Source organism: Neomonachus schauinslandi, chromosome 2 (genome assembly GCF_002201575.2).
Source record: "Neomonachus schauinslandi chromosome 2, ASM220157v2, whole genome shotgun sequence".
In the NCBI taxonomy this organism is placed as follows: Eukaryota; Metazoa; Chordata; class Mammalia; order Carnivora; family Phocidae; genus Neomonachus; species Neomonachus schauinslandi.
In genome coordinates this window covers 112,825,269-112,969,447 of record NC_058404.1, presented here as the reverse complement: position 1 = coordinate 112,969,447, position 144,179 = coordinate 112,825,269, and the positions used below count along the sequence as shown (strand labels likewise).

General features: G+C 38.0%; 1 protein-coding gene across 2 annotated transcripts; it reads left to right on the top strand.

Moving 5' to 3' along the window:
- The first annotated feature begins 26,468 nt into the window (after positions 1–26,468).
- LOC110575509 (glutamyl aminopeptidase) lies at positions 26,469–111,950 on the top strand. Of its 2 annotated transcripts, XM_044912639.1 has the most exons (21): positions 26,469–26,693; positions 26,733–27,157; positions 38,981–39,122; positions 41,207–41,338; positions 55,948–56,068; positions 58,345–58,499; positions 58,915–59,028; positions 62,142–62,276; positions 64,135–64,200; positions 69,671–69,736; positions 69,867–70,018; positions 80,211–80,290; positions 90,108–90,244; positions 90,373–90,428; positions 97,767–97,917; positions 98,971–99,044; positions 99,155–99,259; positions 99,342–99,512; positions 101,341–101,481; positions 110,504–110,582; positions 111,594–111,950. In XM_044912639.1, the coding sequence occupies exons 1-21, from the start codon at positions 26,469–26,471 to the stop codon at positions 111,735–111,737; spliced, it is 2,871 nt and encodes a 956-aa protein (XP_044768574.1). In that variant the 3' UTR covers positions 111,738–111,950. The 2 variants fall into 2 exon arrangements, with proteins under 2 accessions (XP_044768574.1, XP_044768575.1); XM_044912640.1 differs by lacking the exons at positions 97,767–97,917; positions 98,971–99,044.
- The last annotated feature ends 32,229 nt before the right edge of the window (positions 111,951–144,179 follow it).

Sequence of the window (144,179 nt, the reverse complement as noted above, 5' to 3'; positions counted from 1 at the left end):
TATCACAGTGTGAAGAGATATAGCTAGAGAATAGAGAGATATGGACAGAGATGTGGATATGGATGCAGATACGGATATAGATGTAGGTATACCTTTACACCATTGGAACTTCCTTATCCTCACCTAAACACGCAGTGAAAAGCAAAAGGCATGCTAAAGAAGAGACAGAAATAAAAGGAATCATTGAAAACAAAACCTCTATTTTAGATCTAGTTTACAAAGTTTTTGCAATGCCCAAATTAAAGTAGATTTAAGTAAAATAGCTTGAGAAAAAATAATGTGTGCTTGTGAAGGGACACGAGTCACTAAAAGTTCATGTCCTGATTCACCAGCACAGTTGGGCACAGCACAGTCCTCATGAGGCAAAATTGTGAAACTTTCCTGTGCAGAGAGAAAGAATCGATTTCATCCTTCCTCCTAACAACCTGATGAGGTGGGTAAATACTGCTACTGAGCAAACTGAGGTACTAAGTTGCTGACAGAGCTGACAAGCAATGGAGGCAAGATTTAAACCCAGGTAGTCTGTTTCTACAGTCTGGGCCACATTTCAAACAGTATTCTCCCACTGCCCACGGTTGGGGTTCCTTCAGGCGCCTTCAAAGTCCTCCGATTACACCTAGGAATTCACAAGCGTGTGACCCGTGCAGATGGTACTTTTAGCTGCTGCACCCCAGCCCCCATTTTCTCTAACATTCATGCTCTGTTTTGGTTCCCCAGGGTTATGGTCCCTCAAAGGGCCAAACCTCAGGAAGGCGCTGGCTGTGGATGGCGCGGCTACTTTACCGCTTGCTCTCTCCCGCCGAAGGTCCTCCGCGCTGAGTTGCGGCCGCCAGCACAGACGCGGTCACTAACACCCAGGAGGGGCAGTGCTGGCAAAATCTGTTGCTAGCAGATGTCCTAGCCTGTCAGCTGGAGTGCTGAACTGAGCCAGGCCTCTCGGTCTCTCTCACCACACGGGCCTCGGGCCAAAGTCAAGGTGGGCAAGCCAAGCCAAGCAGCAAGACACTGCTATCTTCAGAAGTCACCCTTCTCTTGATGTTGAGGACTGGTCAAGAGTATACTTGAGGGCTCTCTCTTCCCTTATGGTGACTTTTGCTTCAAGAGATAATTCAGATGTAAGCAGACTCATGGTGGGTCTGCACCACCAGTCCTCGATCTCTTGGCTCACTGAGGTAAGTTTGAGCAGCTCTCTTAAGTTCATTTAAGCTGAGATCCCCACAAAAATGTTATCTTCAGAACCTTGCAGTGTTTGGCACTGGTCAGTAGATACGGCTATGTAGACTGGGCCAATATTCTGGCATCAAACTCCCATGTAATTAGCATTACTATTCATATTACATGAATAACAATGGATTTAAAAAGTACTTTTCTGGTGATTCTCATTCTGATAAATGATATTTTCATATACAGGGGAAAGAATAACTTTCATGAGAAACCTTGGGCTTTTACCTTGGTATTCTAAAAAATTTCTTTTCATATTGAAAGTTGGAATACTTCATTAGGGGTTAAGTACAATTTACTGCTTCAGTATGATTTTCAATATTGAGCTATTTTTCCAGAGCATAAAGGCATAATCTCTTGGAATAGGTTGTATTAACATTTTAAAGTAAAGAAGATTAACAAGTATAATTATGATTTTTGTTTTGGTTTCTTGGTCATATTCCCATGAGTGAATCAAAGCTATTTCTCTTAACATTTTATTTTTATTTTCCCTAATATTACATATGCTTCTTAGGCAAAGAAAGCTTCTCTTAGCACATTAGGGTTGGCTCTTAGTAAGTGGCCGAAAAGCATAAATATACCTCATATCATGATTTATTTTTACTCATTAAGAAATTTACCTAGCGAGTAGGTTCTCACTCTACTGAGGATGATAAGAAAAGCATGGAGAATTGAATACATAATTTTCCCTTAAAGTGGAAATACTCATTGTCTGATTTTTAAAACATAATCCGTATGTGTGGAAATGCTAGCAATAGGTAAAGTATATAATTACCTGAGAATTTGATTTTTTGAATTAACATATTTTAAAAAGTTACTTCCAATTCCATACTGTTTCATGATAATAAAACTCACTTGATTTGAAAGTGTAATAATTCAAGAACACCCACTTAAGAGGTTTTTTTTTTTTTTTTTTTTTTTTAGGGAGAGTGAGAGAGTGCAAGCAGGGGTGGTAGGGGGTAGGGGCCGAGGGAGATCATAACCTGAGCCAAAATCAAAAGTCGGAATCTTAACTAACTGAGCATCTCGGGTGTCCTTGAAGAGGTGTTTATTTTATTTTTTTTAAAGATTTTATTTATTCATTTCACAGAGAGAGAGATAGTGAGAGCAGGAACACAAGCAGGGGGAGTGGGAGAGGGAGAAACAGGCTTCCCAATGAGCAGGGAGCCCAATGTGGGGCTCGAACCCAGGACCCTGGGACCATGACCTGAGCCGAAGGCAGATGCTTAACAACTGAGCCACCCAGGTGCCCGAGGTGTTTCTTTTAAAAATACAACCCACAAAGAACCAAGATCCATGAATTCTCAAACATTGGTATATTTGCTAAGTTATAGTCTTTTTAGTTCTGCTCTTAAAATTATTCACATAGAAAGCTATTCTTTGAATACAAAAGAAATATGAAGAATGGTATTTTTTAAAACAGATAAAAGGAGAGTATAGTTGACCTTTTTGCTTTGGACTATAGGATTACATATATTTATATAAATCCTGATTAGGGAATATGGATTTTTTAAAAATTTACAAAATGGTTGGAAGTAATTTCCAGTATAAAGTGGCAGAAGAGACTGCATATTAGGAAAGAGTTTTACCTAAAAATAACCAACTGTTGGAATTCCTGGGATTTGCATGCATGGGCAATACTGTTCAAATTAATGCATTCTCTCCCTACCACTCCCTCTTCATCTCATTTATTTTATATATCTTTTAAGAGTATTAGGGGAGGGGCGCCTGGGTGGCTCAGTCGTTAAGCGTCTGCCTTCAGCTCAGGTCATGATCCCGGGGTCCTGGGATCGAGCCCCACATCGGGCTCCCTGCTCAGCGGAATGCCTGCTTCTCCCTCTCCCACTCCCCCTGCTTGTGTTCCCTCTCTCGCTGTCTCTCTCTCTGTCAAAAAATAAATAAAATTTAAAAAAAAAAAGGTATTAGGGGAAAGCATTTTTACAGATCTAATGTTTTACATGACTTTAGTTACAACGACCTTTGTGTAATATAGGTCCTCAATCATTACATTCGAGTGTAAGCATGTCTGTGTGTCTGAATGATAAGGTTTGCAAAAGATAGTACAAATAAAGTTTAATCACGTGAAATCTGCAAGTAAGTAAGTTTAATTCCACATAAGTAAAGTCTTGTGCAGACAGCACTTATTTTTACTCTACCCCGTATTGTTCTCACGGGAGATGCCTCACATTCTTAGGGTGTTTTTTATGAACAGAGAAGGCTAGATTTGAGACTTCTTAAGTGAGCTATATTTAATGAGTTAAATCAATGTGTAAAGCAGTACTTGGCACATAATAAATTTATATGTGTATTAGCTATAACCATTCAGTGTCGGTGGTGATAGATAACGAAGGAATACAGAATTGGGTACTTCCTCCTTTGTCACTCACAACAAAGCAAAAAATATGTGAAGTTTCATGGAATCTGAAGGTGAAGTTGAAATTGGGCAGAATTCCCCAAAATCTCTATTCCAGGACTCTTTGTTCCTGTTTAATTTTGGTACTTATCTCTAATAATGCTTTAGCAGATAAACAGATAAACCCTGTTAATAAGAAACACACCTTTGACTTCTCCTCTGTAATTGGAGTGTCTAAGTGTTAATTTCACATATAATAACTATCCCCCAGGAGTAATCAAAAGCACGACAGTCATGCCCACATTAACAGGAAGATCATTTCTTTTCTACATTGGGTTCTTCCTCCCTTGATATGTCCCAGAATTTCGCAGAATGCCTACTTGGTATGAAAGATCAGCCATGTTTGCTTTTGGCTTGCTGCTGGAACCAGAACTCAGATTGTTCCCTCTCTGAGAATGACAGACTCCACAAATGTTATGAGAAGCTGGGTGTCCAGAACATGCTATGTTGCTTCTACATGTTAATGTAGTTAAAGCCTGTATAGTCCAAGGAAATTCTCGATTAATCACAGCCATCATTGGATCATGCTGCTGGTGCCTTCATGGTGATGATTGCTGCAATCACCAGAGTAGTTCTTCAAGGTGCAAAAAAGGATAGCCATCACCAAACCACAAATGTTAGCATTTAGATTGGTCTGCACGTCTCCTTTTTTTTTTTTTAAGATTTATTTAGTTAATTTTAGTGGGGGAGGGGCAGAGGGAAAGAATCTCAAGCAGACTCCCCACTGAGCACGAAGCCTTAGGTGGGGCTTGATCCCATGACCCTGAGATCATGACCAAAGCTGAAATCAAGAGCTGGACAGATTGGTCTGAGCTTCTAATATAAGAGTTCTTAATGTCACTCAGACCACTACTCTTTAAGTAAAAAGTCCCATACTACTGCCCCACAGAGGTGGATGACTAATTTGGGAGTGGTAGTAGGGTCTGCCACCCATAAACCCAAACCCACAGTTCTCCCTGACTACACACTCAGAGCAAAGATCAGCTCACCAATTCTGTCTCTTTCTACCTTCATGGAAATGTTTTTCCCTAGGACCTTCCATGCCCTTCCCTGACCTAGTCAGAGTACTTGGATCCATTAATTTTGGATAGTTTCTATTGCCATGTCTTCAAATTCACTAATCTTTTCTCTGCAATGTGTAAGCTCTTATTAATCCCACCCAGTGTATTTCTCAACTCAGACATTGTCATTTTCATCTCCAGAAGTTCAATTTGGCTATTTTTACTTCTACATCTACTTAACTTGTTTTAAAATTTTTATTTTATTATGTTAATCACCATACATTACATCATTAGTTTTTGATGTAGTGTTCCATGATTCATTTTTTTGCGTATAACACCCAGTGCTCCATTCAATATGTGCCCTCTTTAATACCCATCACCAGGCTAACCCATCCCCCCAGCCCCTCCCCTCTAGAACCCTCAGTTTGTTTCTCAGAGTCCATAGTCTCTCATGGTTCTCTCCCCCTCCGATTCCCCCCCTTCATTTTTCCCTTCCTACTATCTTTTTTTTAAACATATAATGTATTATTTGTTTCAGAGGTACAAGTCTGTGATTCATCAGTCTTACACAATTCACAGTGCTTACCATAGCACATACCCTCCCCCATGTCTATCACCCAGCCACCCCATCCCTCCCACCCCCCACCACTCCAGCAACCCTCAGTTTGTTTCCTGAGATTAAGAATTCCTCGTATCAGTGAGATCATATGATACATGTCTTTCTCTGATTGACTTATTTTGCTCAGCATAATACCCTCTAGTTCCATCCACGTCATTGCAAATGGCAAGATTTCATTTTTTTTTTTGATGGCTGCATAATATTCCATTGTGTATATATAACACATCTTCTTTATCCATTCATCTGTTGATGGACATCTAGGCTCTTTCCATAGTTTGGCTATTGTGGACATTGCTGCTATAAACATTGGGGTGCACGTGCCCCTTCGGATCACTACATTTGTATCTTTGGGGTAAATACCCAGTAGTGCAATTCCTGGGTCGTATGGTAGCTCTACCTTCAACTTTTTGAGGAACCTCCATACTGTTTTCCAGAGTGGCTGCACCAGCTTGCATTCCCACCAACACTGTAGGAGGGTTCCCCTTTCTCCTCATCCTTGCCAACATCTGTCATTTCCTGACTTGTTAATTTTAGCCATTCTGACTGGTGCGAGGTGGTATCTCATTGAGGTTTTGATTTGGATTTCCCTGATGCCAAGCGATGTTGAACACTTTTTCATGTGTCTGATGGCCATTTGGATGTCTTCTTTGCAGAAATGTCTGTTCATGTCTTCTGCCCATTTCTTGATTGGATTAGTTGTTCTTTGGGTGTGGAGTTTGATAAGTTCTTTATTGATTTTGGATACTAGCCCTTTATCTGATATGTCATTTGCAAATATCTTCTCCCATTCTGTTGGTTGTTTTTTGGTTTTGTTGACTGTTTCCTTTGCTGTGCAAAAGCTTTTTATCTTGATGAAGTCCCAATAGTTCATTTTTGCCCTTGCTTCCCTTGCCTTTGATGATGTTTCTAGGAAGAACTTGCTGAGGCTGAGGTCGAAGAGCTTGCTGCCTGTGTTCTCCTCAAGGATTTTGATGGATTCCTTTCTCCCTTTTAGGTCTTTCATCCATTTTGAGTCTATTTTTGTGTGTGGTGTGAGGAAGTGGTCCAGTTTCATTCTTCTGCATGTGGCTGTCCAATTTTCCCAACACCATTTGTTGAAGAGAGTGTCTTTTTTCCATTGGACATTCTTTCCTGCTTTGTCGAAGTTTAGTTGACCATAGAGTTGAGGGTCCATTTCTGGGCTCTCTATTCTGTTCCATTGATCTATGTGTCTGTTTTTGTGCCAGGGTCATACTGTCTTGATGATGACAGCTTTGTAATAGAGCTTGAAGTCCGGAATTGTGATGCCACCGGCTTTGCTTTTCTTTTTCAATGTTCCTCTGGCTATTCAGTCTTTTCTGGTTCCACACAAATTTTAGGATTATTTGTTCCACTTCTTTGAAAAAAGTTGATGGTATTTTGATAGGGATTGCATTAAATGTGTAGATTGCTCTAGGTAGCATAGACATTTTCACAATATTTGTTCTTCCAATCCATGAGCATGGAAGGTTTTTCCATTTCTTTGTGTCTTCCTCAATTTCTTTCATGAGTATTCTATTGTTTTCTGAGTACAGATTCTTTACCTCTTTGCTTAGGTATATTCCTAGGTATCTTATGGTTTTGGGTGCAACAGTAAATGAGATTGACTCCTTAATTTCTCTTTCTTCTGTCTTGTTGTTGGTGTATATAAATGCAACTAATTTCTGTGTATTTTATATCCTGCCACTTTACTGAATCCATGTATGAGTTCTAGCAGTTTTGGGGTGGAGTCTTTTGGGTTTTCCACATAAAGTATCATATCATCTGGAAGAGTGCGAGTTTGACTTCTTCTTTGCTGATTCTGATGCCTTTTATTTCTTTTTGTTATTGCTATGGCTAGGACTTCTAGTACCATGTTGAGTAGCAGTGGTGATAGTGGACATCCTTGCCATGTTCCTGACCTTAGGGGGAAAGCTTTCAGTGTTTCCCCATTGAGAATGATATTCACTGTGGGTTCTTCATAGATGACTTTTATGATATTGAGGTATATACCCTCTATCCCTACACTCTGAAGAGTTTTAAACAAGAAAGGATGCTGTACTCTGTCAAATGCTTTTTCTGCATCTATTGAGAGGATCATATGGTTCTTGTTCTTTCTTTTATTAATGTATCGTATCACATTGATTGATTTGGGGATGTTGAACCAACCTTGCAGCCCAGGAATAAATCCCACTTGGTCGTGGTGAATAATCCTTTTAATGTACTGTTGGATCCTATTGGCTAGTATTTTGGTGAGAATTTTTGCATCCATGTTCATCAGAGATATTGGTCTGTAATTCTCCTTTTTGATGGGGGTCTTTGGTTTGGGGATCAAGGTAATGCTGGCCTCATAAAATGAGTTTGGAAGTTTTCCTTCCATTTCTATTTTTTGGAACAGTTTCAAAAGAATAGGTATTAATTCTTTAAATGTTTGGTAGAATTCCCCTGGGAAGCCATCTGGCCCTGGGCTTTTGTTGGTGGGAGATTTTTGATGACTGCTTCAATTTCCTTAGTGGTTATAGGTCTGTTCAGGTTTTCTATTTCTTCCTGGTTCAGTTTTGGTAGTTTATACATCTCTAGGAATGCATCCATTTCTCCCAAATTGTCTAATTTGCTGGCATATATTTGCGCATAATATGTTCTTATAATTGTATTTCTTTGGTGTTGGTTGTGATCTCTCTGCTTTCATTCATGATTTTATTTATTTGGGTCATTTCTCTTTTCTTTTTGATAAGTCTGGCCAGGGGTTTATCAATCTTGTTAATTGTTTCAAAGAACCAGCTCCTAGTTTCATTGATCTGTTCTACTGTTCTTTTGGTTTCTATTTCATTGATTTCTGCTCTGATCCTTATTATTTCTCTTCTCCTGCTGGGTTTAGGCTTTATTTGCTGTTCTTTCTCCAGCTCCTTTCGGTGTAGGGTTAGGTTGTGTATTTGAGACCTTTCTTGTTTCTTGAGAAAGGCTTTTATTGCCGTATACTTTCCTCTTAGGACTGCCTTTGCTGCATCCCAAAGATTTTGAACAGTTGGGTTTTCATTTTCATTTGTTTCCATGAATTTTTTTAATTCTTCTTTCATTTCCTGGTTGACCCATTCATTCTTTAGTAGGTCTTTAGCCTCCATGTATTTGAGTTCTTTCTGACTTTTCTTCTTGTGATTGAGTTCCAGTTTCAAAGCATTGTGGTCCGAAAATACGCAGGGAATGATCTCAAACTTTTGGTACTCAACTCCTGTTGAGTTCATAGGTGTTCAGAATGGTTTGATCCCTATCTAGCTGAATTCCTGGGACCAGACAAAATTTAGGTCTCCTACTCCTCCACCATCTTGCTCCTCCCCCCTCGACTTAACTCTTTGAACATACAGAATATAAGAATTGTTTTCATGTTTTTGTCTGCTAGTTCTAATATGTGTGTCAGTTCTGGTTTTAATTGAGGGATTTTTCATCTGTTTAAGGTTCCTATTTTCCCACCTCTTTGCATGCCTGGTGACCTTTGATTGGATGCTAGATGTTGTAAATTTTATCAGGTTGAGTGTTGGATATTTTTGCATTCTATCAATATTCTTGAACTTTGTTCTGAGATATAGTTAAGATAGTAGGAAAACACTTTGATCCTTTGGGTCTTGTTTTTAAGATTTATTAGGTGAGAACAGAGCCATCTTTAGTCTTTGGCTAATTATTTCCCACAGCTGTGGCTAAATCCTTCTGAACAATCTATCCAATGCCCAGTGCATGTAGAGGTTTCCCATGTGGCTGAGACCCAGCTTATGTGAGTGCTCATACTGTCCCCACTAATTCTTTTGGGTGATTCTTTCCCTTGCCTCTAATAGTTTCCTTACCTAAAGACACACTAATGAGTATTGTGCTGCATTGTCAGGGGGACACACTGTAGATCTCTGGATTTTTCTCTCCTCTTTGGTCCTCTGCCTTATGACCTCTAGCCACCTTGGTCTCCCTGGATTCTTAGCTCCCATCTTCCCAACTCATGGAGTCTGCTAGGCTCCTCCTGTGTTTCCCCTCTCTCACTACAGCGTGGAAACTCACTCTTGCTGGGCCAAAAATAGGGCTCATCTAACTTGTTTCCTGTCTTGTGAGGGGAACTTTCCTATGTTGCCTGATGTCTGCTGTCCTGAAAACCATATATTCCATTTTACCCCCATTTTTTTTGTAGTTTCAGGTGGAAACATAAATATGGTGCCTGTTTTCCAGTCTTGGCTGAAAGTGTAAGTCCACCCAAATTTTGAATACCAGGCAGACTTCAATAATTTCCCATCTTGGAAGATTTGAAGAGATGGTGTTTTAAGAATGTCTAAATAAGAGAGATTTAGAGATGGCAATCTTATTAGAAGAAAGGACTTAAAGCTGTGTTTGCATAGTATTTTACATCATAGTGAAAAAATATACATTATATCAGAGAATGAAGGAGATTATGGGCAAGAGCTAAACCTGTTCATGGTGCTGCCATTGGGTTGGGGTCTCAATCTTTGTGCTTCCAATAAGTGCATGGGATTCTTATACAGATCTGTCCTAAATCTTAACGGCAGGTTCCAACATCGTATTTGAAAAGTTTTTGCTCACACAAAATTAAAATTGTACCCACCTCCTCTCAACAACTTAAACTATGGAAAGGGGAATGCCTAGTAGAATATAAAAAACATGGCAGAACCTTCTGCTCTGGAACTTTGCATAGTCTGGCTTCTTAGTTGTGGATCTGGGATGCAGTACAAAAGGGAACATAGTGTGACATACCATAGCAGTGGGATGAAGCTAACAAGCACACCCCTGCTGAAAGTATGTGGTCACATTTGCCAGATTTATTGGACTATCCATATTTCTTGTGGATATAAAGCAGCCCAGCACATGCCTTCATGAAGCCTGGGTGATTCTCCAGAGGAGAGTTGTAGGGACCATCAGAGAAAGACAGAGAGGTTATTCACCCTTGTGTGCATGAGGATGCACTGATCTAAGAAACACCAGCCCTCCATCTGAGTTCTTATGGAGACTACGGTTTCTGGCACCTCTAAAGCAGACATCATATTTTGCAAGAATCTACACTTACCCACATGGAACTAAAGTCCTCTTTAAATTTTTAAAAGAACTTCACAAAAATGGCTGCTTTAGATGTTGCAGGAAATATAGAAATGTCTGACATGGAAGTACCTGTGATCTAGTAAGGAAATAAGTCACGTATTTATTAAAAGTAGCACAAGGGAAGGAGAGGTCAATAACAATATCAAGTGTCAACAGAAGAAATGTCAAAGGTTACAGATAAGTGATAGAGAATAATATTATTTTTAATAATAATATTTTTCAGTTTAGAAGGGTGAGCAATAACTAGCTGAGATGGCTTCAAAAGGTGTCATGGAAAAGGTGGGGCTTAAAGGCTGAGCTTGAGAGGATTTCAGTGAACAGATTTTGAATCTGTTTTGAATCTTTTTTTTTTTCCCCTGCAAGATTCATTCTTACTCATTTCCATAGAACTTGCATTTTACAGGATCACCTTCCAGGGTAAAGGAAAGTTTCAAGAAAGGGAAAATGGCAACAATTATGAAATTCTGCATTTCTCACCATTGAAACTCTAACACATTACACCCTAGAGACAGCTGAATCCCAACTGCTCCTGGTTCTCAAGCTGTGGCAATCCCACAAAACTGTCTCCAGACTCTGACCTCACCAAGGTGGGGAGGGAGAGACATCTTTCATAAGGTGGGTACCATTTCATTGAGTACGCAATAGCAGGAGGAATCACCCATCATTCCGATCATTACCCGAGTCAGTGAACATGACTGATGGACAAGAGACAAAGCTGTTCTAGACTGCTGTGTATGTTCATGCAAGACTGGTAGCATCATTTTTCTGCTGTCTGTAGAAGTATCTCATAGACTGGATGCTAAGAAAACTGCTGAAGGCGGAACTGCTTGCCAATGAAGCAAAGAGAATATGCTGCTTACTCCTCTCTCCCCACCGGATATGGAAGAGCAAACATGATCTGCATATACCGAGAGGAATGCTAAATAGAGCTAGTGAAAGTGAAGACTCATGGAATTGGACAAATAAAGACAAACCCATGAAGAAGAAAAGGACAATGCTGCGTGTAAATGTGAATTGGGGCAAGTAGGAGAAAGGTGCATGAAGCCAGTGAGGAGTGCAGGGGTGGGGGTGGGGTTGGGGGTGTGGTGGGCGGGTGCATTCTGAATGGAGCAGGATAGAGTCACCCCCCACTGTATGGCTTCTAAGTAATCGGATTATGAGACCGTTTCTGGACTTGGCTCAGTTGTGTCACTCAAGATATAAAACATAATTTCAAAACATCTTAGACAAAGGTTGGCATTTTATTCCATAAAATTATCATCACCATTATAATTACTCTTCAGATTGAAATTTCAGGAAGTCTTTTTTACTTCATTTCCCACTTCCTACAACATGTCAATCTTGCAAATGGCAAGATTTCATTTGTTTTGACAGCTGACTAATATTCCATAATATATATCTATCTATCATATCTTCTTCATCCATTCTTCAGTTGATGGACATTTGGGCTCTCCATAGTTTGGAGATGTCAAATTGAACTTTTTTCTCATCTTGCTAAGAATTTGTCATGTAACTTGTCACCACATATTATGAGTGCACGAAGAGAGCATTCAAAGATAAAATGCCAAGTCTTTGTTTTTATTATTCCTGTGCCGAATATTTTAAAACCATTTCTATGTGAAAAATATTGAGAATTAAATCCAGCAATTCCATCGTAATTTATTTTCCTTTTAGAAATAACTACCAATAAGTAAATGAAATAACATTTCAGAACATTATTCACATCAGAAGTGGAATTATATAAATTGCATTATGAATACCAAGATGGATACACATTTCAGAGTGTGTTCATCAGGTAGAGGTAAGCATGTGAAAGCCACATAATCATATAAATTAATATTGTTTAAATTATTGTGTATACAAATGGTTTTGGGAAAACTGAACAACCACATGCAGAAGAATGAAACTGGACCACTTTCTTACACCATACACAAAAAATAAATTCAAAATGGATGAAAGATCTTAATGTGAGACAGGAAACCATCAGAATCCTAGAGGAGAACACAGGCAGAAACTTTTGACCTCAGCTGTAAAAATTTCTTAATAGACATGTCACCACAGGCAAGGGAAACAAAAGTACAAATGAACTATTGGGGACTTCATCAAGATAAAGAGTTTCTGCACAACAAAGGAACAATCAACAAAACTAAAAGGCAACCTATGGAATGGGAGAAGATATTGGCAAAGGACATATCTGATAAAGGGTTAGTATCCAAGGTCTACAAAAAACTTATCAAACTCAACACCTAAAAAAAACAAATAACCCAGTTAACAAATGGGCAGAAGACATGAATAGACATTTTTCCAAAGAAGACATCCGGATGGCTAACAGACACATGAAAAGATGTTCAACATCACTCATCATCAGGGAAATACCAATCAAAACCACAATGAGATACCACCTCATACTTGTCCTAATGGCTCAAATTAACAACACAAGAAAAAACAGGTGTGGCAAGGATGCAGAGAAAGGGGGATTCTCTTGCACTGCTGGTGGGAATGCAAGCTGGTGCAGCCACTCTGGGGAACAGTATGGAGGTTCCTCAAAAAGTTAAAAATAGAACTACACTATGATGCAGCAATTGCACTACTGGGTATTTACTCAAAGGATACAAAAATACAGATTTGAATGGATACATGCACCCTGGTGTCTATAGCAGCATTATCAACAATAGCCAAACTATTGAGAGAGCCCAAATGTCCAGTGACTGATGAATGGATAAAGAAGATGTGGTATGTGTATATATACATATATATACACACATATACATGTATATATATATACATACACACATATATATATGGTATGTATATATATATATATGGTATGTGTATATATATATATACATATATATATGGTATGTGTATATATATATACATATACATATATACATATATATACATATATATAATGGAATATTACTCAGCCATCAAAAAATGAAATCTCGTCATTTGCAATGACTTGTGGATGGAGCTAGAGTGTATTATGCTGAGTGAAGTAAGTCAGTCGGAGAAAGAAAAATACTATATGATCTCACTCATATGTGGAATTTAAGAAAGAAAACAGATGAACATACGGGAAAGAAGAAAAGATAAAAAGGAGAGAGGGAAACAAGCCATAAGAGACTCTTAATGATACAGAACAAACTGAAAGTTGATGGAGGGAGGTGGGTGGGGGATGGGCTGGATGGGTGATGGAGATTAAGGAGGGCGCTTGTTATGATGAGCACTGGGTGTTGTTTGTAAGTGATGAATCACTGAATTCTACTCCAGAAACCATATTGCACTGTATATTAACTACCTAAAATTTAAATTAAAATAAATAAATAAATTTTAAAAAATATTGTGTATAACAGTCAGCTTATGGTTTATATCCTCAAAAGAAAGAGATAAATGAAAAGCACCAAGAAATTATAACCACTATTCCAAATTGAAGCCAATTCCTAAACTCAAAAATGTTTTGAAAAACTTCATGTTAACTGTGCATTCATGTATTACCAAATTAATTGACTGCCTTCTATGTGCCAGGCACTGTGACAGAAAATAAATTATTAAATATTGCAAAATACTCAATCTTATAGCTAATAAACAGTGGATTTCATTAAGTGTAGTGGAAAGAGCCTTGGACTGGATGTCTAAATGTGGCTCTTCCCTCATCTGGCCTAGCGACCTTTGGAAGGTTACTTAATCTCACCCTAGGTTATAGTTTCCTTATCTGTAAACTAGATTATATCTAAAATTTCTTTGCAGCTATAAATTGCCATGTTTTTATGAAAAACAATTTGTGTTTATTTTTAAATAAGTTATGGTTGAGTAAAATCTTAGGACAAGTTAGAAATATTGGTTAGGATTTGATGCTAATGAGACCATGCTCATAATTTCCATTTTGACCTAAGTTCTACAACAGTTTCATACCAGGTGCTACTGATCAGCTTTGCAGAGTCCTGATGCAAGGTTAGGGCATGGGTGTGATAGGTAAGTGGCAATTCAACTGCAAGCCCAAGCCCTATGAAGATAGCACCGTAATCTCACCTTTGTAGACCAAAGGACAACACTGAGATTCATAGATTCCGGTTGATTTTCCATTATAGAAACTACTAGGAAATCTCTCCAGGAACTTGGTAAAAGGCAGAAAGTGGAAGTGGAACCAGTACAATTGCCCTTTTGGTGGCTGCCTTGAAAAGGCACTGACAGTTTGAGGATGGTGACATTGGGAAGCTGAAGAAACCAGGAGAAAGGACTTTCTTTATTTAAAGATGGATGGTGCGCTCCTATGTCCTGAGCAGCAGATCTCGTAGCCAGTTTGGGGTGAACTCAAGGCACAGGCACTGTGTATTATTCAAAGCCAGTTTTTGTTTAGATCCCCCAACAAGAGATATTTATTCTGTGCCTTCTATGTACTGGGCACACTTCTAGCAATGTGGATACCAGAAGTTCCTGCTTGGTGGAGCCTACAGTCTAGTAAGACAGGCAATACACATTAATGAGTAACTAAGGGAAATGACTTCAGGTGCAGAGAAGGCGATGAAAACTATGCAATCGTGTAATGGAATAGAAAGTTCAAGGGAGGGGAGAGGAAGGCAGTAATAATGAAGCTAAAGGCTCCTAAGATAAGTGACATTTGAGATGGGGTGTGAGAGGCGCGAAGAAGGCAGCCTTGCAAGGGTGTTAGGGAAATGTGTTTTAAGGGAATAGCCCAGAAAGGGGACTCTGGAACGTTCAAGGAACAGAAAGAAAGCTCGAGTGAATAGAACCCAGGGAATAAGAAGAAAAGACAACTTAAATACTTGCAGGCCATAGAAAAGACTTCCCATGTTGTTTCACTTGCATTGGGACGCCACTGAGAGTTTTAAGCAAGGAGTAACACTATTTACATTTAAAAAAACCTTTTTTTTTTAAAGATTTTATTTATTTTTTTGACAGAGAGAGACACAGTCAGAGAGGGAACACAAGCAGGGGGAGTGGGAGAGGGAGAAGCAGGCTTCCCACAGAGCAAGGAGCCCGATGCGGGACTCGATCCCAGGACCCCGGGATCATGACCTGAGCCGAAGGCAGACGCTTAACCGACTGAGCCACTCAGGCGCCCCAACTATTTACATTTTTAAAAGATGACTATGGCTCCCGTGTATGTATATTGTATTGTGTAGGATTGAGAAGGGAAAAGTAAACTTTATATAGAAAAATTTCATAAAACTTTAATAAAAAATAAAATCAGATTTAAAACATTTGCTCTATCTGCATGTGTCTCTGCATGTCACATGTCTTCAATAAAAGCTGAATAGGGTATATTTCTTATTTGACTGTCCTGTGACCCATGTTGTAAAAACAATCTCCAAGGGAAGGAGTGACAATAAGTAATGCCCAAAAGATGGCGCAGGATGGGCAGGGTCGGGGCATGTGGGAGAGAAGACTGGGAGGGAATGGATAGCCCACGGAAGGAAATCTCAGCACAAAGTAAAGATCAGTAATCAAAAATATGATTTATGGCAAGATGCAAAAAGAAGGAACTCATATAAATAATCTTATTGTAATAAACTGTAAATGTGGAAGGATAACAGGAAATGGATTTGTATTTTCTAGAGACAGTATAACGTCTTTTCTGAGTTTGCTTAACTTAACGAATCAAGATTTGGAGGGGCCAGTTATTACAGTCCAGGGAAGCAGGAGGTGCTAATAAACATCTAGGCTTCTTCTAAAGGACTAGAGCCAGTATACTAATATGTGTGTGTTTATTTTTCACTAAATACTAAATAACATATTTTCAGGGAAACGCACAGAACAAAGTAAGAACAACAACACAAAAAACTGCAAAAGAATTTTCCGATAATCTTACATGGGAAAACCAAAGAAAATGATTGTTTTTTTTTTAACACCTTGATTTATGCGTTCCAGGCTTTTTCCTATGTGTGTATTTTTACAACAGGAAATTCTTATTATACATATCATTCTGTTGTCTGTCTTTATCATTTAATGTATGTGCACAGAGATCACATTTTTTGCATTTTTTTTACAATGTCTATATTCGTTATCAAAACACTTAAATACAACATTACAATAAAAATTGGTTAGTATTTTAGAGAGAAAAACTGGTAAAATGCTGTTGTATAGACAGTCCAATTTTTAAATCTATAATTTTTTAGGGGGGGCAGGGGGAGAGGGAGAGGGAGAGAGAGAGAGAATCTTAAGCAGGCTCCATGCTAAGCATGGGGCCTGATGCTGGGCTGTATCTCACAACCCTGAGATCATGACCTGAGCCAAAATCAAGAGTCAGACGCTTAACTGACTGAACCACCCACATGCCCCTAAATTTATAATTTAAAAAGGAAATTAGTTTTTCCTTCAACTTAAATTTTATGTGATCATCATTTTATCCACTCATTCTATGTGTATATCTTCTATGAATTTGGCACCATGAGGTATAGTTTGGGGAATACAAAGAGATTAGAAAACATAGTGAATGACCTAACCTCAATATATTATATGGGGAAAAAGGCATAAATATGTCAAGTAAGTAAAAACAACTCAAAACAGCAAATAAATAAGTATAAGACAGTGTGCAACACACATTCTGCAGCACTTTGGAACGAAGAAAAGCCAATTCCATGAAAGTAGAGTTCGTTTCTTTAGTCAAACACATTTGCGCGCCAAACATTGCACCAAATACTATGAACACAAACAAGCAAGAGATAAAATCCTGAAGCTCTAGAGCTATGCTGTCCACTAGAGTAACCACTAGCTGGGTGTAGAGCACCTGAAATGTGGCCAGTGAGCATAAAATACACCAGATTTTGGTAGTATGGACAAAATGTAAAATATGTTATTAATTTTTCTATTGAGTACATTTTTAAAACTTTGCATGGAATGATAATGTTTTGGGCATGTTGTGTTAAATAAAATATATTACTAAAATTCCTTTCACCTGTTTCTTTTTCATTTTTTAATGTGGCTACCAGAGAATTGAAAGTTACATGTATGGCTCACATTATACTTCTATTTGTCAGTGCTGCTCTGGGTTTTAAAAATCTGAACAGGAAAATGGCAAATTAAAGCCACATAAGACAACCTCTACAAAGTGCAGGGAGATAGGAAAGAGAACCTGAGATGGTCAAGCACTTACGATCCATCCAGCAATTTGTGAGGGGGAGGGACGAGTGTTGGCTGATGCCAATAAAGAATTGCAATTCTCATTTAAAATCAAACATGGAAAGGAACGAGGAGATACAATGTTTTCGTGGGGAGTGATGATACTCAGCTTTAGACAAACTTGAATTGCAGGTGGTGGTGGGATATGCTAGTGGACACAGACTGGCATCATTGTGACCTTGAATCTCAGGAGAAAATTTGGAGTAGTGATGAAACAGGCCTTTTCTGAAAGATGTAATGGTTGCATTATCCAAGGGTGGGGGGAGAGAAAGAAGGGAAAATGTCTGACTTGTGGAAGAACTACATTTAGAGGAAAAGAGGAGAAGACATTAAGAAGACAGAATGGGGAGAGAAGAACCAAAGCAATGGAGTGTCATTTTGAAGCTGAGGGAAGAGGTTGAGGGCAAGGAATGGTTCATTCTTCTTTTCTCTGTGCTTTTGTTTATATTAGTTCAGTCTTCATTCACCACACATTTAATAAACACCTGCTCTATGCCAGGTATTGTGAGACTGCTGGAGACATAGCAAGAAACACTGGTGGTGAAAATAGTGCTGTGTAGAGGGAGGTCTGGCTGAGAAGGCTGTGGTGGTGTTGTGGCAAATGTAGAGATTATAAGCTTTGCACAAGTGACATTTAGTCACCAAAGCCATCAGTGTATCACAGCACCAAAACAAGAACATAAATTAATTAAAGACAGCATTAGAAGATTACATAATGCCTCTATAAGGCATATAATGAAGTTAATCAAATATTTCATTATATTTCTCTTTGCCGTATAGACATAGCACAAAGCAGGTGCTCAGCCTCAGCACCAATGACAGTTGGACTAGGTGAGGCGCGAGGAGGCTGTCCTATGCTTTGTAGGCTGTTTAGCATCATCCAGAGCCTCTACCCACTAGAGGCTAATAGCAATCCCCTCACCTTCCCTCCCTGAGTCTTGACATTCAAAGATGTTGCCAGATATTTCCAGATGCATCCTGAAGGGAGGGCAAAATTGTCCATGGTTGACAACTACCAGCCTGAAGTAAAAATTCAATAATTAAATAAAACTAAGATGTTGGATATTGAAAACTAGCTAAAATCATGTTGGAGGATAAGTCCTTCAACTTTTGATAGCTTAATGAATAGAATTTAATTTCTTATTCAGGTAAGGATCCATTGGTCGTGTGGAGATGGGGAGGGGTATGTGGTCGTTGGGAGGCTGAGACTCCTTGCATCTTGTGATTCTTCCATTTTCTGTATATGACTTTCCGGATTTCCATGGATGTCAGCATTTAGCTGGCAGGCCAAGGAAGAGAGTGTGGGATCACACAGGTGGTATTTATGCACCAGGTCTGAAGAGAATATATCACTTCTTTCCTCATTCTATTAGCTAAAACAGAAGTACTTTTCCACAGTAAAGAAGACTGAAAAGTGTTGCCCCACTGTGAACCCAGAAGGAAAGGGAAATGTGCTTCTTGAACAACTAGCCAGTCACTGCCAAAAGGCCACAATTACCTTGGACCTCAAATGTCATTTTGTCCTTATTACCAGATTTGAGTGTCTACACGAGTCGAATTGGTAAGATTGTTAGTTAAGTCTCCATATGTCTTATTGCCCTGTGCAGACACTGGTCGTTTGTTTTTTTTTTCTTTTTAAAGATTTTATTTATTTATTTGAAAGCGAGAGCATGAGCAGGGGGGAGGGGCAAAGCGAGAGGGAGAAGTAAGCTCCCCGAGGAGCAGGGAGCTCCACACGGGCCTCGATCCCAGGACCCTGAGATCGTGACCTGAGCCAAAGGCAGACGCTAAACCGACTGAGCCACCCAGGCGCCCCTGTATGACACTATTGCTTTAGAGTTGGCAATTTTGAGTTCGGTTGCTAAAGGAAGGCAACAAAACGAATAAGGGTTTCTCTGCTGAATGACACACACTCATTTTGCAAATAATTTTATAAGCATTTGGGGCAAATGAATACTGCTGACCTTCAGAGAGATGCAGGATAGAATGTTAGGTGTTATGACTGAAATCACAGATCAGATGGGAATTGAACTCATAGCTAGAGTTACGTCAGGAAAGCAACATGCCTGACTGGATATACTTATTTCACGTCTATAATGCTGTAGCTGAGACATGCAAACCATCCATCATTAAGAAAACGAAATAGCCTTTCATAAAATCATCTGCAATGATAACTCACTCAGATCCTCAAATCTATGACTTATTTGAAAAATAGAATAACAATTAGTTTGTATCAAACAGCATTAGTGCAGGACACTTCTCACGCTTATTTTTTATTCTTTCACTATTCTAATATTTGTCATCATTTAACTAATAAGCTAGGCAGTACTTGTATTACCTAGGTTACAAATCCAATTTCTCAGCACCCCAGGTGAGAAGAGCACCCTCGGGGTACTGGAGGGCACAAAGTTATGCAAGATCCACCTCAGCTCTGTGCATGATGAGAAGGCGACCTGATAGGCTTGATGATAAATAGGCATGTCTTCCATGTCGGACCTTGTAGTACATTTTTCTTAGAAACAATATTGTGATTTGTTGCCTAGGCTAGTTGCAGGATCTATACAGTCTATAATGTAAGCAAAATACAAAATTATTCATGGAGGAGTCTGGATGAACCCATAAATAGTATTAAATTCCTTTTGTTAGATTTGGAGGCAGCATGGTGTGGTTAAGTAGCAGCTGGGGCTCATAATAACTAACTCATGGAATTGCCGGATGCATTAAAAAGACAGCAAATAAAAGACATCTGGCAGCAAGTATGTACCATGAAGGCTGGTTCTCTGTCATTCCATTTTCTTCTTTGCTTCCACCTGAATGCAATTACTTTTCTTTACATTTGTTTCTAGAGTATTCTGAAGTGCAAATAAAACGACCTCTGGAAAATGAAATAAAAATGTATCCCCCTCACAGGACAGGTCTGTTCAGAAGAAAATCAAGTTAAATACTCAGAGCAGCAGTGATAAGAAATGAGCATAAACTATCAGAATGTAGCTGAATAATCTTTACAAGTGTGTGAAGCCAGAAGGCACTTTGCCTTGGATATGATCTTAGGTCTTTATAAAAATGTTCACAGCAATTGACACAGCATTTTTCTTCTATGTATGGGCTCTTTCTTCTTTTGAGTCACTGCAGTGTCCCAGCAAGATAAATCCTACAATGAGGGGGAGGCCAGGGTGGGACAGGCATGGCTAGCTGACCACCAAAGACAGGTCCCCCTCTCCTGAAGGGTAGAGCTGTTGCTGCCTGCCTGTCCCAGCCTCCTTGCTTTTAAGAGGAGTCATGTGACATGCGACTAGTTCTGGCCAATGGTTGTGAGTGAAAGCAAGGCTTAAGACGAAAGCACACTAAAAATGTGAGAAGCCAAGAAAAGAGAACACCAACTGTAGAAACAACATTCCTGCTACTCAAATGGATGACTTTGATCCTTTTAATGAAGTTAAAGCCTTTACCCCCAAAGAAAACAACAGTTAAAGACAACTTTATTTGTTAAAATTAATGTGGCAATAAAAAAACTTTCAAACCAAACAGCCAGTGTTAATAAATAAAAATTAGAAAATTACAGTTACTTCCTCTGAAAGAAATAATATTCCTGAAGATGAAGAATGGATCTATTAGAATTTTTGTGGGAGACACACTCTGAAATCATCATTACTAGTATAATTCACTCAGACCTTTAAAAGAATATCAGGTGAGTTATTTTCCCTACACCACTGTTATTTTTGCAGACTTCTGCAGATAGGAGAGACTAGAGAGAGAGAGAGAGAATATATTGCCAAGAATTTTGACATTACAAAGACTAAAAGAAAATGTTGAGTGAATTCAGCACATTAGGAAGTTTTAAAACTCAGAATCTAGAGCTATTGTTTAATGCACTGAGAAAATTTATAAAGATTATTTTGAAATTCTGAGAGCAACAGACATCTGGGCTATATTACCACTATTATTTTTCTCCTGTTGTTTCTCTATCCTGCCACAGTTTCCCAGTGTATTAGTGACATTAGGGAACCCAATAGGAAAGCAGTTTAAAATTATAGAAATAATAAATCCTTTTGTTTTATTTTCTTTGCTTTTCTGAATATTTTCAAAACCTCTACATTCTAAGAACAAAGGGTTTGCATACATGCCTTTAAGAGTATTTACTAACATTTTTTTTAATATCCACATTTTAAAGTTTATCCTAGAATTCCTTGTCCAGTAAATTTTTGTTAAGAATTAAGTATTTACTGAGTCAATATATATCTGTTGAACGATTGAAAAATGAATGACTGAAGAGTGGCCCAGACATTTTTTGAGAGGTAGGTAAAGTGAACTACTGATTTTTTCCGGGGTGATCCAAATGGATAACAGAAATATGATTGTTGGGGTGCCTGGGTGGCTCAGTCAGTTGAGCGCCTGACTCTTGATTTCAGCTCAGGTCATGATCTCAGGGTCCTGGGATTGAGTCCCCATTCGGGCTCCATGCTCAGCGGGGAGTCTGCTTGAGGATTCTCTCCCTTTCCCTCTGCCCCTCCCCCCATCTCTCAATTAAATAAATAAATAAATCTTAAAAAAAAAAAGAAACATGATTGTTGCTTGTGACTTATGAAACCCTGGTGCACGTGGGTAATATGGGTGGGGGACATCATGAACACAATCTGTGTACCCCAGAAAACCCTGCAGAAGGACTCTCAAGTCAGTCTAGAAACAGTAAAGAATAGAGAAGACATAAACTGATCGTTTCATTGATTTTTATTTTTTGTTGAATTATGTTTAGCTATGTTTTGGAGGTTTCTTCTCATCATCTTTGAAAATCCTTCCTCTTTTCCTCTTGACCCTCTTTCTCACTCTACTCTTCCTCATCTTCCTTGCTGTGTAGTTGTCCACATTGTGCCAGTCGTTGGACAAATTCATTATTACCAACCAACAAAAGTTAGATGTGGCATGCTAAACATTTTCTGTCCTGATATCTGCAGATATTTTCAGCTCCTGGAAAAAGTTAGTTGAGTTCACTTAATCTTAAAACCAGTTGGACCCTTTAAAACATTTGCTGAGTTCAAATAAAAGATGAAGAATAGGAAATAAGACATAATTGACCAATATCACACTGAACATTGCCAGTATGGATTTAGACTTCCTGGTCTACCAAGTCAGATGCAATGGCACTCACTTTTCCAATTCTAACTAAACCTTTAAAGTTCAGAAATAACTGGATTGACCATTGGGTTTATCACATTGACATGCTTGATAATGGCGACCCTATGGCAAGGTGAAGACAAACGGGTTCCCATCTTCCTTGTTCCCTATATTAAACAGCCTGGTTTGCAGATTCTGCTTCTTCTATTATGACTATAGCTTGCCATTATTGTTCGTTATTTTGCTGAACCATGGAGTTCAGCTCTGATCAACTAATAGGAGTAAAGAGTCAGTCAAATAGTCACACTATTATATTAATTACTGACGATATTTTTGGAGATGTTCCTAGTTCGCAGGTGAGCTGGCAGCACCCCACGTCCACAGAAGGCCCAGTAGCCTCTGGGGTAAATGTCATTCCTGGGACCTAACAGAAAAGCTTTAAACTTTAAGCTCCAAGTGAAAAAGGGAGGTCCACATTGTGTATTCAGTATTACAGTGGGTCTCTTGCATCAATCTACCTGCTGTGGGAAGGAATTAGCCAAGAAGTCCCTTACCTCCTCAAGATCAGATATGATTTCGAGGTCCTCATCTCCAGGAAACTTCTTTCCAGTGACTCTTGAAATTTGAACTGAGTTTGTTTTATCTCAACATTTCTGTTATATTATTCCCATTCTGGATTCTTGGTGCTCTTTTCCCTCCTTTCTATTTATCCATTCATTTATTTATTCAATAAGCAATCAATGAACATTTATGCCCTATATGGAACAGATATTGGACTTTGTTCCTCAGGTACAAAATGATAACACACATTATCAAAAGTTGTGGGCTGGCGGAATGTGGTCTAGGATCTATGATGAACGGCTTTGCATTCACTCCACGGGCTTGAACCGACTAAGTGGAAACTGACCAGAGGTAGTCTTTTCAAGTTACTTATATCCAATGTAGATTTTTCAACACAGGATTAGCCAATATAAACTGTTTAATCTAGGTGAGTGCCTATGATGGTTCATTGGTCTCCTTCTAGGAATAGATTCTATCTCTCTCTCTGTCCTCCATCAGTGACTGCCTTGACCTTTGCTGTGGATTAGATTTGGCTTTCCAGATCAAGAGCCTCCTGCCACGGACTCAATATTTCAGTGTCAATGAGAGGAGGGACAGCAAGTACACTGCCATGGAGTGTAGTGTCATCACATTATGAAAGCTAGGGGCTGTGTATTTAGTGAACCCTAATATGTTGATCCTAGATATGTTTAGTGCATACACTGGCTCTGCTACACCCACTTATCTGGCTGGCTGATTTACTGCTACAACATCAGGCGACCCCTAACATACTGATCCTGATAAGATGTAGTGCCCTTCACTGGGTGTAGGCAGTCCTTATGGGGTGGGACTAAGATGCTGTGGTTAGAACTGGGACTTAGACTCAAAATTTACACAGATGTGTGCATGTGTGTATACACATACACTACATACATGGATTTAAGGTATTTTATTTCTATCAAAGATATTACATTTAAATAATGAATCCCTTATGGTGGAATTTTTGGCAGAAGAGGGGAGATATTTTACGGCAGTTGACCATTCTTAATCCCCCTTGAGTGCACTCTACCCCAAAGGTCTCTTAGCTACTTTGTTCAGTCTAGCCACAAGCATAGGGACTGGTGGTAACATTGCTGTCTTTCTAGATGCGCTTGAATTTAAGACTTTCAGGTGTGTTTGTCTCAGCTGAGATTTTTTTAGAAATGCTTCCAGTTTAACACAATTTTATGTACATTCTTCCAAATATTTTTCCTTTTAGTATGTTGAGATAAATATGATCCACATTTTCCCTTTCATTTAGTGAAATGTCAGGAGATCTTTGCAATAAAAAAGGGGCTTTCTTGAGGGCTCAAACTCAGGAATTTGATTTGCCAAAATTAAATATGTTATGATTTAAAAAGTCTAAGATTGCTTCAGAATGTGAAATTAACAAATACAAGATGAACCTGTCATCGAGAAAAGTATATCCCACCTCCCTTCAATTCTATTTTTCTTACTACTATTTTCTGAGAGAACAATGGAAATGTACAGAGCAAAATGGACTCTTTTGCTTTTAAAATCTTTACCCCCCACCCTGTTTGTTTAGTTGGTAATTTGGAACACTTTAAAGTAGCATTTCTGAGTGTTCCATGGAACACAAGTCCCATGAAAGTTATCTCATCAAAAATGTTCTCTCATCAACTCAATGTAGAAATTATTCAAGAGTCTATCTTCTTCTGGAGATTCACAATATATATTACCATCTGGAGGCTCTGAAGGAATGGATGATAGTAAAAGAACATTCTTAATTTTAGCTAACCCAGCATTGCCTGCTCTGCAAGTATATCTACTAATACTTTGTACTTTAGGAAATATTGATGAAGTTTTTCATAACAACTTAACCCTTCAATATTTCTCCTCTGCAGAGAATGGAGGCGGTGTTGTTAGATATATGGACTTTGGACTCAGACAACTTGGGTACAAACTCCAATTCTGCTATTTGCTGATTGTGTGACCTTGTTCAAGTGCCTTAACCTCTGTAAATGTCAGTCTTCCCATCTCTAAGATGGGCATCCAAATAGTACCAACCTTGTAGAGTTGTTGGGAAGACTCAAGTAATAACTTCTATAATGTACTTAGCATAGTGCCTGGCACATAGAAAGCTCTCAGATTTCTGATAATTATGACTGAATCGTTACTGTTAGAGATGGCTTGGGGGTCTACACCTTAGCTCCTCATAAACATTCAGGTCGCTGCTGTGATTTCCATCTTGACCTTGTCATTCAGAGGCAACCGATTTACACAGATAATGGATCTCCCAACAGGCCAGCTTTCACGTCTGGAATCTGCTGCAAACATGATCTACACATCCAAGTCTAAGGAAGCCAGTCTCACTGGGAGGCCAGCTGCAGAGATGAGTTTAGCTACCCCAGGTTAGTTATCTAACCTAACGAGTTTATCTTCCTTGTCGTTCTGTCCTTTCAATCCTTTCCGTTTCAGCCTCTTTTTTTTTTTGTCTTTTTATGCTCTTCAGCTCCAGGACCTCTTTGGCTCATTTCACGTTCTCTCCTTCTCCCATCCAGCATTTACCAAACGGATTCGGAGTCACTTGGCTGTGCTTTGCTAGTCCAGCAATTCAACAATTATTTACTGAGTACCTAAGTGGTCCTTGAATTTATGTATCCCTTTGCACATCCCAGTCCAGGGTTTGACTTTGGTAAAGGCAGAGTCTGAGTGTTTATGTAAAAGGGGAGGGGGGGGAACCGAAAAGAAAGCACTTGGCTTCTTTGGCGAGCTACCGGATGAAACAGCTGAAATCCAAGAAGCCCTGTGGTGAAGAGAGAGAGATTGCGAGCACAACAGGAAGAAGCCGTAGCCTCAGTGGCAAAGGTTGAGTTTTCCTATGGCAAGCACGCTTCTCTCCCGGAACGAACGCTCTCTCCCCGAAAGCTGCTGACAGGACTTTGGCAAAGTCTCATCCTCCCGCTCTCTGATAAGCTAAGCCCCATTTTGTATTTAACTCACTGCGGAGCAGGAGGGGCGGAGTGGTGTAAGGGGAGTAGTTTATAAGGGGAGCAGTGGCAGTGTTCTCGTCAGTCCTCATCCTCCAGCTCAGCCTCCCCTCTGGAGCCCTTCTCCCACCCCCTCCTTGCCGCGTCCAGCCCTGAGCGGCTGGTGGCGAACGCGAGCGGAGAGGAGACACGCAGAGAGCCAGAGACGGGTGTGGGCAAAAGGAAAACAGGCTGCTAAGCCAGGGATTTCTTCCCAATTTGAAAAGGAAGTCGGCTGACGTGAGTTGGTGAATTAGTTGAATTTACCATCCTTTTATGTGTAATATTTGCCTTTGGAAACAAAAATGAACTTTGCGGAGGGAGAGGACGCTAAGAGGTACTGCATTAAAACGAAACATGTGGCCATCATCTGTGCGGTGGTGGTGGGGGTAGGATTGATAGTAGGACTTTCCGTGGGCTTGACCAGGTCCAGCAGCCCCACCGGGGACGCCGGGCAGGGCCCAGCTCCGGTCCCTTCCCAAGTCCCTTCCCAAGTTCCTTCCCAAGTCCCTTCCCAAGTTCCTTCCCAAGTCCCTTCCCAAGTTCCTTCCACTGAGAGCCCTCCGGAGGACCAGGGGGTCTGCCCTGCCAGCGAAGACGAAAGTGGAGACTGGAAAAACTTCAGGCTGCCGGACTTCATCAACCCAGTGCACTATGACTTGGAGGTGAAGCCCTTGCTGGAGGAGGACACGTACACAGGCAGCGTGACCATCTCCATCAACGTGAGCGCGCCCACCCGGTACCTGTGGCTGCACCTGCGGGAGACCAGGATCACCCAGCTCCCCGAGCTGAAGAGGTCCTCCGGGGAGCAGGTGCAAGTCAGGCGGTGCTTCGAGTACAAAAAGCAGGAGTATGTGGTGATGGAGGCGGAAGAAGAGCTTGCACCCAGCAGTGGCGAGGGTGCCTACCTCCTGACCATGAAGTTCGCCGGCTGGCTGAACGGCTCGCTCGTGGGATTTTACAGAACGACGTACGAGGAGAATGGACAAATCAAGTAAATATTCATTTTTGCTTTATTTACCCTCAGCTCACATATTTGCTTTCCACTTCTTTCCTTTTCCTTTTCACTTTCCCCCTTTTAATTGTTTTGTTGGTCTGCTATCTAAACTTGGTTTCAATTCTGCCTGTTCACCTGGGAAACAAAAACTCTTGCCCTGTGGTATTTTCCAAGCCTATCAGAAAACTTGAAAGTACAGAGTGAGCTTCCTGGAGTCCAAAGAATCAGTGTAAGTCTCTAATTTCATCAGGAAAAATCATAATGTACTACATCCTGTCTGAGTGCAGAAACTGCTTACAGAAACTACCTCCAGATTTTTAAAAAAATACATGTGTTTGGTAAATTTCATGGCCATGGTTTTGGGCTATATGACAATGATTTAAAAGTGAACTTTTAAATATATATTACACTAAATTTAAGTGGAAGTCAATAAATGTTAATTATAATTTTGAGTGTTTTATTGGAGAAGAGATGTTGAAAGGGTATGTAAAATCCACAGAATTGTCTTTGCGTCTTTATCTAGGAAGGAAGGCAGGAGTCTGTCTGTCTTTATCTTGTATGGCCAGAACTATGTTTCACACTTAAGCTTTTAATAAACACTCATTGAGTTCACACATTAGTGGCGGCATATGGATAACTCTTTGGGCTTACTGTCCATCACTCAATATGCAATGGTTTTTTGCAACATAAATGATATATTAAGTGATTAAGAATATAAAGATATATCAAGAAATTAATATATGGGGGCGCCTGGGTGGCTCAGTCGTTAAGCGTCTGCCTTCGGCTCAGGTCAGGTTCCCAGGGTCCTGGGATCGAGCCCCGCATGGGGCTCCCTGTTCAGCGGGAAGCCTGCTTCTCCCTCTCCCACTCCCCCTGCTTGTGTTCCCTCTCTCGCTGTCTCCCTCTCTGTCAAATAAATAAGTAAAATCTTTAAAAAAAAAAAGAAATTAATATATGTATTTTTGCATTTCTGAGTTTAGCAAAGATGGTTACTTGCCTTGACAATCAATCAGATGCTATTACTAGAACTATGTTAAGGGCATAAACTCTCTCAATGAATTAAAAAAAAAACTTCACTCTGTGGGTGTGGGCTTTGCATCAGGAAGGAAGGCTATACTGAGGTTATCAGTGAACTTGAAACTGCTTTGACTTTTGCTTTTGTGGATTCTTGACAGGCAAATCATTAGGAAACCTTAGTGTCACAGTTCAGAAATATAAGTCTGGGGCCAGCCCACTGAATATCCCTTCCCTATGTTGTTTTAAGCATCTTACAGAGCAAAGTAAAGCTTTTGGTCAAAATTCTTCCTATTGTTTGTCAGAGAGACCCAGGGACTAAAATGAAATGTTTAAGTATCCCTATATTACTGTGGGATACACTAATAAATCGAATAGAAATGATAGTTTGAAAAAAATATTTGAAGGGAACATGCTCATATACTGTATCTTAATATCACTGGCAATAAAACAAGCTTCTTTATTGTTGACATATATTTTTTCTGTTTATAAAAATTAAAAATAATGAAAGCATGGAAAATTATAAAGAAGGAAAATCAGAATAAACTAGAAAGAGAAACTTCACATCCAGTGGTAACTTTGGTTACATGTTAATGAATACTTTTTTAGGCAATCAAATTGTAATTATATAATTACAGAGTGAGCTTCCTGGAGTCCAAAGTCTATGTATCTATCTATATACCTTTTGACTTCATGTAAGCATTTCTTCTCATTCTTCCATATTTTCAAGAATCTGATTTTAAAAGACTGTGCATGAATGCACTGTTATGTTTTTAAGACCTGTTTCCTAATACTGGATATTTAAATTGCTTTCAGTATTTATCACAATAAAAGTGTCAGAAAAGAACATAGTTGTAATAAACCTTTAGGAATATTTCTGTTTATTTGCTTATGTTAGGATATATTCAATAAAGTAGAATTGCTGGGTCAAAGAGTACAAATATATCAAGAAACTTGTCACATTTATTTTGTTTACTTCATAAATAACACACATTCACTCCAGAAAACTTGGAAAACAGGAAATTTTATCACTGAAGTATAGTCATTATTAATATTTAGGCAGATATTCTTCCAGGATTTTTTCTGAATACAGATAAAGATGGCATTATGTTGTACATTGTATTGTGTAACCTGTTTTTAGAATGTATCAAAACTTTAACATGGTTTGGTAGATGACTTAATGGATACATGATATTCTATTATATGAATATAATGTACTTTATTCCACTTTTCCATTAAATTTGGGCATTTAAGTTTCTCCTACTTTTTTACTTTTTTTATAAACACCTATAAAAATATAATATAATATAAAAAATTCCTAATAAAAATATGTATAACATACATAACATTTTATAATAATTCTATGGGAAATTTCGTAGGAAGCTGGCCCAAACTGTGTATGTATGGATGCATGCATTTGTGTGTATGTATACACACATATACGTATATATAACACATGCATGCACCTGTGTGTCTCTCCAAACTGACTTTCAAAAATACATCTCAAATTACATTTCCACAAATAATGAATAAAAGTGCCTATTTCTCTGAGCTTCACTAAGGATTAAATGAGTTCTTAAGGTTTTCCCAGTTTGGGAAGGAAAGGCATAATATTTGGAAGGATATCCACCTTCAAGAGATTCTAAAAATTCACTAGCTGAATTGAAAACAAGTCAAAACTTTCAAGTGATTATTGCTAAGACTTTAAAATTGTTTCTTGGGTTGAGAAAACAGTAGAAACTTCGTCTGAGTAAAGCCACCAAAATATTATAAAAACTCTATACACTACAGGAAGGCCAAAAAATATGGAACAAGATTCCATTAGTAAATTTCTTTATGGACTCTATAAGATTACAAAAGCATTATATACTACAATATATATTATTCATTTGACTCTGGATTATCTTACTGTACCAATAAATTTTACCATAAAATATATACTTGAGAGCTCATATCCTGAAACTTGGCTGTCGTAATGGTTGGCCAGCAAATACCAAGTTACAGCAAGACGGGTGAGAGAGGCAGGCCCAGGTGGGTTCTCATGGAGGACTGGTAATGCTGAGCTCGTCTGCTCTCCTTGGTAGCGGTTGAGGCTCTCACGTTACCCAGGATGCTGCTAGTTCAGCCCTGTATACGTGCTTTTGGAACAGTTCTGCACATACTCAGTAACCTCATTTAGGTTAAATGGAACACTTTTTGTTTTTCTTGTTATGAAATATTTCAAGCATAGAAGGAGAGTCCATTGTTCTTGTGGGTTTTTTTTGTTTTTTTTTTTTCACGCCTGTAAGTAAAGTAACATTTTGACAATGCAGGCCTATGGAAGGTTCTCATCCACAGCGCCCACATAAGGATGCAGGAGTGAGTTCACTGGGAGCAGCACTGTTCTTTCATATTATACAGTGAGCTGTGTAATATTTGATGCTGATACAATTTAAAATGCCATCATAGCAATATATTTTTAAGCATCAGTCAAATTACATTTTCTGACTCTTTTGTCTTATTGTAAAATCTAACTCCAGGACTGAGTATTAGCAGTTGCATATTATTATTGGGGTATTATCATTGCAACCACAGTGCAAACTAAATATGAGTGTGCTCAATAGTAGTAAATCAAGTAAAATTACTTGATTTCTACAAATACAACCAGGACTTGAACTTGAACTTCACAGAGAGGAGTCAACTCTCTAGCCTTCTTTCCCTCAAAGTTCAGAGGCAAGAGAAGAGTTGGAGAAGAAGGTAGAGCCAGTTTAGACCTCCCTGGCAATGAAAGCCATATCATCTTGCTGGGGACAGAGTTGTAGTGAGGCTTAGGAGAAGAAAGTTTGAGTTTAGAGGTCGCTTTTCCTACTCAGGTCTGTTCCTTATGATCAGAAGAAGCCACTTGGAAAAGGATTGAAAGCTTTGGAGTGTTTTTCTGCACACACCACCAATACCCTCCACACTCTTACCATGTTACGTAGCATTTCCAGTTGCTCTCTTCCCAAGCAGAGTTCTCCTCTACTCACATCTCCAAAGTGTATACTATTTTCTTCTCTCCAAAGGCCAGCATTTCCTTCTCAGCGTTTGAACTACCTTTACACAGCATTTCCCAACTTGCTGTTCCACAGAGTTCCAGTTGCATGGGATATTAATAGCCATTATCAGAAAAAAAGCAGGGGAGGGATTCTGTGGCCAAATTAGTTTGGACAATAATACTAAATACAAAAATGATGTATTTCTTCTTCTTCTTTTTTTTAAGTCTCTTCTGAGAGACTTTTATATAATAACATCCACTATGAACCTCTAGAGACTGCCATGAATCTCTGGAGTATGCAGTTTCCCAACGGTATGAGACTGTGGAATCTTCCGCAGCTGGGAGTTGCACTGTCCCTGTCTTGTTCACTAGCTAGCACAGTGAGTACTTAAATATTGCTGAATGGATATATAGAAACATTTTCACATAGGCTCTCACATGACCAATGTCCTCTGGCACATGCTGGGATGTGCTGCAGAGCCCCCAGCCCTTTTCCCATTAAGGAGTCCAATTTCCACCACCAATAACATCTCTATCTTCCCACTCAGTCAGGATGGACATTTTTCCTTGGTTCCTTTTCTCCCCATCTCACTGAATGGAAGAGGAATTGATAAAATCTCTCTTTTTTGGGGGGGCTTGGGAATGGGTCTTGAAATTTTAGTTGTATGTCAGTTTATTCATTATATTCTCAGACTGATAATCTTTGGCGTTAACAGGAATTACAAGAATTTACAAGAGGGACAAATGGTTTCTAGTTTGGGTTTTCTTGGTGTTTACAGCATTGCTAGGATTGAAGCTGAATTCTGATATAATGGTGGGATTGCAAAAGGCAAAAGCAAGTAAGAACCTAAAAGCAGGTAAAAAAGGAAAGGCACTAAGTCAGAAAAACAGAGTGAGGATGAGAAATTAGTTTGTAGGAGAGGTTTATATAAAGAGGCTAGCTAGAGATAACTCTGGAAAGCCTGTCAGGGAAAAGAAAGAAAGGATAGCTAATGCCAGGCATGTAGGAAATATTAACTCGTGACTATTTAGGTGGTTGGTGAAGGAAAGAGCTAAATCCATGTGTGGGTATTTGGGAGATATTGCAGTGATCACAGAAAGAGAAGACGGGGGTCAGATAGGACAGTGATTCCAGGACAGACAGAAGAGGACACGATGGAGAAAATAGGAGGTAACATGGTCAGGATTTGCAGACTGACTATAGGAAAGGGGTGAGTTAGTTATGGATAGAGAATGCCCCAGTTATCAGATCTGATAGCTGACACATTTACCTGATACTGGAAATAGAAGAGAAGAACCAAGTTTAGGAGGGAAGGTCATGAGTTTGTTGTCAGATGCCTGTCAGGCATCCTGGAGGACATGTCCAGTAGGCATTTGGATAAGTAAGTCTGAAGCACAAGGTTAGGTCTTCTGAGAAAGATTAGGAGTTAAGTGGAAACATGGCAGGAGAGAAACCAGTGAGATGACCTTAGTTAAGTCTGTGTGTGGTAAATTCTCACATGCAGGGATACGTATACTCATTTGTGCATTTGGTCTTGAAATTTTAGTTGTATGTCAGTTTATTCATTATATTCTCAGACTGATATGTTGAGTTATCAGTGTACCCATTATCAATAAAGAATAGACTTTTTTTTTTGGTCTTGTTACTTGTTGCAGGAGGCCTGGTGATTTCTTTTATTTTGCAAGCAAGGAAACAACAGGAAACTTTACTTGACCTTGAATGGCTTCTACATAGAAAAAAAGCAACTGGAAAATAAATTTAAATAATTAACTGGTTCATTCAAGCCACCATAAAAATATGCTGGAGTCTGGGGGCGCCTGGGTGGCTCAGTTGGTTAAACGACTGACTCTTGATTTGGGCTCAGGTCATGATCTCAGGGTCCTGGGATCGAGCCCTGCAGCGCATTGGGCTCCCTGCTCAGTGGGGAGCCTGCTTCTCCCTCTGCCTCTGTCCCTCCCCCGTGCTCACATGCACATGCTTTCTCTCTCTCTCTCAAATCCTTAAAAAAATAAGTTGGAGTCTGAATAATCTAGATGGGTTGTCTTGCACTAATCAGCTCCCCTACTTAATTCTGGAACCCTTTACTTAGTCTGCATAGACTCTTAGCAACTGTGGCTGCCTCCCCTGCATCAGATGGTCTTTGTTTAAGGTTTTCACCCTGACCTTGCCCTTTATTTAGCTGGTTTAAGTTACTAAATTGCTGAACATAACCCAAGAGTCTTCTTTGGAAACAGTGTGCCAGATGATTTATGAGGTAATCAAGTAATTCTTTTTAAAGTTGATTCAGAGTGAACTGGTCTGTGACTTGCATCCTCACCTCCTCTTTCTCCAACTTTCTCTAAAGTCACCTTGAACTGAGGTACAAGGACTTCTTCCCTTTTGTAAATTAATAAGCTACACAGGATTGTATTTTTAATAGTAAGTGACTTATTAACATGACATAGAGAGGCCCCTATGGAAAAACGGTTTAGCTCAGCACATTTGCCTGGGATTATAATTATTCAGGACATGCTCAGGAGTCACTCCTGAACGTACTGTGCTCTCAGCCAGGTTTTTTCCCATTGATTTGTAGCACAACGCATCTGATTCTAAAGGGAAGTTTCAATCACCAAGTAAAACCTCCCCAAAGAAGTTATGATCTAAAGTTGTTTTGCATCTTATATACCTTGTTTTAAAATTGGCAAATATGGGGCGCCTGCGTGGTTCAGTCATTAAGCGTCTGCCTTCGGCTCAGGTCATGACGGATCGAGCCCTGCATTGGGCTCCCTGCTCGGCGGGGAGCCTGCTTCTCCCTCTCACTCCCCTTGCTTGTGTTCCCTCTCTCGCTGTGTCTCTCTCTGTCAAATAAATAAATAAAATCTCTTAAAAAAATAAAATAAAATTTGCAAATATTTGGAAAACTTCAGTAACTTTGGATGGAATTTAGCATATAAAAGTAGGGGCTTTTGAGTTCTACAGGAGTTCATGAGAAAAAAAATCACAAGTTACTATTGAAAGATATCGTTATATTGCCTATAGTATTTATACACTGAGTACTTTTGTTCCAGTATAGATACTCCTGTTTAATGGATGAATTTTGAAGTCTGTTCATTGTGGAAAATGAATTCACAGAAAGCATAGTTAGCCTTCTGGAGTTAAAGAAAATAGATGAGGTGTATCCTAATCCCATCATGTAAATGTGAAGGGAATTTCAAATATATTACTCTGTGTGATCTACCCCTTGTCACCCCCACATAACCCTGTGAAAAGTCCAGATGTACTTTGGTAACTGGGTTTGATAGATCAGGACTCTAAGAATCAGTATGTTTTGTGACTGGCACAAGATCACACTTCATTTTTTTTTTTTTAGATCACACTTTAAAGGGCTGAAGTAGGCTTGGAATCTTGGAATTTTTACTCTTAGAAGAGGGTATTCCCCGGGGTGCCTGGGTGGCTCAGTCGGTTAAGCATCTGGCTCTTGATTTTGGCTCAGGTCATGATCTCGGCTCAGGTCATGATCTCGGGGGTCCCAGGATGGAGCCCCGCATTAGGCTCCCTGCTCAGTGGGGAATCTGTTTCTGCCTCTGCCTCTTCACCACCCCCTCGTGCACTCTCTCTCAGATAAATAAATAAAATTTAAAAAAAAAAAGAAAAAAGAAGGTTTTCCCCCCTGAAATCATATTGGCTCTGTACTCTTAAGAAAACAATACATATTTGGTAGCCATTCTGGTTGTTGAATGCAACTTTACCTACATCACTTTACTTACATCAATCACTATAATTGAGCTGGACTTGATGTGAGTAACGTTCACTGACAGGACCACTGAGATGGACCAAATGCATGACACAGAGACACCACCAACACCGTTCTGTTCCATTTCCAAAGGCAGGTTCCGAGATACTCTAATTTAGGGAGGCAACTTTTGTGTATAATCAAGCACAACCTCTTTTAAAGAGAGAAGGTGAAGAACAACTGAAAGTTCTCTATGTTGGGTACTTGAGGGTATGAACTTTAGCACAGAGCAGAGACTGAAACAGAGCATTTGGAAACTTACCAATGGCTATTGCTTTGAAAAGTGGAATCCCACTCCCTCCTCACCCTGACCCCCTACCCTCTCTCTCCCTCTCTCATGCGTGAGCAAGCATATACACACACACACACTCCTAGTCCCAAATCAGTTAGCTGGCTTATTTCTGAAGTGTGACTAAGCTGAAACATTCTTGCAGAGAGTGATTTTTCCCTTTCTTCTGCCTCTGGAAGAAATCAGAAGCCAGAAGAATTCAGAAGAAAAGGCAGCTGACTAAACATGGGGCTGGAGCTTGGTGGAGCTTATTGTAAAACCTTAGTACCCTGGGAAAATGTGCGGGTTTCTTTATATCCTGATGTGTTTGCAATTCTCTACAGTCTGCACAGTGTTAGAAACTTCAACTAAGCTGCTACCATCACAAAAACTAATCAGTAACGACTCTATGGAAGAATAAATTCTTGAGGCTTTTTGGATAAGTTATCTTGACGGAATTTCAAACTTACAGAAAAATTACAAAAATAGTACAAAGAACTCCTAGAAACATTTTACTCAGATTCACCAATTGTTAACATTTTGTCCTATTTCCCCTCCAACCCCATGCCTCTGTCTCTGTCTCTCTCTCCATTTATAGTATTTGACACATTATTTCCCTTTACATCTTTATATTCAGTGTATGTTTCTTAAGTACAGGGACATTCCCCACCGTTAGCCCAGTGCTGTTATCAAAATCAGAAAATTTAACATTGATACCATACAATTATCTAATCCATAGTCATAATCAAATTTCATCAATTAACCCAAAAATGCCCTTCTGAGCTATTTTTTTCTCAGTCCGGGATCCAGTCTGGATTCATGAATTGCATATGCATTGCATATGCCTTTTTTAGATTCCTTCATACTGGAACGGTCCCTTAGCCTTTCTCTGTCTTTCATAACCTTGATATTTTTAAAGAGTACAGGCCACTTATTTTGAGAAGGTTCCTCAATTTCAGTTTATCTGACTCTCCTCATGATTTAAAAAGGCAAGTCAAGCAGTTTTTGTCAGCAATTTCACAGAAGCGGCGCCGTGTCCCTCTCAGGAAATCCTATCAGGAGACAGATTACCTTTGTTTGTCCGGTGATTAGCAATGCTGTCCTTGATCACTTGCTTAAGGTGGTGCCCAACAGTTTCCCCACTGTAAAGTTACAGTTTTTCTCTTTGTATGTAATTTTCAGAGAGATTCTTTGAAACCACTCAGATACCCCTTTCTTCAAACTGTTGCCCTCTTGTTTTGGTATCCACTGATGATTTTTCTAAAGCCATCATTCCTCCTAAAATCATTAATAGGAAATCTACTGTAAAAAAACCCAGCTTCCCCTACCCCCCCCATATATATATCAGAATAAGGATTTGTGGATTCTTATTTTAGTCAATGGGTTATAATTTCATTATTTACTTTGACATTATAATTCCCCCAGATTTGACCAGTGGTAGTCCACTCAAGTGGGCTTCTGTGTCCTTTGACTTGTTCCCATGATCCTTTGAGGACTTCCTTACTTTGGGGCAAAGCAAGATGTTCCAGGATCATCTTGGACTTTTCCTGACTCCTCACTGGAATTGGCCATTTCTCTAAGGAGTCTGGTTCCTTTGAGTGGAGAGTAGTATTTAGAAATCATCATCTGGGAACTAGCTGTGCTCATTTGCTCCAAGCTTGTCAGGGCTCCTAATTCTGCTCGGCAGACAGAATTCAGAAATATATGGCTCAGTTTGGATTTTTATAGCCATCTACTTATATCTACACAAAAAATCATTGAATTTATACCAAACCCGCAATTACAATTCAATATCAAGGGTACATTCTAGTCTTTCCCCTTTACAGATTTGTAACTCTCTTCCCCAACAGTGAGAAGCCTGCCTTCCGTTATCCTCATTTTTTTTTTTCATTTGCTGAAGCCTAGAATACAGAAAAGGTTGTTTCTGAATTGCTAACTATACTACCACAAAATACAATTATTTTTTACAATTATTTACAATTATTTTTCAGTAAAATTTATGTATATTTGTTTGTTTAACCACACACAAACCTAATGGACACAATTCAATGAATTTTGACAAATGCATACATCTTTGTTACCCCTGTCCCTTATAAGATAGATTTTTTTCAATCGTCCCAGCAAGTTCTCTCCCTCAGTCAATTGTCTCAAAAAGACAGCCGCTTTTCCGGTTTTAATTTTTACAGATGAGGTTTCTTGGCTGAGCTTTGAGCAAGTAATTTTTATTTCTAGAGAGGTTTTTTTTTTAATAAATTAAAAAATATTTTAATTTCTTGTAGAAGGGTGTTGACCTATGGCATATTATTTCTTAGATCCATTAATGTATATAATACATCTTTGAACCAAAGTGAAATGCAGACTCTTACCATGGCCCCTGCTGACCAGCCAAACTCTTTTTTTGGCCCCAGTCCCTCTGGTTCACTGGACTTCAGCCACACTGGACACCTTTCAGGTCCTCAACCACATTAAGTTCATTTCTAGCAACCGGGCCCTTGCTGTTCCCTCTGCTAGAATACATTTTTCTTATGCTTACCCTGTCTGGCTTTTTGTCATCACTCAGATCTCAGCAAACCATTACCTACTCCAAGAGATTGCCCCTGACTATTTTACCTAATGGTGCTCACAATTTTTCCTAGGTTCTTCTCTGTCACTTCCCCTGTTTTATTTTCCATATATCTTTCATCACTCTCCTGATGTGTTTATTTAGTCTTTGTTATTCCCTTAGCCCCTAGAATAATCCCTGGCAAATGTGTTTGTGTGTGTGGTGTGGGGGCAGGGGAGGGGTATGGAAGGAAAGGTTTCAATAAATATTGGATGAAGGAAAGATCTAATGATTTAGCTTAGTATTCTTTTTCATGTACCTGAAGGACAAAATACTATCCTTACCCAAATTGTTAATGAACATGTCAACATTGCTTTCTTTGCTTGCTGCTGCAAACTCCTCCTTTCTTTTCTAATTTTTACTTTGCTTACTCTTCTAATGAGCAAATATACAATGCCTTACTATGATATAACTATGTGTAAAAAACATATATAGTTTTTGATTTTTTTGAAATACTATTTCCACTTTGAAATGTTGGAAACATTAAAATTAACATTTTAATTTACACAGGCATTTGCCTAGTTAGAGCAATATAAAAAATGCTGTCTCTTTTCAAAAGCAGACTTTCAGCCTGGCCAAAGTTTGTTTCACCTGGGAGATTACTCAGAGCACTGCGTTTGTGTGGAAATGAAATTGGAGTTTGTCCCTGGTACAACATAAATAAGAAAGAATGTGTCATGAGGGACAGGAGCTGGGGATTCTGGAAGATACTCCTCTGCTCCGGGACAGGACACAGCTGCTCCCTCTCACAAGGACAATTAGAAACAAATCCTTGAGTTTGGCTTTGTGTTTATCTACTTGTTACTCGATGGCTTTCGGGTGGAAAGAGTGATAGCTCATAATTGGGTTTATTTTTGCTTATCTACAGTTCACAGATTTTTAGTTATGGCGCCAAAATATCAAGGGATGCATATAAAAAATCTGAAGCAGTTTCCAGATATTCATTTATTTGTTAATCTGAAAAATCAAAAAAGACTATTTGATTGTTTTCTGGATAGAAGATCAATCATTTTAAGAAATGCAGTATAATTATATAGTAGTTATAACTATACACAATTGTAATCACACAGTTGACTTTTTGTATAAGACTAGAAACACAGGGGTTGTCAGAAGAGGTGACATGTATTTTGTTTGTGTGTTTGCTTCTAAGGAGCATAGCGGCCACTGATCACGAACCAACAGATGCCAGAAAATCCTTCCCTTGTTTTGATGAGCCCAACAAAAAAGCAACTTATACAATATCCATAATCCACCCCAAAGAATATAAGGCAGTTTCAAATATGCCAGTGGAGGTAAGTACTTTAAAAAATTTTTTTGTTTATGCAGATCGTCAATTTATAATATCAGGTAAGTTATCTTCTTTTGCTATGAGAGAACCCACTGAATTCTCAAATTAAATGTGCTCCCATAGTTCATTTAGAGGCTTGAAAACACATTTTGGCAATATTTTTTCTTTGAATCCTAAAAATCTTTAACCTAATGTATCATAGGTCAAAAAACCATGGTTGGGCTCCAAACAAGAATGACTACAATAGACACTCCTCAACTGGGCTCTGCCTAACTGAAAGAACCCCTTAGTTCTGACAGACTAATGACAAACTCATGGAATTAGAGACTTAAAAATATTCCTGAGCCTGGTCACTGTTCTTGGTTTTCAGTTGAATATAAGCCTAGTGTTTAAGACAGAGCTACTGCAAAAACCCATCACTTAACTATTGGAGTATAGAACCAAGTCCAAGAAAACCCATGCCCATAGATTTTCTAGTAAACAAGTAGTCCTCATGAAACGTTAACAAAAAATAGGCTCCAGTAAGTTCTGTCTATATAGTTATTGGCATAAGACTTTTTCCCCTGTTATCACTCCTCAACCACAGAACGGGTAATGCAGCTAACTAAAGTGTCATTACCTAAAGTTGGGGGTATTGTACCTGATACATATAATAAATGCACATATATTGACATGTAAAAAGGTCGGGCTCATCCTTAGATATAATTGTCACCTACCTAATACCAGAAGAACACCCAGCCTAAATTATATCTCCCATCTTTCTGATCCACTATCTGAAATGTCATCATTGAAAGTCATCCCTTTTAATGATAAATATTCCTCCAAAAAACAAGAACAAAATAAAGCAAACAAAAGCTTTAGGAGAGTTAAAAAGTAAATTGTGTCAGCCATCTGTGCCTCGTTTATCAATTTGTTTTCTTCTGGTGTTGGTCACCCGACCCATTGTGTTTTGACTGCAGAAGAAAGAGGAGAGGATACACTTAAAGTCTGACCCACTAATTTAGAAGACTGGGTCAGCATAAAAGGCCCTTCGAATGTTCCATCTGGAAGGAGGAGGGCAGGTGGGAGGAGAGAGGATGCAAACCTTACCAGCCTCTAGCTTTAGACCTCCCAGATGACCTTTGCATTTTGCAGAGTGTATTTCCTCACCTGTTTGTTCCCCTGTTTGCAGAGTATGTTTCCTCACCTCATTGTTCCAGGCAATAGTCCCCGAAGAGGGAGAATATTCTGGGTCGTTAGGCGATCAAAACTGACACTGCTAGTTCTCATTGTAGAGTAACTTTGCCGGCGCTCGGACACTTCTCTCCCAGCACTTGGACTCGCAGACTTGCTTGTCAAGGAGGATCGATTCTAGTCCAGCCTGCCTCCCTTAACCCCCCGTGAGAGCTTCCCAGCTTCCCCCAGTGGTGATCTACTGTGTGGCAGCAGGGCGTGTGGAAGTATTTAAACAATGGTAGCAGGAGTTGGGCAAGTATCCATGGATGGAGTAGGACTGCTGATTGGCAGTTAGGAAGACAAAGCTCGCATGGACAGCAAACTGGACAGATAGAATCCATAGCGACATCAAAGAATGAAATCCTTCTCTCTGTCCATGGTAACCAAGGCAGTGACTTTAGTGATAATACCTTGGCTCTTTGATGGGAGACCCCAGCAATGGGAAAGAGAACCCAGCATCCTGCTATGCCTGGTACAGTGACTGCCCTCCCACGTCCCTATCTGCTCCTCTCTTCCTGAGTGCCAGGCACGGAGCACCAGCCTTCTTGTCATTGACGGAGCTGGTCTCCCCTCAAATGTTATGGTCAGGATGGTGTATTTAATGGAGAAAGACAAAATCCTACATCACAGCCAAAGTGGTATTTTTCCCTGGGAAACCTCATACAATGCAAAGTTGAATCACTCTTTCACAGGACTAAAAATAAATGCCTTTTCCTTCAGTCTTTTTCTTACATCACCATTCAGGGGTAAAAAGAAATGTTATACCTAAGCTCTGACGAACCAGACTGAGAAGCCAGGTTTGGAGAAATCATTTGTCTGTCTTGTACATGATTCATCTTTTGAGCAACAAAATGTTTTCTTTTGTTTCAATAGAAAGAAGAGTTGATGGACGATAAGTGGAATAGAACAACTTTCAGGAAGTCTGTCCCTATGAGCACCTACCTGGTGTGCTTTGCTGTACATCAATTTGACCGTGTTGAGAGAATATCAAATCGGGGAATACCTGTGAGTCCCATTATATTTTTAAAAATTTCCTACCTCTGCATTTGTGATTAATTTTCTATGTTTTTTTGAATAGTTTTTCTCCTCACATAACAGACTGGGAAAGCCCACTAGTTCTCAGGGTCTGTGAGCTTGACGATAGATACGCTGAGCAATACAGAACATCATGAGCCAAAAGGACACATGTGAGAAATAAACAAACATGACCAGCATAGGAATGACTAGGTTTGGATTATTTTAAAAGGAAAGCTCACTATAAAGACAAAGCGAGCTCCTAAGTACATTGGCACAAGTGTATTAAAAGATTTGAGCATGCCCAATTTAGTGAAGCGATTGAGTATGTGTGTTTGGGTGGGGTCCTGGATGGAAACCAGAGAGGGAAGAGGAGACCACAGGAAGATGAATACCCTTCAGAGTCTGCTATGCCATTCCTATATGTAATTCAAAATAAGACAACAACAGAGTGTCAAAAAATATTTTTTAAAGTGTAAGAGATAAATAAGCTTTTTAAAATCAAGATGACCAGGGTGCTGGGGTGGTGGTTCAGTCGGTTAAGCATCTGCCTTCGGCTCAGGTCCTGATCCCAGGGTCCTAGGATCAAGGGTCTTGGGATGGAGTCCCGAGTCCGAGTCTGGCTGCCTGCTCAGTGGGGAGTCTGCTTCTCCCTCTGCCCATCCTCCCCATTCATGCTCTCTCTCTCTCTTTCTCTCTCTCTCTCAAATAAATAAAATCTTGAAAATAAAATAAATAAAATTAAGATGACCAATTCAATAATTTTCTTTTAAGAACACAAATACTTTACCTAATTTGTCTTCTCATTTTGGAGTCCCCCATTTTGCTTCTGCCCTAAACTCTTGCTTAATCTGTCTTTTGGTTCGTCTACCACTGTGCTACATATTATATACATAAAACCTCATACTCTTTGCAATATAACTTTTGAAGGAAAAAAATCATCGCTCCTATTTTACAGACGAGAGAGTTGAAATTTACTATGTTCAAGTAATTTGCTCAAGATTACCCAGATGGCAAGTCATGGAGACTCACATTCTTTCCAAATACCGTACCCTGCTAAACCTTCTGAAATACGATATTCTGAAAATGTCTTTACCTCTTTACCAATCACTGGAAGGAAGGGATGAATTCCTCTATTTCCCGTGAAACTCCCTCCAGAGGGAATTTAATGTTGGATAGTAAGAGTCAAGCGTGGTTACCAGTGTGCTGCCTATACTATATCCAGATTATAGCAAGTGGGGGAATGTCCTAAGACCTATTCAAAGGGGCTGTATATCCTGATGACTTCTGTCATCTCATACCACATGTGTTGCTTTGATGTGACCTTCCGTTATCGTGAAAAGCACTGCCGGGGGCTAATAGATAATATTAGGTGTAAAAAAGAAATGACACTGGGAAGAGGAAATTGTTTTTCTGTGCTGTGCTGAATGTCACCGCTGGTGCTCCTCCCGCACCATATAGAGGGGAAAGCATTAGTCCAGCTTCTTTTCTCTTCCCGTCTCATGGCAGTCATAGAATTTTCATCTGAAGGCTCTTTCTTCATTCCCTGAAGTTCAGTTGCACGAATGTCTTTCACCATGTGCAGGTGTTTTCCACACCAATTTCTAAACATGATGATTATGTTTGGGGCAAGTTTTTTTATTTTGGGTAGAAATGCCAAGGCAAAGCAGAAAGCATAAACAATTCACTAATGATGACCACGCAACCAACCAATCAGCAAAACGACATGTCCTTGGAGTTATTTCCCACAGTGACAGTGAGTTTGCATTGCCAATGTGACTCTGTCACCTGGTCCTCTGACCAAGGACACTTATTTGTAAGGTGGTGACACTGGCTGGTTGAGTCATGAGAGCCTGCACCAGTCAGTTAGCTGAGCTTGAATGATGGATTTTATATAAAGGATTTGGATTACATAATGGAAAATATGATTTGGCAAAAGATCCCAATGGCCTTTAAGCAGTAAATGTTTCTTAAATATCAGAGCTGAGCGCATAACATTCTATTGTAAATTTGGTGAGGTTTTCACCATTTGGGTGGGGAATGAATATTGTCATAATACATTGCTTTTTGATCATCTCTTTTAATAAGAGAGGAACAGGAAGCCATAATCTTGTTGGACACTTCCCAGAGACTCAGGGTCAGGAGAAGGCAGTGAAAGTGAGGCATGGAGCTTAGTAAAGTAGCTCTTCCCCCGACCCCATCTACAGAAGACAGGCACCCAGGTTTTGCAGGAGTGCAAAATCTTCGCCCTCCTGCAAAAGCTGGTAAGGCTGTTTTCTACAAAAGGTGAACAGAACCTTATAAGAAAACTTCTAAGGCATCTAGTGTGAATGTCAGTTTATGGTAAATTCTGCCTCATTGGCATTTGAGAGGTTCCCTGCCTGGCTTTTCCTTCCCACCCCTTCTAAATTGAAATATAATGCCCCAGTGCAATTTCCCACTCCAGAAAGAGTTACAAGGAAACCAGCCTACTTAAATCAACCTAAATGTGACATCAGCGGGAACACGAACCAGCCTCAGTGCTGCATTCTTAGAGCTGAACAGACAACTTAAGATGAGGAAAACAACAACATAAAAGAGAAAACCCAAGACAAATAAACAGAAAAACACAGTGGGGGCAAGTAGTAATAATTGGGGAAAGTAAAGAGAATTCCCCAAAAAAGCCATAAAAAATCAAACCTTCTCATACATACAACCTTCAGTTATGGCTCTCAGAGACTCAAGAAGATACGATCACTGTAAAATAGAACAGAAAGCTATGAGAAAATAATCGGAAATCAGTAGCCTGAGTTTAAAAACATGATTTCCAAAGCATAACCAGGCCCTGACCCCCGGGAACCTGTTACCAAGTACCAATTAGCCTATGCCTTCAGTTCTGCCCACTGCTTTGTATTTTTATCAAGTCCATGGAGATTTTGTTTAAAGTCCTAATGTGTCTTGTGAGTTTTCCATTTTTCCTTTGCATCTGTCATTCCTGAATGCGGCGATTGAAAAGCATGAAGCACAGGCCTCCCAGCCAACCACACGTTGCCAATACTGACTTTATATTTCATGGAGTTGGCATATTCTCCTTTTCTGAGATTCTGACTCCATAATAGAAGTATACATCCTTTGCCCAATGCATGGGGAACTGCATTTCTTTTCCCTCTCCTGCAAAAACCCATCTTATCAGTATCCATCATCATTTTCCTCTATGCGGAGCTCACCTGACAGGCGATGTATTATTGCTTTCCTGCCATTCACCACAGAGAAGGCATTTTCTTTTCTGGAAACCATGGCTCAGCCTCATGGTTAGCAGTGGCACGTACGGTCACGCGGACGGTTGTACTCCTGCAAGCTGGACTTAGTATACTGTCTATATACTGGACCTTCCAACTGTTAAGAATCAGTGTAATAATTTTCTTTCATTCCTGTGGGAAGCAATTAATACTCCACTGCATGTTTTCCACACTGATGTTCATTCCTAAATCAAACATATAGGCATTTGTCAGTTTTCAGTGATTTCATTACTAACATAACACACTTTTTAATGGGCATCTTTCCACCTAGAGCCCTGGTATTATAGTGCTATGATAATTCTTCTTAACTTTCTCTTTCATCCTGTCAGCTCTGGATAATACCCCAGTAAGGGTGCAGAACAGGGGAAGCAATCGGGTCACTGATGAAGAATCCTAGATGAGCCCACCGCTCCTGGCTCACACAACACCAAGCTCATGCAAAGTAGGAGAAAATACCTCAGTTACAAAGTTTCTCTAAAGAAAAAAAAAAAAAAGATCAGATCTTCAGGTTACTGTACCATCTTGACCCAAAGTCCCTTTACTTCTATTTCAGTTAAAAAAAAAAACAACTAGGTGGTTTTTGTGTAATACAACTCTTTTAGTAGAAATTTCATGAACCAAAAGACAATTCTTTTTTTTTTAAAGATTTTATTTATTTATTTGAAATGGAGAGAGAGAGAGAGAGCTCGCACAGCAGAGGGGGGAGGGACAGAAGGAGAGGGAGAGAGACAAGCAGACTCCCCACCCAGTGGGGAGTCTGACGTGGGGCTTGATCCCAGGATCCTGGGATCAGGACCTGAGCCAAAGTCAGACACTTAACTGACTGAGCCACCCAGGTGCCCCCAAAGACCATTCTTATCCACTTTGTTCTGACAGTATTATTCTGGTACATTTGCTATTCATAATCAGATTATACCGTGCAATCAAGAATCAGTAGTACCCTGATTAAACTCTCTTGGGTATGTTTGCCTTTCTGGTATAGTTCCTTTGTATCAGTAAACACAGAATGCAGACCTATATTCTTCTTGTTTACTGGCGATTGCACAGCGGATATTAGTAGTTGAACCATTCATTATGCTTGAAATGTCCTTGTTACTCATGAGAAAAAATTAGATTAGAGTACTCATCCCCAAAAATTGTTAAGAAGAAGGGTACTGAGTTTGGAAGGTAGCTCAAAAGACTTTTAAGTTTAACTCTGTATATTTCCTTTTTTGAATATTATTTGTATTACATTTTGATTCAGTCCTAAAAATCCAGAATAACTTGAAGAGATACTCCAAGTAATTTAGCAACAATTGAGGCCAGCCATTGATGGAATGACTTTAAACTCTGTTGGTAAGAAATCTCCTGAGGCCTCTTTCAGGTTTAGTTGATTGTTTAAGGGTTTTAAAGTAAATAAAATCTTCAGGTATTTATCCAAAGAAAATGAAAACACAAATTCAAAAAGATATGTGCACCCTCACTTCACTGCAGCAGTATTTACAGTAGTCAAGATATGGAAACAACTTAAGTGTCCATTGATAGATAAATGGATAATTACACACACACACACACACACACACAGGAATATTATTCAGCCATTAAAGAATGAAATCTTGTCATTTGTGACAACATAGGTGCATCTTAAGTGCTAAGTGAAATAAGTCAGACAAAGAGAGACAAATAGTGTATGATTTCACTTACATGTGGAAACTAAAAAACAAACAAAACAAAAATAAAAATAAACCAAAAAAACAGGCTCATAGATACAGAGAACATGTTGGTGGTTGCCAGAGGCAAGGGGTGGGGGGTGGGTATAATGGGTGAAGGGGGTCAGAAGGTACAAACTTCCAGTTATAAAATAAATAAGTTATGGGGATGAAAAAATAAAATAAAATAAATGAAATCACTGAATTCTACTTTAAAAAACAAAAATTAAAAAAACCTGATCAGTGCTAAATGTGGAGATTATATGACTTTCCAGTTAAGTGAATTAACTCCTGAATTATCAGTAAAATGCACTGTATTGTTTTTATAGAAATTGAATTATGGGAAACAGTGCCCTTGATAAAAATGTCATTAACCTGATAGGTTAGTTCAGAGTTTTCCGTTGGGCTATATTGCATTCCATTTTCAAATCCAGAACAACATGGATTATGAATATATATATATATATATATATATATATATATTTTAAGATTTTATTTATTTATTTGAGACAGAGAGAATGATAGAGAGAGAGTATATGAGAGGGGGGAGGGTCAGAGGGAGAAGCAGGCTCCCCGCCGAGCAGGGACCCCGATGCGGGACTCGATCCAGGGACTCCAGGATCATGATCTGAGCCGAAGGCAGTCGCTTAACCAACTGAGCCACCCAGGCGCCCCATGAATATATATTTTTTTAAATTTTATTTTATTATGTTATGTTAATCACCATACATTACATCATTAGTCTTTGATGTAGTGTTCCATGATTCATTGTTTGCGTACAACACCCAGTGCTCCATTCAATATATATGAATATATTTTTAAGTTTTAAAATTTATAGGTTTAATGCACATACATTATTGAAGATTTGGACCAAAAAAAGCAGGTAAGAAAAAGGAAAATCACCCATATTATGGTGTATAAAATCATTCTAAGTTATTAGCTTTGTGAAGTACATTTGACCTATGACCTCAGTAACTTTGCCAGAAGTTTTAGTTTTGCACTAGTCTTCCAGGAATCAAATTCAGGACAAGTTATATGGTAAGGGTGATCCTGTTCCTGAGAAACAGTAAGTTCTAATTAGGACTTGAGTTTCTTTGGGCATTTGATCTCTGTTTTTTGTGAAGAAAGATGTGCAAAAAGGAGCAGATAACTTGCTGGAGATCATTTCAACTCTAGTCATATTCTCCTTGGCTTTCATGATCGGGGGAGGAAGTTGAGGGGGACTGCTCACTAAGAGAGTGCTGCTATTACCCATTATTTAGGTTTATACTATAACCATATTAATTTGATTAATTCAGTAAAAGAGATTATAGTGTGCCTGCTTCCATAAATTTATAGGATGATTCCCGATAAGGAATTACACTGGAATTATACCTTTGAATGAATCCTTCCTACTTGCCCACTTGTTTCTGACTTAGTCCATTATTTGTCTGGATTAGAAAGATTGGTTGAAGGCAAGAAATAGGTGTATCATGGGTTTTTTTTTAATCAGCTTTATTTTTTAAAGCAGTTTTAGGTTTTTTGCAATGGATTTTAATTTATGTATTCCCTTACATGGAAATATTCTTAATAGAAATAAGTTTCATTGTTTTAATACTCAGATATGTTTTTAAACTCCTTATTTTGAGATAATTTTAGAATTAGGGATTGCGAAGATATAACAGAGTCCCTATGTGACGTTCACCCAGCTTCCACCAAAGTTAACGTCTTACAAAACCATTTATCATCCATTCCTCGAAACTAAGAAATTAGTTTTGTACAAACTATTAACTAGACTACATCGAATTTCACCAGTTTTCCACTAAAGCGCTTTTTCTGTTCCAGGATCCCATAGGTGATACCACATTGTGTTTGGTCATGATGTCTCCTTAATTTTGTCCAGTCTGTGGCATTTTCTCAGTCCTTCCCTGTTTTTAACGATCTGGATATTTTTGAAGAGTACTGGTCGGATAGTTTGTACAATGTCCCTCAAGTTGAGTTTGTCTGACGTTTTCTCATGATTGGAGTGGGGTTTTGGATTTGGAGGAAAAATACCACAGAGATAAAGTATCCCTCTCATTAGATCATATCAGGGGGTACATGCTATCAACACAATTTATTACTGGTGAGGCTAACTTTGATCACTTAGTTAAGGTGATGTCTGCTAGGTTTCTGTAGTGTAAATTACTATTTTACTTTTTCATATTCTATCTGTTATAAACGATCACTAAGTACAGCCCGTCCCCAAGAGAAAAGGGATTAAGCCCCACTTCCTGGAGGAAGGACTATTAGAGAATTTATGGAGATATATTATAGCCACCTCAGTGATGAATAAATATTTACAGGGAGAGATAAATAAAGGTTATGTACCTATCCTATTTCTCCTTAAAGCTTTGACCCTCATTGTTGCATTCATCAATGGATCTCACTGGCAGCAATTCTTATTGTCACGTTCTAATGACAATTTTCTACTGCCCCAGAGCTATTTTTGACATAGGTTTATTTTATTATTTTAAAGGACATTTTTGCTATGGCTTTGGGAAGGTTTCAGAATGAGCTTAATTTTAATTACGTTTTCATGAGCGTTTTAAAAAGAATTCATTTCTTCACGGGGAAGGGCTATTCTAAATTCATGGCTCTTCATCTTCCCCAAAAGAATGTATTCAATTCAGGAAGCCATAGATGATCGCTAAGGATTCGTATTCTTCATTTAAATTTACAAAAATGTAAACATAATATGAATTAAAAATAATATAAAATTCTATGAGGTAAGTTAGACTTTTTAAATATTTGGTTTTTGTTCAAAAAAATTCTACTGGGGTAATAATATCATCAAGCCTCAAACAACTTCAATTTTGACTCAAATGAAAAGTAAGCGTCGAACAAACCCTTTGTGTAACCCAAGTGAGGGTGCTGGGTTGTTTCTCAAACAGCACCTCCCAGCAGCTGAGTTCTAAACTCAACAGTTCTTGCCACATTTGACCTTGCAAAGCCACGACAGAAAAATAGTCCATAGTCACCCACACTTCGAGCCATGGTTTTGCATATTTATGATAATTTGTCTGTGGGGAAGGGGCAGGCTCAAACTTAGGAAGCCTACACCACATTCCTGGGATCAAAACTTGAAAAAAACCCAACGTATCACTATTCCTTTCTGCCAAGTATTCTTCCGCCACAACGCTGCCCACTGCTGGAAGAACATTTGGAGGAATATGGACTTACACAATTAAACACATTGATGGCATATTTAGTAACACCAACCATGTACCTTTAGTACACGTTTCTGGACTTAAAAACGATAGAGAATTATTTTCTCTTTCTCATCCTGGCTACCCCGCCAATGATAATGAAACAACCAGTCAGGTTGTTTTGATAGCCTTTCTTGAGCCCCGACCGTGAGCACAAGGAGGCTAAGCCCCGAAGGGAATGAAAGATGCTAAGGTAACTGTGCTTCAGTTGAGATGTGAAACAGGTGGTAACCATTGTCCAGTGTCACCCAAGTGGGTTTTCTTGTCTTCGATGGTCATACCATCTCTTTTAACGGCGAAGATCTTGCCCTGTGTTTTAGGGGCCCTGCAAAGGTCCTGGGTCCTATAAAGGGATGTGCCTATTTGGAGCACTTCAGATAAGACTATAGAGACTCAAGAGATGAACAGGTGCTAAACCTGAGAAATGATCGACGGCGGAAAGGCAGGCTGTTGTCGATAGGTCAAGTATATGTAATTTATAAAATATAAATAATAGAGAAGCTCTTATGAACAATGCTGGGCCAAGAGGTGTACACAGATAAGCAATAGACCTACATTTCTGGGCCCTTCCTGGGCAAACCTGGATGGTGTGGTCACCTTTATCAATAGAAAACACTCAACAGACAAGGACAATAGGCCGTGGAGCCAGGGCACGGAGGACCTGTAGTGCGCGCAGGTGGCGGTGGGAACCCTGCAGGCACTGGCTCGGCTTCTAACCAGGGCAATGCTGAGAGCGGTGGCTGGCAGTCTGTTCAGGCCGATGCCTCTCTGTTCATAGGGTCTTTCTGTGTTCAGGGCCTTCACCTCTGACCCTAACCTGCCCTTCCACAGTCCTGACCCGTCAGCCTCACTACCCCTCCCCTGGTGCAGGTAATTCTCGGGTAGTTTTTTGAGGGAGAGCTGGGCCTTCCTCCGTTCTCTTTCCAATCTATTGTTACAGCATAAATTCTGCAGTTTGCTTTTTTCTTGGCCTTCTGCTTTTATTTCCAAAAGCCTTTCTAACCAGGCTTTGGCAAATCGAAAGGTTTTGGCTTTCAAATTTATTGTGTGGGCATGAAAAGCCTATTTTGGCAGTCAAACACTTTTTACTTTTTTTTCCCCCTGTATTGTCCTAATGTCCCTAATGGTAATGTGGCTATCACTCATATATAAGGAAGTGCAGACAAAGAAAATCACAGAGGTTAACAATTCAATGTATTATCTGCAATGATACCAGTGTTCTCGATGGGACGCATAAAACTCTTACACATCAAGCACTGCTTTATGCACTAGCTTATTTAATGCTCCCAGTCACTCCATGAGCCAGCGGCTGTGGTTATCTCAAATTTGCAGCCAGGGAAAGTCAGGTTTCACTCTTAGAGAGAAGAGACAGGATGATACAGTAAAAACCCAGCTTTGGACTGAAGACTACTGTTAGTTTTGCCTTAGTCTTCATTTTTCTCATGTACACAATGAGGAAGTTTGTTTTTAAAACTCTTCAACCTCTAAAACGTGAAATGGAAGTCTACAGTTCAAAGGCAAAATATTATATCCTATTATTGTTAATAGTGCCAGATTCGTAGAACTGATGTGTAGAGTGAGACATTGCATGGAAAGCACTTATCACATTACCTGGAAATTTTAAGCACTCAGTAGGACTAATGATTAATCATAATGATGACACATGAAGGAAGTGCCAGCAACCAGTCAAGTTCCTAATTCTCGTGGACATAAATTCCATCTCTCAAATTCCTGGAGATGCTTGAATGAAAGGGACAATATGAAGAACTGTGAAAGCCTTCTTTACAGGAGTTTCCCATATGATAAGAGAAAAGTAACAACAATGGTGACGATAAAGTAGATAGATATATCACACCTCCCAAAGGAATAATCAGCTGAATATATGCATTGGAAAGCACAGACTTTAGATCTGACACCAGCTCCATAGATTAAGTGCTTTGAGATATGACTAATAGTATCCAACATGGTATATCTAGGTAATTTGATTTACTTAGGGAACTTACTACCTCTAAAAACTAAATATAGGTTCTTGAAGGCTTACAAACTTTATACTTCTATATAAGATTATAAAGCTTAAATATAAACTTCATATTTGACCTTTAATAGAGTCCTCGGATATTAAAGGATATATGACTCTTTTAGAAGACAAGAAGAAGAAAGAATATACATGCATATCTCCCTCCTCACTCCATGCTGTTTCAATACTGTCAGTCATATGCTTAAAAAAGTCATCTCAGTGAGGCAAGCTTATAAACTAGAAAGATGACAATTATTACAAAGTGATGACAACTGAGGGGTAATTTCCTGAACTTTGTCATGGACAGAGGTACTGTGGCCTCGCCGATTACTAAAGCCTTTGCTAAAGCCCACAGAAAGGAGAGGGAGGTGCAGATAGAGCATAAGCTGAAGATGAGGCTGGAAAGCAGGAAAGGCCGAGCAGAGGGGAGGATGCTTAAATCACCAAATCCGAACATCACAGATGATCTGCTATTAAATAGATGTCACATAAAGGATTTTGAAGCTTCAGCTAGCACACAATGTTGGCATGTTGGTAGAGTCTTTAAAGTAAGTTTGTTACATACCGCAGATAGGACATGCTCTAGATAAACTTCAGCTGATTATGTTACAAGAGTAATGGCTGAATCTGTATATTCTTGATTGCTTAGCCCAGTGGATCAGAGCAATGGTCATAAAGTATGATCGATGTCCCTTCAAAATAAGGGTCACAGATCACAGGTGATCTTCAGCCTGGCCAGACTGTAAAGACAGAACATACTTCCGTGGTGTTGAGTTTCTCAGAAACAAAGAGGAAGGGGCTACTTTCATTCTGGTTGAATTTACAGTAACATCAATCCAACAACAGAAATTTGGAGAGTGAGAAAAACCAGATTATGTTGTCTCAGAAGCATTCTGTGTGAAGGGAGCCAATCTAATGGCATGGGAAAGAAGATTCGGTACAAAGAGCAGAGTCTTTCTCCTCCCCATTGTGCACCTGGGGTTCCCACTCTTATCTCTTCTTCCTCTTTACTCCCATCAGTGAGTCTAGGGACTCACTGTTATCACTACTTCCTCTTTCTCCCTCTTTCTCAACCCTCTCATTCTCCAAACATTATGTGCTGCACAAAAGTAGTGTGTGGATAACAGTGGAGTAGGTCAAGGGGAACTATCCTCCCTGACGTTTCTTAATGGTAGAGAACAGATGTGGTAGAAATTCCGGGGGAGTTTTGACTCTAATTCACAGAGGAAATGTTCTGAAACTCTCAGTGTACAATGTGGCAGACCTGTCTGAACACGATGGTTTTGATTTCATACGGCAGTTACCTTGCTCTGTACAGTGGCCACCAGCTGGATCTTTAGCTTCACTCAACTTCTTGGAAAATGCATGTCACTGTTCACAAAGAGAACGAGAACAGTGAGGAAATGTATCACCTATCCTGGTAACTAAAAAAGCCAAAACCAAACCCAAACCCAAAACAAACCTCAAAGAATGTTGGGATGGTAGTTGAGTGAGTTGTGTTGCCTTTGGAGACAAAGATGAACACATCTTTACTTTTGCAAATAAAGCAAGAATGTCAACTACCCAGTGGATGTGGGAACAGCGAGCCCATTCTGGTAATTTCAGGGAGGCTCTTTCAGTACTTGGCCTTAAATTCTTGGATCGTTCTACCGTTTTTCACATCTAAGAAAAGATGGCTCGATATGTGTGCCTAAGAGAACACCAAAACTAGCAATCTTTTTGGAATAATAAAGGAAAAAAGTAGGCATAATTTCTCTTTCTGTTTTCCTTTTTTTAAATGATGAGTCACCTGTTTCAGTTAGGTAGATGGGCTTGGATTTACCGAATAACTGCATATTTTGCTTTACTTGAGGGTTTTGAATCAGGTTTTAAGTTCAGCAAGTATGCTTCATTTGAATTCCTCACATTTTTTTTTTTTAGGATTTTATTTATGTATTTGAGAGAGAGAGAGAGACACACAGAGCTATCAAGAACACGAGTGTGGGGGGGAGAGGGTGAGGGAGAGGGAGAAGCAAACTCCCCGCTGAGCAGGAAGCCCAACATGGGACTCGATCATGAGATCATGACCTGAGCTGAAGGCAGACACTTAACCGACTGAGCCACCCAGGTGCCCTCTTACAAACTTTTTTTTTTAAAAGACTTCTTTTTTAGAGCAGTTTCAGGTTTACAATTAAGTTGAAGATCTTATGTAAGATTTTACATATGCCCTCTGCCCCCACATATGCAGAGCCTCCCCCATTATCACTATCACTTCACCAAATAGTACATCTTTTTTTAACCAAAGATGAACCTACATTGATTATTCAAAGTCCATAGTTTACCTTAGGGTTCGCTCTTGGTGTTGAACGTTCTGTGGATTTGGACAAATGTATGATGATATACATCTATCATTATATCATACAGAGTATTTTCACTGCCCTAAACATCCTCTATGCTCCACTTATTCATATTTCCTTCTTCCTCCACCTGCCAACCTCTAGCAACTACTGATCTCTTTATTGTCTCTATAGTTTTGCCTCTTCCAAAATTAATATAATTGGAATGATACAGTATGAGGTCTTTTCAGAATGGCTCTTTCAGTTAATAATATGTATTTAAGGTTTCTTCCTGTCTTTTCATAGCTTTATAGCTCATTTTTTTTTTAGCACTGAATAATATTCCATTGTCTGGATGTACCACAGTTTACCCATTACCTATTGAAGGACATCTTGGTTTCTTCCAAGCATTGGGAATTGTGAGTAAAGCTGCTATAAACATCTGTGTGCAAGTATTTGTTGGACATATTTTAAACTCTTTTAGGTAAATACAAAGGAGCACAATTACTGGATCGTATAGTAAGGGTATATTTAGTTTTGTAAGAAACTGCCAAATTGTCTTCCAAAATGGCTATGCCATTTTGCATTCCCACCAGCAACATATGGGAGTTCCTGTCACTCCACATTCTCGCTAGCATTTGGTGTTGTCAGTGTTCTGGATTTCGGAATTCTAGTAGATGTGTAGTGATATCTTATTATTGTTTTAATTTGCATCTCCTTGATGACATATGATGTGGAGCATCTTTTTGTATACAGATTTGCCATCTCTATATCTTCATTGATGAGGTGTTTCTTAAGGTCTTTGGCCCATGCTTTCATCAGGCTGTTTTCTTCTTGTTGAGTTGTAGGAGTTCTTTGTATATTTTAGTCCTTTATCAGATGTGTTTCTTGCAAATATTTTCTCCCAGTCTTTGGCTTGTCTTCTCATTCTCTTGACAGTTTCCTTCACAACGCAGAAGTTTTTAACGAAGTCAATTATCAATTATTTCTTTCATAGATCAGGCCTTTGGTGTTGTACCTAAGAAGTCTTCCTCATATCAGAGGTCATCTAGGTTTTCTCCTATGTTGTCTTCTAGGAGGTTTATAGCTTTGCATTTTACATTTAGGTCTGACCCATTTTGAGTTCATTTTTGTGAAGGGTGTAAAGTCTGTATCTAGATTCACTTTTCTGCATGTGGGTGTTCATTTGTTCTAGCACCATTTGTTAAAAAAACTATCTTAGTTCCATTGTATTGCCTTTGCTTCTTTGTCAAAGATCATTTGACTATATTTATTTGGTCTATTTCTGGGCCCTCCATTGTGTGGTATTGATTTACTTGTCTGTTGCTAATACTGTACTGTCTTGATTAGTATAGCTTTATAGTAAGTCTTTAAGTCAGGTAGTATCAGTCCTCCAACTTTGTTTTTCTCCTTCAATATCATGTTGGCTATTCTGGGTCATACATGCTGAAACTGGGAGGTAAAAAGTCTATACTTGGATTTGATTTATAAATCATGTCATAGGGACACAAAGTATCTTAGAGACTTAGAGAATTGATGCCTCCCTCTCAGAAAATTTTGAATCACTGTATTTTAGACTCTGGGAGTAAAATAGTTAAAATATCAAAAGGGTAATTTGGGCAGTAATGGGTAGAATAGTACAAGTGGAAAAAAAATGTATCCAAGGGCTCTTTAGATGAGAAAGATGACATGATTCATGTCCTCAAAAACAAATTACACAGAGATAGATAGAGATGATAGAAATTGATAGAAAGAAATTGATAGAAAGATAGGTAGACACATATTTTAAGAATCTATTTCTAAATAGAAAAAAGTAAGATTTAAAAAATATATTGGACACAACTGTTGTGTCTTACATTATTTCTAGTTATTGAAATCACTCAGAGTTATACAGTATTATTTTCCTTTACACATGAGTCTCAGAGATGTGAAGTGATTTGTCCAAAACTGGGATTCAAATAAGTCTTTACTTAGCTTCAAAGCTCACCTTCTTTCCACTGTGTTTTATATCATAGTTTTTGTGTTTTATCAAATAAAGAATAATTTTCACTAAATTTTTGTATTTTGTTTACTAGCTCACTATATATGTCCAGCCACAGCAAAAGCACACAGCTGAATATGCTGCAAACATAACTAAAATTGTGTTTGATTATTTTGAAGAATACTTTGCTATGGATTATGCTCTTCCTAAATTAGGTGAGACTCATTTTTTATTTTCTTATTTTTAATATTGCCTTTGCTTTTACCTAAGTTAAATTATTTCCTCAAGTTTTCGCATTCTTAGTTAATAGCCACCCCTTAATATTTTTATTATATGCCTAAAATATGTATCTAATATTTGCTAGATGCTGAAAGATGCACTTTGGAGTCCTCCAAGAATAATGTCCCATACTTATTCTGTTCTCACCTGGTAAATGCATAAACTTTTACTTTCAAATAAAGACTAAAGTTAATGTGCAAAACTGCAGGTGTTGATAACAATGGAGCCAAAAATAGCAACCTAGATTTGTTCATTTCAAAATCATTACCATCGCAATAGCTTACATTGCCACCCTACCATCAGTGAGTTGATAAATGGTAGGGATAAATGATGCTATCGGAGTCCCATGTGCTTCTAGTCTTTCCATTGTACAAGACTAATTCTAGATTCTCCAGCAGTTAAAATGAAACACTGATACTCCTTCCATAAATATATTTTTCTAATTGGGGGGAATGTTTTCTTTTTAAAATAAAATTAGGGCTATAATCAAAATGGTGTGGATATGATACTTCTACCAATAGTAGAAGTGCTTTATTAGTAAGCTTGAGTGGTGTTAGCAAAGACTTTAAGTGAAACACCCATATAGATGTTCGGAGGGATAAAATGAAGACAACAAGGAAACCAATCAACCCAAAATTGATTTCTCTATTTCTGTTTATGCCTCTACTTTAATAAACTATCAGTGCAAAGTGACTGGGATGCCAGATTCTCTACATAAGAGTGGCTTTGGCTCTGGGCAACTTTGTAGATGCTCCATTTTCTCTTCAATGGCATCAGCTCCCCACTATTAGAGAAAGAGACAGGAAGAGAAACACCTTTTCATCAACATCAGAATAATATTTAATAAAATGTTAAGCACACTAATTTAAAAGTCTATTTTCTCTTTTTCTTACGTGAGTTAATTCATTATAATGTCAATACTCACTAGAGAAATGAGGTCACAAAAAAGTCCTTTCATTCAAGGATTAGGTAAAAATTATACTCCATAATATTATAGAAAATAATGGCCCTTGTGGGGGGGATAATTCTCCACCCTTTAAGTGGTATTCTTGGGACAAAATAACCTAACCTAAGAATGAAGATAACACAGAAAGGGAACTACTGCTGTAATCTTGACTTTTATTTAAGATATATCCACTTTTCATTCTTCTATAAGAAGCTTTAAGAATCTTTATGTTAACCAGAAAGGACCTTTGCTTATATGTTAGATAAAAATTAAATTTATTTTTATTTATGTACCTCATTTAAATTATATGTAATAATATGGGGCACCTGGGTGGTTCAGAAGATTAAGCATCCGACTCATGACCTCAGCTTGAGTCTTGTTCTCAGGGTTGTGAGTTCCAGCCCTGCATTGGGCTCCACTCTGGGAGTAAAGCTTACTTTAAAAAAAATTGTATGTAATAATAAAGAAATTACATTTTTATTATAGTTCTTTAGCTGGAGAATCTGTATTCTATCCACTAATCAAGCTCAACATTTTCTGTTTGGGATTTAACACAGAACTGATAGGCACTGCCTCTTCCTGTCAGATGTTATATCAAAGATTATAGGGCCAAGCAAAAATAAAGAATAGAAATTCCTGGTAGAATCCAACATTTTAGGTCTGGAAGAGAGTTTAGAAAGAATACAGTCTATTGCATGTTGATTCCAACTTACTTAATGCATGCAAATGGATGGTAACCAGTAAGGAATTGGGTTGATCTCAAGTTGTACAGAAATAGGGAAAAAGTGGAATTTTATATGCTCTAATATTCTGCATCCTTGAATAGAAATATATTCCTGTGCACTTGGAAGCCGTGTACTTCTAAGTCCTCATTTGAAAACTTCACTTCCTTATTCCTCACAGCTTATCCTCAAAAACAGATGTTTTCTGTTACCTGTAAAAATCTTGAAAAAAAACACAGCTAATAAAAATGAAGTACAGAGAGAAACAAAAGACATAAAATTATAGAGGACTGAAAAGAGCATTGCCATTAATATCCTTTGAAAACTAAAAGACGCCCTGGTATCTGGGGCCAACAGGAAAAGTTCCATGGAAAGTCTGAGCGCGTGAAGGCTGAAAATTTCGCACAAATAGATTATTGTTTTTACTCTAAGAAATTATTTTTAGCCTTTTTAAAAACAGTCATCCAAAGAACTTAATTTAGTAAGAAATGTTATAAACAAATGCAAAGAAGTATTTCTCATGGGACTGTTTCTTTCTCCATAGATGAAATCGCTATTCCAGACTTTGGCACTGGGGCCATGGAGAACTGGGGACTCATCACTTACAGAGAAACAAACTTGCTTTATGACCCTAAGGAATCAGCCTCATCAAACCAGCAGAGGGTGGCCAGCGTGGTTGCCCATGAACTTGTGCATCAGGTGTGGAATCTTAGTATCAAATTAGCTTGTTTTTAAAAGTGGCTTAAGACCGTAGGAATAATTGAAATCAATAATAACTTAGCAAATAAGAAACAAGCTAATCAGAAAATCCGGCCTGACAGTCTTTTAAGACACATTGTTTTGCCTTTAGTAAATACACAGGAGATCTCACTATGACTTTACATAGGCCCAGTAATACCTAAATAAAGGCAATAAACTAAGGAGAATTTAAGATTATTTAAAAATCAGGAGAAATAGAAAAAAAACCCACAGGAAATAAATCTAATTAAGTACAATGCCTGCCACTTTTGTGTCAAGTGACAACATTTATATGGACAAATAAATGTATTGCAAATTTCTAGGCCTCTCTACCGCAAGCACAATAATTTAACTCTCTATTTGTTTATAATTTCAGTGGTTTGGAAATACCGTGACCATGGAATGGTGGGAAGACTTGTGGCTAAATGAAGGATTTGCTTCCTTCTTTGAGTTCCTGGGAGTAAACCAAGCAGAAAAAGAGTGGCAAATGGTGAGCCTAGAACATATAAGCTCTCAATGTCTATTTGCCTCATGCAAAGCAGCTGAAACCTTTACACCATGACTGTGTCCCCGAGTCAGGGGCCTGGCGCAGTGGTGAACTAGGAATTTCCTCGTGAGCATGGAGTGGAGTCGGTTCGTTCCACTGAGCTACACCTTGCTGAGGACCAATGCCCAGGCCTGGGAGAGCAGCTGACCACCCCAATCTGAGGATGTCCTCGATAGAGTCCCTCAATAACATATGTCAAAGCAAGAAAACAAAATAGTGAGCTTAGACAACACAGCTCTGTATTTAAGTGCCTGCAGTGTCAATCCCTTGAAAAATCTAAGCCTAATTTTACAAAGGACTTACCTTACACAGGCCGCTGAAATAGTGTGATAGGGGCGCCTGGGTGGCTCACTTGGTTAAGCGACTGCCTTCGGCTCAGGTCATGATCCCGGAGTCCCGGGATCGAGTCCCGCGTCGGGCTCCCTGCTCGGCGGGGAGTCTGCTTCTCCCTCTGACCCTCCTCCTTCTCATGCTCTCTGTCTCTCATTCTCTCTCTCTCAAATAAATAAATAAAATCTTTAAAAAAAAAGAGAGATAAGAGCATAAATTGAGTGTTATAGGGGATGTGACCTTGAGCAAGTGACATATCCTGAGTCAGTTCTCTCCTATGAAAGAAGAACATTGTTCTCTATCTTGTAAGCTTAAAGGCTCCTGAAAATACCTGTAATTACCATTATCCTACCTCATGTCCTTGAGGGGCCTGGAACAAAGGCATCTAAGAACCATAAAGATATTTTTTTCTGAAAAGCTAAATCTGTTTTTATCGATATTAAGATGGTGTACGTGCTCTTATCTGTTTGTATATATGAAAGTATAAGTGTGTAAGATGTGTAAAAGTAGAGAATTACAGGTTGTGTACTGTAGAGACTACTGCCCTCTACCGGAAAAAATAAAAAGACAACCTTAAAATGCCTGAAGCCCTTGGCCATTTCCAAAACCTACTTTAAAAAGTGAGAAAGTTAATTTACAATGATTCCTGCTTAAAACTTTAATTTACATCAGGGTTTTTCAACCATGGAACTATTGACATTTTGGGCCAAATAATTTGGGAGTGTGTGACAATTGTGGGGGTTGCCCTGTGTATTGTAGGATATTTATAAGCATCCCTGGTCCATATATACTAGATGCAAGTAACCCTCCCTCCCCAGTTGTAAAACCAAAAATGTGTCCAGATATTTCCAGATGTCCCCTGGGGGCCAAAATTTGCCCTAGTTGAGAGTCACTCATATATGTTGAAAATCGTTGATTTTGTAATTTGTTGAAATTAAACTGTATAAATGAAAAATTATTTTGTCCTTTATTTTCTATAAACTGAGGTCCTTCTTATTGTAAGCTATCGTAAGAAACTATAACATTTTCATATTGTTGTATTATATATAAGATATTTTACATTTTAATATTCCAATTCAGCATTTTAAAACACCAATTAAATTTCAGAAGAATTTAGTATTTTTTTTAAGGTTTATTTATTTGAGAGAGAGAGAGCGGTGGAGAGGGGCAGAGGGAGAAGGAGAGAGAGAATCTCAAGCAGACTCCCGGCTGAGCACAGAGCGATTCCACAACCCTGAGATCATGACCTGCGCTGAAATCAAGTCAGATGCTCGACTGACTGAGCCACCCTGGTGCTCCTAGTATGCAGTTCTTAAATGAAATTTAATCACATGGTCCAACCCATCCATCCGTCCATCCATCCATCCATCCGTCTATCCACTCATTCATTCATTTTTTATCCATTCATTCTGTCTTCTGTGTTCAGTGAACACTACAGAGAATCCAAAACAGAATAAAATATATTTCTTGCCCTCAAGGAGTTCCCAATTAAGGGTCTGGTGGGTGGAGGGGAACAGATAACTATAGACAGATTGTAAGAGAGCCTGGTAAGTACCACAAGAGTAGAGCCTCATTTCACAGGTGAAAAAGCTGATGCCCAGAAAGGTAATATAACTTTCCAATATCACACAGACAGTTGGTAGCACAACCAAAACTAGAGTCAAATTTCCTGACACTGAGAATGGAAGTCTTTCTACTTACTTAAGCCTTTTAGATGTACAAAATTTAAAATCCAATTCAAAATTACCTTGGACTGGCAGTCATCACTTGATAATAGTGTCTTGCCTATTATAAATGGAAATTGCAAAAGTGGAAAATGTAATACCATGCATTATCATTAAATTCTCTAACAATTCCAAAAAGCATATGCCATTATTTCCCTATTTGAAGGGTTAGGGAGCTTAAACTTACATATCTAGAAAATGGAAAAATTGAGCTATGAACCATGAAAGTCTGACTATAGGGCTAGACCTCTCAACCACTCTATTTTGCTGAGAAAACAAGGATTGGATTGAGAAGATGATTATTAGAACTAAAGCAAAAACTAATATTTCTTTGATTAATTATGAATCATCCAAATACTAATGATTAGTTGACCAAAAAATAAAAAAAATAAAAAAATAAATCCTGAACATCAATTTTCATCAACATGCATCCTCACTTAATTCTGAGAACAAATCTGTGAGGTGGTATCATTCCCATTGCACAGATAAGGAAATAAGGCTTGAAAACTTTGGCATGTGTCTGAAAGTCATGCATAAGTAGCAGAAACAATTCACAAATGCTTGTGTCTTCTTGGCCCGTCATATAGGGGTGAAGTCAAAGGAATTACAGTAGAAGAAGGGAATAGAATCAGTATGGATCAATCCGTGTAAAATATGATTAATTTGGTTTTTTTAAAAGATTTTATTTATTTATATGAGATAGAGAGAGAGAGCATGAGGGGGGGAGGGTCAGAGGGAGAAGCAGATTCCCTGCCGAGCAGGGAGCCCGATGCGGGACTCGATCCCGGGACTCCAGGATAATGACCTGAGCTGAAGGCAGTTGCTTAACCAACTGAGCCGCCCAGGTGCCCCAAATATGATTAATTTGAACACCTACTCCTTGTCTTAAGTAATTTGAGTCATTTATATTTATTTTCCACCAAGTGATATACAAATGATATTTTGAAATATGAACCAGTATAAAGGAAGTGCTGTCTTTTTTGGTTCATTCTGTCATTTCAGAGAAACCAGATGTTACTTGAAGATGTATTACCTGTACAAGAGGATGATTCTTTGATGTCTTCACACCCAATTGTTGTCACCGTGACAAATCCTGCTGAAATAACATCTGTTTTTGATGGGATATCCTATAGCAAGGTAGGGAAAATCTGACATTGTTGTGAACATCTTCTTGTTTAGTGACTTTTAGTAAATGCTAAAAACAGAAAGAATTGTGAGACTATGCTAATGGGCTTTAGGAAACAGTGTAGAGCTTATTCTGGGTGCTGAATATTCAATAGTTTGTATTTTCCTGTCAAATTGATCAATGCTGGTCATTGTCACAGGATTTTGAATCAGATTTTTAAAAATTTCTCCTTTCACTTTTGTTTATAACTTCTTTCATTCTAACTGAATATTTACACTTCAAGCTTCAAATTTAAAATTATTTGATTTTTTAAAATTTTATTATGTTATGTAAATCACCATACATTACATCATTAGTTTTTGATGTGATTTGATTTTTTAAAAGACAGTAAATCTTCTTTTTCTGATCTGTGGTCTTTGATGTCATATATGTGGACACCTTTTCCAATAGAATCCTTTAGTTCAGCCAGTAAGAATTTAAACCCAACTCAGTTTGAAAGAATGACTTTTATCCATTTTTATATAACATGTAAAGATGACTTTATTAATATGTTGTAGATGGGTGATTTTTATCCATTAACATGGTTTGCAAAGCGACTGTAGATCTACAGTGACCCATTTTCTCCCACAGAGTTTCCTATAGCTCCTCCTCCAAACATCTTCATGCCTGCATGCAGTATAATTTAGTCATTTCCCTTTTGCTGCTCATGGTTTACCCACTACGCTAAGCTGCTCAAAAGCCATTGCAAATGAATACATTTTGTTATTCTGGATAATACCTAAAGCTTTATTTAAAATGAAATATTATAATTATTAAAATGAATACTAGATAAAATGGCTTGAGTGAAAAAAGCCTTCTATATATTACTATTTCAAAGTTATAGCATCATATTTTTGGCTTTCCCTATCATTATTCCCATGGCATCTTTTTAGGCTTCCTTTATTCATTTTTCTTTCACACCTGCCAATGATTCTTTCCTCTTTCTCTTAAAATGGACATTTCCAGTCCACTTATGGTATGGTCTAGTAACTCACATGGAGACGTTTATATTTTATTAAATCAGTTTCTTTCTGAATCCTAGATATTCCATGGGTTTAAGATATTAGGTCAAAAATAAATAAATGTTCTAAACCTTTAGCCTTCTACTAGGTACAAAAATAATTTATACTTAAATGACAGTAAAAATTGCTAACTTCGTGGGGAGGCACACGTTTTTCTGGCAAGTTACTTGAAAATTGATTTAAAAATGTGTAAATAGTGAATTTTAGTATTAATCTTATAACGTGCAGAGAAAGTAGAGAGCAGAGGTATTAATCAGATTCTTCAGATAAAATAAAACCAAATGAGATAAACTACTTTTGAAGAGGATTTTATGCCTAAATGATATATCTAACTATACTAAACTATTTGACCAGACAATTCCTCAACTATTTCCACTAAATGTAATCTTTTTAAAGTATTGAAATATACTTTAAGAAGTAAGCAGAATTTTATCATGGAATTACTTCATTCACTGAAAAATAGATTTCTAAAAGTGTTTCTAACGTTTCTCCTTCATTAGAAAACCCCATCTGCTGGTTCATTTGGTGAAGTGCAATAATTATTTAAACCCCAAGTCACTGAAATGATGGCCACTTTATCAATTTCTCTTTATCTTTTAGTTATTTTAGAAGCGTAGATACAGGGGGGGGTGCAAAGTGACATTTTTATGCTAAAACTACTGAGTTATGGCCAAGTAATTTAGTGGGGTCATCTTGAAGGCATAATCTCGCAAATACGATATTAAAATACTGGTCACCATAGTGATCCCTGGTGTTTGTTTCCAGCCTATCCTTTACTAGTTCAATTTGTCATTTTTTTTCCACACAGGGATCGTCTATTCTGAGGATGCTTGAAGACTGGATAACACCAGAGAAATTTCAAAAGGGATGTCAGGTATGATTTATTACTTTTTAATAGTATTAAATGTAAGCTACACTAATCGGTGGCTGATGAATGTCAATATGTGATTAATTAAGGACAACTCCCTTTTTACTTTGTCTCTCCTTACTCAGGGATAGATTAAATAGCAAAACATGAAAAGGTGACTTCACAGCCAGCTAAGTGCCTGGACACCATTATCTGTAATTGCCATTTAGCTGAAGTTGAATGGACTCCTCAGTTATTTTGGATGCCCTTTTTATGTGTATTAGCTCAGTCTACCATAATAAATACCATCGGCTGGGTCATTTAAACAACAGAAATGTATTTCCTCACGGTTCTGGGGGTTGAGAAGTCTATGACCATGGCCTGGCAGATTCATGTGTTGGAGAGGGATGTCTCCCTGGCCTGCAGATGGCTGCTTCTTTGCTGTGTCCTCGAGTGGCAGAGCAAGAGAGAGCTCTCTGGTGTCTCTTAGCAGACAGACATTGATCCCGTCCTGAGGGTCCCACCCTCATGACTTCATCTAAACCTAAATACCCCCCCAGAGGCCTCATCTGCAAACACCATCATGTTGGAGAGTAGAGCTTCAATGTCTGAATTTCGGAGAACGCAATTCAGTCCATAGCAACATGACATAAAAACGGAAACGTATCTATAAAGGTCTTCCCTTCCAGTCTGTAAAAGGACTTTTCTCCTGTTACTGGATTTTTTTTTTTTTAAGATTTTATTTATTTATGACAGAGAGAGACACAGCGAGAGAGGGAATACAAGCAGGGGGAGTGGGAGAGGGAGAAGCAGGCTTCCTGCTGAGCAGGGAGCCCGATGAGGGGCTCGAACCCAGGACCCTGGGATCATGACCTGAGCTGAAGGCAGACGCTTAACAACTGAGCCACCCAGGTGCCCCATCTCCTGTTATTGGATTTAAAAAACGGCAAATATACACATTCCTATTATGATGGAGTCAATGACTGAAGAGGGCCTGCTTCCTTTTGGAAACAAATGATAAATTTTCAAAAGCATCTCACACATCCAACTTAAGGTGATTACTCCAGGGGATATTTCAGTTTCATCTTTAATTTCTAGCAAAACCTAAGCCAAGTCTCTCAGGGTTTTATATTGTCAGTGTTGCTACAATCTGTCTCTGCAACTGTCCTGTCTGCAGGTTGGCCCCACTGCAGCCTAGAGATGGAATCGGCTTCTTACTTTCCCCCTCTCAACTGCCTCCTCCCTGCTGTGATGCCCCAGGTTGCTCAGCAGAGCAGTGGTGATGGTGGCCAGTCCAGAAGGCAGAGAACAGGTCAGAGTAGCCCCCTGCCAGCTTTTCTAAAGAGTGCTAGTACGTCTTTTCGATGTGATTTCCCAGGACAATGCCTGCTCCCCATTCCTTCAGCTCTCGCTACCGTTAAGTCTTCTTATATGGCATCCGGCACTCTCTATGCTCTCCCAAAAGGAGACAGTCCCCTTCTACCCAATGCTAAAATTTCTAGGTGACTACTAAAGTAAGAAATAGGACCAGGACTTGGGAAATATTCAGGGAGTATATCCATACATTTTACTCCTTTTGTCCATTAATAAAATATTCTGTGTGGACACTGGCCGAAAGGGAAAAGCTATGTGCTTATTCTTATGTGCACATTAGAACATCTTGTAACTTTTCCGTTGGCTTCAAACTCACATTTCTTCATATCTTCTCTCACTGTGAGCACCTTCAGTGAGGAACTCGGTCTTCTATATCTTTGCGTATACTCCAGGGCCTAGTAGAATGCATTACACATGTTAGGCAATCCAAAAAATGCTTCTTGAGTTAGTGAATGGCCTATAATAAATAGTATAAAATATAGGAAAAAAACAAAGACAATTCTTTTAAAAAAATTCAGTGAAAATTCCACTTGCAGAGCTTTCATTCTAAATTAAACTGATTAGTAACACATTCTTGGAATCTTCAAAGCTGACTTCAAATTAAATGATTTTTATGGTAATTTCTAGAGATGGACCAAAAGAGTCTTTAAAAGTGAATAGCTATTCTAATAATTCAGAAATACTCTTGTATTTCCTTTAGCCCGGTATCTATGGTATAATTAATTAAAAAGCCAGTCTCCCTGTCTAAAACTAATATTTCTTAGGTGAAAACTGTCTTCCTCCACCCTGTGACTATAGATGGATCTAGAAACTGAACGAGGATGAATAAGTATTAATTTTTTCATGCCATCATAGTGCTGTGGAATAAATTTACCAAAAAAAAAAAAAAATCCCACTAAAACACTCACTTTTTCCCTACAATCTTCATACACTAGCTCATATCTGAAAATGGTATATGATCAGTATACCATTTGAGATGGTATACCATACCATCTCAAATCAATTGGAACATTCCTTTCCTTCATTCCAGTATCCGAATAGTATCTCTCCTTGAGTTATCATCACACTATGATTGCTGCCCCTAAATCCCACACTCTGTGATACCGTTCAAAATTTTTCCTTTGAAAATACTAATTTTCTGTCCATAGTGACTCTTCATTAGCTAACCTGATGTGGCATCCCCATCTGGGGATGGCCAGCTCTCTGCTCTCCTTCGTGCTCATCACCTTCCCCCAACCCCCATCTCAGACATCAAAGGAGGTGCAGAGTGCAGGGAAATAAGGGCAAAACCATCACCTGGAAAATCTTTAAGTCTGTGCTTGTGCATAAAAAATCATAATGGATAATGGGGCATTCGTAAGAGTACATGGTCATGAAATCAAGCTGAGAAATGTATCCATCCTTTCTTTTTCTCTTAGTATCAGCAGTATCCTTGATAGGACAGGAATGGCTCAGTTGGAACATGACCCTTTCCCTTCCTGGGATACTAGTTACAGAAACAGGGCTCCTTTCCTTTTGTGCTTACCACACCAATACCAACTAGTGAGGGACTATTATTGGGGGACCTAGGTCACCATAAAATTTTGAGTGGAATGACTGCGTTGTGATTATTCAAGGTGAAGAAATAAATTTCTTTTTTTTTTTAAGATTTTATTTATTTATTTGACAGAGAGACACAGCGAGAGAGAGAACACAAGCAGGGGGAGTGGGAGAGGGAGAAGCAGGCTTCCCGCTGAGCAGGGAGCCCTATGCGGGGCTCGATCCCAGGACCCTGAGATCATGACCTGAGCCGAAGGCAGACGCTTAACGACTGAGCCACCCAGGCGCCCCAAGAAAGAAATTTCTTAATATAGACTATTCAGAAGTGCACTAATCTAGACAAAATAAAATTGATGTCTTTTAATAGACTGTTTGTATAAATGTCCATGTAGCCTGTAGTTCAGGAGAAGCAGGAAACTGCAGTTTATTTAAAAAGCAATAATAATAACACCACCACTGAAACCCACACAAACGCGTCCAGGAGTCAGAATTCTTTCAAGGTTACCGCAGGAAACTCTCTTCACCTCTATGGGCACCAGTTTCTGACACCCCTAAAAATGTGAGAGTTGTGTTAGATAATATTTAAAATCCCTCTAGTTCCAAGATTGCACGTTCTAAGCTCAAGACACTGTGAGTATACAAATAAACTCCTCTACATTAATTTTAAGATGCTACTACTGACTAGAAAGTGTCATTAACAGGTAACTATGGTTATAATTAATCATTACTATTCCAAGTATCCCATTATTTTATTTAGAATGAATGATTTGTGCAAAGCTCTGGAACAAATACCTAAAACTGAATATCGAGTATGTGCCTTTCATGTCTTCTCCTTTCCTCTGCCTGCCCTCCAGTGGTAGTGCTGAGTAGTGACCTCATCAAAAGAACAAATACGAAGGCAGCATTCCAAACTGGTCTCAACTCTCGTCCAGGCTTCTCGAAGCGGTACTGCTAGCCCTGTTTTATCTCTCTGTGCCTGAAATGAAAGGAATTTAGAAGATAATGTGACTTACGCACATTGCCTCTTGAAAATTATAGCAACTTAGAGTAAAAATGTCAAGTGCAAAGTCAACCGTTGGTTATTTTCTTTGAAGCTCAAGGAACACTTAAGAAGGTTTATTTCTATCGAAGATGTCCGTATTTTAAATGGGACAATTCCTCACAGCAACAAAGTCATGATATGGCAGGAACTTTGGACGGTTTCCTGGAGAAACCACAATTATGAGAGTAGGAGAAAATTGGGAATTTTCTTTATGGACACACCACATTATATCTGAAAACTCATATACAGAGATTTTGTGAACAGAATTGCCAAAGGGGAGAGGCTTGTAGTTTAAAAATTCATATTTTAAAAATAATTGAAGAGTGAAGACAGTCTTTAAAGAGAATAATTTCCCCAATTTATCCATGATCATGATCATCATTCTTATTATTCAAAACATCATATATCCATTTCTTTAAAGCAGGGGTCTACTAACTGTGACCTGGGGCCCAATCTGGCCCACCACCGATTTTTGTAAGGTCTGCAAACAAAATCACTTTTACAATTTTGAATGCTTGAAAAATCAAAAGAAGAATATTTCATGACACGTGAAAGTTATATGAAATTCAAATATCAGAGCACATAAATGATGCTTTATTGGAAGACAGCCATGGTCATTCATTTACATATTATCCACGGATGCTTTTGTTCTATGGAGGCAGAGTTGAATAGATGCGACAGACACTAGAGAGCCCCCCGAACTGAAAATCTTTACAATGCAGCTTTCTACAGAAAAAGTTTCCTGAGCCCTGGCTTAGAGCCAAGCTCACCTGTTTTATCTTTGCATGTTGCCTCAATCGCTCATGTGTAATGGGTCATCTAGGGTCTGAAATAAGAAAACGCCCCTGCAAATGAAGGTAGGGGATATAGCTGGCACTGACAGGTTAGCACCCACTAAGTGAAGATCATAGAATTAGGGATCTCTTGTCATATTGGATCACAAACGTTGTGGACTGCTGACTGTTGGCTGAACACTTGGATGCCCTTAAGTATCTTATACTTCTTCTCCTGAAAAAATTAAGCTTTTCCTCTCCTGCCCACAATTCCATTAGACTATAAAAAAGAACAAGCTATATAATTAATAAAGAAAAACAGTTGTGCTTTGCAAATAAATTATTTGTACAATGTTTTATGGGTTACAAAATATTTTGTATACAATGTATCATTTTATTTTATTCTAGCCATATTATTGCCATATTATACATTAAGATTATGTTGCCATATTATACAGTTGCCATATTATACATTAGAATGAGATATGTCTAAGGGTTCAGCTCATGCTGTGGAAGTATGAGAAAAGCATACATTGACTTCTTTTTAAAATTTTTTTTTAAAAATTTATTTATTTAAGAGAGAGAGTGAACATAGAGGGAGTGTGAGAGGGACAAGCAGACTCCCCCGCTGAGCAAGGAGCCCGAATCAGGGCTTGATCCCAGGACCCTGAGATCATGACCTGAGCCGAAGGCAGATGCTTAACTGACCGAGCCACCCAGGTGCCCCCATACATTGACTTCTAAAATACTTGTTCTCTTTCATGTACAGACTTACTTGGAAAAATACAAATTCAAGAATGCAAAAACTGAAGATTTTTGGGGAGCACTTGAAGAGGTAAGGAGTATATCCCCAAGTATTTCTTTGTCTGATTAATAAATGATTTATCAATCATTTCTTTATCTGACTCTTCTATCTTTTTATTCACCTAATTTGTTAATTATTCCTCATGTTTTTTAAATATCAGGCAAGTAATCTACCAGTGAAAGAAGTAATGGATACGTGGACCAAACAGATGGGTTATCCTGTACTTAATGTCAAAGATAGGAGGAACATCACACAGAAACGCTTTCTGTTGGATTCAAGAGCTAATCTTTCTGAGCCACATTCACCTCTTGGGTAAGGATCTATAATGCATTTCAAGAGTAAAGCAGAAATTTGATGGAAATATTGGCCATTTGCTTGGATCTTGCTCTTCAGTACATGATGGATGGGTGATAATATAAAAACACAGTGTCTTTAGGGAAACAAAAGCATTCAAAGGGAACTCCGTGGTCTCCAGGTTCAAAATGGTGGACTGAGCACATGTATCCAAGTCCTGTTCTTCCCAGAAATCATTTAATAAAGGAACAGAAGTGCTAAAAGAAATAAACCCATAAAGGAAAGAAAATAAAGAGGAGGGGCAATATACATCACAGAATTCTAGAAGACAAGCCAGAAGGAGAAATATTGGTAGAAAACAAACAAACTAAGGAAGATGCAGTTAGATAAAAAGGGACTTGTGGTAGAGGTGGAAATATCTTCCCTATCCCTAGGCAGGCTCTGGGCTCACTGTCAGCATGAAAAGTGGAGTGCAGGAGTGAGACGTGAGGCTGAAAATAGGGAATTCATTTGAAGTCTAGACTCAGGACAATTGTGCCAGTCAGACACACCCCCATTCCATTTTCCCTCCATCTACTACCATCCTTTTCTCTGTTCAGAGCTCTCAGAAGTCTGCCAGAGGCCTGGCAATGACCCGAGGCAAAAATCCAAAGGCTCTTGCCCCCCGCCACCCCGCCCCAAGTAAATTGACTAAAATAGTGGAGGAGAGCTAAGGATTTCCATTTGGTTAGGAAGCCCAGAGTAAAGCTTTCCTCCTTATGGCATTTGTGGGATGGATGGGCTAGAGCTGCCAGTTCCCCTTATACATACACAGAGCTCCCAGTCAGACATCCTGTTCAGAGGAAGAGCTTGTTTCAAAAAGACACCTCCCCTCTCAACAGCAGAGGGATTACAAGCAAGATGCCAAGAATAATTAATTTAGTCCTTCTTTCTAAAATATGGGTGGGCCATTAAGATCACACAACACATAAAAAAAAAACAAACCTAAAAGCATAAAAGGTAAAATCTCACTTGAACAAACAAAAAATTGTCTCTATAAGAAACATAATTGAGGAAATAGAAAATAAATTTATGAAATACATTTGGAGATCAAAGAAGCTATTAACACCCATTTACTAAGAGCAGAATGTCTTTGACAAAACAAACTTAGAATATAGAATTGCTCTGGAAGGTTAAATTTTTGGTTGTCGAAGAATTAATCAAGCAAGTAGAAATAAATTTGGGGAACTGTCTCAAGTTAAAGGGCAAACACACAGAACTGACAAATATGAAAGAGAAGACAAATATGCAACGTCCAGCACCCAACTAATAGATGTCTCTCAAAAAAGAAAACAGAGAAACTTGAGAGGCAGATCATATCAAAGAAATAATAAAGGACATGGGGATTCTGATTAAAAAGTCCATTGACTACACAGTACAAAAAAGGAAAAAAAATATATATACCTAGCTACATCCTCATGAATGGAACGATCATCTAAAATGGTTGAAGCAAAAAATATTTTCAGCCTCCAATTCTCCACACAAACTAAACCAAATGCAAAAGCACAACAAAGACATTTTCAAACATGTAGGCCCAGAAAATGCTTTCCACACAGCACTTCCTAGAAAGTTACTAGGGGAGGAAGAAGAGGAAAAATATGGATAAATCAAAAAAAAAAAAAAAGAAGAAGACGTGGATCCGGGAAACACCGCATCCAACCAAAGAAAATCATGACAGGAAATGCCGGCCATTAGTGAGCCAACGGGCTCACGGTGCCATGCGTAAGAGCTGGATGACTGGGCTCAGGTAGGTGATCACCAGGAAAAAGCAAGTATGGTTGAGAGGATGAAAAAACCTGAGGAGCTGGTGAAGGCCCATCAGTCAAGTCAACTGTAAAGAAGAAAACTAGAGAAACCAAATCAAGGCTGTATGTAAAAATTGTGATCCAAAAATATAAAGAAGGTAGAACAATTTTATGCCATTGATAAAGACAAGAAAAAGGAGTCCATTTGACCCTTATGTTAGGGTATTAGGGTAAATTTTTATTTAAATGACTCAGGGGGCCATGAAATCAGCCTATAGAGAAGGAAATGTAACTCTAACACACTTCTTGGCTAACAATATGTATACAATAGTATAATTTCATAAATGTTACTTATTGGCTTTTAACTTTTATAATCAGGGATGAATAACATAACGATTTTGTTACAGTGGCAGAGAAGATTGTAAATATAAGCAGTCTTAACGTTGTAACAAGGAAAAAAGCTGGCAGAAGAAAGGAGGTGGAAGAGGGAGGAGAGGTGGAAGGAAGCGTTGGGTCCTAATTCAGTGGCGTGCTGGTGCTGACGCTAATCCCAACTCAGTGCCATCATGCTGGTAGCTTGAAATAGATCATGTGGTGAGTTAATGGAAACCAGCAAATACTGTGTTCAATTCCGCACCCCCCCCCCCAAGAGCCAGTTGTTAAGTATTTACCAGCATATTCATAGGATAACCCTACAGTTTCTCTTCACTAAGGTAGGTAGGAGTAAAATCTCCTATTTTACGGTTAGGAGAGAGTAGCAATACTAAAATTTATGAGACAGGAAATGACAGCTTGAGTACATTATTGAAAGGAACAATTACAACCTATAGAAATCTAATAATAATTTTACTTTCTTAAATTTTGATTGTTAATGGGGGAATGGAAGATAAATTAGTATAAGTAAACTAAATCACCCCGTCTCATGGATGAGTTAAAAAATACTATCTGGGAAAAAAAAAAGAGAGAGCTATTTAGAGTTACAGAATTAGCCATCAGGAGAATTAAATCCAGAAGTACTTTTTAAAAGAAGATACTTCTGAGAGAGGGGCCGGCCTGTGGGAAGGGTGGAAAAGGAGATTGGTTTTTCAATGGCAGTCTTTCTAGTTTTTGATGAGGATGTTTCTATTTATAAATTGCACAAATGAAAATCTCCTGAATATTAAACAGCAATTATAAACTTGATCACTCAAATTCTCTTGCTAATATCATTTATAAGGAACTTCTGAACATCACCACGTAAAATTTTATTAAATCCCATTTATAATTTTGAAATACAAACAGCTAAAGACACAGATTTATAAACCGAATTTAAAAGAACTTCCTATATGTTTTTATGAATCTAACAAATTAAAATTCATAGAGTATATCAAATTTCTTGGGCATTTTCAGCATATTGAGAATCAAACCTTTGACTTTACAAACTCAAGACTTTTCTAGACATTTAAACAGGACTATTGAGGTAAGGCGTCCTAACAATTTCAGTTAAAATTATAAATACAATGTCATTTCCCTCTAATTTGCCAGGTTTTTTTTCCTTTTTTTAAATTTAAATTCAATTAGCCAACATTTAGTACATCATTAGTTTTTGGTTCAATGATTCATTAGTTGCATATAAATTTCCCAGATTTTTTAAAATGTTGCAAATATTATAAAAGCTGACAAAACATGTGCAACACAGCTCGTGATTTCACACTGATCACACTTGTGTGAATATAGCTTGTACAGAAAGTCTTAATAGTATATCCATTTCTGTATGACTAGTTATTTTTGTATGCACTTCTGGGGTGCCAATTGCTGCCAAAAGAAGAGGAAAAAACCAGGATCTCAGGACCTCTGGTATGGGGCTGGCCACAAAAACCTGGGTATACCACTTTAGGGATACCATCTCAGCCACCCATTATGCAGATGAGCCCCCGCCTACACAGGATCCTGGCTAAATGGCAACAACATGGCACGGGCGGCACTGGTGGCCTGGATAGTGATCTATTTCACCCTTGCCAATTTTTTTTTTCCAGTTTCATTGAGAAATAATTGCGTCATGTATAGTTTAAGGCATAAAACATGATGGTTTGATTTAGGTATATCGTGAAATGATTCCCACCATAGGTTCAACTAACACCCATCACGCATGCCAATTTTGATGGTCTGTTCTTTCAACTTCTGAATACTCAGTTTGGTAGAGAGACTTTTGCACCCACTGCCACTTCTGATGATCTCTAATCTCCACTGCCCGTTTTGCAGTGAAAAGGCCCTTTGCCCTCTTTATCTCCTTTTTAATAGTCTCATTGCTCTTATTATATAGTTACTTATATATAAATCATCACAAGATCAATGATCTGGTAGCAATTAAGATAACACGAGGAAGGAGAATTATAGGGTGTGACAAAGGCGTCCCAGAATATCTATAAGCTGGTTCTTTTATAGTTACTGTTTTATGGTTTAGCGAACTAAGATTGGCCAAATTTAATACTGCTGGAGCCTTTAGATATTAAAACTTAAAAATGTTTCTCTCTTGTGAAACAAGCTTTCCTTGGGGAGTTTCACAATGATTACGCTCTCCAGTCATATGTGCCCCCTGATACACTGAGCCTGAATTAACAGGTGGGTCAGGAGGTGTGCTTGAGGAGGGAGGGCCACAGAAGACTTTCTTCCTTGAAGAAGTGAGATTTAAGCTGTGTAGGTTCATATGAGGGGATGACCATGGCGGGGCGGGTGTTCAAAACAGAAACTACATGTATGAAGGCTCTGGAGTTTAAAAAGTGGCATTACTGGGTGGCTCAGTTGGTTAAGCGACTGCCTTCGGCTCGGGTCATGATCCTGGAGTCCCGGGATCAAGTCCCGCATCGGGCTCCCTGCTCGGCAGGGAGTCTGCTTCTCCCTCTGACCCTCCTCCCTCTCATTCTCTCTGTCTCAAATAAATAAATAAAATCTTTAAAAAAAAAAGTGGCATTACCCATATAATATGCAACACTTACTGAGCATTTACTAAGTAGCTGGCACTACTTTAAGCACTTTAGAGCATTTTATTATAACAGGTGGGAGAAATAACTGAAAATGATGAAATAACTTATTCACGGTTGCACAGAGTGTAAATGATGGCACTTCGATTTGAACACTGGTGGTCTGGGTCCAAGAAGCTGAACAGCAGAGAGGCACTGGGCACAGCGGTGAGAGGGGAAGGCAGGGGCCAGGCATGCACATCCTGTTCAAGATTTTGAACAATAGTGTGCAAATTCAAGGACTTCAAAGAGAAAGAATTAGCAGGCTCACCTTTACATTTTTCAAAGTTCCCCTCTGGTTGCATTATAGAGAGTAGGTTGGAGTGGGGCAAGAGTGGGAGAAGGGAGGCCAGTTAGTATGGTAACTGTAGTGAGTGACTCACATGAGAGATGAGCCAGAGGATGGGGTCTGCACAAGGAGAGTGGCTGTGAGTCGGAGGGGTGTGGCAGGTGTCCTGAAGATGAGGTTGAGCTCAAATTTCTCACTAGAGAACAAACGATATGCAGGGAACTGCATTGGATGAATTTTCAGATAACCATCTCATTTTAGAATATTGTTCTCATCTTGTTCTATAGTGGTCATAGCCAAATTTCTAGAGAACTGAAAGATCTTTAGAGACCCACTTATCATATGTACTCTAGACCCTGTTTCCTGGCTTCTGATTCAGGGCTTTGAAAATTAAGTCACACTAACAGCACACTTGGGTGTTTCCAACAATTCCAAATTGCCAAAATTCAAATTGGACTTCCTGTCCAAGGCATCAGAGAATGAAGAGCACTCAGAATTACTAAATTAGCTACTTTCAAGATACTGGTTGGCATGTGAACTGGAAGAACATCAAGAAAGCCAGTGGTGCTCACCTTATTGAGGCCGGTGATCAGCCTCTTTGGGAACCATCAGACACTCAGCTCCAGCACAGTAAATGACATTCAGAGGAACTGGGTATCTTGCTGTATGCAAATTCTGAAAATTAATAGCTCATGCCAAAACAAAGGAAATTTGAGTTCCTAGACCAAATGAGATCAGTCAGGGAGTGTCTGTTTATACTTCTTTATCTTCTCTTTATTTTGGAAAAGAAAGATTATGATAGAAGAGCTTTGTTTCCACTCTTTCCTCTTCATAATGTATGAATGATTCAATCTGACATAGGTGATAATTCAGTTATGAAAATCCACGTAATAATTTGTGCTATCATACTGTTAACTATAAACTGTTTATTTTATAGTTACTGTTTTATGTTCTAGCAAATTAAATTGGCCATATTTAATACTGCTATTTAATAGCCTTTGGGTATTAAAATTAAAAAGATTTCTCTCTTGAGAAACAAACTTCCACTAGGAAAACTTTGTAGTAATTCCCTTCTGTCATATGTATCCACTGATTTGTTAAGCCGAAGACATACTGAACACTGTTTTTATTTTTATTTATTTTATTTTTTTTTAAAAAATTATTTATTTATTTGACAGAGAGATAGCGAGAGCAGGAACACAAGCAGGGGGAGTGGGAGAGGGAGAAGCAGGCTTCCCGTTGAGGAGGGAGCCCCATGTGGGGCTTGAACCCAGGACTCTGGGATCATGACCTGAGCTGAAGGCAGACACCCAACGACCGAGCCACCCAGGCACCCCTGAACACTGTTTTTAAGCTGGTGGGATTGCATTGTTTAAATTACTCCTTGGTTATGCATTCCTCTCCACACAAATAAAAAAATTTATTACCCCGCAAATGAAGTGTATTATCAGGTCTTCACTTTTTCAGTTATAACAAATCTTTAAATTGTATTCATTGAGATTTAGAACATGGAACTGTATTAACATTTATACTTTTCTCTAATATTTTCTTTAGTTTTTACCTTCAGTTACTATTTTTATTTTATTTAGATTCATAGATAACATGATTTTTTAGTGATCACTTATCATAAAATCAATCTACTCGCTCTATTTTTGTAAAAAAAAAAATAGTTATATATGCATAGGAAAATAAACCCCGAAAACATGTGCTATCCTGTTGAGAACATTTGTTAAAAATCGATAGCAGCTCCTGAACAAATAAGAGAGAAAACATTACATCAAAAGTGATCCTTCATGATTTTTTACTTGATTGAAAAACCTAGATCATAACATATGCCCTCATGACCCCAGAAAGGAATTAGCCCTTTCTCCAATCCTAGTGTTCACCTACTCTCTATCCAGATATGTTTCTGTCTGGTGGGAAATGTGGTTAAACTCAATGGCCCCCTCCCCTTTCTCACTGCTTAAATATTCCAAGATTAGGGAATTCTTACCGACCAGAAACTTTGTACAATGCAAATGGCCCACACGTGTGTAAGTTATTGTTTTAACACTATGGTCTCAACCATCTCTTAGAAACAAACACATTTCCTGTCTCCATTAGGGGGAATTCTCTATCAGGAACATGTCTTTGGCAGTCCACTCAATGTAAATAGGGGGAAAAAGGGAGTAGGTATGTTATTTTGGGGCAATCGAAGTCAATTTCTTTAGTGAAAATTAGGTTGACTGTGTTTAATACTACCAAAGTTTGTTAGAGTGTTAGATACAAAAAAGTGACTCATACCTTTATTTTTTTTCTTCTTTTTTTTTTTTTTTTTTAAATTTTTTTTATTTTACAGAGAGAGACACAGCGAGAGAGGGAACACAAGCAGGGGGAGTGGGAGAGGGAGAAGCAGGCTTCCCGCTGAGCAGGGAGCCCTATGCAGGGCTCGATCCCAGGGCCCTGGGATCATGACCTGAGCCGAAGGCAGACGCTTAACGACTGAGCCACCCAGGCGTCCCTCCCTTAACATTTTTAACTATTTTGTCACAGTCATCTCAGTTAGTACTCAGTTACTCAATAATGATTACTCAACTATATTAACTGTATTAGTATATCCCATACTATATACTACTATATTACTATAGTCCCAAATTTATCCTTCCTTCCTCTTTCTCTCTCCTCTCCCTCTGGTAATTTTTTCTTTTCTTTTTTTTTTTTTTTAAAGATTTTATTTATTTATTTGACAGAGACACAACGAGAGAGGGAACGCAAGCAGGGGGAGTGGGAGAGGGAGAAGCAGGCTTCCCGCGGAGCAGGGAGCCTGATGCGGGGCTCGATCCCAGGACCCCGGGATCATGACCTGAGCCGAAGGCAGACGCTTAGCGACTGAGCCACCCAGGCGCCCCGACTCATACCTTTAAAAATGAAATCCGATCCTCCTAAATTTTAGGTAACACATAGAAGACTCTCCCATTCCATTTATGTAATTTCCATTTCTCGATATTTTGTACTCAAATCTATTATTTTACTCGGATTAGCTTAGATCCTGTAAGGGATTCTAAAACTAGAACATTATATAGCCTCAACCCCCTATCCTTTTAGTCTTGTGATCCCCTCAGACTTCAGAGCAATTTTTTTTTTTTTTTTTTTACATAACTAAGTAGTATATCTCATGTCCACTTTTAGGCACATTGTGGTCCCAGACACCATGTTTTATGGGGGAAGAGTCAAGATATGAAATCCTGACTGTGCACTTGGGCATCCAGACGCTTGCGTGCTCCGTCCTTTCAGTCAGGGCAGCATTGGGGAAATGTAGACAGGGGAAGAAATGTTCTTTTATGTGGCAGCACCAAAACGGAAGAGCAGTGAAAGAGTGAAATATGTAGGTAGGATGTGACCTTTAAAAGGTGCTTGTTTGTCTATCTGTTGAGAAGCTGCAAGGGATCGCCTCCCTTGCAGCTGCAAGTTCGGCTTCCCTAAAAGTGGATGCTGAGGTGATGATTCAAGGGAAAGCTACTCACCAGGAAGTGTTTCTAAGAAAGCCTGGAAGGGGAGTGGCTCGTGGGCAATCAAGCAGCCGAGTGCAATATCGAGCAGGTGCTATGGAGGATAACTATCCAGCGGGGACAGTGCTGTAGAGTGGTCCTGACAGATGGGGCAAGGAAGAGTCTCAACGCCCATCCATCACTGGCTGAGGGCGGCCGCCAAGAATGTAAATTCCAAGGAACTGCTGGCTTTCCTTGCCCAGTCCGCTAGAGGGCAGTCCTCTAACAGAGAGACCCAGGCGCTTGGCTGTCGGCAAGGAGAGCACTTTGGGATCTGGGGGGTACAAAAATGACAAAGAGATTCAAGGGGATAAGGGTAGAGCACTGACAATGCTTGCAACATGACCCAAGAAACAATGTATGTATTGGTCCTATGGAACTTGGAGCCAAAAACATTCCACAGCAATAAAATCCTCAAAGAAAGTTACTAACAACTCAATCTTATAAAACGTTTCAACAGTGATAAAACAAAGAATTACTTCTTTCGTGTAGATGGCAAAATGTATTCTCCCCTTGGGGCACCTGGATGGCTCAGTCTGTTGAGCCTCCGATTCTTGATTTTGGCTCAGGTCCTGATCTCAGGGTCCTGGGATGGAGCCAGCTGAAGGCTTCCTGCTCAGCGGGGAGTCTGCTTGTCTCCCTCTCCCTCTGCGCCTCTCTCCACTCACGCACGCTCTCTTTCTGAAATAAATAAATCTTAAAAAAATGTATTCTCCCTGAATTACATAAGTTTTATTATGTCTTGAAAAGGAGAACTATCATTCCCCATTCTCTGTCAGGGACTTGAATGATCACAGATGAAGAAAAACAAGGCAAACTTTGAGTTGGAACCCAAATTCAAACACAGATTCACCTTCTTTCTAGGTCTCTTGTATTTTCTGATTGATAGTACATGATATGAGAACAAACAAAACAATTTAAGACCTCTTTTATGAGATTTCAAGACTAAAATGTTAAGTATATATCATACCAAAGTACAAAGCTAACCTCCTCCTGAAGAAAATACTAAGTAGCTAATGAGAACACTAAACCCCCCCGAAACATGCTTGTCTGATTTTCCTTTTCAGCACACCTGATTCACATGATGCAAAATAGGAGATATTGAAAGAACATGAGAACCTTTAAGGGATGGATGGTGGTGGTGTAATTAGAGTGTCAACATAATTTCTAAAATGGGTTATTCCCTGCATGGTGTTTTAAGATTGACTTTTGAATTTGAAAAATGCTTTGTGTTCCTTGACAGAAACTAAGCATACTAGAATATGCGCAAGTATGTGTGTGAAAGCTCAATGTTAACATATAAGGTATTGTATTTATGCAATATCGTTATTTCAAATCCTCAAGGCATTTTATTGAAATAATCTTCATGATTAGCTAATTTGTTGATACAAAGTTCCAAATTTTAGAGATTTATAGAAATTGAAAGCAGTTATATGGCTTACTTCATCACCAAAGAGTATTTTATATTAACTGCATTAATTGTATCCTATACACTGGATGATCATTTATGAGGAAAACATGCTTGTCTATTGCTTTTTAAGTATTTTTATTTTGGAAATGTTTTTATTTTTTAGTAATAAAAATTACATTTTTCTTTTTAAAAATATTTAGTTACACATGGAATATTCCAATTAAATGGACTGAAGATAATGTATCAAGTATTACAATCTACAACAGGTCAGAAACAGAAGGTAAATGTCATCAATTGATGTATTTCTTCTTTTGAAATTAATGTGCCACGTTAAACTAATGTAAGTGTAAAGAAACAACAATAAAGGGCGCCTGGGTGGCTCATTCGTTAAGCGTCTGCCTTCGGCTCAGGTCATGATCCCAGGGTCCTGGGATCGAGCCCCACATTGGGCTCCCTGCTCAGCGGGAAGCCTGCTTCTCCCTCTCCCACTCCCCCTGCTTGTGTTCCTGCTCTCGCTATGTCTCTCTCTGTCAAATAAATAAATAAAATCTTAAAAAAAAAAAAAGAAACAATAAAGCTGGAGCTTATGATGTAAATTCCAGCTAAAAGAGACCTCTTAAGTAATTTATCAATGAATTCAAGCCCTTATCTACAATAATGAGAAATTTTCCACTACCTTGCGATTTTTTTTTTTAATGATTTACCATGACTGACACAATAACAAATACCCATACCCAAAGGAGGGTCACACACCCAACCACTGGATGATCAATGTATAAGTTTTCTTTTTTTCTTTCCCCCTTCCTTGTTTCTTCCCTCCTTTCCTTCCTTCCTTCTTTTTTTCTTCCTTTACTTTTTTTTCTTTATATCAGAGAAGTAAGTCATGGGATTTCTTAAAAGGTTATGTGACAAGCCTGGTTTCTTAAAATTATGTCATTAAATTAGACCTATCATTTTTCCAATTCAGTATGAAATTAGAATCCTTAATGACTCCAAGTTATCTTTTCTAAGTTGTAAATTGTCACCAGTAGCTCAAGGCACTATCTATATCTATTTCCGACCGTGCTTAGCTTCCAAGACCAGACAAGATGTGCTGCCATCAGGCTGCTAGGGCCATAGACTCTATATCTATTTCCATCCATCCATTCATCCATCCATCCGTCCATCCATCCATCCATCTCCCTAAATGAATTACTTGGCATGTGCCTGTGTTAAAATTCAGCTGTCACTTCTCTGCTTACTTAAATCAACTGGAAATATATTTCTGTATTTTATCTCCCTTGGTTTGTCTTTTCCTTTCTTGAAAAATTTAGTTATATAAAAACAAGGAGGCCTTATCACAGGTTCCCTCCTCCAGGTTGCTGAAAAAAATAAGAAATAGGGCAGGTTTTAGCATCCATCCCAGAAGATTCCTCCTTTTTATACTTTTACCATTGTATTTGTTTTGTGTTTCCAAATCATTTCTTTTCTAAGACAGATGATCCTCTTCTTCACCCCACCCCATGCAGTGTTGGTTTCAGAAAAGCATTTGGCATGCACTCTTCACCTGTGGCTTCTTAGGGATAAAAGTAGAGTAAATCATTTATCCTTTATTTACATATGCCTACTTGCTCCTACAAAATATTCTAAAATATTAATTAGGTATGATTTTCCCTAGCAAGTAAATTTTTATCCTATTGATTGATTTTTAAACAGCTTTTTTGAGATAAAATTCACACTGTTGTGCAATTCACCCATTTAAAGTGTAGACTCCAGTGGTTTTTGTTATATTTGCAGATATGTGTTACCATCACCATAGTCAAATGTAGAACATTTTAATCACCTCAAAAAGAAATTCCATACCCTTTAGCTATCAATCCTTCTATCCTCCCATAGCCCCAGCCCTAAGCAGCTGCTAATCTAATTTCTGTCTGCATAGATTTGCCTATGTGGGACATTTCATATAACTAGAATGGTATGTGTAGTATCTTATGACTGGCTTCTTTTACTTAGAATAATGTTTTCAAGGTTCACCCATGTCATAGCATGTATCAGTACTTCATCCCTTTTTATTGACAAATTATATTCATATCATATTGATATGCCACCTCCCGTTCATCTATTTATCAGTTGATGAGCATTTGGATTATTTCTACTTTTTGGCTGTTAATGCTGCTATAAGCATTTGTGTACAAATTTTTCTGTGAATCCAGTAAGGTTTTTTTCACCTTTGGGGTTTTTTACTTTTATTATAAGTTCTTTTGTGTGTATGTGTGTGTTTATTTTTACCATAAACTTGACCAGCTTTGCTACTGTCAAGGCAAGAACCCGTTCTGTTGCTTTGCGGTAAAACTTTCTCTTGATCATTTATACTAACAATTACTTTGATTGTTATGGTCAACATTTCTCCCAAATTCTTCTAGAATTCCCAGATCAGTGCCATTTTGTCTTACTCTTTTATATATGATTGTAGTTTTAAATACTGAGCTCTATCTTTCGTGATCTGCCTTATGACCATTTTTTTTACTTAGAAGCATGTTTGCCAATGGAAAATGGAGAAGACAAAAAAAAAAAAAAAGACTTTCTAAAACGTGCAATACCACTGGGGCCCCTGGGTGGCTCAGTCAGTTAAGTGTCTAATTCTTGATTTTGGCTCAGGTCATGATCTCAGGGTTGTGAGATTGAGCCCCATGTCAGGGTGGAGCCTGCTTAAGATTCTTTCTCCCTCTCCCACTGCCCTACCACCCCCCTAAAAAAAATGTGCAATACCAATGATAAAAGGTATAATGAGGCTACCATTCCATTGGAAGTTCAGTGAATTTGGTTTAACATATTACTACATCTTTTACCCATTGGTTACCATTGGTTAACTGAGAGTTAGAGGAATCTTGGCAGCTGCTTGATTTCCTGTTAACAAATTTAAAAGCATGAATAATTAGTCTATGCTAACAACATTTTCATGGAATGAGGTTTCCAAAGAGCGAATTTTCTAGATAACTAAAGCTTACTCAAGTGTTTTATAAAATAAAGTTGAAGAGTTAACAATAAAACATTTTTCTTATATGGATTATGTACTTATTAGAGAGAATATTTGAATAATAAATTTAATCTTTATTAATCAATTAATCAATTAATTCTTTCAAGGAAGTATTTACCGAGAGCTGACTTATGTGCCAGACACAGAGGTAGGCATGGAGATAATGCTGAGGGAAAAAATCCTTACCCTCTTGGTGCTTACTGTCTGGTGAGGATTCAGACGCGTCAGTGGGCAAATATGTGTCAGAAGTACCTGGTGTCGTAATAGCCAAGGGGGCTCGCTGAAGAAGCACCAGCCCAGATTTGGGGGTTCAGGAAAGGTTACTAAAGAAAAGGATGTCTAGGCTGAGAACTAGGGGGTAAAGGTAGTGTTTAAATGGATGATAGGATTGACCAAGTACAGACAGGAACTACGCTCTGGACAGAGAATGCTAGTAGGAAAGGGCAGAAAGCTCTCACAGCAACTGCATCCCTCTGTCTTTACATTGAACACATTTTTTTTTTTTTTTTGGCTCTAACTATTGACTTAGTTGTCTTTCCCCTCCCCATAGAATATTTCTTGAGGAAATGGAGCTTATTTATTTTGGCTGTGGTTGTTCTATATCTTCAGCAGTTACCCAGTAATTGTTTATTGAATGAATGAGTGAAAGAATGAATGAAGACGCTCCAATGTTCACAGAGCTTTGATGACAGACCTGTCTTTATCTGAAATTTCAGAATCATGACTGCTCACTTAGCCAGAAACAAACTAGACATCTCTTCCTACTTCAAAGTGCCTGCTCCATTTTTAGGCTATGCAATAAGTTCCTGTTTCCTGTTTGGGGACATCTTCAGCTCTCAGCTCAGAGCATGGATGACAAACACGTCCCAAGTGCACTGAATGGGCAATCAGCTCAGGTTACCAGCCCTACCGCCCTCTTCTTCATTTCTTTGATGATTCATCAGCTAGAAATTTCCCAGGCAATGTTGGGACTTCCCCCAAGGCCTTTTATTTACATTTGTGTTGTACATGATATTTTAAACATTAAAAAAATTAAACATGTAATTTATAACAAAAGACGAGGACCTCTATCACAGACCCTTCTCAGGCTATTCCAACCTGCTCTGTGTAATCTCTCTTCTTACTGTTTATAGTATATTTTATGCTATCGGTTTAATCAGTCCTTCTTTATATTTTGAATATCATCATTGTTATTTAATCTTCATTTGCTCTCTCTTTTCTTTTTTAAGTAAATGACAAACTCCTTGGAGATACAACCTCTACATCATACTCCTTGATGGCAGGTCAGGAATACCACCCTATTGCCAATGAGGTTCTGTGCACATCTTAAGACTTACTAAGAGTTTAGTAAGTCCTTGCTTATTGGAGGCTGGTTTGCCCTCAGCCTGCTGTGCTGTTCGAGAATGCCTGCAGATCCTTTAGTTATGCCTCTATCTTTAGTACCAGCTACTACTTTGTCAGTGCATCTACATTTAGTAGTATATCAACTTCTTGCTTTTTAATCTGCTGCTTTCTAACATTTAGAAGACTTGAAGGTTATCACATGATGTCAGATAACTAATCTTACTAAAACATGATATTTTAAAATAGGTATTTCTAAGTGTATAGTGTCTAGGAGAGGGCCTAGGCCATAGGAAATGGTATAGACTTTAGGATGACAATTTTCGTAACTCTTGCAGATTTGAGGATACATTCTGGATGATTTAGATAACCACGTCCTGACTACATATAAATAGAATATTACTATAATTTGATGGTAGTTATATTTAAATATTTCATGTCAAAATAATTATGGGCATATATTTTTAAATTTAATAACAGAGAGAAAGAGAGACTTTCTTCATTCTTTCAAGCTGAGCCTCACGGAATGTTTGAATTTTGATTGGATCATTATGAATTCAGTTTTGCAGATTCAAAAGCTCAGTTTCATCAATTCAGCCCTGGTCAACCAAGGCTTGGAAGATTTATTCACACAAAGCAAACATATAAGAATGCTAATTTGTTAATTTATACAAATAAAAATATACTGGCCAAGGTGAACCAGAATACTCATGTCAGCTAATTAGCAATCTCTTTCCAAGAAGAAAGTTTACTTAATAAGAGTAAAGAGAGAGTTAAGGTAGATCAATTATTTTAGAGATTTTATCAAGCTGTGATAGCCTCATATATTGCATTAACCGGGGGAGTCTAATTATTGCATTTAGAGGCTATTTTGATGAAATGAAACCTTCTTATTCATGCAACAGTCCAATGGAGGTATTCCTGACCTGCCATCTTTCCTGGGTGGTTCACTCCTAAATAATAACTTCCTCCTTTTTATGGCTCTACTGCTTCCTAGACCTTGGATTCCTCTGGTGGATCTTTGCATCTGACCACAAGACAGAGGAAGATAATGGAGGGAGCAGGTCTAGAAGTGCATCTATTACTTCTGCCCACAATCTGTGTCCAGTTGTCAATCCCATGTTGCTACCTAACTGCAAGGGAGGCTAATAAATATAGTCTAGCTGTATACCCAGGGAGGAAGAGAGAATAGTGTGGTAAATAACAGATCTCTACCACATACACTGTTCTCTATAGGAGGAAATCTGTTAAAAGATCTGGAATACAGGGGTACCTGGGTGGCTCAGTCAGTTAAGGGACTGCCTTTGGCTCAGCTCATGATCGCAGGGTCCTGGAATCAAGCCCCACATCAGGCTCCCTGCTCAGCAGGGGGCCTGCTTCTCCCTTTCCCTCTGCCGTTCCCCTGCCTGTGCTCTCCTGCTCTCTCTCTGTCAAATAAATAAATAAATAAAATCTTTAAATTAAAAAAAAAGATCTGGAATACACATACCAGCTCAACTGTGCACCCACTTCCCTCGGCAGACTGAGACGCACTGAAAGATCTTCACTACCTAACTCTTCTTTGCAATTATTTCTTCCCAATCACCCAAACCATCACCAGTGATAATTGTTCATCATGGTATCCAGGTTGCATTTTTCCAGATTCCTGCTTATTATGTATTGCATATTAATACTACACCTTTCTTTTTAGGGAGATTCTCATAAAATCTTGCTGAGATTTAGGAGGGACTCTGTAATTATTACTAACATAATCATTAATACTTTCTTAAATGATTTGTTGAAAATATTACCACAAATGTATAACCAATCCATTTTACAATAGATCATGTTACTCTTAGTTTCAGAAATTAAAATTTTCTTCCTTGACCCTAAATTCTGATAGTGCATCCTACTAGAAAGCTTTAGTTCCCCAAGTATAAATGGTGTGTCGTTAGTAAAAAAAAGTACTATTCTTGTATTTTTCAGCTGTTGTACTAATAAGTGATGGGTAAAATTTAATAAGATATAAACTGTCATTTTACACTGAAAAATAATTTGCTTAAAGCATCAATGCAACAAAGCATCTACATCACTAAAGAAAAATGTTTCTTTCTCTAGAATTATCAAGCTATCACAAGAGCTGTCTAGTTGTCTAAAGTTTGTTATAATTATTTATATAAAATAGTATACAGGCATACCTCAGAGGTATTGTGGGTTTGCTTCTAGACTACCACAATAGAGTGAATATTGCAATAAAGTAAGTCAAATGAATTTTTTGGCTTCCCAGTGCACAACATAAAAGTTATGTTTACACTATACTATAGTCTGGTAAGTGTGCAATAGCATGATGTCTAAAAAACAATGGACATACCTTAATCAAAAAATACTTTATTGCTAAAAATGCTAACCATCACCTGAGCTTTCAGTCATGTCACTGAGCACAGATCACCATACCAAACATAATAATAATGAAAAGTGTGAAACGTTTTGGCAAGAATTAGCAAAATGTGACACAGAGACACAAAGTGAGCAAATGCTGTTGAAAAAATGATACCAATGGACTTGCTCAATGCAGGGTTGCCACAAACCTTCAATCTGTAAAAACTGCAGTATCTACAAAGTGCAATAAAGCAAGTTGCAAAAAAGTGAGGTATGCCTGTAGTAAAGAACTGTTATGAGAGCTCTGTTACTGAAATCTATCTTAGGTTGAAATTAAATAGCCCCTGGATGAAATTTTGAAAAAGTAATTACCCATCTTCTCTACCATCTAGACAAATAAAAGGAAAAAAAAAGGAATTTTCTAGAAAGAGCTCCCACCCAGAAAGAATTCATTCAACTCGTTTATGTATAAAACTAGCAAGAAACAGAACAAGATGATTTATTAATTGAATGATAGGGTGTTATGTGGCCGTTCAATTTACATTTTCACATGCAGGTATACCCCGCTTTCTGAATGTTCACGTTCTGCCACCTCATTTTTACAAAAGACCTACATTAGTATGGTAATGGCTCTTTTCATAAAAATGAAAATGCTCTTTGGATTTCTTTCAGTTAGCAAAAACAGGTACTAATATAGGTCTTTTGTAAAAAACAAAGTGGAATTAACCCAGACTTTTAGAAAGTGGGAGATACTCCTCTCTTTCTGGTATTTCAGCTTATGAAAGGTTTCACGGGAAAGCTCTACTTTCAGATAGAAAGCAAAATTGCAAGGTGTTTACAATAGACTTTCAAATGAAAAGGATTGTGAATCATAAAAACAGTAAAGTCCTATTCTGTGTATTGGGTGCTTGTATATGCACGTATACAGAGGTTACGCACGAAGAAGACAAGAACAATATGTTAATTAGTGGTGGGTCATTTTTTATATTCTTCATTATACTCTTTTTTTGTATTTTCCTAATACATATTTGGAACTGTAAGGAACACATAAGCCTGTTACAATCAGAAAAGCAATCAACAGTAAGTGGAGAAACGAAACATAATACGCGCTGACTCCCATGTGCCGCCGGGAGCGGCCACCAGTATTCTAGCCCTACTTACTTCGCTACGTAACTAAACAAACCAACAGTACGTTGCTGTTAACAACTGCTGGGAAAGTAGGATGAACTTGGAAAGTCCATAGCTACTGACTTCCTGGATCTCAGCTTCCTCATCTATAAAGTGAGAAGAATCACAGTAACTCCAGACAGGCTTAACTAGGTATATATAAAGCACATTGAAATACTGCAGTATTTAGATGGATTGCCAGGAACTTCTCAATGTTATTTATACTTGCCTCACTATTTATAGAACTGTGGCATATCCCCTTTCATAATAATGAGGATAGCTACCATCTGTTGGACAAATAACTCTGTGACCAACACTCTACCGATGTTATCTTATTTAATCTTCACAACAGTTCTGTGAGGGATTTTTATCCCTATTTCCCTTATGGTGAACAGGGACACAGAGAGGTCAAGTGATTTGGCCAAGATCACACAGCTAGTTAGTCACAGAGCAAGGGTTTTATCCTAGATCTGTCAGACTTGAAAGTTCATGCTCTTTTTCCTATAACATTTGGCTCTGTGCTTCGCAAGAGGCCCTCCTCCAGATACAAATATTCAAAGTGTACGGTTGCCAAAAGATTAGCTTCCTTTCAACAACTTGTCTATGGGAGAATGACAAAGGAAGATAAATACTACATGAGTGAGGTAAAGGTTTATAATTTGTCAAGTACCTACTTTGAACATTCCTAAAAAAAAGTATTGTCTTGTTGGAGAGCTTACTCATATATTATGAAAAACTACTGTGTCCTGGATATCTTCCAAACCTTGTGAACACTTCCAAAATTTAAATCTTCTTTCCTCCCAAACTAACTCATCTGCCTCTATTCTGTGATGGCAGCATCATTATTTATCCGATCATGCAAGCCATTTCCCCCTCCTCTGACCGTCCACATCAAGTAAGAAAACTGACTGTTGATTTTACCCGTGATGTGTCTTGAAAACATCACCTTTTTTCTTTTTTCATTACCTCCATATTGGAGTAAGCCCTCATTCCCTTTTGCCTTAGATGATTACAGGAGACTCTAAAATCTCCTTCCAATATATCACTCGTACCACCATCAAAATTATCTTTCTAGAAAGCAGACTTGAGCGTGTTATTTCCCTGCTTAAAAATCTTCTCTATCTAATAATCTCTGAGAAGATGGATTCCTTCACATGGCACATGGCTCTTGCACTCCAAAGCTCTAGACTTTATTTCCAGCCTCATCTTCCATCTTCCAGTATCACACCCTTACATTGTCACTACATTAAACTATTTGAAATTTCTCAAATATATGAAGTATTCCCACACTATTATTTAAATTGTATATTGTCCTTGCAAACAAAAGAGTGTATGAATGAAAAAGTATAGAAGCAATGCTGACAAGTGAATACTGGTCATGTCAGAGCACAGCTATTATTTTAAGAGAATATTTTTTACTTCAAACATAACTCTCTGTTCCTTCAATGTTGAGCTTCTAAAATCTATATACTAGAGCCGTAGGTAAATACTGGAGGCTACTTTAGAAAGAGAGTTAATTTGGCAAATCCATTGATGAAAAGCATTGATGTAATCAATTGAAATAAGGAAACAGAAGACTTTACAAAGATAAATAAATTTAGAAAAGCAAGCATGACACGGATTACAAAATCAAGAATGTTGTATTTGAATTTCAGTTCTATTGCAGGCCTTTTTGACATTTTAAAAGCATTACTGATTCTCAAATCATTATTTTGCTAGGCAATAGCCATTGCCGTCATTTTGAATGTTGATTTTAATAAATAAAGTATTCTTTTAGATGTTTACATTTTTATCCCCTCCCCAGCCTGCCCAATGAAAATTCTTTGTGTAATTAATCCATCATGATTAGCAATATATGGCCTACCCCCAAAAGCAAGGACCTCTCTGTCTTTTGGCATTGTTTTCTTTTATTGGAGGATTGACAAGCACAGAATTATTTCATTCACTTGGCAAGCTTCTACCAGTAAGAAGTACAAGTCACAAATCACAGGACACTTATTTACATTGGTTATTTTTTTTTCAGCTCACGCACTACAGTGACATTCTAAAGTTAGGCAACTAAATAAGAATTAAGCTTTGGGGCTTTGGATCCAAATCAAACTTGACTCCTTGAGCTGATATTTCTTTTCTTTTCTTCTGACCCTCTGGGCCTAATTTCTCTGTGTTTACAGTATATGCAAACATGTTTCTCATTAGTGTTTATTTACCACCACAGGAATCACTTTGAACTCTTCTAATCCTGCTGGAAATGGTTTTCTCAAAATAAACCCAGATCATATTGGGTTTTATCGTGTAAATTATGAAGTAAAAACCTGGGAAAGGATAGCTACCAGTCTTTCCATCAGGCACACGGTAAGAGTAACAGTGGTTGTAAATTGTTTTATTTTTGTTCTAAGAACAGTGTCTTGATGATATTATTTTTTTCAACATGCTTTGCTTCAGGAATTGTGCTACTTACCTCTTTTTCTTCTCCTTTTCAGGACTTTTCTTCTGCTGACCGTGCAAGTCTTATTGATGATGCTTTTGCCTTGGCAAGGTGAGTTTTGGAATGAGATTAGACTGTGGATTTTGTCATAAATCTCTTTTCTTGATGAATTGCAATGAAGTTTAAGTATTAATTATAGTTTAAAATATCCAAAGTCACTATTTATAACATTATTGTTTTCCTTAACTCTCTTTTTTAAAACTCACATAAGCCTCATAGCCAAAATACTGAAATTTGCTCTTAGCAGACACACAAAAGCTCACCTACCCTATTGACTTTGAGTAGCGTTCATCTATATCAGAGCCCTTGAGCTAATTAGGAGTGACATTTACAAGTGCTCAAAAGTGCACCTTCATAATTTGATTTAATAAAACGACAATGTGTTTCATTAACTTACTTCTATGAGCCTAAGCCCACTGTATGAGTTTATGGCTAGAGTTGTCAACTCTTGTTCAGGTCATCAGGGTAAGAAGAATGAGACATGGTGCTCTAGGATTGATCAGAATTAAGGTACCGCTTAAGAAATTTGACTTTTTTGGTTTTCATGTCTTGAAGGTGACCTACACTTAGAAAAAAAAAACCATCAACGTAGATTAGGGAAATGAAGAAGTAGTAACCACAGTATCTTTGAGATTTTTTGTTTTGTTTTGTTTTCAAGTAGTCTGACACTACTAATTCAACAAGTGTTTGTTGAATTTCTGGTACTTCTGTAGGAGCTAGGGCTGGCTTTTAGTGGCCTCATCCTAGATGCAAGCAGTGTACTGAGTGAGTGTACTGAGAATGAGATGCTACTTCCTCAGAAAGCCTTCACTGGCCCCTTTGTCTAGGTTGGGTGTCCCTTTCGCAGGCCCCTGTGTTTCGCCACAATATTATACTGTCATTTCTTATTAACAGTCCATCTCACCTACCTAATTGTAAGTTATGTGAGGGTAGGCACCCAGATCATGTTCCTGTTTATTTTATTCCCGGCTTCTAACTGTGACTGGCCCAAGGCAGAAGCTCATTAACTATGAGCCAAACACATGTCTGAAAGATAGTATACCAGCACTCTAAAGGCCTGGGAGAACTATTTTCCACAGACTTCCTAGATGAGATACTGGAAGTCAGAAAACCTTCTTGACATTTTTTAAGGAGGGGATGGATAGGGTTATAAAACAGGCTCTGGAACGATTAAGATCTTGGTTCTTTAAAACCTGGAGTAAATTTCTTAACCACTCTCTGACTCGATCTCCTTTGGAGAAAAATGGAAATGATCTTAAAAGATTCTTGTGAGAAATAAATGAAATAATGCACGTAAAGCACCTCAAATAATGTCTGGCCTATAGCAAGTGCTTAATAAAGTGTACCACTTGACTGTACCAGACACTGCATAGGCCTGGGAAATTAAGTGGTAAAGGAAGATAATCAATATTAAAAAATACAATAGAACCCTTAAGAATTCTTTTGGGGGAAAACTCTCCTAGGAATGCATCATGACTTTTTCCAAAGCTTGGCATCTTGGCTTTTAGCAATTACACAGAACTACAATATCTTTATAATTTAATTCTCATCAAAACACAACGCAGACAGTTCTTTTTGCTTTAAGAAGCGAAAGCCTCTTGAACACGTCTCTATGGGGCACTGTGTATAAAGCAAATAATTCACACAATTGAAAGACTTTCCTTGCATTTGCTCAGCTCCTTGGCCGTAGCCCCGTAAAATTTTGGAAAGATATGGGAAGGAAGAATGTGAAACTCATTTGAAAAACAAAAAATATGTAGAATCACACAGCAACGGGTCTGGAAAATACCTGAGCAATCACCTGAGCTATTCAGTTATCACCCAATTTCCTTCTGTAACACATGAAGGAAACAGGACTCAGGGAAGTAGAGTCCACCAGTGTTAGCTACAGCTAAGTGCAGTTCCCTCAGAAACTTTAGGGAGAAAATAGGGGAAACATGTAGTTAAACAGTAAGTGCCTGTGGTAGGATAAGAAGTTATACAGTTCTACTTGGGTGTTCAAAAAAGAAATGTAACTATCATGTTTCATAAGCAGGGCTAAAAGAGTGCCTCTAAATATAAAAGTATTGTTGATTCCCCTGTCCCCAAATTTGAGGAGCTAGTACTCTTACTGCCCCAGATGAATATCCAGATGGGCTCATTTGTTCAAGACAAGGAATAAAAATTCTCCCAACCACTTCAAGTCCCTCAGACAGGCTTAGTTTGAGTTTGAGCCCAGTTCAGTAAAACGATCAAAGTTACCAACTGCATTTAAAGTTCCTCCCTGCCCCCAACTCAGGCTGGTGTCTGGCCAGCCACCTGCAGTGGGAACCAGGTGCTTGATGTCTTTGCCATTTTGTTGCATGGAACTTCCGCTCCTCACTCACCAGGCTGCCTCTGATTCCTCCAGAGCTAAGGCAAGGAGAGCAGGGAGGGAGAGCAGGTGAAGGGAGAAAAAGATCCTGACATGCTGTCTATGTTTGGCCCTCTCTGGACTTTGAAGATGTTTAATACTGACTCATTTTCTTGTGTGCTGTTTTCATGGGGTATTTGCCATCCATACCCATTTTTATTGCTAAGAGTCTTTCTCTTGCAGTTCCTTGAAGTGGGTAAGTGAAAACCTCTGAACCACGACTGGCCCATAGGAAGTATTCACATATCTTTTCCCCCAACAAAATCTGGGAGGATGAGCCACCCCATGCAGTCTTATCTCTTCACTCTGAGGTTAGAGCGGTAGTCAGCCGCAGTCTCTTATCCTTTAGATTTCTCAGGGTATCAGACACCAGGCCACTGTGCCCCCAAACTCCAAGATAAAGGAGGTAAAACTCTTCAAGTGATTTCATCAAAGCCCTTTTTCCTAGGCATTATGTGAGGGGAAAAGCCTCCTGCAACCCCCTCTCCCCTGTGGGAGGAGAGCATTCACAGTACCCTGACAACTCTCCCCCACGAAGCCCTCTGTTAAAGCCCTCATTCTGCCCCTAGCCTCTCCAATGCCCTTAATAGGCTGGTGATGGGTTATCAGCTAAGGGTCACAAAAATCTCTCCTGACCATGTTCGTTCCAATTTGGTGGGCCTGCATCTTACTTTGGGGTTTAGGCCAACCGGCCTGGTTTGGGGGTTAGGCAAGGGGCCTTGCCAAAACGGAGACAGAAAGAATCCTTTTTGTCCACCTGTTACAGTAGGGTTTTCCTTTTCAATAGCTTCCATTGTGCTCTGTATCCCACTGTGTGCTAAAGCCAGGAAGAGGGTGAGGAATAACATAAGGGAAAGAAGAGAGCACTAGCTAACAAGCCAGTGGGTGGGAGCAGGAGTCTCTAGGTGAGGAAAGAATGGCAGAAAGAATGGCTTAAAAGGCCACCAAAGCTAATGATCCAAACAGAATTTCAGCCTGGCTTCACAAAGCAGGGTCCCCATGATATCCAAGGTGAGGAGCAAGTTAGCAAATAAAGGCCACCAAGTGAACATCAGCCACACCAAGATTACAGACCTCTAGGGTCACTGGTTTTACCATTTTACAGGTGTTTGCCGAGGTAACCAAGCACAACACAGAATTGGATAAGCCACTTCACCCTCCTACCCCCCACCCTCATGCTACCTTTTAAAGAAAGGAGAAGTAGGGTAATCAGAAAGACTCCAAAAAGGACCTAGTTGTTTGCAAAAAGACTGTTATAAGCCAGAAATCTGAATTTAGTTGGCAAGTGAACACTGAGAAATCAGGCACAATGGGGATGTTTTGAAATTCTCCATACCACCAAAGGCTTTGCTGGGAAAGAACATGAGCACATCGGGTCAGCTGCATCCACCTAGGCACCTCTCCGAACCGTTTCTAATGTCCCAGTGAAGAGGGACATTTGATAAGACACTATGCTTAACTCAGCTTCTCTGAGGACTGTACTGTACTTCCAGGTCACACCCAGGGAAGCAAAAACAAACCTTTTGTTATAGGATCCCCCAAACTTCCTGGGTGCCTCAGCCCAAGATAGGAAGGCAAGAATTCTCTCATTAGATCCATTTGTCCTTTTTCCCATCAAGTTTGGTGGGAACTTTTGTTAAGTATAGCCTCCATTTTCTCCAGATGATAGGAACTTCTATGATTTAAGTCCATCAGGCATGGCTTTTACTAGATGGATGGAAGATTTTTAAATGAAGAAAATTATTGGAACACCTGGGTGGCTTAGTCCATTAAGTGTCTGATTTCAGCTCAGGTCATGATCACAAAATCCTGGGATCAAGCCCCACATCAGGCTCCCTGCTCAGTGGGGAGTCTGCTTCTCCCTCTCCCCCTCCCTGCTCATGTTCTCTCTCTCTCGCTCACTCTCTCAAATAAAAAAAATTTTAAAAAGATTTTATTTATTTATTGAGAGAGAGAGGGGGAGGGAGAGAGCACGAGTGAGGGAGAGGAATAGAAAGAAAAGGAGAAGCAGACTCCCCACTGAGCAGGGAGCCTGACGAGGGACTCCATCCCAGGACCCTGGGATCCTGATTTGAGCCAAAATCAGATGTTTAACCAACTGAGCCACCCAGGCGCCCAAAAAATCTTTAAAAAAAATAAAAATAAAATAAAATTCTTAACCATATCTGACTTCCAGAACTGCGGTATGCCTATGGATTTAACAAATGGAGTTTGAGACTCAAAGTTGCATAAGAATGCTGTCTTAGGTTGAGCTCCCTAGAAGCAGAGTATGAAATGCAGGTTCATGTACATGTAGTTTATTGAGAGAGTCTTCTCATGAAATAGGAAGTATGAAAAGCAGGATGGGGCAGGGATAAAAAGCTGAGCCATGATATGGTCTGAGATGGAGTCTAGCTTTGCCAGAATCCACTAGAAAGCTATGAATTGTGTTGTAGAGTAGGTCCAATTTGAGGGAAGCAGGCTGGCTTGTTGCCTTCCTGAATCAGAAAATTAATGGCATGGGGTGGAGGGATTGCATTACCTCTTAGGCAAGATGGATCTATTTGGCCGAGGGCTCTTCTCTCAAGAAGGTGGCAGCTGTGAGCCAACAGAGCACTGTAAGGGGATCTGAGAAGGGCACTAGAGATGTCTTTGTTCTCAAAACCAGGTCTTCACATGTGGTCCCATCAGTATCAACACCGCCTAGGAGCTTGTGAGAAATGCAAATTCTTAGGCTCTACTCCAAACCTGCTAAATCAGAAACTCGGGCGGGGGGGTCCGGGAGTATATGATTTAATGAACTTTCCAGGTGTTGTTGATAGTTGCTCAAATTTGAGAATCATAATTCTAAATGATACTGCTCTTCCTCTGAGAATCAAATACCAGTAGGAGCTACAGAGTAACATAATTTGTGGGAAAAGAAAAGTACATCAGCTATCTCCTCAAAATGTTATCCCTATAATAACCAGCAAAAATTCACTCCCAGTCCAATGTTCTGACCATATGACTCAGACTTAAAGAACATAAGTGATACCAGAATGGAACTATTGCATAATTATCAAGTGTGTTGGAAAAATAAGGCAGTAGGATAGAATATCGATTTTCAACATTTGAATACATAGTATTTTCTCAGAACCTCTAACCTTTGGATAATTGGATTCCCTTCTTACTTCTACTTATGCTACCTAATTAACTTATTCATCTGGCCCTGGTAACTGAGACCCATTCCTTCTAATCTTTTCACTTACCTAAAATATACAGGCCACTTGGTTTCTGACCAAATGGTCATTCTTCCTAAACTTTCATTATTCTCTTTGCTAAATTGATCCTCAGAGCAACAACTATCATTCATAAACACCTTAAAAATCACTCGCTTGACATGGTTTTGCTCTATCCACCAGGGAAAATAGAGAATCATTAAAATTAGAAAATTCTCAAGTTTCAAATATCAACACAAAATTCTATAATTTTTCTTACTTAACAGACAGACATTCTCAATAAAACACTCCATTTCTCAGTATTATTTGCGCTTTTATTAAGGGAGGCTGCATGCTCCAAAATATAATTCTTTCTAAATAAGATCAGGAACTGAGAAAATAGAAGAAATCAGCTCTCTGAACTGAAAACAAACTCTGTTTCATATCTCATTAGTACAAATCAAATGATGCCAAAGATTTTCATTCTTATCAACCTGTCCAATACTACTAGTTCATCCTCTAATCAAACTCTTGGAGAGAAGTCAAGATATAATTACATTCTTCATTCACAAAATACTTTCAAATGTAAATAGCATTCAATGCCTCAGTATTACTAATTCAATAATTCAAAATTTATTTTATTTTATTTTTTTTAAGGATTTTATGTATTTATTTGAGACAGAGAGAATGAGAGAGAGAGAGCACATGAGAGGGGGGAGGGTCAGAGGGAGAAGTAGGCTCCCTGCCGAGCAGGGAGCCCGATGCGGGACTCGATCCGGGGACTCCAGGATCATGACCTGAACCGAAGGCAGTCGCTTAACCAACTGAGCCACCCAGGCGCCCAATTCAAAATTTATTATTTAATTTAAACTTTCAAAATGTAATTTGAAAAGACGGAATTACCATCTAAGGTTCTTTTTAAAACCTAGGCTAAAATTTGAGGCATAACAGATTTCTGAAAACAGTATTTCAAAAGGTTCTAGAATCTCTTTTAAGGAAGAAAAAATTTGATTCTTTAAACTTTGAAATGTCAATAGGAACTTCAAATTTTGTGGAGGAACAAAATCCATTTTTATTTATCAATATTGTTTGAAAATGTATGAAAAAGGAAGTGTTTTAATGGGAAAAACAAGTTCAGTTGGAATGTTTTAAACATTCATAATTCACGAGTATTGTTATGTTTCGTCTTCATATCAAAGGTAAATAATTTCAGTAAGATATAATTATCATGGTGCATTTGTAAATTATTTTCTTATGAAGTATTTTTTAAAGATTTATTTATTTATATATTTAGAGAGTGGTGGGGGGCAGAAGGAGAGGAAGAGAGAAAATCTCAAGCAAACTCCTTGCTCAGCATGGAGCCCGACATGGGGCTCGATCCTACAACCCTGAGATCATGACCTGAACTGAAATCAAGAGTCTTTTACCTAACCAACTGAGACACCCAGGCGCCCCACATTTATATATTATAATCGGTTTGTGTCTATTCATCAATATTAACCATAGCTGAATGGCTTTTGTTTTATCCAGAATTTTGCCTCAGTGATTTTTCAAATGTACTTTTTAATGTTCTGTCTTCCTCTTTACTATTGAATATATGAAAGCACTAAGACATCATTGTGAACAAACCTCTTTGATTGGGTCCCCCAAAATAAACACATTTTCTTAATTGCTTAATAGAAGGGTTCTCATTAACACTGAATTCTATGATTTCCATATTAGTACTTTTAGTCAAATGAGTACTAGTCTATGGGTGGATTTTTGTTTTGTTTTGTTTTTAGTCTATGGTTTTTAATTAAAGGTTTTTTTTCTCTTCCTTAGAGCTCAACTTCTAGATTATAACATGGCTCTAAACCTGACCAAGTATCTCAGACTGGAAGAAGATTTTTTACCATGGCAGAGAGTAATTTCAGCCATAACCTATATCATTAGCATGTTTGAAGATGATAAAGAACTATACCCTGTGATTGAGGTGATGTTAATGCTATATCTTATGACCATAAGTGTGCAGCAATGAGCAGAATAGGGAGATTTCTGAGACAAGGAGCTTCTGAGAGACACAAAAGCACATCCGTATGCCAAGTGAAATTAAAGGAAAGTACAATGACATGACTAGTCAAACCAGAGATACTATCTCTCTATTTTTTTCAACTTGAAATGTATCAGTATTTCTGGTTCAGTATACCACTTAATGATATATTTTAGTGTTAGAAAGAACACAAGAATTAATATTTTAGTTACAATAGACAAGATACTAACTAGATCCTATTTTCAATGATTTATCTATGTTAAAATGAATTTATTCTTACTAAAATATAACATTATATTTCCTTATTCTTGCTGCTGTTATTTCCACATTGAGATTTTATTATAGGATAGTCATTCTAAATACTTTGCTTTGGGGTTTCTGCAGCACTTTGGTACGACACTTGCAATTTTAAGGAAATTCTGGATTCAAAGCTCTAGCTCTTTTACCTACTAAATGAAAGAACTTGGACAAATGATTTAATATTTGTGAGTCTTCATTTCCTTTGTACAATAGGAATGTTGGCACTTCCCTGCCTATGGCAATGGGATAGTATAGATCATATAAAATAAACATCCTTTGTAGATCCAAAGGCGGTATACATATATCAGTTATCACTATTTTTATTTCATCAATACTTTATTAATCTTCTTAGTGCAGTAAGTATGTCAGGTGTTACTCCATTTCTTAGAAATGTTAACTGAAAAGTAGAGGTTAAAAGGGGCTTACCTTAAATTTTATGAAACATTAGAGGATTCCAGGATGTTCTTATCTTCACTTCTGAAGATAAGAACATCCTGGAAATGTTATAATCTAGAAGATAAAAACAAAATTTGCCATGTGATAAGAACTGAAAACATCCTTTTCCTAAGGAAAGGCCCAAAGTCCTCTGAACTAGTAGGAAAGAAGATTACAACAGGGGGCTGTAGATCATAATAAATGAGAACCTGTTGATAAATAGTAAATTATTACTCATTGTACATGGTGCTTTTATTTCAGAAATACTTCCAAAGTCAAGTGAAGCCCACTGCAGATTTTCTGGGATGGAATGATGACGGAGACCACCTTACAAAGTTATTTCTTACATTTTTAAAATTAATTTTCATTTAATATTTGTTTGTGTATGTTAAAACATGTTAAAAAGTGCTCATGTCCCCAGCTTTGTGTGTGTTTGTTTTTTAAGGTTACTCCGTGCATCCGTGTTAGGGCTTGCGTGCAAAATGAAAGATCAAGAAGCCTTGGACAATGCTACCCAATTATTTCAGCAGTGGCTAAGTGGGACTGTAAGGTGACTGTTCATGTGTTCATTTCTAGAGGATTTCAAACTTAAAAATGAAGAATTAAAATCTCTGAAACACTGTTTCTTCTAGGCTTCCTACAAATCTCAGGCTTCTGGTATATCGGTATGGAATGCAGAACTCCGGTAACGAGACTTCATGGAACTACACTCTTGATCAATACCAGAAAACTTCATTAGCTCAGGAAAAAGAAAAACTGTTGTATGGATTAGCATCGGTGAACAATGTTACTCTTTTGTCAAGGTAAATTTTTTTTCATTCATATGAGTGGCATGTGATGGTTTATGTGTCACGGTCACTTTAAGATGTGAATTAAAGTATGATACATTTCCAAGAACATCTATTAAAATTTATTTTCCTGGCAAGAAACAAAGTATCCATGTAAGAGTGGAATAAAGAAATGTAATCTCATATGAAAACATTCTGGGAGTAGGCAGTTTCTAGTTGTGAGCAGTGGTTCAACATTTTCATTCAGGACCTGGGGTATTTCTCTTTCTGTTCTGCCATCCTCAACATGTTGGATGTCTCATAACCTCTAAAGCTCCAAATGTTTTTCTTTGCACAAATATGTTCAGTGAAAGAAGAACAAGAACAAAAGAGTTCCTCCTCACAAGACTTTGTCTTTTATGCTAAAGGTGAGTTATCTCTGCTTCCCCTCATAACCAGAACTGGATCACACTTGATCATTCTGGGTTATACTCTAGGTCTACCACTTGATCATTTGCCACCTAGGATGAACTTGAATTCCTTTGACTGATTTGAGTCATCACCATACTCTGAGGCTGGGGTAGGAGCCTACCTACTTCCCTACCATCAAGGATACCTTGATCCAAGCCCAGAACAAAATTGGTTTCTGTCATCAGAGAAGAAATATGTGCACAATATGCATACACACACACACAAAATGTATTTATATTCCACTCAGAAAGACCGCTTGAAGCGCACCTATGAGTCTTCTGCCATTACACATATGCCCCAAATCAACTAGCATCTGCCTTAATTCATTTGTTGCTTAGCTATGGTTTCTGAATTATTTACTGCATTCACTTAACCAACACTTATGAAGTCCTTTCTATGTGTAGGTATATAAATTGTGGGAATAAAAATGAATAAGACATGATATCTATCCTTGAGAAACTTATAGCTCATGAGAGAGGCAGAATATAGATAGGAAATTACGATGCAATAAACAGTTTGTAAGAATAACAGGAAGGAAAGCCAACAATACTCCTTCATTATCTTGCTTTGGGGTAGATGTCAATTCTCTTGCTCTTGGCCCTAAAATAGTCTATCAAGAACTTGATCATTTTGCCATTCCATAAAACATCATATTGATCCATTATTTTGATGGCACTGTGCTGATTATCTGATGAGAAAATTAGCAAGTGCTTACATGCCTTACTAAGACTCTTGTGAATTAGAGGATGAGTGATAAGTTCCACAAAAATTCAAGACTACCACTAAAGGTGCAGTTTCTGGAAGTTCAATGGTCTAGAGTATGTCAAGATATTCCCTCTAGGTACAGCTATGGCATAGAGTTAATAAAACCATGAGAGACCATGGACTCTGAGAAACAAACTGAGGGTTCTAGAGGCGAGGGGGGTGGGGGATGGGTTAGCCTGGTGATGGGTATTAAAGAGGGCACATTCTGCATGGAGCACTGCGTGTTATACGCAAACAGTGAATCATGGAACACTACATCAAAAACTAATGATGTCATGTCTGGTGATTAACATAACATAATAAAAAAAAGAAAAAATCTATTGATCTGGTCACTTAATTTATCTTGGACTTCTTTGCATTAGACTATACTTATAGCTAATTAATCTAACCATATAGGTTACTTTAGTTGTTTCTTACAATCTAGGGAAGAACAAATAAGATGTAACTGCTATTCATTAGAAAATAAAAGAATAAATACTTTCCCTTAATTTACTGGCTCTTTTTTTTTTTTTTAGTTCAGGGGGGTAATAGGTAAATGGGTGAAGTGCTTATATACAATAAATTCAATTAATTTTTTAAAAGTTTATAGTTAACATTTTGAATTGTTTTTCTATTTGTGTTTTCTTAGATATTTAGATTTGCTCAAGGACCCAAACCTTATTAAAACCCAGGATGTGTTTACAGTCATCCGATATATCTCATACAACAGCTATGGGAAGAATATGGCCTGGAATTGGATTCAGCTCAACTGGGAATATCTAGTCGACAGGTGGGATAATCAGATAATGGCTTGTTGTTCTCTTTGTTTGATACCATCAACAAGTTCTTTCTTTTTCTCTTTGTTGTACTTTCTGTGACATCTATACAATATCTGGAATGGCATATAATTAGAAGTAAAGGATCATGGTATTTTCCTTCTAGGGAAGCAATAAACTAGTTGATTTTAGGCCTAATTCCTTTTCTGGAAATTATTGTTTCCAACTGATCTACAGAGTTCTGAAATCTGGAGAGATGCCTAAATTGTATTATTTTTAGTTTGGTTAAAACAAGTTAAGGTAACTCTCTCTGTTGTGTTAGCACCTACTATAATGCCAGGCACGTATTCTCAAGATTTAATGAAAATGAAGCGAGTTTCTGGACTTGGGTTCAAATTGGAGGCTTATATCTTACTGAGCTTATATGGATGATAACTCTTATCTCCCTTGACCAGATAATTATACTTTAGGTATTAAAGGGACCTATATTTCCCAGGCAATAGCAATTTTAAAATGGGAAGTAGAAAGGACAAGAGAGGAGCAAATCAAACTAAAGAGATGCTTTCCCAAATTTCTTATTTCTTCAGCCCCATTTAGAAGAAATGTTGCTATTCTTGTTCCTAATCCTCTAAATTTAGTGGTTATTCCTATTAAAATTTTTTTTTACAGACTATAAAGTAGAATCTAGATTATATATCCAAATAAATGTGTAAACATTGACCGAAAGACCCTTACTGTCTGTAATCTGGGAAACAGTTATCCTCCCCTAATCGCTCCTGTTTTCCCGTCAGCACTAACTCATTGATAATGACTGCCTTATCAGAAATACTAACTATGAAGATAACTTTTATTTCCATTCTCTTTTCTACCCCACAATTCACCAGGCTGCCATTAGGTTCATTCACATTTCTCATCGTTCTGAGATCCAGATTATACCTGTATCTTTCAACTAAGATACCCTACATTGCTTGTGCCTATTTGTGATGAAGTTTTGCCTTTTCTGTTCTTACAGTGATGGAGTGTAACTGTTCATCCATCTCTATAAAAATTAACTGGCATGTATGTGTGTGTGTGTCTGTGTATAATGCTTTGTCCATCTGTTTATAACTGTTTCAATGAAACGCATGACTTAGAATTAATAAATCTTCCTATTGAGAACATGTTATCTGAAGGTAACACTTCATGTTATGCAAGCCAGTACATTGCATTTGCTTAATATATGCCTACTGAAATGTACTGAGTATTTTGTTTTAATCAAAAAGACTATAAGTCTTTCATTTTTTTGGTACACGATGCAGGAAACCTATGCAGATGAAGAAGAATGCTTACTTTTGAATTATTGTAAAAAGATAAGTAAATAATGTTCCATTTTGCATAATAAAATGGCGATTCCCTTATTGTTTATTAAATATAAAGTACTTTTCAAGGCCTATTTGAATAGTTTTGGTGTGATTTATTTCAAAGAAGATATTTTTCATTTTAAAAAATTAGTTCATTGTCATACCTCTTAATAATTAATAACTAGAAAAAACAGGTGTTATTTTGTCATAAAAGTCATAAACATCTGACCCTAAAATAAATTAATTAGACCTAATCTTGAATTAAAAAAAAATAATAAATTGATATACTATTCCCAGTGCTAGTTCCAAAACCCTTGCTCAAGGCTTTTCATATTTCTTCATAGTCTAATGAATTAATTCTCATGAGGTATTATTTCACATAGCCTCAAACATAAAAGTATATTACAACCACATGTTGGACACAAAAATAACACCCAATATTAATTATGGTTAGTTTGAATAAATAGAACTTCCCTGCTAAAATTGGATAGGATGAATTAAACAAAAATGAGCAAGCTTTATACAAATATTTCCAAACTCTTGAATATTTTCCAGAATTCAGGATGAGTGATTTTCCTGCCTAGGTTCCTGAACAATTTATTGTCATCCTAAAATAAATAAGCTGCTTTTTTACAAAGGGTTTTGTCATGTAATTTTTATGACAACTGATGGCCACACCACTAATGCCCTTTCTAGTTTGAGACTTAATCAAAAAGTTCCAAAGATATTTCTGCAATTAGTCTTTGCTTTTGTTTATTCCAGTAAGGTCTTAGATGAAACTGTGAAGATGAATGAACTCAATAAGTCAGTAGTGTGGTGTGCTAAGTTTTGATTTTAATTTATGACTATGGTTGAAAATTAAGTCAATGGGACATGACTGAAACCATTTAAAGACTGCCTCAAAGACCAAGAAAATTAGTAAGAATTTAATTAAAAGTTTTATGTGCATTGAAATAATTTCTTTTGGGTAATATAATAATACTTATGTAAGTATTAAGTCCAAGAAGATGATTGTTATATAATACTATTTTTTAATATTTAAGATAAATCCTTATTTTAGTTTTAAAAGTAATTAACATGATAAATATACAGCATGTTTCCCTTTAAATGTTACACTTCATATGCTATTGGTTTATTGGGATAAACATATTTTGTTCTTACATTTTTATTATTTATACAGGGAGTTGCAGTCTCTATTCAATCTATTCATTGCTAGTTCCCCAAAATATCCTCTAATTTGTAGTCACTAGGAACAAAACAGAAAAGGAATATTATAGAGTTATAGAAGGTCACTGAGAAAAATTGTTTTCTTACCTCTAATTAACAGACTTTCTTTGAATCTACAGAATATCATTATAGCAACTTAGTGTGATTTCCTTTTTTAAATCCCCCATTTTCTTATTATAAAATGGGTAGGTATTTTTTTTGCACAAAATACAGATAAGCAAATATAGGGATATAAAAATCACCTGTGATTCCACCACCTAGAAATAACCCTTGTCAGGAGCGCCTCAGTGGCTCAGTCGTTAACTGTCGGCCTTAGACTCAGGTCCTGGGATCCAGCCCCACATCAGGCTCCATGCTCAGCGGGAAGCCTGCTTCTCCCTCCTCCCTTCCCTCTCCTTGTGTTCCCTCTCTCACTGTCTCTCTCTCTGTCAAATAAATAAATAAATAAATAAATAAATAAATAAATAAATAAATAAAATCTTTAAAAAGAAGTAACCTTTGTCACACTACTGTTTTCCTTGAGACATTTTTCTATGGCTGTTTATTTACAGAAATGGAATCATATGATGCATATGGTTTTATAACCTGCTTCTCCCCCTGCATCATCCTCTATCGTGGATGTCTTTTCATGTCTTTAAGTATGCTTCCTCAATGTTATTTTTGATGCTCAATCATATTTCAGTGTATAGATATATCTTAGTTTATTTAGCCAATCTCTATCTGTTGGATAATAAAACTCTTCCAAACTTTCTGATGAATGTTGCAGAATGGCCACCCAGAAAAAAATTTACTATTAACTTTGCCCATTTTTCCAACCCTTGCTAACACTGAGGGCTGTCTTTAGAAATATCCTTGCTAATAAAAGACCTAAATGTGAGATAGGAAACCATCAAAATCTTAGAGGAGAACACAGGCAGCAAGGTCTTTGACCGTAGCCATAGCAATTTCTTATTAGACATGTCACCAGGGGCAAGGGAAACAAAAGCAAAAATGAACTATTGGGACTTATCAAGATAAAAATATTCTGCACAGCAAAGGAAACAATCAACAAAACTAAAAGGCAGCCTACTGAATGGGAGAAGATACTTTCAAATAACATCTGATAAAGGGGTAATATCCAGAATCTATAAATAACTTATCAAACACAACACCCAAAAAACAAATAGTCCAGTTAAGAAATGGGCAGAAGATATGAACAGACATTTTTCCAAAGAAGACATCCAGATGGCTAACAGACACATGAAAAGGTGATCAGCATCACTCATCATCAGGGAAATACAAATCAAAACCATGATGAGATACCACCTCACACCTGTCAGAATGGCTAAAATTAACAACACAGGAAACAAAAGATGTTGGCAAGATGCAGAGAAAGGGGAACCCTCTTACACTGTTGGTGGGAATGAAAACTGGTGCAGCCACTCTGGAGAATAGTATGGCTGTTCCTCAAAAAGCTAAAAATAGAACTACCCAATGATCCAGCAATTGCACTACTAGGTATTTACTCAAAGGATACTAAAATACACATTTGAAGGAATACATGCATCCTTGTCACCTCACTTCTGTCCTATTTCTACTTCACCAAGCTCTAAATGTTGTTCTTATCTCTTCATCTTCACTGCCAGAGTCCAATCTACCACTACCTTTTGCTGGGACTCCCCAATGTCTATAGCATCATTATCAACAATAAGCAAACTATGGAGAGGGGCCAAATGTCCATCAACTGATGAATGGATAAAGAAGAGGTGGTGGATGGGATACTACTCAGCCATCAAAAAGAATGAAATCTTGCCATTTGCAATGACCTGGGTGGAGCTAGAGTATATTATGCTAAGCAAAATAAGTCAGTCAGAGAAAGACAAGTACTATAGGATTTCACTCATATGTGGAATTTAAGAAACAAAACGGATGAGCATTCAGGAGGGGAAAAAGAGAGATGGGGGAAACAAATTATGAGAGACTCTTAACTATAGAGAACAAACTGAGGGCTGATGGAAGGAGATGGGAGGGCAATGGGATAGATGAGTGATGCGTATTAAGGAGGGCACTTGCTATGATGAGCACTGGGTGTTATGTGTAAATGATGAACCAATGAATTCTCCTCCTGAACCAATACTGAACTGTATGTCAAATAACTAGAATTTAAATTAAAGAAAAACAATATCCTTGCTAACTGAGTATATAAAAACTGATATCTCATTTTATTTTCTTTATTTTTTTATTTTTTAAAGATTTTATTTATTTATTTGACAGAGAGAGAGTTAGCGAGAGCCAGAACACAAGCAGGGGGAATGGGAGGAGGGAGAAGGAGGCTTCCCGCTGAGCAGGGAGCCCGATGCGGGGCTCAATCCCAGGACCCCGGGATCATGACCTAAGCCGAAGGCAGACACTTAACGGCTGAGCCATTCAGGCGCCCCTGATATCTCATTTTAAATTATAATCCTTTTATCCAGTAAATACTGTATAACATCTACTAAAAGCTAGGCACTGCGCTTGGCATTGAAGATACAATAGTAGAAACAGACCTGGATCTCTGTCCTCATGGAGCTTAGGATCTGGTAATGGAGGCCAATATTAATTAAAGAATCACACAAATGCATGTACAATTAAGACTGTAATAACTACAAATAGAAGAAGTTCTGGTCACACTGAAAGAGTGTAAAAGGGGAACTGACCAAGTCAAGAGAATTTGGACATTAAGGGCTTCCCTAAGGAAGTGATGGTTGAGCTGAATTCTAAAGGAAGAGCAGGAGTTACTTAGGTGAACAGGAGGTGAAGCATTCCTGGCTGAATACCTTCTATCAGAAAAGAGAAAAGATAAGGGCCAAACTTTGCAGGGTCAGATGTAAGATCTGGGCTGTTGTTGTAAGAGCAGTGCTAAATCACGAAAGGGTTTTAAGTAAGAAAGTGAAATGCTTGATTTTACTTTGAAAAGAAAGCTCTGGTGGTAAAACACAGACCTAGGTGGGGGCCAGAGTGAATTTGAGAAAAGCGGTCAGAGAGCTATTGGAGGAGTCCCAGCAAAAGGTAATGGTAGATTGGACTCTGGCAATGAAGATGAAGAGATAAGAACAACATTTAGAGCTTGGCGAAGTAGAAATAGGACAGAAGTGAGGTGACAAGGATGCTTTGGTTTCTAGAAAAGGTAAGGAGAAGGAGAACAATGAATTCAGTTTGCTGTTTATGATGTCTTTGAGTCTCTTTTGAGATGTTGAAGTGGAGATTGTTTCAAGGAAGTTATAGTCCCTTGTCAAATGCTACTTAAGAATTGAGTAAATCCAAGACCGAAAAATGCCCATTAGATTTACTGGCATAAAAGCTATTGGTAACTCTAGAAAGAGTTTTTCAGGGGAGTGATGGTGGCAGAACCCAAATTGAAACAAATTAATTAATCAATCAATGGAGAGGAAATGAAGATATGAAATGTAGAGAACTCTCTTGCAAAGTTTGACTATGAATGGGGAGGTGAGAGAAAGGATATTAAGAGAGATGCCAGATCAAGGAAGAGAATTTTTTTCTTTTTCTTTGTGGAAGATAGTTTTAATATGTTTAATATATTTTAAAGCTGATGAGAAAGAGCCAGTGAAGAATGAGAGATTTACTATGTAAGACATAAAAGATTCTTTTAAAAATAAAATTTTTAAGAAAGTGGGGAGAAGTTGGAGCCAATGCACACATGATAGAAGAAAAACAGATGTCTTTGTATGTCTGTAAACTAAAAGATGTAAGAGTTACTATGTATTTTCTCTGTGAATTAGAAGACAAGGTCGTCTTTGTTGGAGAAGGAGGGAAGCAGGAGAATGTCTGGAGGTTTGAAGAGAGTGAAAATACTTGAAAAAAGTAATTCAAGGATTAAGAGAATGAATTGACCAGGGTAATGTAGGAGGACTCTCAATGTGGAGGGTCCATTTAAGATTGATATTCATGAATTTATAGTGAAACATTTTGGAAAAAGTTGGGTGACTTCCCTTGGAAGATTAGCCACCTGGCACAAACACAGAGGAAATGGGCAGTTGATTTCATCCAAAGCTGGAGTTTTGCTAGAAACAAGTTATTAAACTGTAAGGGAGTTTAGGGCTTAGGAAAAAAAAAGGTTATTGAGAGTGGTAGACCATGGAATCTAAACTATGTAAGGAAACAAGTGCAGGAAAAGGAAGAGCTGATGGTCCAGGAGAAAGTAGAGCTAGGGATGGTCAGTGGGCCAGAAATCCAGATGAAGTCAGAGAATGGTCATAGTGAAAACTGAAAGGTAAATTTTATCATGTCTCTAAATTTTAGAGACAGTGTACTTATTGATGATCGCAAGGTATGATCATGGGAATTGGCGGCCAAGGTAAAGAAAATATCACTGGGAATGAGAATGTTAAGAAACTAAGGAGCTGGGATGTTATATTTACCATCCATGTGGACCTTGAAATCACAGCTTGGAATAGAGAGGAAGACTAGGAGTCAGGTGCTAAAGTGTATCACAATTTAGGTGAGGGAGAATAACTAGAAGGAACAGAGGTTTTTAAAAAGAGTGGAGAAATAATGGTCTGGAATCCACAATGGGGGAGCATGAGCACATCAAGTCCATTTCTGACCTGCTTCTATGAAAGATGTGGGGGAAAAAAACGTTCTCCAAATAAGAAGAAATATTCCCTGGAAAGGGATAGTTCCAGAAGGCTAGGTGGAAGGGATCAAGAGATTGGGAGATCTCGGAGTCTGTCAGGGGCGAGGAAGTACAGCATATACATTATTGGGGCAGTGTTGAGAATAGATGCCTCAGAGTCTTATATTTGGGATAATGACTGTTGACATTAAGTAAAGGGAAATTGCTTACATTAGACTAAGACATGAGAGATGAAAGACATGGTGGATTTCAATTCAATGACGTTTATGATAAGAGAGAGCACTGGACCTAGTTCACTGAAAATCATTATTAATTATTAGAACATTTCCTCTTTTTTCCCATTGGTACATTTTCTCTTTATGTTTCTTTTACAAACTGCTGATTCATTTCTTTGACAATTTCACATTGGTGTATTTCTCGCTTTTACCAATTTGTAAGTGTTCGTTGTATAGTGAAAATATTTGCTTTTTCCACAACAAAAAAAAAATGAATTTTGACTTAATTTTATGAGCTTTTTAGCATAAAAATTTAAAAAATACATACGACAAACTTTGTTAGCTTTTAACTCCATGGCTTCTGCTTTTGTTATGTGATAATTTTGAAATGTAAAATTTCTTCTACTGTTTGTTTACCTCTCCCTATAGCGATATGTTTTCTTTTATCCTTCCTCAGCATTCCAGTGGTTCAAAGTTAATACATAATTCTTGTGGTTGTTTTTCTCACACTGTGATTGGTTGCGATGAGATTTTTATCTGTATCACAATCATTTGTATTATGGTCTGTAAGGAAATCTCTGATCCTTGCTCTTTTTTTTTTAAAGATTATTTATTTATTTATTTGACAGAGAAAGACACAGCGAGAGAGGGAACACAAACGGGGAGTGGGAGAGGGAGAAGCAGACTCCCTGCCGAGCAGGGAGCCCGATGCAGGACTCGATCCCGGGACTCCAGGATCATGACCTGAGCTGAAGGCAGTCGCTTAACCAACTGAGCCACCCAGGCGCCCTTGATTCTTGCTCTTTATGAGAGAAAGTACAACAAGGACAGGAATAGAGTATCATCTCTAAAATCCTATCTTTACATTTAGCTTCAAGTGTCTTTGCATGGCCTGACTAATATAGATCATATAGGCTGATACAGACTAATATAGTAGGCGAGTAGCTAATAAAGCTTTTTGAAAGAAGAATAAATAGCTTATATTCAAATTTCTGTACCTGCGGGAAGATGCATGGAGGATTTGTCAGGGTAAAGGGGACTAGAGCTACTTTGCTGTATGGGAAACACAGAAACGCTGCAACGGACATACATAATTATTTCTCACTCATGTTAGTCTCCTGAAGTGAACACTCAAGTCATTAAAGGGTTCTGCCCCACAAGGCCTTACGGCCTTATCCTGTCGGTGTGGCTGAAGCTTGGAAGAAAGGGAAAAAAACAACAAGAAGTCGAGGGCAAGCAATTTTCCTTGACTTAAGCGAGGAGGCAGAGGTTGAACTCCTGTCCCGCTGACGAGAACTGAGGCGCCCGTCCGCACCTGGCTGTGAGGGAGGCGGAGAAATGTAATCTCCATAGGGGTTCTCCTGTGCGCAGGACAAAAGAACAGATCGGGGAAGTCCAACCAGTGGTCCACCACATCTGGGGTGGTGTTGTGGCTCTGTCTACAAAAAGGCTGAAGGATGTACTAAGAATTTTTCCTGAATAGAAATTTTAGATTAAATGTGTTTACTTACTGTGTTTGCTTACTTTGAAAATAACCGTTTTTAAAAACCCGCAAAATCAAAAGGAAATGTCTGCATCTAGAGAAAGGATTTAAAGTTCTTGACACTTATATTCCCTCTTCCTTCTTTAAATTTCTCTTCAGATATACACTCAATGACAGAAACCTTGGAAGGATTGTCACCATAGCAGAACCTTTCAACACTGAATTACAGCTCTGGCAGGTATGAAGTTAAATCCGTCTTAACTTGTCCAGGAAGAACAGAATTAAACTTTTTTTTTTTTCAAATGGAAATGGCATTTTCTCTATTCAGATCTCAGAGGACAAGGAGAAAGTAATAATTTTTATATCTAATTAAATGTAGACTTATTTTTTCTAAACTAAAAACAATTCAAATAACCGAGAAACAAAGTGTAAAAGTTGAGAAAGCTGAGGCCTTGAGAGGCATAGAAGGCCACCTGAGACCTTTCGGCTTACCAAAGCATGGACAGTATGTTTCCCCTTCCTTCATAATTGTAACTTGAAATAAGATGGTCAAGATTTGATTCCTTTCAAAATTCATCGTTTTGGAATTTAAAGATGTTTAGGTTTCAAATATCTCAGTTCCCAGAGGGCAAAATGTTTATTAATATTGGAAAATTGAGATTGTGTGAATTTTCAATGTCTGTATATTACCTATTGGAATGTTAACATTTCTTATGAACAAAATAATTCTTATTTTTGTTAAGTGGCAAACAGTACTATGATTGAGTTTGGGGGAAGGTTTTGGAAGGAAGATGAAAGAGAGAACCAAGATTAACAGAGATGTTATTATGAGGCCTTAATAAAGGAGCTGAAAGTATATTAAAATATTTCCAACCCCTGGAGTGAAAGGCTAAGCAAAGCCCGCATCCCACAGACTGGGTTTTCCAGGGAGCAGGCTGAGGAAGGCACAGAAAATAGAGAAGCAGCAGAAGCTCCGAGGGGCACGCAGCCGCTGGTGTGCTGCTCTCCTTCCCCAAGAGGGCAGATCCTCTCTAGACCTGACGTGCTGCTCAAAGTCCAAAAGCCACAGGCGACGACTGCCAATCTGAGAGACGGGCTCAGTCTAATTGATGCACCAGTACATGTAACTCAGTGTTGTGCGATGAGAATGAATTTCAAGGAAGAAGGAAACCAATCTAGCTTGTAAAAGAAGCCTTGAAGACTACTGGGCTGAAGATGACTTTCTTAATTATTGTCCTCTCTTTTCTAGATGGAGAGCTTTTTCAAAAAATACCCAGATGCTGGAGCAGGAGAAAAACCTAGGGTGCAAGTGCTGGAAACAGTGAAAAACAATATCGAGTGGTTAAGACAAAATAGAAACACCATAAGACAGTGGTTTTTGGATTTACCTTAAGAATGGTTGATGTGTCCAAATATCATATTTTAATTTTGTGAATCTGTTGTTTCTCCTATTATATCTTTGGTGGCCGAATTTATAAGCACTCTGGAGGGAAACTTATACGCAGATACTGCTTTTGCGAAGTAATGTGTTTCTGTGTCTTGCAAAGCTTTTAAATTGTTTATGAAGGAAGATACTAATAGAGTAGTTAATGCACTCAGGGATTTCTTCTAAGTGTACTTCATAGGAGATTCTTTGCAAACTACACAGAATTTAATAGCCATTTTCATGTCTCTATCATTCTTTATATCTTAAATCTGTGAAAATAGAACAATTTGGTCTTAGCTTTACATTTTTAGTACCAAAGAAACACCCCTTAATCTTATCTCTTGATTGAATTTTAAAGCTTAAATACCAGTACTTGAGGGACCAAAGTTACCATCTTAATATTTATTTTATTATTCAGAATTACACATATCTAATATCATTGTATTCACATGTGTCTTACTCCTTTAAATCCTACCAAAGTAACCCAGGTTTAAATTTTACTCAAGGATTGCATGAATTAACCAAAGAAATGGCTATTGCCTTCACTATAAAATCAACAAGAGAACTCTCTTCTCCTTTTTAAAATAAATTTGAATGATTAACCTGAAGAAAATATGTTGTTTTCCAGTGTCACTTTACTCTCAAATAATAATGACTACAGCATTCCCCAAATAATTGAGTGTGAGGCAAATGCAAACCTAGCCTTTTTCATGCTTGGTACTCTGTCGTCCTGTTCCATTCCCTACAAAGCTCCTTCAAATATGCTATGACATTAGAGGGAAGATAGTGCTTAACTTTGCTCCGTGGATTTTAGAGAAAAAAGGCTAAATAATTGGAGACTGGTCAGGAAAAAGAGAAGGCTGATTATTCCATAAAACTAAATGGAATTAGAATTTAGCTTTGATCTAACCTAGCAATCTAAGTGTGAAAATGAGGAAACCCATGTGTGTCTCCAGCATGACTCTGCATATCTGAGGATATATCTTCTTATAGATAACTTTTATGTATAAGCCCTTAGATCCTAATCCATACAGAATAGCACTGATCAAATTTATATTCGTGACTTGATTAAAGACATCAGTTTTGTAGAAGCTGGTGGCAAGAATATGTTTAATATGGCATTTGATGCCTAGTAGATCCACAACTTAAGTCCAATAGACAGCAAAGAAGGTAAATGACTATATTTCAGTCTGCTATATCTAGAAAATCTAAATTTATTTGGAACTTTCAGAAGTATAAAATAATTTAAGATTGATTTGATGATAATTGAAGCACATGAAAACAATCAAAATCTTAGCTTTGACTTTATCTACATAATAATGTGCCTTAATTAAATACTCTCAGACTTTGTAAACTTTCCTACTGCTATTTTTTAAATTATTGCTTCTCAACGTACACAGCTAAACTGACAAATTCAAAGCAGACTGGAGGGGAGGGATTTAAAAAAAAAAGAAATTTCCAGACCAGAACTTTAAAAATATTATTTTAAATGACTTCAGAAGAAAAAGCACATTGACACCATAAATCATCAGGAAAGCCCTACTATCCTCATGAGGTTTAACACCCTAACTTCAAATTAATCACAATCAAAACCAGCACTTGAAGTCTATGTATTGTTTCAAGTCGACAAATAAGAAGGGTTTGTCCTGCTTTATGTAATAAACACATTTAAAAAAAATATAAGTTTGAGGGGGATGGTAAATAAAACAATTCCAACTTGCCTCCAAGTCATTCTGTTTCATTCCATTTTAAGCACTAACATGGAAAATGAATTGTTTAGTTCTCTTTGCATCACGTGCAAAAGAGCCGCGCACACTCTGTCATAATAACTTCACTAGTCCATCAGGCCCTTCTCAAACAGCATCTGCTTTTTAAAAGGCTGATGACCGATAGACCTACGCCGAAAACAATTTACTACTCTGCTTGCTTGGTTTGTCCTGATTTCCACAAGGGGGGAAAATTAGTATATTGTTTCCAAAATTAAACTGTAGTAAGCCATCAACTTTTAAAAATTAAATGGAAGAAATGATCAGCAAGGTCATGTAGCAAGGAGCAGGGCAGTGTTATTGCCTTGGATCTAGGCAGTCTACTCCTGTATTCCAGATCATTGCCATGCACCCACATAAAAAAAAAAAAAAAGGAGCCATAATAATGACAATAAAAGCATCTATTGTGTATTCGGTGATTATTATTTCCCATACATTCAGGCTTTACCTGCATTCTTGCATTTCATTCTCACAGCAACCCGTATCTATTATAGGGGCACCTGGGTGGCTTAGTCAGTTAAATGTCCAACTCTTGATTTTGGCTCATGTCATGATCTCAGTTTCATGAGATCAAGCCCCATGTCGGGCTTTGTGCTGGGCGTGGAGCCTGCTTAAGATTTTCTCTCCCTCTCTTTCTCTTTCTCTTTCTCTTTCTCTTTCTCTTTCTCTTTCTCTTTCTCTTTCTCTTTCTCTTTCTCTTTCTCTTTCTCTTTCTCTCTCTCTCTCTCTCTCTCTCCCTCTCCCTTTTTCTCTCTCTCTTTCCCTTTCAAAAAAAAAAAAAGAAAAAATATCTATTATATTACGTCTATTATACTGTTTCAGGTACCGGTTGGCCTAGATTCAGGAATGGATTTAGAAGACAGATGGAAGGGGGGAGCCTGGGTGGCCCAGTCAGTTAAGCGGCTGACTCTTGATCTCAGCTCAGGTCTTGCTCTCAGGGTTGTGAGATCAAGCTCATGTTGGGTTCCATGCTGGGCATGGAGCCTACTTAAAAAAAAAAAATAGAAGACAACTGGAAGAAAAATTGAGTCAGGGGATTAATGGATGGGGTGAAACACATGGGGCAAGGAGAATGTGGGAAGTCATTGACTAACTTCAGCAAATGACAATACTTTGACCTGATACTCCCCTGGAAAGCCTTTAAATACTATTTGCTACTTACCTGAATAAAATGTTTCTTTCCTAATGGCAATTTAGGTTGTCTGATTTGAATTGTATCTGACAATATGCTAGACATTGTCTATTGTAACTGCGCTTCCATTTCTCACATCTTCTCTGTCCCCATCCTCCTGTATTGCCAAGCTGGGATGCCAAAAATGACACTTCCCTGGCTTTCACATGATTTAAGTTCTGCCAGTGATAAGCACATCTATGAGACTTGAAAGAAAAGAGAGAAGAGAGGCTGTTCTTCCTTTTCAGGAGAGTGCAGGGGAAAGCAGTTTCTGGGGTAGATGTGAGTTGACAGCTTCTGAACTCATGTGTATTTGCCACCTCTATGGTGCAGGGAAGCTCTGATGAGACACTCATGGTTTACTCACTTCTGGATGATACTAGCAGTTTCTGATCTCTGGAGAAGAATGGTGGTGATATGCAACCTTGAAACCAGAAGCCTGGCACTAACCCTCTGACTTCTATTCTTCCTGCACTTTTAATGATGTGTAAATGCCTAATGCCTTGTATTTGATCTTTTTCTGCTTAGTATATCTACAGTATTTTCTGAACTGACCCTTGAATGATACAAAGTGTAACTACAGATTTTGTTTGGGTTTATGTTTCCATTTTACCTTGTGCTCCTTTCCTGCCATTGTCCTTAGCATATAAAAAGCTCCAAGGGGCGCCTGGGTGGCTCAGTCGTTAAGCGTCTGCCTTCGGCTCAGGTCATGATCCCAGGGTCCTGGGATCGAGCCCCGCATCGGGCTCCCTGCTCAGCTGGGAGTCTGCTTCTCCCTCTCCCTCTCCCCCTGCTTGTGTTCCCTCTTTCGCTGTGTCTCTCTCTGTCAAATAAATAAATAAAAATTAAAAAAAAAAAAAGCTCCAAGTTGGGTCTGTTGCTTGACACAGACTGATGGACTGGATTGACCCTCAGAGAGTCCATTCCAGCCTCGATGAGTTTTAGAATATAGGAGAAATTATGAAAGGCAGCATTTGAGACAGATTGATATCTGTAATCAAGGAAAAAAATCTGGAGTGGTATGTTTTCCTTTTGTGTTGGGATACATAGGCATGCTAGAATGCATCACTGATAAACCATCAAACTTGACTTCCCCAATTCCTCCAATGTTAAACATAGAGTTACCAAATGATGTGGCAATTCCACTACTTGTAATATACCCAAGAGAATTGAAAATGTAAGTCCACACAAAAATTGATACATGAATATTCAAAGAATCATTCATAATAACCAAAAAGTGGAAATAATCCAAATGTCCAGCAGCTGATGAATGGATAAACAAAAGGTGGTATAGCCATACTTTAAAGAGGAATGAAGTAATATGATATATACCTTAACATGGATGAAACTTGAAAATATTATGCTAAGTGAGAGTAGCTAGTCATAATAAGCCACACATTGTATAATTCTATTTTTATTAAATGTCCTAAATAGGCAAATCTGTAGAGACAGAAAGTAGATTAAGTGGTTGCCAAGGGCTCAGGACGAGGATATGGGAAATGATTGCTAATGCTTTCTTTTTGAGATGATGAGAATGTTCTAAAATCAGATAATGGTGAAGCACCTGGCTGGCTCACTCAGTAGAGCATATGCAATTCTTACTTTCAGGGTCATGAGTTCAAACCCCATGTTGGGGGTGGGGCCTACTTAAAATTAAAAAATAAAATAATGGTTATGGTGGCACAAGTCGAAATACACTGAAAACCACTGAATTGTAATACTACTTTAAAAGGTTGAATTTTATGGTATATGAATTATATCTCAATAAAGCTATTACAAAAAAAGTTGTCTTCCCCTTTTGGAGTCTCACTAAGCTAAGTCACACAGTAGTATGGGCTCATGAGAAAGCCTTATATGCTCTGCAATAGACAGTGGGAATTTAGTGGCATAAACACCAAGTGCTTATGAAGTTTGTCTCCTTAAAATTGTTTCTACTTCCTGATTTGAGAATTTGCATTATTAATTCCAAAAGACCCTTATATTTTTATTCACAGATTAAGCTGTTTCTTAAATTGCATTTTTCGTCATCAGGATTCCATGTGATTTTGACATGGTGCCTCATTTCCCACATCTCCCACCCTTCCCACCATGGTGCCCCATCCCCATGTTGCTCAGGAGTGACCACTTGACCCAAGCAGAGCAAATTAATGTATTCTGGGGTTATGATATATGGATATTAGAGAAGTCCTCTTTCTCCTGGGGTTGCTGAGATAGAAGATTCCTGGGCCGTTCTTGGCCATCTTACTACCACATGGAGAGAAGCCAAGTGAAAATAGCAGAGCTACGAGAGGAAAGACACAGAATCCTGATGACATTATTTGAGCCCCTGAATCTGTCTGTACGTAGGCATCCCTTAGATCTTTGAAAAAAAAATGAACCTATAAATTTTCTCTATATTTAAACTAGTTTAAATTGAGTTTCTGTCACTTTCAATGAAAAGAACCCCAATACTATGTTCCCTCACATTCTCCCAAGAAAAATTATATAAATAGAGGAGAATGCTATGGAGAATACATTGTTAAGACTAATAGGAAGGGTCAACAATTGTTACTGGATGGAAGAAAGGAAGGAAAGAAGGAAGGAAGGGAGGGAGAGAGAGAAAAGAAAGGAAGGGAAGGATAGAGAGAGGAAAGGAACACTTTAGTTGGAAAGGAAGGAAAAGTAAGAAAATTGTCATAATTATCATCACATATCAGCATGTAAATGGAAGAACTCTTCTAATTTGTTTTCTAATATTCCCATAGCATTTTTTTTCTCCATTTGAAAACTGAGATAGAAAAATAAAATAATAACCCTAATAACTGAGACCAATGTTATATTCATTATCATGAAAACAAAAGAAATCAATCATTAAATATCCAGCGCCATGAGGAGAACAAGTAAAAGAACCACCTCTCCTCCGTGCAAATAAACTGAGAAGAGATACTGAGAAAAGAAGCTAAACCACATGAAGAAGAAAAAAAATTGTTTAAAGAAGCAGGATAAAGCACATAGCCTATAAGATACATGTTTGTTAATTCAAGCATGTGTCATATTGTATTATGTGTTTTAAAATGCCTAGGGAGAATTTTAATTTTAGATATCAATTTATTTTTTTAAATTTTAAGTATGTTACTTTTCTATGAGAAGGAAAATGGTGGTCAATTGCAAAGCTTCATTCTATATCTTTGAATCCTTGCCCTTTTCTGTAATGATACATACTTGTCTAATGTGATCTTATAATCTAAGAAGGATAAAGTCCAGAAGTGGAAATGAGGGCAACATATTTTTAGAGAATAACTCATAATGCTTTTATTTAAATTTTCTATACATGTAACGTACATAGTCAGTGTTCCTCTCAACCAAAGAGTTACTGTATTTTTCTCAGTCTAAAACTTACTTTCTCACATCAAAAATGATAATTATTAAAAGGGAATGCCCCTAACAGACATGCATAGAACATTCCACCCAACAACTATTTAGTACACATTTTTCGTAAGTGCACCTGCAACATTCTCCAAGACTGACCATGTGTTAGGACAGAAAACAAGCTTCAATAAATTTAGGAGAATTGAAATCATACAAAGTGTGGTCTCCAACAGAAAGTCAAAAACAAAAGGAAATTTGGGAAATTCATAAGTATGCAGGAATTAAACAGCATACTCCTAAATAACCAATGGATCAAAGGCGAAATCACAAAAGAAATCAAAAGATAGCTTGAGATGAATGAAAGCAAGATCACAACACACTAAAACTTATGGGATGCAGCAAAAGCAGTTTACAGAGAGAAATTCATAGCTGTGAACATTTATATTAAAGCCAAGAAAGCTTTCAAATCAATAACCTAAGGGTCCACTTTGAGAAACTAGAAAAAGAGGAGTAAATCAAAGCCAATAGAGGAAAGGAAATAGTAAAAATTATAGTAGTAATAAATGAAAGTGTTAAAATAAAAAAAATTAGAAAAATGAAGACCAACCCTAAAAATTCCCTGAGCTGACAAAACTCATACAAAGCTTAGGTTAGTTTATTTTGCCAGACTAACTTGACCTGGGTCATTTCTTTTTTTTTTTTTTTTTAAAGATTTTATTTATTTATTTGAGAGAGAGAATGAGAGAGAGCACATGAGAGGGGGGAGGGTCAGAGGGAGAAGCAGACTCCCTGCTCAGCAGGGAGCCTGATGTGGGACTCGATCCCAGGACCCCAGGATCATGACCTGAGCCGAAGGCAGTCGCTTAACCAACTGAGCCACCTAGGCGCCCTTGACCTGGGTCATTTCTTATGTATACCTCTGAAAATCATGAAAAGCAAAATGTCAATTGCTTCCCAAAGTTGATATGAGGTAACCCCTGACCAATTCCCTATCACTTAAGAAAATTCTAATATAATCAATGATGGTGAAGAATCAACAGTCACTGTGTTCTCACTATGTAAGCTGCTGTGCTTTTGGTTTGAGTGCTTCTGGTTTGCAAACTGTCTTTTTGATGCGTGCACATTTTACTAATTACTACTTTGGTAATTCATTGGTTTTACTTCTGTTATTTATGAATTTTGGACATTTCATGGCATCAGAAGTGGGATCCAAAGAAGATCCCGAATGACTCCAAGGCCAGCGAGCAAACAGGTGCTGGTATCTACAGAGCCCATTGAGCTTTCACTGCTTTCTCACCAACCCTGGAATTTGAGGATCTCTCTTGGTTCTGAGCTCTGTTCTCTCTGCATTTTGAGCTCTCCAACTTTATTGTGCATACCAATATTTTGTTTATTGAAGCTTCTTGGTACGTCCAATTTGTTCAAAAAGATGTTTAAAACATGTGATTCCATGTGTTTTAGAACAGTTGTTAAAAAACAGAGCTGCTCTTAGTTAAAAGGTCTTAGGGAATCCAAAGGCAAAGTTGGGTTCCACCTAGTCTATGGACCAGGATCTTGTGCTTTTCTGGAAAATGGGTGAACTTTTGGAATTGTAGGGGCCACTTTGGGGAATCTTTAACTTAGGGAAGTCCATCTTAAGGGGCACCCTTAAAAGAGAGAATTCCAAACCTTTCAGAGACAATGGAATGCATTCTTTGATTAGTATGCAGAAACTTCTAAAAGACAAATTTCAAAAAACAGCTCTAAAAGGATCCTTATAGCATGCAAATAAAAAATCTTTAGTAAAAACTCTTGGCCATCTGAGCATAACCTTAATTTAGTCCATCTGCCAGAAACACAATTTGGATCCGACTGTTGAGTTTCGTATGTGAGACATGGCAGGGGCAGAGGGGAGGCAGACTCCCGGCTGACTAGGGAACCCGCTGTGGGGCTGGATCCCAGGACCCCCAGATCAGGACCTGAGCCAAAGGCAGACGTTTAACCAACCAGGCACCACCCAGGCGCCCCTGGGTAAGAATTTCTAAAACTTTAATGGAAAACCAGTTGTTCCATAAAGCTGCTAACCCAAGATCAAACAAAACAATAACACCAAATGAACTGAAAAGATAATTATAATTTTTATGACTTTATTTAAAACATTACTAATTCTTTAATGCTTTCTTTTCCAGATTTAAAGGACTCCCTTTTCTCCTCTCTTTCAAGCTATGCATAACTTATAGCAATTTGGTAAAGTGGATCTTTGCAATGAAGGTTGAAATATTTATTCTTTTCTCATTACCTGATCCCTCCAGTATTAAGAAACTCTTATTAAATATTCTTATTTTTCATGACAATATATGTATTTGTGTAAGTTCAATAAGAATTTGTTCTCCTGGGGTGCCTGGGAGGCTCAGTGGGTTAAGTGTCTGCCTTTGGCTCAGGTCACGATCCCAGAGTCCTGGGATGGAGCCCCACATTGGGGTCCCTGCTGCTCCCCCTACTTGTACTCTCTCCCTTTCTCTCTATGTCAAATAAATAAAATCTTAAAAAAAAAGAATTTGTTCTCCTTGTAACAGGACACAATTAGACAAGTCCTTGGCTTGAGTTCCTAACCTCAGGAGGCTTTTGAAAATTGAATCTGAAATTCCTTATAAAGATTCCAGCAATGCAGGGGTGCCTGGGTGGCTCAGGTCATGATCCTGGGGTCATAGGATCAAGCCCTGAGTCGAGTCAGGCTCTCCCCCTCCCTCTGCCCACTGCTCCCCCGGCTTGTGCTCTCTTTCTCTGTCAAATAAATAAATAAATAAATAAAATCTTTAAAAAAAAAAAGAAAAAGAAAATTCCAGCAATGCAGATTTAAAAGAGCTATATAGTTTATCACTCTTCTTGCTGAACTTATGTAAATAATAAGTCCAAGTTTATTGAAACCAGACTTAATTTGCAAACAAATCAGTTTTACTATGATTATCTTTGACTGAAATGGGAATGATTATAGAAAAATTATGCTTTAGTCATCCACCTTTGTTGATATCAGATTCTGGTGCTGCTAACTAATTTTGAGGTTTTGTTTTCTACCTGGAAAACTGGACTGGATCCTGAATTCTTCTGGTTTTCTCCAATATTAAGCTAGTACTCTCCAAACTAACATTTCCAATTTTCTCCCATTCTTTCCACTTGGAATCACCAGGGAACTAAAACTGCCCTTTTCTCAAAGTCATGCAAACTAATGCTGGACAACTTGATACAACCTTCAGAGAAACCATCACAATAGCCCATGTGTGGACAAACTTCATGTCTGCTGCTAATAGCACTCAGAAAGATCACCAGGGCAATTCAAACTGCAAACCAGGAAAATCTGTCAGATTGCCACCTCCCCCTATCTGAAGATGCTTAGAGAAACTGGCACCTAGAAATTTTCTCAACTGACTGCTCTCTAAACTTAGAGACTGAATTTATAATTTGCTCATACTATTAACTTTGTTTTTCTTTTGTTTCCATAGAAATGCCAACTTAAAAAATTATTGCCCACTTGAGTTATTTAATTGGTTAAATCTTGGGTCCTGGGAATCTGTGCTCCAGGAAATTTTTCAATCCTTGGCTATTGTTCTCTGTGTACTCATCATTTTAACTTCTCTAGTGTGTTCTATACTCTTGAGGTTTTTAAAAGTCTGTCAGCGGCCCCTCACTTGCCAAATGGTACCCATTAGGATCAGACAACTGGATGAAATCAACAACAACCACATAAATGATCACTACATGGCTCTCCAGCCTAACGATACAACTATTAGAAACAGTGGATATATGATTCTTCAACCTGACCACATCAGCGGTGGTAACTGAGAATAACGTTGTATTGCTTGGTCATACTCTCAGCTTGCTGATAGAATGACCAAAAAGGGAGACTTGTTAAAATCAAAAACAGAGAACAGCCTTGAATATTCCCGAACAGACAACACCAGTTAAGTTGTACAAAGATTAATTTAGTTTATTTTAAAAGACTAACTTGACCTGAGCCAGTTCTTGCCTATGCCTCTGAAAATCATAAGCAAAATTTAAATTGTTTCCCAAGGTTGATACGAGGTAATGACTGACCAGCTCCCCATCATATGAAGAAATTTTAATATTATAACCAATCACTGTGAAGAATAAACAGCCACCGTTTTCTCACTATATAAACTGCTTTGTAACAGTATACCCCTGAACCTCATTCCATGCTTTGGTTTGAGTGCTCCCAGTTTGCAAACTGTCTTTTGGTGGGTGCACAATAAATTTTAATTAATTAGTACTTTGGTGATTCACTGGTTTTACTTCAGCTATTTCTGAACTTTTGACCAAAAAAAGAATAGAAAATAATAGAGGAAATCAATGAAACAAAGAGTTGGTCCTTTGATTGACAAATCTTTAGCTAGACTGACCAAGAAAAAAAGTGAGAACACTCATATTACCAAAATCAGGAATGAAAGAGGAGCCATCACTACCAACTTTAGAGAGATAAAAGGGATTAAAGAGAACACTATACACAACTGTATGTCAACATATTAGATAAATTAGGTGAAATGAACAAATTCCCAGAAAAACACAAACTATGAAACTGACTCAAGAAGAAATAGATAATCTGAATAGACCTATAACAAGTAAAGAGATTGATTTCGTAATAAAGCACTTTGCACAAAAGGGGCATCTGCGTGGCAGAGTCAGTTGAGTCTCAGACTCTTGGCTTCAGCTCACAAAAAGAGACCCCAAAACTACAGACCAAGATCTCTTTTGAATCCAGACACAAAGATCCTCAGAAAACTACTAGTGAACAAAATCTAGCAACATAAAAAAAAAAATTAAAGACCATGACCAGTGCCAACTGGAATTTATCCAAGAAAGTACAGTTGTTCTGACTTATGAAAATCAATCAGTAATATACCATGTTCACATAAGAGACAAAATACATGTGATCATCCCCATAGATGCAGAAGAAACATTTAACAAAATCCAGTACCCCTTCATGATAAGATATTCAACAAGCCAGTAATTAAAAGGAACTTCCTCAACCTGATAAAGGGCATCTATGAAACACCAACAGCTAACATCACACTTATAGGTAAAAAACTGAATTCTTTCCCCCTAAGATCAGTAACAGGACCAAAATGTTCACTCTTGACACTTTACTTAACATTGTAGTAGAGGTTCTAGCAAGGATAATTAAGAAAAAAAAAAAGCACCCATATTGGAAAAATAAAATGATGTCCATTATCACATCATATCACATCATTATCACATTTCTTATACATAGAAAATTGTAACACACACACACCACACACACTCACATGCTCACACACACATACACACACACACAAGTACTGCTAAATGAGTTCAGCAAGATTGCAGAATAGGTCAATATATATGTATTTTTATATACTAACAATAAAAATCTGAAAATGAAATTAAAATCAACTTCATTCTAAGACCATCTAAAAGGATAAAATACTTAAGAATAAATTTAATAACAGAAGTCTAAGACTTACACACCTAAAACTATAAAACATTGTTGAAAAAATTAAAGATCTAAATAAATGGAAAGACATCTCAGGCTCATAAATTGGAAGACTTATTTGTTAAAATGGCAATACTCCCCAAATTGATCTACAAATTCAACATGATCTCAATGAAATTGGAGCTTAATTTTTTGTAGAAATTGACAACATGATCATAAATTTCACATGGAAATGTGAAGGACACAAAATAGCCAAAGGAATCTTCAAAAATAAGAACAAAATTGAAGACCTCACATTTCTCAATTTTAAAACTTACTATACAGCTACAGTATCAATATAATGTTGTACTTCCATAAGGATAGAAATAATGTCAATAGAATAGAATTGACAGTCCAGAAATAAATCATTTACAGTCACTGGATTTTTGAGAAGGGTGTCAAGACACCTCAATGGGGAAAACAACAGTCTTCTCAACAAATGGTATTGGGATAACTGGATATACATATGCAAAAACAATAAGGTTGGACCTCTTCCACCATACACAAAAACGAACTCAAAAAGCATCACAAATTTGGGGCGCCTGGGTGGCTCAGTCGGTTAAGCGACTGCCTTCGGCTCAGGTCATGATCCTGGAGTCCCAGGATCGAGTCCCGCGTCGGGCTCCCTGCTCGGCAGGGAGTCTGCTTCTCCCTCTGACCCTCCTCCCTCTCATTCTCTCTGTCTCAAATAAATAAATAAAATCTTTAAAAAAAAAAAAAGCATCACAAATCTAAGCACTAAAACTACAGAACTGCTAGAAGAACACATAGGAGTAAAATCTTTGTGATTTGGGATTAGACAATAGTTTCTTAGATATGATACTAAAAGCACAAGCAACAAAAGAAAAAATAAATTAGACTACATCAAAATTCAAAAATTTCCTGCTGCGAATGATACTATCAAGAAAGTGAAAAGACAACCTACAGTATAGAAGAAAATAGCTGCAAATTATACATCTGATTAGGGATTGGCATACACAATATATAAAGAAGTCTTACAACTCAATAATAAAAAAAAATAACCCAATAGAAAATGGGCAAAAGATTTGAATAGAAGTTTCTCTAAAGATATAAAAATATCCAATAAGCACATGAAAAGATATTCAACATCATAAGCCATTAGTGAAATGCAAATTAAAACCATGATGAGATACCACTTCACACCCAGTAAGATGGCAATAATAAAAAAAGACAGACAATAACAACTGTTGGCAAGTATATGGAGAAATTGGAACCTTCATACATTGCTAGTGGGAATGTAAAATGTTGCAGCTGCTTTGGAAAGCAGTTTGGCAGTTCTTCAAAATACTAGACATAGAGTTATTATATGACCCAGCAATTTTACTCCTAGGTATATATCCAAGAGAAATGAAAACGTATGCCCACACAAAAACTTGTACACAAATGTTGATAGCAGTATTATTCATAGTAGTCAAAAATGGAAACAACCCAAATGATGAATGGATTTAAAATATAGTATATGCATGGGTTAAGTAGCTGAATTAAGGAATGCAATTGTTGTGATGAGCACCAGGTGTGGTATGGAAGTGTTGAATCACTATATTGTGTACCTGAAACTAATATAATACTGTATGTTAACAATTGTAATTAAAATGAAACCTTAAAAAAATAAGCCAAAGAAAATAAATATGGTATATGTTTCTTTATTTCTCTTTCTTTCCTTCTTCCTTCCTTCTTTCCTCCCTCCCTTCCTTCTTTCCTTCCTTCCTTCCTTCCCTCCTTCCTTCCTTCCTTTTCTTTCTTTCTTTCTTCTTTCTTTCTCTTTCTTTCTTCTTTCTTTCTCTCTTTCTCTCTTTCTTTCTTTAATTTTTGTTAGTTAACATACAGTGCAATATTGATTTCTAGAGTAGAATTCAGTAATTCATCACTTACATACGACACCCAGTGCTCATCATAATAAGTGCCCTCTGTAATAGCCATCACCCATCTAGCCATCCACCTCCCTCCATCAACCCTCAGTTTGTTCTCTTTCATTAAGAGTCACTTAGGGCTTGTTTCTCTCTCTCCTTTTTTCCTTTTCCCCTTCCCATATGTTCATCTGTTTTCTTTCTTAAATTCCATATATGAGTGAGATCATATGGTATTTGTCTTTCTCTGACTGACTTATTTCACTTAGCATAATACACTCTAGCTGCATCCATGTCATTGCAAATGGCAAGATGTCATCATTCTTTTTGATAACTGAGTAGAATTCCATTGTATGTATATAAAACATCTTCTTTATCCATTCATCAGTTGATGGACATTTGGACTCTCTCCATAGTTAGCTATTGTTGATAATGCTACTATAAATGCCCAGGTGCGTGTGTCCCTTCAAATCTATATTTTTGTATTTTTTGGGTAAATATTTATTAATGCAATTGCTGGATCATAGAGTATTTTTAACATTTTGAGGAACCTCCAAACTGTTCTCCAGAGTGGCTGCACCATTCCCACCAACAGTGTAAGAGAGTTCCCCTTTCTCCACATCCTTGCCAACACATGTTGTTTCTTGTGTTGTTAATTTTAGCCATTTTGACAGGTGTGAGGTGGTATCTCATCATGATTTTGATTTGTGTTTCCCTGATGATGAGTGATGTTGAGTACCTTTTCATGTGTCTGTTAGCCATCTGGATGTCTTCTTCAGAAAAATGTCTATTCATATCTTCTGCCCATTTCTTAACTGGATTATTTGTTTTTTTGGGTGTTGAGTTTGTAAGTTCTTTATAGATTTTAAATACTAGCCCTTTATCTGATATGTCATTTGCAAATATCTTCTCCCACTCCGTAGACTGCCTGTGGATTGTTTCTTTTGCGGTGCAGAGGTTTTTTATCTTGATGAAGTCCCAATAGTTCATTTTTGCTTTTGTTTCCCTTGCTTCCGGTGATGTGTCTAATAAGAAGTTGCTACAGCTGAGGTCAAAGAAGTTTCTGCCTGTGTTCTCCTCTAGGATTTTGATGGTTTCCTGTGTCACAATTAGGTCTTTCATCCATTTTGAATTTATTTTTGTGTATGGTGTAAGAAAGTGGTCCAGCTTCATTCTTTTGCATGTTGCTGTCCAGTTTTCCCAACACCATTTGTTGAAGAGATTGTCTTTTTTCCATTGGGTATTCTTTCCTGCTTTGTCAAAGATTTGTTGGCCATATAGTTGTGGGTCCATTTCTGTGTTCTCTATTCTGTTTCATTGATCTATGTGTCTGTTTTTGTGCCAGTACCATACTGTCTTGATGACTACAGCTTTGTAATAGAGCTTGAAATATGGAATCGTGATGCCTCCAGTTTTATTTTTCTTTTTCAGAATTGATTTGGCTACTCAGGGTCTTTTGTGGTTCCATTAAAATTTTGAGACTGTTTGTTCTAGCCCTGTGAAAAATGCTGGTGGTATATTGATAGGATTGCATTAAATGTGTAGATTGCTTTGCGTAGTATAGACATTAGTGCTTGTTCTAATCCATAAGCATGGAGTGCTTTTCCATTTCTTTGTGTTCTCTTCAATTTCTTTCACAAGTGTCTATAGTTTTCAGAGCACAGATCTTTTACCTCTTTAATTAGGTTTATTCCTAAGTATCTTATTGGTTTTCATACAATTGCAAATGGGACCAATTCCTTGATCTTTTTTTTTTTTTTCCTGCTACTTCATTGGTGTGTAGAAATGAAACAGGTTTGAAGTGCCTGGGGTGGCTCAGACGGCTAAGTGGCTAACTCTTGGTTTTGGCTCAGGTCTTGATCTCAGGGTCCTGGGATCAAGCTCTGCATTGGGCTCAGCGCTCAGTGGGGAGTCTGCTTAAGGACTCTCTCTCTCTCTCCCTCTGCCCTTCCCCCACTTATGCCCGTGTACACACTCTAAAATAAATAAATAAAATCTTAAGAAAAAAAAAGAAATGCAACAGATTTCTGCACATTGATTTTATATCCTGCAATTTTGCTGAATTCATGGATGAGTTTTAGTAATTTTTTTGCTACATAGAGTTTTTCTGCATAGAGTATCATGTCATCTGCAAAATAGTGAAAGTTTGACTTCTTCCTTAACAATTTGGATGCTGTTATTTCTTTTTGTTGTCTGATTGTTGAGGCTAAGACTTCCAGTACCAAGTTAAATAGTAATGGGGACAGTGGACATCCTTGTCTTGTTCCTGACTGTAGGGGAAAGGCTCTCAGTTTTTCCCCATTGAGGATGATATTCGCTGTGGGTCTTTCATATATGGCCTTTATGATTTTGAGGTATGTTCCATCTATCCTTACTTTTTTGAGGGTTTTTATCAAGAAAGGATGCTGTATTTTGTCAGATGGTTTTTCTGCATCTATTGACAGGATCACATGGCTCTTATCATTTCCTTTATTAATGTGATATATCATGTTGATTGATTTGTGAATGTTGAACCACCCCTGTAGCCTAGGAATAAATCCCACTTGATTGTGGTGAATAATTCTTCAATGTACTGTTGAATTTGATTTGCTAGTATTTTATTGAGAATTTTTGCATCCATAGTCATCAGGGATATTGGCCTATAATTCTTTTTAGTGGGGTCTTTGTCTGGTTTTGGAATCAAGGTAATGCTGGCCTCATAGAATGAGTTTGGAAGTTTTCATTCAATTTCTTTTTTTTTTTTTTTTTTGAACAGTTTCAGGAGAATAGGAATTAGAATTCCTCTGGAAATCCATCTGGCCCTGGGCTTTCATCGGTTGCGAGATTTTGATTACTAATTCAATTTTTTTGCTGGTTATGGATCTGTTCAAATTTTCTATTTCTTCCTGTTTCACTTTTGATAGTTTGTAGGTTTCTAGGAATTTGTCTATTTCTCCCAGGTTGCCCAATTTGTTGGCTTATAATTTTTCATAGTATCCTCTTATAATTGTCTGTATTTCTGTGGTGTTGGTTATGATCTCCCCTCTTTCATTTGTGATCTTATCTATTTGGGTCCTTTCTCTATTCTTTTTAAGTCTGGCTAGAGGTTTATCAATTTTCTTAATTCTTTTGAAGAACGAGCTCTTAGTTTCATTAATTTGTTCTAATGTGGTTTTTTGTTTCTATACCATTTATTTCTGCTCTAATCTTTATTATTTCCCTCCTGCTGGCTTTAGGTTTATTTGCCATTCCTTTTCTAGTTCCTTTTGGTGTAAGGTTAGGTTGTGTGTTTGAGATTTTTCTTGCTTCTTGAGATGGACCTGTATTGCAGTATACTTCCCTCTTATGACTGCCTTTGCTGCATTCCAAAGGTTTTGGACTGTCACGTTTTCATTTGCACGTTTTTTTAAAAAATTTCTTCTTTAATTTCCTGGTTAACCCATTCATTCTTTAATAGGATGTCCTTTAAGCTCCATGTATTTGTGGTCTTTCCAAATTTTTTCTTATGGTTGACTTCAAGTTTCACAGTGTAATGGTCTGAAAATATGCATGGTATGATCTCAATCTTTTTGTAATTGTTGAGGGTTGATTTGTGACCCAGTATGTGATCTATTCTGGGGAATGTTCCATGTGCATTCAAGAAGAATGTGTATTCCACTGCTTTAGGATGAAATATCCTGAATATATCTGTTAAGTCCAACTGGTCCAATGTGTCATTCAAAGCCATTGTTTCTTTGTTGATTTTCTGCTTAGATGATCTGTCCATTGCAATGAATTGGGGTGTTAAAGTCACCTACTATTATTGTATTATTATCAGTGAGTTTATGTTTATTATTAGTTGGTTTATATATTTGGGTGCTCCCAATTTGGGGGCATAAATATTTACAATTGCTAAATCTTCTTGATGAATAGACCCTTTAATTATAATATAATGCCTTTTTTTAAAAAAAAGATTTTATTTATTTATTTGACAGAGAGAGAGAGGGGACACAAGCAGGGAGAACAGGGAGCCTGATGTGGGCCTCTATCCCAGGACCCCGGGATCATGACCTGAGCTGAAGGCAGATGCTTAATGACTGAGCTACCCAGGTCACCCTAATATAATACCTCTCTTCATGTCTTGTTACAGTCTGTTTTAAAATCTAGTTTGTCTGATATAAGTATGGCTTTCTTTTGACATCCATTATGATAGATGGTTCTCCCTCACTTTCAATCTGGAGGTGTCTTTAGGTGTAAAATGAGTCTCTTGCAGGCAACATATAGATGGATCTTGTTTTTTAATCCATTCTGGTACCCTATGTCTTTTGATTGGAGCTTTTAGTCCATTTACTTTCAGAATGATTATTGAAAGATATGAATTTAGTGCCATTGTGTTATGTTACCTATAGAGTTGGTGTTTCTGGTGATGTTCTCTGGTCCTTTCTAGTCTTTGTTGTTTTTGGTCTTTTTTTTTTTTCCCTCCAGTCAGAGTCCCCGTTAAAATTTCTTGCAGGGCTAGTTTAGTGGCCATGAACTCCTTTAGTTTTTGTTTGTCTGGGAAACTCTTCATTTCTCCTTCTATTCTAAATGACAGCCTTGCTGGATAAAGAATTCTTGGTTGCATATTTTTCCCATTCAGCATGCTGAATATTTGTTTCCACTCTTTTCTGGCCTGCTAGGTTTCAGTGGACAGATCTGCTGTGAACCTGATCTGTCTTCCCTTGTAAGTTAAGGACTTTTTCCACCCTTGCTGCTTTCAGGATTCTTTCCTTTTCTGTGTATTTTGTGAATTTGACTATGATATGCCGAGGTGATGGTCGGCTTTTGTTGACTTTAATGGGAGTTGTCTGTGCTTCTTGGATTTTGATGTCTCTGTCCTTCCCCAGATTAGGGAAGTTTTCAGCTATAATTTGTTCAAATAAGGCTTTGGTCCCCTTTTTTTTTCTTCTCTTCATTTTCTGGGACTTCTATGATACAGATGTTATTATGTTTTAATAAGTTGCGGTCCATTACCTTTCTTTCCCTCTTTTCAGCTTCATTATTTTCCAGAGGTTTATCTTCTATATCACTGATTCACTCCTCTGCTCTGTCCATCCTCATTTTTATGGTCTCCACTTGGGACTGCATCTCAGTTATAGCATTCTTAATTTTGATCTGACTAAATTTTAGTTCTTTTATCTCTTCAGTGAGGGATTCTCTAGGGTCTTCTATGCTTTTTTCAAGCCTAGCTGATATCCTTATAATCATTGTTTTAAATTCTGTTTCAGACATCTTACTTATATCTGTATTAATTAAACCTTGGGCTGTGAGTACTACCTCCTGTTCTTTCCTTTGGGGTGAATTTCTCTCTCATTATTTTGCCAAGAAAAAAAAAAAAGAAGAAAGAAAAAGAAGAAACACACCCCCCCCAAAAAAACAAAAAACAAAAACCCAACAATAACAACAATTAAAAGACCCCAAAAAACCAAAAACCCAGATCTTGAGTGTGTTTGGTTAGCTTGTTAAAAGAATCTAGATCCCAAAATAAGAAAGAAAAAAAATACAATGAAAGTAAACAAAAATAATTAAATAAATAAAGTATGTATATATAAATAGAAATTAAAAAATTAGTTAAAAAAAGAATTGAAAAAATGAGAAAATAAATGAAAAAACAATAAAAAATAAAAATACAAAGGAAACTAGATACTATTTCCCTCTAGAGCTGAAGATTTGCAGCCTTCTATGATCAGTAAACTGTGTAAAAGAGTTGTATGTGCTGGTCTTTGGGGGAGGGGCCTGTTGCACTGATTCTCAAGTGGACTTGCCCTAGTGGAAGTGTGACTCCAGGGTAAGGGAGGTAGGGCTTGGTATAAGTGGCTCCAGACTCCATTAAGTGGTACTATTTTACTCCCTGAAGGCATTCAGCACTGATGGATGGGATGAATATGGCTGTGCCCAGCACTCTAGCCCCAGAGCTGAAAATTCACACACACACACCGCCCCCGCCACTTTTCAGTAAGCCCTCACAGAAGAGCAGTCAATTACTTTTGTCTTCCCTGTTTCTGTCAGAAACCTGTGTCTGAGCTTTTTTATCACAGGCAAATGACTAAGTTTCAAAAATCCAAATTTTATGTACTATGGCAGCATGGATCCATGCTGTTCCTCTCAGGGAAGGTCTCACCCCACTTCTGCCCTTTGCTGGACCCATCCCAGGAAGGCAGTCAGATGACTGTGCAGTGGTTCACAGTTTATGGCAACACAGAGAAGAAAGCCAGCACCTAGACTCACTGTTCTCAGCCAGCTTCCACCCTTCTATGCCTGGGAACAGTGCAGCACTTAGGCACCATCTGTTCTTCTTGCAACCCAGGGTATCCTCAGACCATGGTGTCACACCTGGGATCCTGTTCTTCGTCTCTATTTGAGCTCCTTTAAGCCAGGCACATCCTCCATTGTAGCAGAATTCTAAAAGTTCTGATTTTGTGCTCCATGGCTTACAATACTTTGCAGTAGCCCCTATAAGCAGGCTCCCTCCCCACCACCATATCCACAGCTACATCTCCCCCAAATTCAAGTCTCCACACCTCCTACCTTCCAAAAGGTGGTCATTTTTCTACTTGTAGACTTCCAGTTTTTGTTCTCTCAGACCTCCAATTGATTTCTCGGGTGTTCAGAGTGATTTGATAACTAGCTATAATTGAGGGTGGAGACAAGCTTAGGGTACCCCTAATCCTCTGCCATCTTAACTCCTCCCTCAGGATTGAAGTTCTGACACATGCTACAACATATATCTTGACAATCATTTAATTGTGCATTTTAAATAGGTGAATTTTTATGGTGTGTGAATTATGTCTAAATAAAATGTTTATAATCACCTAAAAATTGGAAAGAGAATGAATATTCCCAAACACACAAAATCAAAATAAAGAAATACCATTTTTTTACCTATCAGATCAACCAAAATTAGAGATTGATAAAATTCACTGTTGGTAAGGGGGTGGAGAAATGGCTGGTAGCAGTGTGGATTAGAATAGTCTTTGGAATGGCAATTTGTCAACACATTTTACAATTTTAAATATGCTTTTCCTTTGACCCAGCAATCCAATTTTTAGAGACTTATCCTATAGATCCTGCACAAAGACATTCTTAGTATACAAGGATGAAAAGTTTTTCACCGCTTAGCTCCTGAAAGTAAAAACATGCCAATCACTAAACTTGTTGAATAAATTATGATGTTTCCATACACTGGAATAAGACACCTGCATTCATACCCACCCATATGTTCTATCTTCTCTCCTATTATGGGTGACCTCCTAGCTAAGGCCAAAGCACTAGGTTTTATCTTTATTCAACTTCACAAAGCATTGCACTAATAAACCTCTGTTTTCTCTCTCACATCAATAGTGTTTTCTTCTCTAACGGGTTCTTTACATTAGCAGAGAAACATGCTATTATTTCCCCCAAAATTAAAATATATATTTATTGACCCAATTTCTCTTTCCAGATCTCTTCTATTTACAGCAAAATTTCTTTAAAGAGTTGTCTATGTCCATTTTAGAGAGTTTAGCAGAAATTATTGGATTTTAAGTGGCTAGGCCATTAGACCTAGCAATTCTACTATTAGGGTCCCTTTTAGATAAATCCTTGTACATGTTTACCTAGAGATATTCTTTTATTTTTTCAACCAATATTATAGAACACTTGTTATGTCCAAGGACTGTGCTAAAAATTGGCACAGTTTCTCTTATCAGAGAATAAAAGACAAAAACAAAACAAAACAAAGAGTTATCTAGTCTCATTTAAAATTTCTCCCTTGAGCCCATTCCAGTGGTGCTCCCTTCATCCCATTCCACGGAAACTGCACTTGTTGAGGTCACCTTGCTAAATTCGAAAGTTAATTCTCAATTAAAATAATTCTACAGAAAGCAGAAATAATAGAGTCCAAGTATACAGCTAATTGATATCTGGCTTAATCTGAAGTGAAATTTTAGAATTTCTAGACAAATGAAATGGACCATATTCTTCAGATAATCTCAAGAAACAGTGTTTTCAACAGAGTTTTGATGTGTTATCAAAATAGTAGTGAGTCTGAGTACAGATTTTTCTCTTTTGCTGCTTTAATAGTCAGACGAACTGCGGGAAATATTGACGTATTCTTATGAAAGTTGAGAAGCAGCTGTCTGTATAGAAGTCTACTCCAAAAGTAGAACCATTGTGCAAAGGTAAGACTTTCCCAGATAAATGATTTTGTACCTATCTACTCTATACATAGGCTGATTATTAAGGTCCCCAAATTACAAGATATAGAATATAGCTCCAGTTGTTCAAGCCTGTAAAAGATTTAAAGAAAATATTGGCAAGCTTCCTCCTCAGCCATCTCCTTTTAGGGAGAAAAAAAAAAAACTCTTGACAAAGTATCATAAAATCTATAATTTTAATCAATATATCTTTGCAATTAACACTTTAAGGTAAATTGCAGATGTATTATAATTGGAAGGATATATGTCAACATTATAATGAAGATTATCTCTGAGAATTGTAACTGATTCCTGTCTAAGGAATTAAAGGTCTAGGTCTAAGGAGCAATAAAAGCTCAAATAAATGTATGCTCTTCCTAAAAGATTTATCCACAACATAATAATAAAGAGAATCTATGCTCCGAGTTTTCAGAAAAGTCTAAATGTGAAGTTTATCAAGAAGAAAACTATAAAAAAAATTGGACAAAATGCCTGGTGAACTAACAAATGTTTAATTGGGGGTAAATAAAGAGCTGTGCTTCCCCCCCCCTTTCTTTTAAATATAAAATGATAGACTATACTCTGCATCTGGGTAGGATTAGTCAATGGTTGTACATAAAGTGTCACATTTTAAACTTTTAAATCAGGTGTGTAATCATAAAATGAGAGTAGAACAGAGGAACATGAAATGTAGGTTTAGAGCAATTGGCCTTGATTACAAAGCTGAAAAGAGTCTCAGTGGTCAACTGGTATCTGATCTTCTAGTTGTAGTCACCAAATTCATGCTTCATATAACTATGCCCCAGAATCTACCTTAAATTCTGGTTTTGCCTGCCTTACTTAGATTTTCTTACATGGATATTTTTATTTTCATATTTCATGTTGGTATTGGGGAAGGGGAGGTCTTTATTTCAAGGCAATAAGTAATAAGATTTAACTATACAAGGTCCAATGTGGATGCTTTGATTTCACATCATACCTCACAGATATGGCCATCAGTTTAGTTGTGCCTTGTTTTGTTAACTGCCAGTCCTTTTCAAAAGAGACACTCTCAATAACAGGAAATTATGAATACTAAGTCAAGGGTGTAGCTCTCCACATAGTAAACTCAAGAATTAGGGTAATTTTGGGGTTATTTCAGAGATGGTAGAGGAGGAACACTCTTTCTTAAAGTTTTCCAAAATACTGATGCAAGTGCTCTAAGTGTCTAGGATTCTCTTGCAAAAATCCTTCCTTGTCTTCCTTCCCAAAAGTTAAGAGGGAATTTCTTTCCAATTCCTAATGTGTCCTTCACCGTGGAGGTACCTTCCAACAGAGCAAAAATACTGGTCTTGCTCTGTCCCTTACTGACTTCTCTCCTTATATTTAGGAGCAGGAACTGGACACACATGGATCAATCCTCCCTTTCTTTCCTCTTCCAGGAGTCTACTTGTTCAGAAAGCATATATTCTGATCAATAAAACAAACTTAACAATAAAGGTTTCCTGTGAGGTAGGGAAAGTGGACATGAAATTACCCAGGGTGCTGGACACAGTGGTGAATATACCTAATTCTTTGGGTTCATTACTATTACTGCACACCTAAACTATGTCCCCCAATCAAGTCTTTATCTGTAATAACTCTTTATTTATCTCTCAGTTAGCTGATAATTCAGCTAGGAGGAAGGAGGCATACAATTACCTGATGCACTGAAACTTGACACCAATACAGAGTTCCTCCCAGAGCTTCACAAAACTCTTCACTCAGCCACATCAGTTAACTAGTATTATTTAGAAATACTCCCAATTTTCCCCTATTTGCCTCTGAAATTACATCTTTAAATGTATGTTGGTAAATAAAAGTACATTCCTATTCTGCATGGAGCACTGGGTGTTATACGCAAATAATGAATCATGGAACACTACATCAAAAACTAATGATGTAATGTATGGTGATTAACATAACATAATAATAAAAAAAAGGAAAAAAAATAAAAAAATAAAATAAAATAAAAGTACATTCCTAGCTTTCAACTGATATTTTAATAACAGAAGTTGGAAACTGTCAAAAGTTAAGTCAAGCTACTCCATGGTATTGCTGCCTCAGCATCCATTTTGTTTGGCCAAGGGGCTTCCAGTGAACTTAAACTGACACATGCAGTACATGCCCTAGATAACAGCTCAGAGAGTTGTTCCCAATATGACTTCCCCAACTGCCCTTGTGATCAAAAGTCCCCCCTTCCTCCTGAACCCTCCCCTTTGTGTGTTCCCTAGATAAGACACCCATGAAGCTTACCATGGGTGTCTTTTTGTTTAAATCAACCAATTAGGCTTTAGCACTAGGAACCCAAAAGCACTGCACCCGCAGACAAAATGAAAGCATGTTTCCCAGGGCTTTTGTTGAGCCACAACTCACCATCTAGCATCCTGTGCTCCACTTAACGAGGTTAACTTAACAAGTCATAACAGAAACACTAAATATTTTTGAGTAGAGAAAAAATATTCTGAAAATAAAGAATTAGAAATGCTAATTTGATTTTTTTAAATACAAGGTGGATAGAATTAGCAAGAGAATCAAGTACAATTGATTCTTGTTGGCTAGAACCTCAACAAACTTTCTTCCTTCTCTGCATCACCAAGTTTATTTAAAGGAAAAGCTATGATTACTCTTCCCTTGGTCACCTACTATTCATCCCTCAACCCACCACAATGATTTCTGCATTGAAAATGGTTCTTGCTAAAGTACCATCAATATTGATATGATACTTTATGTGGAAAACCCAAAAGACTCCACCCCAAAACTGCTAGAACTCATACAGGAATTCAGTAAAGTGGCAGGATATAAAATCAATGCGCAGAAATCAGTTGCATTTCTATACACCAGCAACAAGACAAAAGAAAGAGAAATTAAGGAGTCGATCCCATTTACAATTGCACCCAAAACCATAAGATACCTAGGAATAAATCTAACCAAAGAGGCAAATAATCTGTACTCAGAAAACTATAGAATACTCATGAAAGAAATTGAGGAAGATACAAAGAAATGGAAAAATGTTCCATGCTCATGGATTGGAAGAACAAATATTGTGAAAATGTCTAGGCTACCTAGAGCAATCTACACATTTAACGCAATCCTTATCAAAATACCATCAACTTTTTTCAAAGAAGTGGAACAAATAATCCTAAAATTTGTATGGAACCAGAAAAGACCCCGAATAGCCAGAGGAATGTTGAAAAAGAAAAGCAAGGCCAGTGACATCACAATTCCGGACTTCAAGCTCTATTACAAAGCTGTCATCATCAAGACAGTATGGTACTGGCACAAAAACAGACACATAGATCAATGGAACAGAATAGAGAGCCCAGAAATGGACCCTCAACTCTATGGTCAACTCATCTTTGACAAAGCAGGAAAGAATGTCCAGTAGAAAAAAGACAGTCTCTTCAACAAATGGTGTTGGGATAATTGGACAGCCACATGCAGAAGAATGAAACTGGACCATTTCCTTACACCACACACAAAAACAGACTCAAAATGGTTGAAAGACCTCAATGTGAGACAGGAGCCCACCAAAATCCTTGAGGAGAACACAGGCAGCAAGCTCTTCGACCTCAGCCACAGCAACTTCTTCCTAGAAACATCGCCAAAGGCAAGGGAAGCAAGGGCAAAAATGAACTATTGGGACTTCATCAAGATAAAAAGCTTTTACACAGCAAAGGAAACAGTCAACAAACCCAAAAGACAACCAGAAGAATGGGAGAAGATATTTGCAAATGACATATCAGATAGAGGGCTACTATCCAAAATCTGTAAAGAACTTATCAAACTCAACACCCAAAGAACATATGATCCAATCGAGAAATGGTTAGAAGACATGAACAGACATTTTTCCAAAGAAGACATCCAAATGGCCAACAGACACATGAAAAAGTGCTCAACATCACTCAGCATCTCGGAAATCCAAATCAAAACCTCCATGAGATACCACCTCACGCCAATCAGAATAGCTAAAATTAACAAGTAAGGAAAAGAGATGTTGGCAAGGATGCAGAGAAAGGGGAACCCTCCTATACTGTTGGTGGGAATGCAAGCTAGTGCAGCCACTCTGGAAAACAGTATGGAGGTTCCTCAAAAAGTTGAAAATAGAGCTACCCTACGACCTAGCAATTGCACTACTGGGTATTTACCCAAAGATACAAATGTAGGGATCCGAAGGGGCATATGCACCCCAGTGTTTATAGCAGCAATGTCCACAATAGCCAAACTATGGAAAGAGCCTAGATGTCCATCAACAGATGAATGGATAAAGAAGATGTGGTATGCATATATATATATATATATATATATATATATATATACACACATATATATATACAATGGAATATTGTATATGGATGGAACTAGAGGGTATTATGCTAAGCAAAATAAGTCAATCAGAGAAAAGATAAATATCATATGATCTCACTGATATGAGGATTTTGAGAAACAAGGCAGAGGATCATAGGGGAAGGGAGGGAAAAATGAAACAAGATGAAACCAGAGAGGGAGACAAACCATAAGAGACTCTTAATCTCAGGAAACAAACTGAGGGTTGCTGGAGTGGTGGGGGTGAGAGGGATGGGGTGCCTGGGTGATGGACACTGGGGACAGTAGGTACTATGGTGGGCGCTGTGAATTGTGTAAGACTGATGAATCACAGACCTGTACCCCTGAACCAAATAATACATTATATGTTAATAAAAAAATTTTTTTTAAAAGTACCATCAATGTATCAATTTCTAAGTCCATGGGCATTGTTTTATTTCTTATCTTACCTGAGCAATCACTAACAAACAAGATAAGTGACTACTCCTTCTATATTAGTTTGCTAAAGCTATCATAACAAAACAAACAAAAACATGTCAAAACAGACATTCAAATTGGGTGGCTTAAACAACAGCATTCTATTGTCTCACAGTTCTGAAGGCTAGAACTCTGAAATCAAGGTGTCTGCAGGGTTGTTTACTTCTGAGGGCAATGGAAGAAGGCTCTGTTCCAAGCCTCTCTCCATAGCTAAGATGGCTATCTTCATGTTCACATGGTACTCTCCCTGTATTTGTGTCTCTGTGTCCAAATTTCCCCTTTTTGTAAGGGCACTAGTCATATTGGATTAGGGTCCACCCTAATTATATCATTTTAACTTGTTTACCTCTGTAAAGACCCTACCAACAAATATGGTTAGGACATCAACCCTTAACCTCCTAAGGGTTAGGACATCAACCCTTAACCTCCTCCTTCTTGTCATTTTCCTCCCTTGGCTTCCTCAGAGCTCTTGCTTATACATCTCTGACAACTCTTTCTTTCTAGTTTTTCTTCCTCCAGCTGCCCCTTATATGTTAGTGTTTCCCAGCATTCTGTACTCCTTCCTCCTGCTTTTTATTCCACATGCAATCTCCCCCAGGGCTCCATGTTTGCATGGCTTTTACTGTCATATACCTAGGGATGTCTCCAAAATCTATATCTGAAGTCTAATCTCTTGCATTTGTCAAAACCCATATAATTGTATGGCACAAAGAATAAGCATTAATGTGTGCAAATTAGAAAAAGATCATTTATGAGGTCAGGGGATCCCAGATCAAGTACAGAATGTGACCAAAACATTTAACTTATTACAAATTTATTTACAACCTCACTGAATGGAGTAGAGGGAAAGGGGCTGACTTCTGTAACTGTGAAAATGAGTGAAGTCTGTAAGACTAAGGGGAGAAGAAACTATATACAAGCACTGTGCTTTGTTGATAAAGTTGTTTCCCATAGGAGTTCTGACTAACAATCCTGATACCACTATACACATACAGTATAAACGAACAAGCAAATGGATTGCAGATGGTAAAGGCCAGGTTTTGCACTACTGGAATGGGAGTTACAGACAAGCAAGGGAATGACCCATGTGGTAATAGAGTTTGAAGCATCAGTATGAACTCATGTTTAGCTTAATATAGACACAGATGGTTACAGATGGAGATATTTATAGATATGTGTATAAGAGAGGTCAGTACACACACATTCTTTCCTTAATCTGTCAGCTGCCAAAGACTACATGCAATGACACCCCAGTAGCACTAAGCACATTAGCATCCATATCTTGGTTTCTAATACTATTCTCCAATTAAAGAAACCAGGGCTCCTTGGAAAAACGGCTGATTTTAGGGTTAGGGCAAGAAATATACAAGATTAACCTGGAGCATCCTACAGTGCCAGAAAGCAAGGAAATGTTCAAAAACAAAACAGAACAAAAAACCTGACTATCATGAGGAATGTCAGATGGAGGCAGGAGCCACTGGAAGAGCTCCCAATGGCCAAAGATGGACTAATTTGATAAATGAAGCCATAATGGATTATAACCTAAAGTATAAAAGAAATATCCATGAGTCTATACCGATATGAATAAATGATTAAATAAACTGACAAAGGGGAAGAGTAAACAAAATCTCCTGTGCATAAGCCCACATAATTGATGTTGATACTCTGCCCTCAAGGAGTGGTGCATAGCTCCCTACCTCCTTAAGTGCAGGCTATGCACAATGACTTCCTTCCAAAGAGTAGGAGAAGGGAGAGAAAAGGCAACTTTAAAGTGGAGAACTTGACAAACACTATCTCAGCCAGGTGTTCCAAGTCAACATCAGTGGTAAGTCATACTGACAGTATGTACTCTTGATCTGATATGATAAGATGGCACTTCACCTCTGTGGTCATCCTCCCAAAGCCCATAATCCTAGTCTAACCATGAGAAAAACATCAAACTGTAATAGAACATTCTACAAAATACCTGACCAGTACTCAAAACTGTCAAAAATAAGGATATAAACATGAACTTAAAAATTCAAAAATAATGAAAGTCTGAGAAATTGTTACAACCAAGAGGAGCCTAAGGACATATAACAATTAAATGTAATGTCATATCCTGGATGGGATCCTGGAACAGAAAAAGGACATTAGATAAGAACTAAGGAAATGTAATAAAGCATGGAATTTAGCTAGTGAAAATAAAATTCTGTAACTATTCATCAAATGTATGAGTGATTGCTTAATAGTACCCTTGCTCTTGCTACACTTCTTCAATTGTGATAAGTTGAAAGAGGATGGGCTTTGGCATCAGCCAGACCAGATCTGATCTCAGCTTTACCCCGTGATAGCTGTTGGATCTTGAACAAGTTACTTTTCACGAAGCCTATTTCCTCATTTTAAAAAGGTCTCTTCATAAGACTGCTATAAGGATAAAAATGTGATAACTATACATAAAACACCTAACACTGTAATTGGCACATAGCAGGAGCTCGATAAATACTAAAATTTGTCCCTTTTGCAAATTACAATGAGACCTGAAAGTCAAAAAGGGCCGGTCTTGTATATTATGCAGAAGGCTGAATGTTTACTTTAAGTCTCATGTTGCAGATTAATACTTTGCCATCTGACACTTAAGGGGTTGGTATCACTTGTCAGAAATTAAAATATTTTGAATGCAATATGCCTTTGATGAGGGATAAACCCTGTATCAGCTGTTAGAACTTTTCATAAATCTTCACCTTGTACTCATTCGGTATTTGCTTGAGATCTAATTATATCTTGTCTATTTGAAAAGTCCTTTCTGAATATCCCTTATTTTATTAAAAAGAGAGTGGGTAAAAGAGAGCAACCATTTAATTCACTATAACGGTTAATAAGAAAAGCAGTAGACACAATGCATTTTGGTCATGAATTGTGCCTTAATAAAAGTGAGTTTTCTGATTGCAAAAAGGAAATTCATAACAGTGACTAAAAGCATCCAAGGACTACATATTGTGCTCAATTACAAAAGCATAAGCCAAAAGTAAGAGTACCTTCATCTTCTATTTGGATTATCAAAACCAAACCATTAAACAGAACTGATAGGAACCAAAACTAATAACAACAGTAATAAATTTTTAAAAAGAAAAGAACTGTCAGTGGGGGAAAAGACATAAAAATGTGAATAGCAAAACAGTGCAATTTCAAAAGTAATTTCCAGTTCCTTACTGGCTGTGGGAAAAAAAAGCTATTTTACTAGATTAGTCATCACATAATAAGAATTAAGAGCAGCCTCTAGTGGCAGGTTAAGGATTTACAAAGTGACCTTGCAGAAACCAAACTGTCTTTATTTCTTTTACTATTTGCTCTGAGCAGAAAAGACACTTCATCCAAGGAAACCGAGGAAGCTCGGAGCCAAGTTTGTTAGTAAACTTTAGCAATTATACATAATTTCACCCCACCTTGAGTACTCTTTTTTTTTAATTTAATTTAATTTTATTATGTTAGTCACCACACAGTACATCATTAGTTTTTAATGTAGTGTTCCATGATTCATTGTTTTTGTATAACACCCAGTATGCAGCACGTGCCCTCCTTAATACCCATCACCGGGCTAACCCATCCTCCCACCCCCCTCCCCTCTAAAACCCTCAGTTTGTTTCTCAGAGTCCATAGTCTCTCATGGTTCGTCTCTCCCTCCGACTTCCCCCCCTTCATTTTTCCCTTCCTTCTCCTAATGTCCTCCATGCTATTCCTTATGTTCCACAAATAAGTGAAACCATATGATAATTGACTTTCTCTGCTTGACTTATTTCACTTAGCATAATTTCCTCCAGTCCCATCCATGTTGATGTAAAAGTTGGGTATTCATCCTTTCTGATGGCTGAGTAATATTCCATTGTATATATGGACCACATCTTCTTTATCCATTCGTCTGTTGAAGGGCACCTTGGCTCTTTCCACAGTGTGGCTATTGCGGACATTGCTGCTATGAACATTGGGGTGCATATGGCCTTTCTTTTCACTACATCTGTGTCTTTGGGGTAAATACCCAGTAGTGCAATTGCTAGGTCATAGGGTAGCTCTATTTTTAATTTTTTGAGGAACCTCCACACTGTTTTCCAAAGTGGCTCTACCAACTTGCGTTCCCACCAAAAGAGTAAGAGGGTTCCCCTTTCTCCACAACCTCTACAGCATTTGTTGTTTCTTGCCTTGTCTATTTTTGCCATTCTAACTGGTGTAAGGTGGTATCTCAATGTGGTTTTGATTTGAATTTCCCTGATGGCTAATGATGATGAATATTTTTTTCATGTGTCTGTTAGCCATTTGTATGTCTTCTTTGGAGAAGTGTCTGTTCATTTTTTGACTTGATTATTTGTTTTTTGGGTGTTGAGTTTGAGAAGTTCTTTATAGATCTTGGATATCAGCCCTTTGTCTGTAGTGTTATTTGCAAATATCTTCTCCCATTCTGTGGGTTGCCTCTTTGTTTTGTTGATTGTTTTCTTTGCTGTGCAGAAGCTTTTTATCTTGATGAAGTCCCAAAAGTTCATTTTCACTTTTGTTTCACTTGTCTTTGGAGAGGTATCTTGAAAGAAGTTGCTGTGGCCGATGTCGAAGAGGTTACTGCCTATGTTCTCCTCAAGGATTTTGATGGATTCCTGTCTCACACTGAGGTCTTTTATCCATTTTGAGTTGATCTTTGTGTATAGTGTCAGAGAATGGTTGAGTTTCATTCTTCTGTATATAGCTGCCCAATTTTCCCAGCACCATTTATTGAGGAGACTGTCTTTCCTTTTGCATATTTTTTCCTGCTTTGTTGAAGATTATTTGACCATAGAGTTGAGGGTCCATGTCTGGGCTCTCTATTCTGTTCCATTGGTCTATATGTCTGTTTTTGTGGCAGTACCATGCTGTCTTGGTGATCACAGCTTTGTAAATAGCTTGAAATCAGGCTCAACAACTATATGCCAATAAATTAAGCAACCTGGAAGAAATGGATGCCTTCCTGGAAACCTATAAACTACCAAGACTGAAACAGGAAGAAACTGACAACCTGAATAAGCCAATAACCAGTAACGAGATTGAAGCAGTGATCAAAAACCTCCCAAAAAACAAGAGTCCAGGGCCTGATGGATTCCCTGCAGAATTCTACCAAACATTCAAAGAAATAATACCTATTCTCCTGAAGCTGTTTCAAAAAATAGAAGGAAAGCTTCCAGACTCATTCTATGAGGCCAGCATTACCTTAATCCCCAAACAAAGCAAAGACCCCACCAAAAAGGAGAATTTCAGACTGATATCCCTGATGAATATGGATTCCAAAATTCTCAACAAAATCCTGGCTAATAGGATCCAACAATACATTAAAAGGATCATCCACCACGACCAAGTGGGATTTATCCCCGGGATGAAAGGGTGGTTCAACATTTGCAAATCAATCAATGTGATAGAACACATTAATAAGAGGAGAGAGAAGAACCATATGGCCCTCTCAATTGATGCAGAAAAAGCATTTGACGAAATACAACATCCTTTCCTGATTAAAACTCTTCAGAGTATAGGGATAGAGGGAACATTCCTTAATTTCATAAAATCATAAAATGAAAAGCCCACAGCAAATATCATCCTCAATGGGGAAAAGCTGAGAGCCTTTCCCTTAAGATCAGGAACACGACAAGGATGCCCGCTCTCGCCTCTATTGTTCAACATAGTACTAGAAGTCCTAGCAACAGCAATCAGACAACAAAAAGAAATAAAAGGTATTCAAATTGGCAAAGAAGAAGTCAAACGCTCTCTC

Bases quoted from the DNA above. Each gene is read 5' to 3' on its own strand.
- LOC110575509 (XM_044912639.1), top strand. From the start codon at position 26,469: ATGAACTTTGCGGAGGGAGAGGACGCTAAGAGGTACTGCATTAAAACG. The intron at 41,339-55,947 runs GTGAGTCCCATT...TTTGTTTACTAG, and splicing joins TATCAAATCGGGGAATACCT to CTCACTATATATGTCCAGCC. The intron at 101,482-110,503 runs GTGGGATAATCA...ATTTCTCTTCAG, and splicing joins TGGGAATATCTAGTCGACAG to ATATACACTCAATGACAGAA.